This window comes from Carcharhinus amblyrhynchos, chromosome 2 (assembly GCF_965287045.1).
Source record: "Carcharhinus amblyrhynchos chromosome 2, sCarAmb.v2.hapA, whole genome shotgun sequence".
Taxonomy (NCBI): domain Eukaryota; kingdom Metazoa; phylum Chordata; class Chondrichthyes; order Carcharhiniformes; family Carcharhinidae; genus Carcharhinus; species Carcharhinus amblyrhynchos.
In genome coordinates, this window is record NC_137325.1 from 52,663,046 (window position 1) to 52,807,224 (window position 144,179).

General features: G+C 41.0%; 1 protein-coding gene across 2 annotated transcripts; it reads left to right on the forward strand.

Moving 5' to 3' along the window:
- Nucleotides 1-12,644: 12,644 nt before the first annotated feature.
- On the forward strand, nt 12,645-54,181 carry snx10b (sorting nexin 10b). Of its 2 annotated transcripts, none has more exons than XM_080205615.1 (8): nt 12,645-12,717; nt 22,595-22,665; nt 24,073-24,118; nt 32,652-32,738; nt 34,812-34,912; nt 36,798-36,896; nt 53,221-53,430; nt 53,812-54,181. In XM_080205615.1, the coding sequence occupies exons 1-7, from the start codon at nt 12,685-12,687 to the stop codon at nt 53,393-53,395; spliced, it is 612 nt and encodes a 203-aa protein (XP_080061741.1). In that variant the 5' UTR covers nt 12,645-12,684; the 3' UTR covers nt 53,396-53,430; nt 53,812-54,181. The 2 variants fall into 2 exon arrangements, with proteins under 2 accessions (XP_080061741.1, XP_080061752.1); XM_080205626.1 differs by having other exon boundaries at nt 53,221-53,398.
- The last annotated feature ends 89,998 nt before the right edge of the window (nt 54,182-144,179 follow it).

Consider the following 144,179-nt stretch of genomic DNA (forward strand, 5'->3'; position numbering starts at 1 on the left):
CATGTTCTGTTACAAGTGTATTTTGGTTTTACAGTAGAATTTTTATTTCCAATGCAATTTGTAACAAGGTTACAACTTCTTAGATTTTGGAGAAGAGTCAGTGATGTGTATTAACAAATTCTGAAGAATGTTTTGATTGCGCATTGAGCACTTTTTAGAAATAGTCGATGCTGAAATTACCTAGGCCAGTTAGCAGCTATAAAAAAAGAGCCCAGTATTAGCAGGCATTGTGATTTACCCCTGTCTAGGATTTAAATCCAGGCTAGACTGAGGGATGAAAGTTGGCCCTTCTAGCTGATTGCAAACATCCTAAGCACAATGGGTTCAGGCTGCTCTGACGGTTTATGTACTCTAATTTGGTGCAAATTGGCAATAGCAGTTGAAGAGGCCACAAAATGTTTCCGTTGAATAATCAGTTGAACTCACTGATTCTGTAGAAAGTATTCTGGGATGAGGCTGTGGCATTGGGGCAGAGTAAAATGAGCTTTACTTTGTGTTTGTCTGTAGTGTTCCTGACCTGGGAGTGTGAGAAACTGATACGGAGTGCTGAAGTGGACAGAGGTGCATTTCCCAACAGTGACATTCTCCTCTTGCTGGGGACAAAATTTAAGAAGGAAAACTGGCTTCTTGAGTGAAATGAAAACAAGAAAATGCGAGAAATATTCACCAGGTCTGGCAACATCTGTGGAGATAGGTAGACGTGAAGCTAACGTTTCAGGCTGATGAACTTTCTTCAGAAAGGTGAAAGATCCGTTTCGATGAAAGGTTACCAACCTGAAAATTTAATTCTGTTTCTCTCTCCATGTTTGCTTCCTCACCTGCTGAGAGGTTCCAGCATTTTATGTTAATATTCTGGATTGATTTTGTAACCTTTTCAAGGGCAGCTGCTTTGGGACTGAAATCAACTAGGATTATACCTGTAGTTACAACAGCGATGAATAATAAATATAGTGCACCACATTTGGAGAAAGTACATGAATTGCTGTAAGATATCACCTTTATCTCAATCAGATTTGGACTTCGGTATCATTGTTCGACGTAACTTTATTTTAGGTATTACTCAGAGTAAGGAAGCAGACAATACATTTATTGGTGTACAGGAGCAAACATTGGGATAAAAAGAAAAAATGCTGGAAATACTCAGCAAGTTAGACAGCACCTGTGGAGAGACAGATAACCTTTCACCAGAACTCACAAATAAGATCACCTTGACCGTTGCCTGACCTAAAGAATGTGGTAACACCAGGTTTTAGTCCAACCTATTTATTTGATAATATACTCACAAGCTTTCAGGGTTAGCCCCTTCATCAGGTGAATGGAGAGTTCTGGCCTCAGACAGAGCATATAAAGCACAGACAGTTTAGAGATTACTGATTAGAATGCGAATCCTTACACCTAACCTGCTGTTCAAGACCTGAAGTGGCTGATAATGTGAGTGGAAGGAGCACTGATCACAGGTTAAAGAGATGTGTATTGTCTCCAGACAGTACAGTAAGTGAGGTTTTGCAAACCCAGGCAAGTCACAGGGGTTACAGATAGCGCGACATGAACCCAAGATCCCTGTTGAGACCGTCCTCGTGTGCGGAACTTGGCTATCAGTCTCTGTTCAGCGACTCTGCGCTGTCGTGTGTCGTGAAGGCCGCCTTGGAGAATGCTTACCCGAAGGTCAGAGGCTGAATGCCCGTGACCACTGAAGTGTTCGCCAACAGGAAGGGAACAGTCTTGCCTGGTGACTGTCGAGCGATGTTCGTTCGTCCGTTGTCGTAGCGTCTGCATGGTCTCCCCAATGTACCATGCTTCGGGACATCCTTTCTTGCAACGTATCAGGTAGACAATGTTGGCCGAGTTGCAAGAGTATTTACCATGTACCTGGTGGATGGTATTCTCACGTGTGATGATGGTATCCATGTCGATGATCCGGCATGTCTTGCAGAGGTTGCTGTGGCAGGGTTGTGTGGTATTGTGGTCACTGTTCTCCTGAAGGCTGGGTAGTTTGCTGCGAACAATGGTCTGTTTGAGGTTGTGTGGTTGTCTGAAAGCAAGAAGTGGGGGTGTGGGGATAGCCCTGGCGAGATGTTCGTCTTCATCAATGATATGTTGAAGACTCCGGAGAAGATGTCGTAGCTTCTCCGCTCCGGGGAAGTACTGGACGACGAAGGGTACTCTGTCCACTGTGTCCCGTGTTTGCCTTCTGAGGAGATCGGTGCGGTTTTTCGCTGTGGCGCATCGGAACTGCCGATCTATGAGTCGAGCACCATATCCTGTTCTTATGAGGGCATCTTTCAGGGTCTGGAGGTGTCTGTCACGATCCTCCTCATCTGAGCAAATCCTGTGTATACGGAGGGCTTGTCCATAGGGAATGGCTTCTTTAACATGTTTAGGGTGGAAACTGGAGAAGTGGAGCATTGTGAGATTGTCTGTGGGCTTGCGGTACAGTGAGGTGCTGAGGTGACCGTCCTTAATGGAGATGCGTGTGTCCAAGAATGCAACTGATTCTGGGGAATAGTCCATGGTGAGTCTGATGGTGGGGTGGAATTTGTTGATATCATCATATAGTTGTTTCAGTGATTGTTCACCATGAGGCCAAAGGAAGAAAATGTCATCGATGTATCTAGTGTACAGCATCGGTTGAAGATTCTGTGCAGTGAAGTAGTCTTGTTCGAACCTGTGCATGAAGATGTTGGCATATTGAGGTGCAAATTTGGTCCCCATGGCTGTTCCATGTGTCTGGATGAAAAACTGGTTGTTGATGGTGAAGACTTTGTGGTCTGGGATAAAGCGGATGAGTTGTAAAATTGCATCTGGAAACTGGCAGTTGTCAGCATTGAGTACTGAGGCAGTCGCAGCAATGCCATCGTTGTGGGGGATGTTGGTGTAGAGCGCTGAGACATCCATTGTGACGAGGAGTGTCCCTGGTTCAACTGCTCCATGTGTGCTGAGTTTCTGTAGGAAGTCCGTAGTGTTGCGACAAAAGCTGGGGGTTCTTTGTACAATGGGTTTCAGGATGCCCTCGACGTAGCCGGAGAGGTTCTCACACAGAGTTCCATTGCCCGATACGATGGGACGGCCAGGTGTGTTTGCCTTGTGCATCTCTTTAACCTGTGATCAGTGCTCCTTCCACTCACATTATCAGCCACTTCAGGTCTTGAACAGCAGGTTAGGTGTAAGGATTCGCATTCTAATCAGTAATCTCTAAACTGTCTGTGCTTTATATGCTCTGTCTGAGGCCAGAACTCTCCATTCACCTGATGAAGGGGCTAACCCCGAAAGCTTGTGAGTATATTATCAAATAAATAGGTTGGACTAAAACCTGGTGTTGTCAGACTTTTTACTGTGTTTACGCCAGTCCAACGCCGGCATACCCACATCATGACTAAAGAATGTGCTCAGCAATTTTTGTTTTTATTTCAGGTTTCCAGCATCTGCGGTATTTTGGTTTTGAGCTTGTTGGGATAACTCGTACCAATAATCCTGGTATTTCTACCTGCTCCTAATTAAGGCAAATCAGAAAAAACCTTGCATTTGGTTTTATAATTACAGAATGCCCCAAAGTATTTTATGGACAATAAAATATTTTTGAAATATTGCCACTATTATAATGTGGTAGCCAATTTCCACACAGTAAGCTTCCACAAAAAACAATCTGATAATGAAAATCTGTTTTTACAATTTTGATTGATGGATGAATATTGGTCAGAGAATGGAATAACTCCCATGCTGTTTGAAATAGTGCTGTGGGATCCCCTGAGCAGGCCATGAGGGCCTTGGTTGAACTCTCTCCTGAAAGACGTCACCTTGCTTGGTGCAGCAGTCCCTCAATATTGCACTGAATTGCTCAGAGTGGAACCTGAACCCACAACATTTTGACTCTGTTAGAGTGCTGTGTACCCAGCTGTGGTACAACACAAACATTCGTTCCCCCCCTCCCCCCACCACCATCATCATTGTCCCACAGGCTCCTGAGACCTGTGATTATTTTCCTAGCAAAGTCAGATAGTAAGACCAGATAGGATAAATGTAAAGATCGTCAAGACAGTTAACACAGAAAGATAGTGTTTAAATTTGATTATCTGGTTTGTGGTTAATCATGTCACAAGTTGATACCATAGGCCCAATGAGACAGGCTTGCAAAGGCAGCGATAAGGAAAGGTGTCATCCCTGTTGCTCAAGGGACTTTTATTCATTGCAGCAACTAGCAAGACTGTACGTTTTGAAATCATGCCCTATATACCACTTGAATGTAAGATTGTGCTGCTGGAACAATGGATTTTCCAACCCTGATTTTGAACTTGTCATGTCCAGTAGGCTTTAATCAGTCGCATATTTGACTTTATACCTCATTGAGTTGGGTTAACATTGAGTTGCAAGAACTAAATTGGGATTCCCAAGCTAATCCTCGGGAGTTTTACCAAAAGTGGAGAAATCAAACAATCTATTTAGCTGAGGTTTGCAACACAACCCCAAATTGTGGAATATCTGTAAGTTAATTCTTAGAGTCCAGTTATCATTCTGAAAAGTCTACACAGCACTCCAACCCAAAAAGCCAATATATCCTGACTAAAGTGTATGAGGTACTAAGTGAGGATTCTGCATCTGTCTTTGTGAAAGACAAAATGGAACAGGAAAGGAGGCAGTGATATTCTGGTCTCGGAGATGTCATCCATGATCTTACTGAATGGCGGAGCAGAGAGGGGTTAAATGTCCCTATTCCTTATGCTCTTATGAGAAAGAGTATTGGTTTGAAAACTGGCTCCTGAGGAGCAATCCTGCGTATCTTCCTCAAATCTCATCTATTTCTTAATTTATCATATTTGTCCCTCAGTCAATATTTTATCCATGCTGTCATCACCTCTTTTATTTCCACCAGCTTCAAGTAGGTCTATTATGTGGTACTTTGTCAAATATCTTTTAAATTCCACAATCGCCATATCACTTTCATCATCCTTCTCCATTACTTTATCAGAGAACTTGATCAAATTAGTGAAACATAGCATGCAATCTTGTTTGGGCGTCTTTGGTGTGGAAGGGGGTCCTCACCTGTGCTGGAGAGCCGACATTAGACCTCTGGTATTCCCCAGTGTCATTGGTGGTTGCTGCTGTAAGGACGGGATCCAGAGTCCCATGATCACAGTAGCCCAGACCACAGTAATGTGGGGGCGGGCCTTGGTTTGTGAAGTGGGGAGGATACTCGGATGACCAGCAACAAAGACAGAGTTGACTCTTAGAAGCCCTCCACAACCCACCTCCCTGCATGCGTGCGCACACACACTCATTCTCACTCTCCTCTCCATATACTGAAGTCTGAGTGCCTTTGATTGAGGGACCCCGCCCTGGGGGGTGGCAGATTAACTGCAGAGTTCTATTTAGTAAAGACAGATGAAAGTCCCCATTCAGTACCTCATCTATGACTTTCACTCCATGAATTGATGTCCATTACAACCCTTAATTGACCCACCCTTCCTTGATTATCTTTTTCCTATTTATGTATTTATACAAAACTTTTTGGATTTCCTTTTTGTTAGCCACTAATTACTCTCATTCTATTTGCACCTCTTCTTCCCCTTTGTAGGATTTCCTCTGCTGCTTGCTGTTTTGAATTTGTCTTGAAGTTCCTCATTATTACTACTTCTATTTTCCTGTAACCTGTCTGCAATCTTTTGCCTCAACTCTTTTTCACCATTTGCTGGCCTACAAGATACATCCAGTCGCTGAAGAGCTCTTCCACTGTTTTTTAATTCTAATCAAATATAGTGTCCTCAATCCCTCATCTACATCATTCCTCTTCAGTATTCTCATAGTTTATTTGGTCAGTTTGGCTATCTCATTCTTTTCTTCTCTTTCTCTGTTTTCCTGAAAACCTTTTGCCATAATTTCAAGTTTCTAATCCTCTTTGAGTAAGGCCTCTGTTATTGCCACTGAATCATTATCCCGTGTGGTGACTTATTCTTGCAGCTCACTAATCTTATTAAACGTGGTGTGCATTTATGCATGTACTGAAAACCAATTTTAGGCTGCCTTGCATTTGCCTCCTATTTGACCCTTTTTCTATATATGAACTATTCTGAAGTCCCAGAAATATTTGTCTGTCCCAGTATTCTGAGTGCCTTGTTTCTTCTCCTGTTTTATCCAGTTTAGCTTGTAAACCCTCACCCTCTCCACATAGCACTGGTTCCATCTCCCTTTACGTCAATGATGCCAATTCTGTTGTTCATCTTGAACAAATCCCTCATACCCTAGAACTGGTTCCAAATCCTCAGGAATCAAGAACTCTCTTTTGCACCATATCCTCATATACAGTGCTCAGTTTTCAAGGTATTGTTTAGCTTTGTTCACTAATCTTTCCCACAACCCTGCACAGTAAAGGCTTTTCCAGAGGCAGGCATCTCGACCATTATCGAGGGAAAACCAACGTCATCAAGAGAGATGAGTCATCAGAGCAGATTTACCAGAAAAATTGGGATGGAGGGGTGAAACCTATAGAGGAAGTGACAGGAGGAGAAACATAATCCAGGTAATATAATCTTTGAATAGTTGTTTGTAGTTATCCCATTACCAGAGTCACAATGGGAGAAGTTCAAAAAATGAAGGATCAGAGGTGGATTATGTAAAGATGAGGGATGGGCTGAAGTTGGAGATTATTGCCATTCTCCATAAGAGCAAGGAGGATGTGAAGAGGAACGGAACAGCCTGTTAGACATAGTGGAGACTGATGCAAATCTTCTTTGTGATAATATCTCTTATGAGAAAGTGAGTGGAGGATAGGAATAAGCTCAGTCAAATGAGGGCTGAATGTTTAATGTTAATAGTTTAATGCGGATAAGTGTGAGGTTTTTCATTTTTGGCAGATAAAATAGAAAGGCAAATTATTATCTAAATGGAAATCAGATTCAAAATGCATTTGGGCAGAGGGTTCTGGGTGTCTTTGTTCATGAATCACAGAAAGCTAGTGTACAGGTATAGCATGTAATAAAAAAGGCAAATGGAATGTTGCCATTTATTGCAAAAGGACTGGGGTATAAAAGTAGAGAAGTATTGTTACAATTGTATAGGGTGTTATCAGACCACATCTGTGTTTAGTTTTGGTCTTATTTTGAGGAAGGATGTGGTGGCATTGGAGGCAGTTCAGAGGATGTTCACCAGATTGATTCCTGGGATGAAAGAGTTGATGTATGAGGAGAGATTAAACAGTTTGGGCTTGTGCTCGTTGGAGTTTAGAAGTATGAGAGGGGATCGGATAGAGATAATTTAATTCTAAAAGGGATTGATAAAGTAAATGTGAACCAAATGTTTCCTCTTATGGATTGATCTCGAACAAGAGGTCACAGGTATAGGTTGAGAGGTGGTTGATTTAAAACTGAGATGAGGAGGAACTACTTCTTGTAGACAACGGTGACTTAGTGGAACTCGCTGCCCCATAGTGCGTTGGAGTCTGAATCACTGGTTTCAAGAAGGAGGTAGATATGTTTCCAATAAAAAAGAAAGAGGATAAGGGATATGGAAAGCAGGTAAGGAAGTGGATTTGAGACCAGGGAGAGATCAGCCATGATCTGATTGAATGGCGGAGAAGGTATAAAGGGCTGAATTTGCCTACCTCTGCTCCTAATTCCAATGTTCTTATGAGGGTGATGTTAAGTGTTTGCTGTGTGTCAGTTCAAATAAGAAACGGTGGTTCTGGAGACAATCCTGGAGAATCATAGTAGTGTAAAGTGATTGCTCGAATTACCCACTTCGCCAGTGGGTATACAAATATCTGAAATAAATGTGCGTTTCAGCTATAATTAATATCTAGAACATCAAACTTTGTTCTAGCCTGAATAATGACTTAATACTGCCACGACACAGTGATTTTGCTGATAATTAAAATAGAAAATGCTGGGTAAACTCAGCAGGTCTGGCTGCATCTGTGGAGCAATATTTAGACATGCAAGAATATTAAGGATCTAGAAATGTTTAACTTTGTTTAACTTGCAGGAGTAGGACTTGAAAACACAAGCCCAAACTAGCCACGAGGAATTTTAAGAGAGTAGGAAAATAAATTTCATATAATTACTCAACATATGCAAATTTGGCACATAACTCCATTCGTGTTCCGGCTCTGTCCTCTTCCCACAGCACCTTGCCATAAGAACATAAGAAATAGGAGCAGGAGTAGGCCAACTAGCCCTTCGAGCCTGCCCCGCCATTCAATAAGATCATGGCTGATCTGTCGTGGCTCAGTTCCACATTCCCACCCTCTCCCCATAACCCTTAATCCCCTCTCTCATCAAAAACCCATCAACCCGCGTCTTAAAAATATTTAGCGAGGCAGCCTCCACCACTTCAACGGGCAGAGAATTCCAGAGATTCACCATCCTTTGAGTGAAGAAGTTCCTCCTCAACTCCGTTCTAAACCGCCCCCCCTTTATCTTGAGGCTGTGCCCCCTAGTCCTACTGTCCTTTCTGAGCAGGAAGAGTCTCTCCACCTCTATCCTATCCATCCCATTCATCATCTTGTACGTCTCAATGAGATCTCCCCTCATTCTTCTAAACTCTAACTGGTACAAGCCTAGTTTATTCAGCCTCTCCTCATAGCTCAACCCCCTCAACTCCGGCAACAGCCTAGTAAACCTCCTCTGCACTCCCTCCAAGGCCAAAATATCCTTGCGTAAGTACGGCGCCCAAAACTGCACACAGTACTCCAGTAATCCAATCCCAATTTCTGCCCATCCCTAATCTTTACATGGTCCATCTCTGAAAGAACAAGAGACAGATGGCCCTGCGGGCGAGGTGGGGGATGTGAGCAAAAAAACAAAAATAAAAGTCAAGATGGAGGAGGAAGGTCACGGTCTAAAGTTGTTGAACTCAGTGTTGAGACCAGAGGCTGTAAAGTACCTAATTATAAGCTGAGGCCTTGGGCTTCTCTGAGTATTCAGCAGGACAAGGACAGATATGTGGGACTGACAGCAAGATGGTGAGTTGAAATGGCAAGCAACAGGAAGGCTGAGGTCATGCTTGGGCGCTGAGCAAGTATGCTATACAAGTGGTCAACCAGTGTGCATTTAGTCCCCCCAGGCTAGAGGAGACTGTGTTGGGAGCAGTGAATACAGTAGACCAAATTTGAAGGAGGTGAAAGTAAAACGTGACTTCACCTGGGAGAAGTGTTTAGGGCCTTAGATAGTGAGGAGGTAAAGGGGCAGATGTTATATCTTCTGTAATTGCATGGGAAAGGGATGGAACTGTAACATGGATGGTTATGTGTCAAATTTACTTATGCTGAGTAATTATATGAAATTTATTTTCCTAATGTCTTAAAAATTCCTCTGGCTAGTTTGGGTTTGTGTTTTCAAGTCCTACTCCCGCAGTTTAAACACGCTGAGTTAAATATTTCTAGATCCTTAATATTCTTTCTTAAGTCGCACCCCATTCTAATCTCACTTTCTCCAGTCTTTCCGAATCAATCAGCTTTACTCATGGTTTGGAAAATCACATCTGACTACATCTCAGTTGGGAGGTAGCATCCTGGCTGGGAGAATATATTGGTAATCAGAGAATGCAACAGTTTCTTTTTGCCAGTGTCAGTCTAGTCTCAAGTATTCCAGGTAATGTTCAGCGTGGATTATATACATGATCCAAAGACATGCCTTTTGTGGATCCTAATCTCTGATCATTTTCTACTTGGTAAGAAGTCTTACAACACCAGGTTAAAGCCCAACAGATTTATTTGGTAGCAAACGCCACTAACTTTTGGAGCTCGTGAGGACGGCCTCAGCCGGGATCTTGGGTTCACGTCACACTATCTGTAACCCCCATGACTTGCCCAGACTTGCAAAATCTCACTAACTGTCCTGGAGACAATACACATCTCTTTAATCTGTGCTTAATGCTCTCTCCACATACATTGTCTGTATCTTTAAGACTTCATTAGCTGTAAAGACTCGCATTTCAATCATTATTCTGTAAATTGAGTTTGTCTTTATATGTCCTGTTTGTGAAAAGATCTTCCACTTGCCTGACGAGGGAGCAGCAAGCGCTCCGAAAGCTAGTGGCGTTTGCTACCAAGTAAACTTGTTAGACTTTAATCTGGTGTTGTGAGACTTCTTAATGTGTTTACCTCAGTCCAACACTGGCATCTCCACATCATTTCCTGCTTGACCAGTGTAAAATATGTCAATGTCTATATCATTCAACACTGTGGGCTGAGTGATTTTGATTTATTTTTGTCACATGAATTAATGTACAGTGAAAAGTGCTATACAGACAAAGATACTGTTCATAGAGAAGGAATGTAATGTTACAGTCATAAGAAAGATTAACTTAATGCAAGGTAAGTCCATTCAAAAGTCTGACAGCAGTGGGGAAGAAGCTGTTCTTGAGTCAGTTGTTACGTGACCTCAGAATTTTGTATCTTTTTTCCCCAAGGAACTGAGGCAACTGGCCTGGTGCTTGCTGTACTGTGTAGCATTTTATCTATAAGGAACAATGCTGAGATTCAGCAGAGCTAGCCAAAAGTGGAAATTGTTATTCAATTAATCTGGATTGATTTTGATTCCAAGTATCTGCCTCGAAAGGGTAATATACTCATGCATTCTCACCCAATTTCTCCAGATGTTGTGTGACTAAAGGATGTTCAAAACATTTTAGTTTCTATATTTATAGCAGGGTCAAGCATAATGGAATGGATATTGCACGTGCACCTTGTGTGGAGGTGAAGTTGACAGAATTGTTGAATCATAAAATGATTTTCCAACAAAGTCGGCCATTTGGCCTACCCTATCGTGCTACGTTCTCTGCCAAGTACAACTCACTGAGTACCACTCAGCTGCCTTTTCCCCACAGTATGTTTTCTCAAAGAAATTATTCAGTTTCCTTTTGAAAACCATGATTACATCTGCTTACACCACAATGTCAGGAGATGCATTCCAGATCCTAACCTTTAGCTGCACTTTTTTAAAAATCCTCAAGTCACATCAGCTTAAATTGATGTCTTTGGTGCTCAATTCTAATGGCAACAGGAATGTTTCTTGCTTCCAGACCCTCCAACAAATTGAACTCTATCAAATCGCTTCTTAATATTTAATCTATTAATGTAATTGAAGTTTCTCTCAAGGTGCAATATCTGTGAATACATGTGCCTATGAGCTAACCGGATGACTCAAGTAGGTTTTCCGGCTTTGACGATGAGGGACTTTCTCATCTGTAGTAATCACTTGGAATTTTTAAAGTGGAAAAGGTAGTAACTAAATGTTGGTTAACTCAGTTGGCTGGACAGCTGATTCATGATTCAGAGTGATGGCAAAAGCATGAGTTCAATTCCTGTACCAGCCAAGGCTATTCTCAACCTTGCCCCTTGCCTGAGGTATGGTGATCCTTGGGTTAGATCACCACCAGCCAGCCTATGGTCATCTGGAACCATGGTGACTTTAAAAATCAGAAAAGTGATGCCAAAATCAGAAAAGAATAAACTTGTTAGTTGCATTTTTGATCAATCATGGGATATGAAATTGGTCAACAGCAGTAATGCAAAGCAGAACAATAGGAAATTTGCTGGCCTGTTTTTCATTACACCCACTTTTCTGTTCCTTTGACTTGACTTAATGGACGTTGAGTGAAGTGGATTTTACAGCAATCTGACGCTTCATAATTTTTTCATACTAATACCAGCTTTTTATTTCCAATTTAATTTCACTGAATTAAAACTTTCAAATTGCTGTTTTTGGATTATTAGTGCAGGTCTCTAGATGAGAAACCTAGTAGCAGCTATTACACCATATTACCGAGAATATGTAATGATGGAAATTTGCATTATTTGGGAACACACATACCCTTCTCTACTCTATTTTAGTGATGTTTAAAGTAACTTTTTAAAAACTGATTTTCACCAATTACCTAGCTTTTTTGGCTATAACTCTTCTCTGGCATCTGTAGAATATGTTTGCTGTAAAAAGTAAACAAAAAGGTTTTTTAACTCAGCAATAATAACACTTTTTTTAAATAAACACGATTTTTCACCATGACCCTTGCATTTTTTTTGGAAGTGAGTTTAAATTCCACCTGGTGTTTTGTCTGCCTGATTGTACAGTAATAATTGGATATAATAAACTGGAATGCTTTATCTTCAGTGCAGTATTGTGAAAGTTGCTAATGTAACCCTGTGACTAATTATGGAGCCAACTAAGATGACCTTTCAAAGAATGAATGATCTGTATGACCATTATTGTGTACATATAAATCTCACATGGGGCTTCACAATTGTGAAAATTGACAAATAGCAACCATCCGTGAATTTAGGACAACTAAACACATCTTAAGTTAGAATTATTTCAATTGAACATTTGCTAATTGAATACTTAGTAAATCATTAATTGTTTCTAAATTGGAACTATTTGATCCATTAGTGTGCTAATTTCCACAGCTAAATAACAGCAACTTCCTTTTTTTTGTAGTGTTTCAATCAACAGGATTTTTTCAACAACTTTGTTTTTATTGAAATTGTTGGTTAGTGTGATGCTCCATTGAATATTTGCTAAAATAAGGGTATAAATTTCTGGCAAATGTTGAATAAATAAAATAATACTCAAAGAATTAGACAGATTATTTAGTATGCTTCTAATGATTGCATGCAACTCACTTAGACTGAATAGTTGGCAATCATTGCTTTTTGCCTCAGTCATAGATGGAACTGGTGGACGTGGAGCATGACTTACAATGATAGCAGATCTCCTGATAGCTACAAAGCAGGTCAGTACAGGAAAGTAGATGTTTATTTAGAAAGGACACATTTGTGCATAGTTCTGTACCAACATGTCCCAACTTACTGAGGGGAAAGATCAAAGATGGAAATTCCTGTTTTGGTACATCTAATAACTTAGATTTTACTTTTGTTTCTTGACTGGTTTGGAGAATGGAAATTTCCAAAGGACATTAAAAAAAAGCCAATCTGAATGATTGAGAGGTTGGAAGGATTGCATTGAGGAATTATTATGTAAATGAGGTATCTTCTCTGAAAAGGGGGATATATTTTATTTTAGGACAATTGTTGACAATGACATAATTCGTCTTGTACAAAACAGTGGTAGCAAAGGACGTGACTGCCAGCTGCTTTCTCACTCTGATATTGTTTGATTCTCAAACTATTATCATTCCCATTGCTACTTCTATTCCTGATCTAGAGATTATAGTTTTAAAAGCCACTGTGCCACTGAACAGAGATGGCAATGGGATGTTTGTGACTATCAGTCTCTCATCAGTCACATTGACTATGAGCATTTAATTTGATAAATTGGTAAGAACGATTGCAGGGTTTTAAAAGAAAAATGATAATTCTAGATGTATTTGAGTGCATTGCTTGAATGGTATGTTGGATTGTGCTGAAATAAGAGCAGCAGTTGAGTATTTCTGAAGGTCACAGTTATTGAAAAGACAGCTGCATCTTTGGAAGGGCTATTCTAATACCAAATTATTTAAAGCCTGTTTGTCTAACTTCACTTATTTTTAAAGATTCATATCTTTGCTAAAACCTTTTTTTAATGTCTTTTCCATCTTGCTCCAAATTCTTGGTAGTCAGTAACAGAGAAGTGGACACTTTGTTAGGGGTGATGGGACTGGGTGGTTTTGAGGGAGTTCCCCTTGACCGCGGACAGGGAGGGAGGTTGAATGTGCAGAATTTTAATTTCCCCGTAGGATGATTTGACTTGCGGAACAGCATGCTGGAGTTCCAGTCACTTTAGTAATGTTGCTGAAAAACAGACTGTGGCAGAAAAGGGTAGTAACAGGTTTGGGCCTGTTCACTTTTGACAGGTCACTTTTGAATGATTGGTGATTTCCTGGATTGGTGACAGATCCTTGTTTGTTTTGATTTCTCCCAGAAGGGTATGTAGGGATGGGATTAATGCATGTGTGTACATGAGTATGATGCTTTTTGCTTACCCTTAATACATAGCATAACAATTGAGGCAAACAGCCTTTTTTCCCTTCTGGTTCCCATACCAGTTAACTTTCTGGGCTCTTGGGATCTGTGCTACCTATGTGCAAAATCAAAGGCAGCTTTATTTTGTTGTCAGACCGCAAGGAATTTGGTTGAGGCCAAATGCTCATTCATGCTTTACTGTCTATTAGATTTTCATCTGACAAATTGGATGAATGCAACCCAGATATCAAAGGATAATATTCTAAGCTATTCCTCCACATACTTTATCAGTTGGTTTTAATGCACATTAAGGTTTTTTAAATGATGACAATATTTATGTTAGAATGCACTTCTGATAACAATTTTGTTTTACAGTTTCTTGTCTATTATAAACACTTAAAATGTGGTTAGTACTATTGCCTCTCAGCACCATGATTCTGGGTTTGATCCCCAGCTTGGGTCACTGCAGAGTCTACACATTCTCCCAGTGTCTGCGTGGATTTCCTCTGGGTGCTCCGGTTTCCTTCCACAGTCCAAAAGATATGCAAAGGTGCATTGGCTATGCTAAATTCTCCTTCAATGTACCTGAACAGGCACTGGAGTGTGGCGACTAGGGGATTTTCACAATAACTTCATCACAATGTTAATGCAAGCCCACTTGTGACACAAATAAATAAGTACATGTGCAATATTATCTGGCTATGAGGAGGAAGATGCTTTGTATAATTTTATTGAACATACAAAATTAGGTCAATGTGTGCTGGTATCTGGAAGGAATATGCAGGACTGAATATTGTCATTTTTGCAAACAAATTGTGATATTTGGTATTTGTGTAATATTGCAAAGCTTTTTTTGTATACCTATCTATATCGCTCACATCTGCACTTGTGTGAAATTCAGAACATCACTGTTTGTAGATTTTCAGTCATTGAGGATAACCTTCTGACTTTTACGCAAAAAATAGTGCTGGGTTTTTTAAACGACACACTTAAATAGATTTAAATTGTTTCTGAATGAATGCAGGGGTCAACTTCAGACCCAATTTATGTTCATTCTGGACACTTGCAAACCTTTTTATTCTGATCATACAAACTGACATGTCACATGCATGTTATTAAAAGTCAACATAGTGGATGGATTTTATGGTCAGCAGTTGCCCACAAACGTTCTATGAGATTTTGGACTGTGGACTGGAACTTAGTGATTAGAAAACCATTTTGGCACAGCTAAGCCTAAAGAGTAAGCAGCCGTGCATCTCCTTAAGCAATCAAGTCGAAGTGCTCTTCCTGAGGTGGTACTGCACTGTAGATTCTAATAAGCGATCGAACCAGGAAATGTTGGTTAACATGGCTGATTCAATGTCAAACCATAACGAAAGAAGGGATTGAGAGAGAGAAACAAAAAACTCAAATTTTAATGGTAAATTGTTTTTGTTTTTGAAATTTCCAACAAGCTAACATCACAAAGAATGAGACCTCACATTTGTGAAATTTTGCAATGCTTTTATTTGTTGGTAATTAAGACTTGTCATATACTGTTGAAGAACTTGCTTATAATAGAATGGACACACCTTAACATTTTTAGCATGGTTAGTTGGGATCTATCAGATGGAAATAGCAACTTCCTGGCATTCCAATGTTGAGCCTCTTGGCAAGAGAGCAACATGGCACAGCTGGAGTACTGTGTGCAGTTTTGGTCACCGCACTTGCGCAAGGATATTTTGGCCTTGGAGGGAGTGCAGAGGAGGTTCACTAGGCTGATACCGGAGTTGAGGGGGTTGAGCTATGAGGAGAGGCTGAATAGACTGGGCTTGTACTTGTTAGAGTTTAGAAGGATGAGGGGGGATCTCATTGAGACATATAAGATGATGAAAGGGATGGATAGGGTATAGATGGAGAGGTTCTTCCCGCTCAGAAAGGACAGCAGGACTAGAGGGCACAGCCTCAAGATAAGTGGGGGGGGGCAGTTTAGAACAGAGTTGAGGAGGAACTTCTTCACTCAAAGGGTGGTGAATCTCTGGAATTCTCTGCCTGTTGAAGTGGTGGAGGCTACCTCGCTAAATATATTTAAGACGTGGGTAGATAGGTTTTTGGTAGGCAAGGGGATTAAGGGTTATGGGGAGAAAGTGGGAAAGTGGAACTGAGCCACTTCAGATCAGCCATGATCTTATTGAATGGCGGGGCAGGCTCGAAGAGCTAGATGGCCTACTCCTGCTCCTGTTTCTTATGTTCTTCTGGAGGAGCAGAACACATTGCAGCAACTTCCTGATTTGCTTGTTGACTGTGTATATGTGGTTGCTGTTCATTTAACCCTTCAATAACACTGACAGCTGGTAAACCTTGATTATTTTCACCACAAAATTGGAATATTTTGATTTTCTCAAAGCTGGCAGTGCAAGCATTCAAAAGCAAAATAGTGTAGATGCTGGAAATCTGAAATAAAATCAGAGTGTGATAGAAATACTCTGCAGGTCAGGCAGCAGCTGTGAATGGGGCAGAGTTAATGCTTCATATCAGAGATGACCCATCTTCAAATTTTGGCGAATGTTATGTTTTCTGCTTTCTGTCACATCTAAGATACTTAAGGAAAGTTCACTAAACAGGGGATATGGACTAGAGCAGGACCTGGGATATTTGGGGTCTTCTGTCCAGATAAAACAAGTGGATGTAGTTTGGTTACTTGACTTCGGGAAATTAATAGATGATTTCCATGTTGCTGATGAAGAACAAGAAATGAAGTGGCAGAGTCAAATAATTTGTATGTCCTGAAGTTTTAGTTTTTAAATCTATTTTCCTAGTGACCCATTTACTATTTTGTTACTTCTGTGTCTCATACTAAAAGATTCTAGGAGACTCGACACATCCCACTGCAATGTCCTAGGATTTGCAGGCACATAATGGCAGCAGAAGTTTAGTGAAATTACAACATGTCTCCTGTATGTCAAGAATAGATAGCCAAACGATCCCACAATCATCTGATTAAAGCAAAGCCCTGTAGCTCTACAATATCCAGTTGAGAATTGTGGTGGACCTTGGGAAACAAACTTGCAGAGGAGATGCACATGAATGCATGTGACAAGGTTGAAATGTTTTACAAGTCTCTGCCAAAAGTGCCAAGTGGATAATCCACTTTAGCTTTCTCGGGAGGTCCTTCCTCTTATTGATGACAATGGCCAGCCAATTTTGGTTCAGTTTACATGACCATTGGAAGCACCATTGGCTATCATTCTGAAGGTTGTCTGTGCCAGAACTCATCAGACCTACTCCCAAACAACTTCTATTAAAGTTATCACATATCTCCAATGTGGAAAGTTGCCAGGTAGCTCCAAGGGGAAAGCTTGAGTAACTTGCTGTCACCCTCCCAACCTCTAATCGGTACAATAATTGTAGAGACCACATTGCAAGTCATCTTGGTGACTATTTTCTGAAGTGTATTTGTGTGTGTTTTACTGCAGCATTTGAAATGACATCTGGTTTTGAGTGTCTAATGGTTGTCTGAATAGGAATTTCCAATGTTGGTTCTGCTTTTCATTTTGCCTTGTCTTATTTGCAGTGGTGGACTGATTACTGACAACACAGTGGTTATCGTTTTTGTCTTTGGTTTTCGATAGTTTTGATGCTGGTTAACCTTTTTTTTCTTGCTTCCTACTCTCTACTTCTGCTATTTAAATAACATGCTCCAGAGTCTTAGTTGGTTTTGTGAAGAATTGCATATTGTCACCAGATTTATAACCATTTTCTTTGTCACACAATTTCTGTGCGGATTTTTTTAACCTTTAAATCTGATGGTTGCAACTTTTCTGTCTCATTGAGCATGCCTGTATTAAATTGGCACGATTGGGGAGCTGGTAGTATGATTTGTTCCTTCCGGAATAATAGTGCACCCCCCCCCCCTGCCAAACACCCCAAATCCCTTGGACTGTGGCCTCTTTTAGAATGTTCCTGGCTTGACAACATCTTGAGTCTGTTGTTCTACTGGCGTCTGGTAACGATTTTAGAAAAAAAAGAAAGGCATCTAAAAAATTCACCGTTTTTATTAGCACAACTCCTTCCCTCCATCAGCTCAGTGAATACTGGGGCCTATGTGTTAAAATGTTTCTGGAATTGGAGGTGATTCCACAGACCTCTCCCATGTGAACATCTGACAAAAGGACTATTAATCTGACAACTTTAAGCCTCCTTTGTTTTTGCAAAAATGTATTTGTAAAATATCTGAAAGGACATTACAGACATTTCAAAATGATCATCACACATGGCGCAATAATATTCAGGTTTTCTCAGGTTGCACTCTGAGGTACTTCAGTACAGGCAAAGACATTTCAAAATGGTCATTTCAAACGGTATAAAAATATTTAATTTTTCAAATTGATTAAATTGCACTCTGAGGCGCTCCAATATGATTGAAATACATAGAATATTCATTTTATATATTCAGTGTGAGTCATACAGCCTATGGGGGTTCTATACACCTCTCAGTTCAATGTGGCTGAAAGGTTTTGGATTGCGACCCTAACTATTGCATGTCTGTGGCAGCTGCCCCAAGCTTTAGTACATCCCTCAGCACGTTGTCCTGGGCTTTGGAACGTGCCAGTCTGTAACACTCGACCAATCAGCTGGAGGATCAACAAATTTCAGGCAGACCGAAAAGTCTCTCACTGAGTTGATGATCTTCTAGCAACAGCTGATGTTTGTCTCAGTGTGTGTCCCTGGGAACAGCGTATAGTAAGAAGTCTCACAACACCAGGTTAAAGTCCAATAGGTTTATTTGTAGGTTTGCAACAAATAAACCTGTTGGACTTCAACCTGGTGTTGTGAGACTTGTTACTGTGTTTACCCCAATCCAGTGCTGGCATCTCCACACCATAACAGCCCAGAGTCCTGCGTCACAAGAGCTGCTCAGGATGCTTCTTGATTAAAAATCGCATCATCGCTCCAGATTTTCTTTACAAAGGCGCATTGCTCAAGGAGGTAGACAAAAGGTCTCTTCCCCAACACAGTCAAGGGATCAACCAGTCCAGTTTCCAAAGGACATGGTCTTGTTCTTGCTGTCATTTACTTTGGCACCCAAGGCTGTTTTGAACTGGTCGCAGATGTTGATCAGTCTGCGCACTGACAGTGGATCTGATGGTGACATTGCCCTTGTACAGAGAGACTTTGGCCTGTGCCTCTGCTGCCTGGGATCGTCACTCCTCTTAATGCTTGCATCATTTCTGATGGACTCAGATGTACACAAACGAGAGGGAGAGAGAGGGCCCTGCTTGACTCCAAATGTAATTGGAAAGCTTTCTGATTCCTACCTATTGATTGCAACAACAACCTCCATCGACTGCAGCCGGCACAGATTCTGCACGTTTTTCTGGAGTTGGGACATCTTCCCCGTCTTTCTTGCCTTCTGAACACCTTTTTTGAGGATGAAAAATCTTGTGATGTTCTCCCTTTGTTGCTTCCCGTCAGTGTATCAGGGACTCGAAGGAGGATTTCACAGTACTCCAACTTTGCAATGCCTGCAGAGTTCCTTCGCATTCTCTGGGGCTTCCATGCAATTGCATATGCTGCAAAAAGTTATTGATAAAATCTTTAACATGCTTGCTGCAAAGGCAGACACTGCCTCTTTTATGGTCTGCTTTAGTTAATATTCTCCTCTTATCACATTCATTAAACATTTAAAGTCCATTGGACATAATTCTCACTCCGTGTTCGTTCGACATAAGTTACCATACTGTTGAGTGACTGATTCTGGTTTTGGACCTTTTTAGTTGCATTCTCCATTTTATCTAGCTTGCCACAACTTTTATTATGAAGTGAGATGGCATGTTTGATGTATGGTTGATTAGGTGTCTTTATTCATCTGTCACTTTCTTAACATTTATTGTACGTGACTGCATTAGTTCTTTTAATAAGTCTGAACAGATGACGTACAAAATTCTAGAAACTGGCTTAACTTGTTCCAGGACTTTCAATTCCAGACTTTTTAGTCATACATCAAATTTATTTGCTAATTAGCCAGAGTTAAATTTGTTAAGATTTACCCTTGGCTTCCTGTAAATGATTACTTCATGGCTAGCTTAAGGATTGTTTGTTTTGTTCTGCAGTGATTCTGCAGTATATGCCTTTTAGGTTTTGCTACTTTCTGTAGTCATGTGCTCCATTTTACTTACTAATTTGGTTCTGACAATGATCTCAACTAAAATTCTACCTTTAACAAAGCTGCTGTTCACTGCACCTATCTTTTCACATCAGACCTTTAAAATATTGATCAGTACTTTCTCCCTGAGGTTGAACTCTGGTTTGAACACATGCCATCTGCATGCAATCTTCTTTGATGTGATGCAATCCTGAAATTTGCCTACATAATTACTATTGAATATTGGACGCTACAATGGTTAGCACTGCTGCTTTATAGCGCCAGGGACTGGGTTCAATTCTTGCCTCGGGTCACTGACTGTATCGAGTTTGCATATTCTCCCCGTGTCTGCTTAGACTTTCTCCGGGTGCTCCGGTTTTCTTCTATAGCCTAAAGATGTGTGGGTTAGATAGATTGGCCGTGCTGGATTAGCAGGGTAAATATGAGGGGTTCCGGGAATCGGGCCTGGGTGGAATTGGTCGGTGCAGACTCGATGGGTCCAATGGCCGCTTCCTGCTCCGTAGGGATTCTATGATTCTATGAATTCACTTCAAAACATTGTTTCCAGTTTTTATGCTTTTTCTTCTGGTCTTCTATGATGCAGGTGTTTTAAAACTTCCAATGCTATCCAGACCTGATGTCTTTGTAAGTTTGTGTTTATGTGATGTATTATGCGTGGAGGGATTTGCTGATAGTTTGTGAATAGCATTTCACTGAAGGTCATTCAGCATATCTATTTGAACTGTGCACATTTTTTTTTCCTTCTTGTCCCTTTTCTTTAGAAAAGTCCCTGTTCAAATGCTCTTAAAGGATAGTTCCTTTTTAGAAAAGTGAACTCTATAAAACTCTCCCACTTGGTTCTGAGCAGAAGTTGGGAGCTGCTGTAAAACACACAGGAGCTGCTCCCTGTGTTTATATTAATCAGGCACCCTAACCTGATGTCAGATTCCTAAGCCTATTGCAACATACAGATGTTTATACTGTGGAGAACTGTGTACTTGGGGTCATTGACACTCCTTTTAGTGTAAAAGCGTCTTTTGATGATTTTAGTTTGTTTTCATTTCTTGAACTGGGTAAGTTCAGAATTCTGTTTTCTTTCTCATCGGAGTGAGTGAGCTAGCTTTACCTTTCTGCTATTGGCTCCTCAATGTTTTATCACTCTGCGCTTCCATAGCCTGTAACTTTGGGCTTGTAATTTGCTGTGGCATCCACTTTTAGACATGCCCTTGCATTTTTAGCTCTTTAAAACTCTTGCATGGCAGGATCCTGACAGTGTGGGCGATAGTATCATAGCAAGGGAATCCGACCATCTTGGACCCAAGCGAATGGGGCAAACAATCGTGTATTCCTGTAACTAGAATGATTGAAAGATTCATAGAATCCCTACAGTGAAGAAGGAGGTCATTCAGGCCATCAAGCCTACACCAACTCAGCATCTTAACCAAGCCTCCCGCCTGATCTCCACAACCCCTAATCCCCCTAACCTACACAAGGGGCAATTTAGCATGGCCAATTCACCTAACCTGCACATCTTGGACTGTGGGAAGAAACTGGAGCAACTGGATGAAACCCACACAGACACAGGGAGAATGTGCAAACTGCACATAGTCACCCAAAGCCAGAATTGTAAGGCACTAGTGCTAACCACTCTGCTTCAGTGGTGCCTAGAAGCCACATTATCACATGACCCTGTCGATCAACCTAATCAAAAACCTCAGGGAAAATCTTCATCTATAAACACAAATCCATAAGCTCTCTCCTAAATAAATACTAGGTGGCTAATATGAGAAATTATCCTGCTCTTCCAGCATCTGAGCTACATTCCCTCCAAACACACTGCCTGTTATTAAAAAAAATCCCTCTTAAAATATCATTACATTATGCTCCACTTGAACCTCCTTCTACCTTTGCTCATCTAAATCTATCATCATGTCCCTTTCATCTTTTCTTCCTCAATTGTCTAGTTTTCCCTTAAATCCATCTATACCATTCACTTCCATGTCTCCCTGTGGTAGTGAGCTCCACATTCTTAATACCCTTTGGCTAACAAAGTTTCTTCTGAGCTTCCTACTCTTGATTGTTAAATGATCAGTGCTAGGATTTGAAAAAGTGTAAGTTAGAGTGGATAACATCCACTGTACTGTACAGAAAAGCCAAAGAAAATAAATACTGGATTAAGAGAGAGAGCCAAAGACAAAGGAAAAGTTAAAAAAAATATATATTTTCCAATGATTCATAACCTGAGGTTGATTGACAGTAATTAAAATTTATCATGTTGTCAAAAGGATTGAAATGGACAGGATTTATTTTTCTGTTATCAGAGAGTTTGTATCTTCATATTGTCCATGATTAGTGAGTGTATTTATGTGTGAAGTTGGTGTGTTTTCTTACCATCAGTGATTTGTCCCAATTTAAATACTTTAAAGCTTTTGTAAATTTCAAAATAAAGGTTTATTATTAATATTATTACACTTGTCCTGGAGGTTTTAATGTGATGTCTGACACACATTTCCTTCCTTTGTATCTTTGTGTGTATGATTTAAAAATACAATTACTAGTGGTAATTATTTCAGTCTCTTTTATAGCAGGCCTGCAGTTTCTTTGATGACTTAAAGCTTTGCCTGAAGTGGAGGACTTGTGAAGCAGAGAACTCTCAGTAAGTTGGAGGCTTCTTGTAGTTGAATTGCCAGCAGCTCTTCTCGCAGTGAACTTGATGATGGAAGGGGTTGGCATTGGGGAGAAGCTTTCTCAACCTTTCAAGGTAGAGCTGTATATTTGGCTGTGTAGTTGTCTTGTAGCTGGTTTGATGGTTAAGGTGATGTTTTGATGGTGTCTGACGTGGTGTTCCTGATCTGAGTAGCATCTGCTGTTATTAGTTCGTAAAGGACGGGTAACAGAGATGGCCGACTTAACCACAAAGTCTGAGGAGTCCAGTGTCCACCATCCTTGTCTTGTAGTCTTTTGCACTTTGAGAGTTTTGAGACAGCCAGGACTTTTGTAACTGAATGATCCGTTCCATTTACATTACTCTTTTGAATATCTGTTTAGAAAAAGACATTGAGTTTTGATGCTTGTGTGTCCTGGGGTGAAGTAGAAAGAGTCGGCTGATGTGTGATGGTCTCCTGTTCATCCTCAACAAAGGAATTCATGAATGTCACTGGAATGTGATTGTCCATGTGTTAAGACACTTCCTTGAATTTCAGGTCTGCTGGAACTGATATGCTGTCATGTGATATGCTGCCAAGTCATCTTAAAAGCTGTTGGCTGGAATTTTAGCACCCCGCTCGCCATGGGAATCGGAGCGGGCGAGGGGCAGGAATTGGGAAGGTCCGTTGACCTCAGGTGGGATTTTAGGTTTCAGGATGAGTGAAGCTGCAAAATCCCACCTGTTATGTCCATTTTAAAATTTGGAATATCTTCATGCCTGTACTGGGCATGACACAGCAATGGGTTTAGTTTGTATTTACCATCCAGACTCAGCAATAACACATCATTCAACATGATCAGATGTGAACCAGACGTGGAATGACATTTTTGCATAGTTAATAGTGGACCAACAGCAACTTCTGAATTTCAGTATTTAACAGTGCGTCCCACCAGTGCCCCAAGTTCCCCTCCAAGCCACTCACTATCCTGACTTAGAAATATATTGCCATGTACTGCTGCTGGGTCAAAAACCCTGGAACTCCCTCCCTCACAGCACTGTGGATGTATTTAGACAGCAGTGGTAGGAATACATGAGAATAGGATACAGAATCCAAGCCGAGTGTTCCCTGTGTACATTTTATGTTCATCAGTTCTTGGAATTCCAATAAAAGATTCCACTGTTAGTCAAATCACTAATGCATTGCTGTTGCAGTGAGCTAAGCACAATTTTGACTAATCGGTATTTTTATGTTGAGCTGATGTAAAGTGATGGTGCTTTAGTAAAACAATAACAGTAGCGATAAAGGAGCTTTGCTTTAATCCAGCTAAGTGTTGGCGTGTTATATGTATTTACTCTTTTTTATTCTATGTAACATACCCAGAAATTAAAATAATTGTATATGTATCTCTCATCTAGACTTCTACAAGGAACAATGAATGAAACAATAAAGGATAAAAAAAAAGTAAGTAGTGTAATTGTTACCAAATATCTTTATTTCAGTGAGTTTCAAATCTTGGCAAGTTTGTGAATTTCTTCTAAAACTGTAAATTGTACTCACTGTTTTGTGTACAGTCTTAAGAATGAATGGGAGCTTTGTAGAACATTTAATGACACCCAGTAAGATGAGAATTGGCAGGGAAGGTTCATTTGAACTTTTCTGGGTACAAGTTCCCAGAAATAAGTTGCATTTAAGACACATCAGGACATCCTCTGTCTTCCTTTCTGATGCTTTTGGGGTAATGAGTTTGAAATATTTAGTGCTAGCACATTGCCCATATTCATATTCAAAGTCTGTCAGCCATGTCACAAGTTGTTACCCTTTATTGTCTCTGCAAGCAAAAAAGAGTTTGTTCAATGGTAGAATTTCTGTCTAATGGCCAATTGACCAAATTCCAACAGACACTTTGCACCAGTGGGTTTTGTAGTCATTTTGAAAATTTGTGTTGATGATCATGCGACATGAGTTCTCATTCTCCACTTCCTTTAGCTGGGGCAGAGCAAGACCAGTTGATTATTCAGAATCACAGAATTGTTATGGTGCAGAAGAAGGCCATTTGGCCCATTGTGTCTCCACCAACTCCCCAAATGAGCATTATGACTGATTGCCATTCTCCTCCCTTTTCCCTGTACCCTGCATATTGTTTCTATATCACTAATTATCTAATGCCCTCTTGAATGCCTCGATTGAATCTGCCTCCACCTCACTTCCAGGCAGTGCATTCCAGATCTGAACCACTCAGTGTGAAAAAGGCTTTTTTCACATAGCATTTATTTCTTTTGTAAAACACTTTAAATCTGTAGCCTTTCATTCTTGATTCTTTTACGTGTGGGAACAGTTTCTCTCTATATACTCTGTCCAGCTCCTTCATGATTGTGAACATCTCGATCAAATTTCCTCTCAGCCTTCTCCTCTCCAAGGGGAACAGTCTACAATCTATCCTCATAACTGAAGTTTCTCCTTCCTAGAACCGTTCTTATAAACCTCTTCCGCATTCTTCACATCCTTCCGATAGTGTGGCACTCATAACTGTACACAGTATTCCAACTGAGATCTAAGTGGGGCTTGTTTAGGGTCCACATGACCTCCTTGCTCTTGTACTTTCTGCCATTTATTAATAAAGCCCAGAATACAATCTGCTTTATTAACTGCTCTCTCCATCTGTTTTGCCACCTACTGCATATAAACACCTAGGTCTCTTTGCTCCTACAGACCTTTAAGAATTTTACCCCTTATATTGTCTCTCTGTTCTTTCTACCAAAATGTATCACCTCACCTGTATCTGTATTGAACTTCATTTGCCATCAATCCCACTCCACCAACTTGTCTATGTCATTTTGAAGCTCTGTATTGTCCTCTTCACAGTTTACAATACTTCCAAGTTTTGTTTCTATTGCACATTTTGAAATTGTCTCACCAAGACCTAGATCATTAATATACAATAGGAGAAGGAACTCCACTACAAACCTTCCCCCAGCCTGAAAAATCTCCATTGATCATTACTCTCTGCTTCCCGTTATTCGGTCAATTTTATATCCACGTAGCTAATGTCCCTTTAACTTTCCTCAACTCTGTATCGAATGCCTTCTAGTGTGGTAGTGGGTAGGATAGCAGAGCAGGGGCTGAGAGGAGATGGAAACTGGATTTAGAAACAAAAAGTGAAAACAAAAGAGGAAGACAAGGAAATAAACTGAAAAACAAACAGTGGCTCTATTGTCTTTAGAGGTGGGCTTAGTGTAAGGGAAAAGTGGTAGAAAAACAAAGTTAATCGTTCTTTATCTTAGTGCATGTAACATAAAAAAACAAAAGAAATGAAATGACGGCAAAAATAGAGCTAACTGGGTCTGATCTGATGGCCATTACTGAGACATGGTTACAAGGGGATCAAAGTTGGGAAATCAATATTCAGAACAAAGACCAAAGAACAGTACAGCACAGGAACAGGCCCTTCAGCCCACCAAGTCTATGCTGACACACACATGCCTCTCTAATATTTACTTCTACATAGTTTAATATCCCTTTATTGCCTGCCTATTCATGTATCTATCCAGATGCCTCTGGAAAGTCGTTATAGAATCTGTTTCTACCACCACCTCCGGCAGTGCGTTCCAGGCATTCACCACCACCTGTCTGGAAAAAAACTTGCCCCTTGCATCGCTCTCAAATTTTCCCCCTTCTCACTTTCAATTTGTGCTCCAAGTAATTCATCCTTCGATCCTGGGAAAAAGACACTGACAATCCACTCAATCCAAGCCTGTCATAATCTTATAGACCTCTATCAGGTCCCCCCTCATCCTCCGACGCTGCAGTGAAAATTATCCAAGTTTATTCAACCGTACTTCATAGTCCATATCCTCCAAATCAGGCAACATTCTAGTAAATCTCTTCTGCATCCTTCCCAACGCATCAACATCCTTCCAGTAGTTTGGCGACCAAAATAGTACACAAAACTCCAAATGCAGCCTAATCAAAGTCTTATACAGTTGCAACATGATTTTCCAATTCCTATATTCGACGCTCCGACTGATGAAGGCCAGCATGCCATATGCCTTCTTGACCACCTTGTCCACTTGTGTCACCACCTTCAAGGAGCTATGGATCTGCACACCTATATCCCCCGTATGCTAATATTTCTAAAGGCTCTTCATCACTTCATGTTTGTCCAGATTAAATTCTATCTGCCATCTTTTGGCCCAAGTCTCCTGCCAATTTATATCCTGTTGTATCCTCCTCACCATCTGCTAGTCTCCAAATTTTTCCAAATCTGCAAATGTACTAATCAGACCACCTACATTTTCCTTCCAGTCATTTTACATATATTACGAACAGAGGCCCCAGCACTGACCGTTGTGGATCACCGCTTGTCACAGACCTCCAGTTAGGGGTACCCTCCCACTGCTACTCTGCTTTCCATGCTCAATCCAGTTTTGTATCCATTTTACCAGTTCACCTCGGATCCCAAATGACTTCACCTTCTGTATCAGCCTGCCATAAGGAACCTTATCAAAGGCTTTACTAAAGTCCACGTACATAACATTTCCCTGTCCTGGTCAAGGTTTCTTGTCACTTCCTCAAAGAATGTGAGACACGACCTCCCCTTCACAAAACCATGCTGCTTTTCGCTAATAAGCCTATTCTCTTCCAGATGGGAGTACATCCTGTCCCTAAGAATCTTCTCAAATAAATTCCCCAGCACTGATGTAAGGCTCACAGGCCTATAATTTCCCGGATTGTCTCTGTTTAAGAAGGGCAGAAGAGACAATCCCTTCTTAAACAGGGGAACAATGTTAGCTACTCTCCAATCCTCTGGTGCCTCACCTGTAGCTCAGGAGAATACAAAGACTTTGGCCAAGACGTTAGTAATTTCTTCCCTTGTCTCTCTCAGTATTTTGGGATAGACCCTATTTGGCCCTGAGGATTTGTCCATCTTATTGTTTTTCAAAACCTCTGATACCACCTCTGTTTTTATCTCAACATATCCTAGAATGTCAACGTCCTCCTTTTTACACTCACAATCCACCACGTCCTTCTCCTTTGTGAATACTGATGCAAAGTACTCATTGAGGACATCACCCACCTCATCTGGTTCCATACACAAATTTCCTCCCACTGTCCAAGAGTTCCTTAGCAATTCTCTTCCTCCTTATATGCATATAAAATGCTTTGGGATTCTCCTTAATCCTGCCTGACAAGGACATTTCATGGCCCCTTTTTGCCCTTTTTAAATCCCTGTTTAAGCTATTTCCTGCTATCTTTGTATTCCTCAAGAGCTTTATCTGTTTTCAATTTCCTGAAGTTCATGTATGCCTCCTTCTTTTTCACTAAGCTCACAATCCCTCCTGTCATCCAGGGTTCCCAAATCTTGCCATCTCTATCCTTCCTTTTTTCAGGGATACACTTGTCCTGAATTGTTAGCAACTGACTTTTAAAAGACTCCCACATATCGGATGTGGATTTACCCTCAAACAGCCCCCCCCCCCAGCCTACAATCCCTAGCTTCTGCCTAATGCTGTCATATTAGGTATCCAATTTTAATACTTTCACTCTGGGACTACTTCGGTCCTTTTCTACAAGGATCTTGAAACTTTAATAAATGATCTCAAGGTTAAGGATTCCCCAGGAAGTAGTGATCACAGTGTGAGACAGTTTAGCATTCAGCTTGGGTGTGAGAAAGTTGGAACTGAAATATCAGTCTTGTATTTTAAAAAAAGGGAATTACGAAGGTAATTGAGGATGGAATTGGCCCAAGTGGACTGGTCAAATAGATTAGTAGGTAAGACAGTAGGAGAGCTGTGGCATAGGTTTAAATGCATAATTCATGATTCCCAGAAAAATACATCCCAATGAGGAAAAACTTAGGGATAACCAAGGAAGTTAGGGAGGGTATGAAGTTGAAAGCAGAAACATAAGATGGCAAAGGTTAGTGGTAGACCAGAGGATTGGGATAGATTCAGAAAGCATCAAAGATGTACTCAAAAGTAATCAGGAAGGAGAAAATAAACTGAGAGAAAAATATAAAAATAGACAAGAGGGAGAAGTAAAAGAAAGCATTGATCCCTTTAGAGAATGAAACTGCAAAGTAATTATGGAGAACAAAGAAATGTCAGAGGAGTTAAATAGATATTTTGCTTCAATCATTACTGTAGAGGATACTACAGGCATCCCAGAAATAGTAAAAATGTGGGGGAGGGATTAAATACAATCACCATCACCAGAGAATTAGTTTTAGGCGACCTAATGGGGTTAGCATACTGTTGATACCCAGCTGATTGCAACCATGAGTATCATTACTGGAACACTGCATTCAACACCATTTGCTTGGCTTCCTGTCCTGGCAAACATCACTCCACTACATATCCACCAACTTGGAACAACCCACAAAATGATAGAAAAAGTTTGCGATGTCCTTCATCTGCCACCCCATGCTGGTATATTTAGCTCATCCAAGGTACAACTCCCATCTGGAAAAGCCCTCCCATGCAAATCCCACCTGGACAAATGAATAGAAATCATTAGGCGGGGCAAACAAGTGCCTGGTCTCAAACTCAACCCAACAGTAGACTGGTTTCTACCTTCCAAGGAAAGAGTGGTCCATCTTTAACAGGTTCAGGATTGGCCATGGCCCCTACTTGTCTAACCTGCATAGATGGGGCATTAGTGCCAGTCTCCACTGTGCCTGAGGGTGAGCAAACTGTGTAGCATCATCATAGAAGAGAGTCCAACCCACAGACTCCGAGGAGGCCTATCCACACTCGACGCAGCAGAACTGGTTGGCTTAGGGATTTTGCATTTGCTGAATAAGTAAGTGGGGTTGAAGGCTGACAAGTCCCCTTGATCTGATGGTTTCACCATAGAATCTTAAAAGGAGGTAGCTATAAAGGTCGTGGATATGTTTGGTCATGTTACAAAAACCCTTGGACTCTGGAACTGTGCCAAATGATTGGAAAACTGTCAATGTGGTGCCCTTGTTCAAAAAGGTTAGGAGGCAAAATGCAAGAAATTACAGGTCAGTTAGTCTAACTTCAGTTATTTCAAATATATATTCAGTTATTAAGGTGTGGAGAGTCTGCAGAAGGATCTAGATAGGCTGGGCGAATGGGCCAGGAAATGGCAAATGGAATTTAATGTTGGCAAGTGTGAGGTGGTCCACTTTGGTAGGAAGGACTATTACATGGCGAAAAACTGCAGCAGGCGACGGTGCAGAGGGACCTCGGGGTCCTTGTGCATGAGTCGCAAAAACCCAGCTTGCAGGTGCAGCAGGTGGTCAGGAAGGCGAATGGGATGCTGGCCTTCATAGCGAGGGGGATTGAATATAAAAGTAGGGAGGTCTTGCTGCAGCTGTATAGGGCATTGGTGAGGCTGCAGCTGGAGTACTGTGTGCAGTTTTGGGCGCCGCACCTGCGCAAGGATATTTTGGCCTTGGAGGGAGTGCAGAGGAGGTTTACTAGGCTGATACCGGAGTTGAGGGGGTTGAGCTATGAGGAGAGGCTGAATAAACTAGGCTTGTACTTGTTAGAGTTTAGAAGAATGAGGGGAGATCTCATTGAGACGTATAAGATGATGAATGGGATGGATAGGATAGAGGTGGAGAGACTCTTCCCGCTCAAAAAAGACAGTAGGACTAGGGGGCACAGCCTCAAGATAAAGGGGAGGCGGTTTAGAACGGAGTTGAGGAGGAACTTCTTCACTCAAAGGGTGGTGAATCTCTGGAATTCTCTGCCCGTTGAGGTGGTGGAGGCTGCCTCGCTAAATATTTTTAAGAAGCTGGTTGATGGGTTCTTGATAAGAGAGGGGATTAAGGGTTATGGGGAGAGGGCGGGAAAGTGGAACTGAGCCACGACAGATCAGCCATGATCTTATTGAATGGCGGGGCAGGCTCGAAGGGCTAGATGGCCTACTCCTGCTCCTATTTCTTATGTTCTTATGTTCTTATGTAGAAAGGCATTTTATTTGGAAAGTCATAATCTGATCAAGCAGAGTCAGCATGGATTCAGGAAGGGGAACTCATGTCTGACAAGTTATTTGAGGAGATATCAGCCAAAGTAGATAGAGGAGAACCAGTCAATGTTGCATATTTGGACTTTCAAAAGACATTTGATAAGATGCCACACAAGATCATTCTGAAAGATGGAAGGTCATGATGTTGAAGGTAATATCCTGATATGTCTAGGGGATTGGCTGTCTGACAGGAAGCAGCGAGTAGTGATAATGGGATCTTTTTAGTGCCACAGGGATCAGTGCTGGGACTGCAGTGTTGCACAATATATTAATGACTTGGAGGAAGGAACAGAGAATAATGTAGCCAAATTTGCAGATAATACAAAGGTAGGAGGGAAAGCAGGTTGTATGGAAGGTATAAATGGGTTACAGAGAGATATTGACAGGTTAAGTGAGTGGGCAGAGAAGTGGCAATAGTAATTCAATGTGAGATTGTTCATTTTGGGAAAAAGAATGAGAAGGCAGATTATTATTTAAATTGAGAGAGACTGCACCAAGAAAAGATCCAACTGGGAGTGGGGCATGACTGTCAGATTTTGGGCAGTCTGATGAGGGCAGCCCCTTTGCAGGGAGGGCGAAGAGGAGAGGAGGGAGACAGGGAGGACACGGGGAATTGGGAGGGAGAAGGGACGAGGGTGGGGAATTGGGAGGGAGACGAGGAGGACGTGGCAAGTATTAGACAACTAACATTGAGGCTTCACTCTATAAACTTCTAACCTGTTGTGATTAAAATTGCATGCGTAAATATAAATAAAGTTTATACTTGTCCTCTCAGTTCTCCCCTGCCAGGTGTATGTATGGGCGGGGAGCGGGCGGGCAGTGAACAGACCTGAGATATTAATTTCAATTTACATTATGAAAATGTGTCATTTTTCAGGACTATTTTCTTTTGCTTAACCTGACTTCACTTGACTTTGATTTTGATTTATTATTGTCACCTGTATTAACATACAGTGAAAAGTATTGTTTCTTGTGTGCTATACAAAGCAGACCATTCATAAGAGGAGAGGAGAGAGTGCAGAATGTGCTGTTACAGTCATAGCTAGGGTGTAGAGAAAGATCAACTTAATGCGAGTTAATCCATTCAAAAGTCTGATGGCAGCAGGGAAGAAGCTGTTCTTGAGTCGGTTGGTACGTGACCTCAGACTTTTGTATTGAAGTGGAAGCAGTAGTTTCCTAAGCTTGTTAAATAGGTTGTTAGCTTTTCAGTATAGCCCATTGTTTTAAGCACAACATTGAGATGAGATGTGATGGATTGCACAAATGAATAAACTGACTGATTGATTTAAAAGATCAGGCTACCTGGACAAGGTACCCAAAAGGTTGTTGCTGGTGAAACTGTATTCCAGCATTAAGGTGCTAAGGGTGAGATGGCCAGTCCTCTGGTGTGTCCAGACCCTACCCTGAAGGGTCTGGACTTTGCGTGCAACCTTTTCTTTTCTTCATCTATCAGCTATTGTTTTAAAATTTTCACTTGAATTGTGAACTGGGATCTCAGCAATGTTTGCTTTAAAATTTTCACCGCTGTTTTTTGGGCAACTCTGACAAGGTAATGTTTATTGCTCCTAACTCTTAAGGGCATTGAGTCACCCACATAAGGATAGCAGATCTTTCTCACTGAGCTAGTTCAACCTTTTTTGATCAGTTTATAATATAAATGATCAGATTTGTAGAAATTCGTTCCGCAATTTGGAATTTAAACTCATCCCAGAATCATATCAATTAGTTCACTGTACCCTTCTTTACCCAATGAACAATGTGTAAGTTACTGGAAATTTATGTTGCCTGGAAGCTCAGACTAAAAATAGTCCTGAAGTTGCGTTATTGAATCTGCTGACTGTTATGTTGAAAGGAATTTCCATTGTGACTCAAGGATCTAAGTTCTGTGATGCTGTCACGTGTTCCAGATACTTGTATAAAAGCACTGCTTTTACTACTAGCTTTCATATTCAGTGGTGCGAAGTGACCATTTCTATTCTTTTCTACTATGCCAAATCAGGAATTCATCAGTGTGTGGGTGAGAGATCCAAGAATCCATAAAGAAGATTCATGGCATTCCTACATAGATTATGAAATTTGTGTTCATGTGAGTATTTTTTAAAAAATTGTATCCATTTTCTGGGAATAACACAATTTCAGGAATATATTGGCTAAAAGTTTATATTAAACATCATTCAAACATTTATAATTGTGACTCCTCTAGATTAGTTATAGCACAATTAACCATTTTAGAATAACTTTGCAGTTTTACAGCTACTTATTTAATGATAGCCTGGGGCACTTTCAAATCACCAGTCTGATCTCCCAATATGTTAGCAGATGTGAGATCACCACATGAAGTTTAGACTGATGCAAAGATTCTCTTTATAAAATTAAACCTCAAATTATTTACTGGTCCGCTTGGGGATTTTAGAAATCTCTTTTCAAATGTTTTTAGTTCCTGAGAGACCCAGTGGTCCTGGCCCTTTTTAGAAAATGAGTTATTTGGGGGAGAAGCTGTCTATGAATATTTAATCTCTCTCAGAGATCTTTTTTGACGCTGTGCGCTTATAGGATGCAATATTGCACTCCAAGCAACTGATCGTTCTGTGAATACTTTCTGCCGCAACATGCTTCATTTTTGCATTTGTTTTTTGATTTAAGCAATTTCTTTCTTATTGATTGTATGAACCTATCTCCAAAATGGTCTGCCTCAAATGGTCATTAATCTTCCTCTTGTTCCCACTTCCGTAGTAATGTTGGGGGGTATGTTACCAAAAAAATGACAGGGTGTTGTTTTTCCTCACCAGAAACAAGTGTGTTTCTCTCATGTCGGTTTTTGCGCTGGATCTTATGACACTTTGCCTAAATAAATCAAGGGAGTATGTTTATGCCGTCATATCGGGGAGGGAGGTGGCAGGGATGGAGGAGGGGGAATTATTCAACACACTGACAAAATCCAGCTGCACTGAAATCGGAGTGCCATGTTTAAAGGACACAAAACTCTAAAACTCACCCACCCCAAATCCACCATGGAGGTCTCAGGGCCTCTCCTCCCAACCCCAATCAGAGTTGGCACTTCTTTTCTTCCCCCTACTTACCTCTCCCGTTCCAACAGCCATCACCGACATCCCTGGCTCCCCTATCTGCTCCCAGCCCACAACCAAATCTGAATCAATCTGCCCCTCTTCCCCCCCCCATGAGGCACCCATTGGGGCTTGCCCCTCGGCACTGCCAGGTTGGCACAGGCATGGTGCCAGGGGGCAATCCCAGAGGGCATTGCCAGACCACGTACTCCTTCCCCCAAGAGTTATACTCATTGTCATATCCTCAGAGAGACCCCCACGACAAATTCACATCTAGGTGAACTTGTGCTGATCCCTGACATCAAGCCGACATGGTGCCAGTATTAAGTGGGTGATCAATATACGGTGAGGGGATGGGTTAATAAATCCATTCAAATTAACGTAAAGCAGGTTCACACCTGTTATGGGCATGGACCTGATGACGTTGCCAGCAAGTAGTGGGGAATAGCCGAGATCACAATTTCGCCAGCGAGATCTGTGACTTCTGGATCTTGCGTCCCACTGACATTCACAGACAGTGAACACAGGCACAAGATTGTCTCGGTAAACCTTCAAATCAGAACCTTGATTATCTTAGATATGGCAGAAAATAATCCACTATTTTTGCTAATGGGGAACCTTTAGCTCACTTTAATGTGGTTTGCATTCAGTTTTAATATTGCTCCAATTTTTCTTTCCAGAAGTGAAAATTTGAGCTGATACCCTGGCCAGAAAGGGAAGTGCGTACATCTGAGTGCTTCAGATAAACAATACTTCAAAACTTTACCATCAAATTGAAATCTTAACCCACAAACAGTCTTTCATCTTTCAGATAAAGCAGACATTTCTCTTGGTGTCAAGAACACGTTGTGGTTGTCTTTCTGGACCCACACATTTGAAACTTGAATTATCAGAAAAACACATTTATTTTTAGGCATGTGTAAACCTAGTGGTATAAAAATAATTTTTTTCAATGATTTAATTCCATTGATATTTCAACACTCAGTGTTCAATCTTCAATCGCAATGTCCAGGTTTTTGCTCTTGGCCGTTAGTGAATGAAAAATACTTTTACTTCACTTCTCGATGTAATTTTGAAAAACAATTATCTTACAGACTAATAGCATGTGTTTCACAAAGAAGACTTCCTGTGTTCGAAGACGTTACAGAGAATTTGCTTGGCTCAGGCAGCGACTTCAAGACAATGCTGTATTAATGTATGCTTTTATTTTTGCTTCTATTTTTAAAACCAGTCTATCTTGTGCAGTATTCAACCCCCTGGACAGAAAGAAGACTTGTCAAAATAATAGTGCAGCTTTTAATTGGATGTCCTAACGTGTAGCACAAAAACATACCTCTCTCTCTGGCTTGTTGTGGTTAAGTGCCCAGCCATTGCTTGGCATTGGTCAGTCTCTGGCAGTTGTGGGAAACAGTAGAAAAGTTTTTGTCTCTGCAAGTTAGTAGAAATATGCTGAGTCTGGTGTTTTAAAGTTAAACGTTCTAGACTTATTGCACAGAGTGTAGAGCACAGAAATAAGCCATTCAGCCCAATTGGTCCATGTGATGTTTATGTTCCATGTGAAACACCCCCAATCCTTTTTAATCCTTTTTCCCTGTGTTTATCCAATTTCCCCTTTTAAATGATCTCACATTTGTATCAGATATTCCTTTGTAGTGAGTTCCATGTACTGACCATCTGGATAAAAATTCCCTATTGAGTTTATTAGTAACTACTTTTTATTGTACTTTGCGCACTTATTAAAAGTAAAATTTATGCAGTCTGTCTCTGAGCTTGACTTTTAGTTGAGTTCTCTGTTTTTCAGTTACCCAGTTTTGAACTTGGACTGTTTAGTAGTGTTAGTTTGGCTTCGCAATACAGGAATAGAAATGTTTTGGTTGAACCCAGGGTAGGAGAAACAGAGGATCATTGCTTTTAAAACTATGGTGTTCTCTGTTTGCTATACTTAATGAAGAAAGTAAACGACTTTTAAAATCTTACTGAAGCATCAATGGGCCCTCAAATTAGCAAATGTCATTCATTGTTTGTAAGGATCATTCAGGTATAGACAGGCCCCTGACCTGCTCAGTGTTTCCAGCTTGTTCTATTCTGGTTTCAGATTTTCAGCATCTGCAATTTTTCCTTCAGTAACAGATAAACATTAGTTAGAGTGGTACAGAGTGGAGCACACCCAGAGATTTCCTTGGCTTGTGTCCCTTGTATTGGCTGTTTGAAATGTATCTTACACAGCCTCCATTATCATAGAAGCTAATCATAGAATCCTTACAGTGTAGAAGGAGGCCATTTGGCCTGTTATGAGAAGTAAATCTGTCAATGCACGGGAGTGATGCAAAATTACTCAAACATTTTATAGTATTATGATTTAAAAATGATTTGTTTGCTATTTTGAAAAGAGCCTGTCCCAACATGTGTAGGTTATTCCTAGATTAAGGGAATTAATGGGATAAATGTGTGGGGTTATGGGAATAGGACAGGGGTAGAGGGTGGACTTGGATATGATGCTCGGTCAGAGACTCTGTGCAGATTCGATGGATTCAACGGCCCCCTTCTGCACTTTAGGGATTCTATGATTCATAATATGGCCTGCCACCCTTATGCATACATACGCAATGTATATGCTTAGATGGGTGTTTTGATCTACTTTTTTCTCCATCCCTGCCCTTCACATAGTTTGCAAGACTGTCTCTCAATGTTGTACTACCTGAAATTGACCAATTTGAGACAGTGACTTTTCTGATGAGTCTTGCTCGGTATAGCACTGCCAATTAATGGCAGCTTTGCACTTGACGTTTATCCACTGAGCCAATGGATATAATTGGAGCTTATGGGCGATTAAAAATAGTAAAAGTCTGAGACCAAATAGTGCAGGATATTCTGGTCTTCAGTTCTGAAAGCCTTGGCGGGGTTCCCATATGTAATTTACACACAACACAATATGTACGTAATTTACACACAGCACTTCCTGTTACAGTCTGTGGTTTTGGAGTAATGTTGTTTATATTTCCCAGTGATTGCAGAAGATTTAAAATTTTGTGGTATGTTGATGCCCATTGATAGCTCATTTATCATTATTTCCTTTGCAGAAGTTTACCAGAGTTTCCTCCTAAAAACCCTTTTTTTAGTGCCAATAATCCCCAACTTGTTGAGCAGCGTCGTCAAGGCCTCCAAGAATTTCTAGAGAAGTAAGTATGTACTGCACAACTTCCATTTTTATTTGCAGAATTTGTCACAGCAAGTGAACCTAATCATGTTTTGTACAGGGCAATATATGAATTAAACTTCTTTGTAGAGGCTAGCTTTAAATTAAATTGACGTAGATGCATAATCTTTACTTTTCTTAGCACGTCAGATAACATTTCAGCACCTTTAGACAGTTATTCATGGAATATGAGCTTCGCTGTAAAAGCCAGCATTTGTTACTCATTCTGAATTGCCCTTGAGAAGGTGGTGGTCCCAGTGGTGTAGGAACATCCACAGTGGGAGGGAGTTCCAGGATTTTAATCCAACAACAGTGAAGAAAAAGTTAAAGTTTATTTAAAGTCTGTTTATTAGTTATAAGTAAGGCTTATATTAACACTGCAATGAAGTTGCTGTGAAATTCCCCTAAATGGTGATACAGTTCCAAATCAGGATAGTATATGGCTTGGAGGGAACTTTCAAGTGGTGGTGTACCCATGCATATGCTGCCTTTTGTCCTTTTCAGTGGTAGAGGTCATAGATTTGGAAGGTCTTTTTGAATAAGCTTTGGCAAATTGCTGCAGTGCATCTTCTAGATAGTGCACAATGCTGCCATTGTATGCTGGTGATGGGTGAATAAGTTGGATGGGTTTGCACAATGCTGCCATTTATGCTGATGGCGTAAAGAGTGAATGTTTAAGTTGGATGGGATAGCAATCAAGTGGACTGATTTTTTTTTTCCCCTGGATGTTGTTTAGCTTCATGAGTGTTGTTGGAACTGCACTCATCCAATCGACTGGAGACTGTTCCATCGTACTCCTGACTTGTGCCTTGTAGATGGTGGATAAGCTTTTGGGAGTTAGATGAGTTACTCTTTGCAGAATTCCCAGCCTCTGACCTGTTTGTGTGACCACAGTATTTATATACCTGGTCCAGTTCAGTTACTTGTCATTGGTTATCTCCATGACAGTGATGCCAGTGAGTGCCAAGGGGCCATGTTGTGGTCATCACTAAGGAGAAGGTGCTAGGGAAGCTGAAAAGGCTGAAGGTGGATAAATCACCTGGACCGGATGGACTACAATCCAGGGTTCTGAAGGAGATAGCTGAGGAGATTGTGGAGGCATTGGTGGTGATGTTTTGGCAATCACGGATAGCACAGTGGTTAGCACTGTGCTTCACAGCTCCAGGGTTTTGGGTTTGATTCCCGGCTCTGGTCACTGTCTGTGTGGAGTTTGCACGTTCTTCTCGTGTCTGCATGGGTTTCCTCCCACAGTCCAAAGATGTGCGGGTTAGGTTGATTGGCCATGCTAAGAAATTGCCCCTTAGTGTCCAGGGATGTGTAGGTTGGAGGGATTAGTGGGTATAATATGTAGGTAATGGGGGTAGGGCCTGAGTGGGATTGTGTTCGGTGCAGACTCGATGGGCCAAAGGGCCTCTTTCTGCACTGTAGGGTTCTATGATTCTATAGATCATTGGAATCCGAAAAGGTCCCAGAGGACTGGAAAAGGCTAATGTAACACCCCTATTGCAGAAGGTGGGAAATTATAGGCCAGTTAGCCTGACATCAGTCGTGGATAGGATCTTTGAGTCCATTATAAGAGATGAAAATGCACGGTAAAATAGGGCTGAGTCAGCATGGTTTCGTCAAAGGGAGGTCATGTCTGACAGATCTGTTAGAATTCTTTGAGGAGGTAATGAAGAAGTTAAACAAAGGAGAGCCAGTGGATGTGATTCATTTGGATTTCCAGAAAGCCTTTGACAAGGTGCCCTGCAGGAGGCTGCTAGATAAGCTAAGAGCCAATGGTGTTAGACAATCTTCTATCCATGACAGTACCTTGCCTCTGACAGAAAACAGAGAGTGGGGTAGGGGGTCATTTTTCAGGATGGCAACTGGTGACTAGCGGTGTTCCATGGAGGTCAATATTGGGACTGCAACTTTTCACTATACACACTAATGATCTGGAAGATGAAACTGAGGGCATGGTTACTGAATTTGTGGATGATACAAAGATATGTAGAGGGATAGGTAGTGTTGAGGAAGTGGGGAGGCTGCAGAATGACTTGTGACAGGCTAGGAGTGTGGGCAAAGAAGTGGCAGATGGAATACGATGTGGGAAAATATGAGGTTACGCACTTTGGTAGGAAGAATAGAGGCATAGGCTATTTTCTAAATGAGGAAAGGCTTCACAAATCTGAACCACAAAGGGGCTTGGGAGTTTTGGTTCAGGATTCTCAAGGTTAACATGCAGGTTGAGTTGGCAGTTAGGAAGACAAATTCAATGTTAGCATTCATTTCTAGAGAGTTCGAATAGAAGAGCGCAGATGTACTGCTGAGATTGTATAAGGCTCTAGTCAGATCCGATTTGGAATATTGTGAGCAGTTTTGGGCCCCATACCTAAGGAAGGATGTGCTGGCCTTGGAGGGGGTCCAGAGGAAGTTCACAAGAATGATCCCACGAATTAAGTGTTTGTCATATGAGGAGCAGTTGAGAGTCTATACTCCATGGAGTTCAGAAGAACTGGGGGGGGGGATCTAACTGAACATAACAGAACACTGAGAGGCCTAGATAGAATGGACGTGGAGAGGATGTTTCCACTAGTGGGTGCAACCTCAGAGTGTTTAAAGAGGGACACTCGTTTAAAACAGAGATGAGGAGGAATTTCTTCAGCCAGAGGCTGGTTAAATCTGTGGAATTCTTTGCCATAGAAGGCTGTGGAGGCCAGCTCATTGAGTGTCTTTAAGACTGAGATAGATAGGTTCTTTATCAATAAAGGGATTAAGATTAAGGCAGGAGAATGGAGATGAGAATCATATCAGCTATGATTGAATGGCAGAGCAGACTCGATGGTCCGAATGGCCTAATTTTGCTCCTATATCTTATGATAATTGCTGGATTCTCTCTCTTGTTGGAGATGCCCATTGCCTGACACTTTGAGGCATGGATGTTACTTTCCATGTAGCAGTACAAGCCTGAATGTTGCTGCATATGGACATGGAGTGCTTTAGTATCTGAGTTCAAATGTAATTCAGTTGTCTTATAGAGACAGTTGAAAGAGATAGTGGTGCTAGAACTGGATCTCATTGTGTATATGTTCAAACTGATGATGTCGCTGAAGGGCAATATGTAGATGGAAAATAGGAGGAGGTCACAGAGGTTCTTTGGGGCACCATAGGTGATGGTGTGGGAGAAGAAAGTATTGCAAGTGATTTCTGGCTAAGCTTTGGATAAGAAATAGAACCAGGAGAGAGCACTCCCACCTGGTGGAAAGGCATTGGAGGAAGATGGTGTGATCAGTCATGTCAAAGACTGAACACAGATTGAGATTGAGGAGGAGGGATAGTTTACCTTTGTCACAGTCACATAGGATGTCATTTGTGACTTTGATAAGAGCTGTTTTGGTATTATGGCTGGGGCAGTGACCTGATTGGAGGAATTCAAACATGGAGAAGTTGGGCATGAATTTGGGAAGCGACAGCACATTCACAGACTTCGGGAGGCGGGGGGGCACGGCTGATGTTTTGTGAGGACAGTGGGTTCATTGCTTATTTTTGGAGAGAGGGCTGATGATGATAATGAGGATCTCAACTAGCTGGGGGCCCGAGGAAAACAAAGGCCAGCAGATCTTCTTAGCCCATTGTATGTCTCGGCAGCAAATGTACCTGAGACAGCCTCGCCAGGGTGGAACCCTGAGTCACACCAGACAATGCTGAGTTGACCACCACAGTGCAAACCATTATCTCGCAAGATGGAAGACTGCCACCAAGTAAAGGAGAGAGAGGGACAGTGCTTGGAGAGATTTGTTAACGATGTCAGCTAACATGGAGAAGTTGAATAGTCAGTAGTTTATTTCGGGTTAGGACTGGATCATACAGATCATGTCCAAGTACTTGTAATGATGTGCAGTTGATCTGGAGTTTCATGTTGCTGGGACTGAGCTTCCTCCAAATACAAGCTGTGATTGAAGTACTTGATCCTGAAGATTGTAAGAGTTAGTTCATAAATTGTGGGCTGATGTTATCCTAGACATCAACTTACTCCCCACCCAACTCGCAACTGAATAAATGATTTGAAATTAACGTGCAAATGGATACAATTGAAAATGATTACTGGAACAGCTGTGTATCTGTTTGAAAACGCAAAGTGACGACCCCACCAGAAAAAGATAGGGAGGCCAGTGTGTATTATCACAATTACATTTTGTATTGGACATTATAGTTGTAACCACCGTCATTATAACTCTACAAAGCATTTGGATAAATACATGGATGGGAAAGGATTAGAGGGGTATGGGTCAAATGCGGTCAATTGGGACTACCTGGGAGGGCACCATGAACTGGTTGGGCCAAAGGGCCTGATTCCATGCTGTATTGTTCTATGACGCTATAACTATGAAACCAGCAGCAACGCTTGATGTGTACACATATACAAGATCAATATATGAGCTCCACAGGAGCTATGGATACATCCAAACCTTTTACTTCATTCTCTGTAAAATTATTAAAAAGTGAAAGATAATTGGCGTTTTTTACTTGCTGGTTTGCTGTCTGAAAATTCTCCAATGCCATTGTCTGTTTAGATGCATCACTGTTGCTGGGTGCTCCCTTTAGGTATCACTGGAATGAGATTAACCTTGGGAAAGGTGAAATGAGGATCACAGGAGTTGCTGGACCTTTGTGAGCACCTTTCTTTGAAATTAGTGGCGAGTGCTTTCATTTGACTAGTGACTGGAGAATCCAGGCCAACGGAATAAAAAAAGGCATAATTAAAGTCAGTATTTTAAAGGATTTAACTTAAAAATGTAAGCTGCCTAAAAGTTGTTTTTAATCAGTAATTCAGTTTTGTTTTATATCTGGCTTTCGTTTGGTCCTGACTTGCCATAGTGAATTATATTTAAAATACAATCTGTAAACATCTTCGAAGACCAGTTTATATCTCCTGGACACTGTCTCAAAACCTTTTAATTGCCGCTGCCATCTTGTGGTTGCAAGTTTGTACTGCAGTAAGCTTGTAGATGAAGCTGCGGTTTGTTGCTGAGAATTATTTCATTTAAGCTGGTACTTCTCTTGTGAAGAGGAAGCAAATTGTCCCCATTCTGCTATTGTAGACGGCACTAAAATGTTCAAACGTTAAATTCACACTTGAATGCTTTGATAACAACTTAACTATGCATGTACAATACTTCTTATTCTTATACTGTTAATACAAAGTCACATTCATGTCTTTTTGAACCTCCCAGTAGCTTCTTGCTACTGTTGCAAGACGTGTGCAATAAGCAACACTGAAACACAAGGCTGGTTTTTGCCCAGTCTATTCGAGACTAGATCCAAAGTGGCAGGTGCTGCTGGTGGAAGCTGTATAATTTTGCTGGCACTTTTAGTCAGAGCCACAAACAGAAATTGTTCATTCCCACAACTTGTAGCAAGAATGTGGGGCCATTTTACTCTAGAGTAGATAGTGATGCTGTTTTATTAACGCATTTGTACCTATTTTTGTTTAACAGCCGATCCAAACAATTACAAATGCACAGGTTCAAAAATACCTGTATGAAGAGGGTGATGCAATGTCTGATCATGATGGGCAGTGCAGTAATAGATGCGCTTACAGTGACGTGAAATTCCCCTTCTCTGCTATTTAAACGAGGATATTTATTTCAAATTGGTTTATTGAAAGATAGAAAATTCAAATAATCAAATTAAGGCATTTTCTAGCCTGCACATTAGGTCCATAGAATGTAATCTATGATGCTGACATTTTTGGCAAATTATCATTGCTACGACTGGATAAAAGCAAATTACTGTGGTTGTTGGAATCTGAAACCAGCTTTGACAACCGGTCATCTGGACTCTCAACCTCAGCTCTTTTCTCACCTTACAGATGCTGCCATACCTGCTGAGACATTCCAGCATTTTCTCATTTGGTGTCATTGCATTTGTTTGACACTGTTAATCTTTGATCTTAATTCTTAAATTTATACAGATTTAAGTCATCTATGATTCTCTGAGTTTAAGCACTTGGCTCTGTAGGCTAATTATATCCTTTTATAGTGTATGAGCAATTCTGCATCCAGCACAAAATCACACCAGAGTGCAGGACTGTGAATTGGTTCTGAGCCAGAGTCAGGATTTGGAATCCACTCAGCCAGCCTGCCGTTTTGGCATCTGTGTTTTATTCACTCAGTAAACATTTTTTTCCACTTTTAATTCAGACAACAATCTGGGATAATTAAACTGATCGAGAGTACCGGTAAATTACTGTGCAGCAATCATTGCCCCAGGCTTGAGAGTGGCTAAGCTGGCTTTAAATTTAATACATGCACTAGATAATATTCAGAATCTGATAGGTAAACTCTAAATATCATGGGTGTTAGAGATATCTTTGCAGTTGTGAACACTGTCAAGCCTTGTCCGAAAGTGTTTTTGTTTTGGATAAATACCTGTGCCCTATTTTAGTAAGTCATTCTTGCTAGTGCCATGCTTATCAGGCAATGTAAAGTGTATGTTACGCCTCATAAAACACAGTTAGTGCCTGGCTTGACTTGACTGGAAATACTGCAGCACCAGTAAGATATGGATCTCTCGATCTCCAGATGGCACACTGAATGGATTATAGCTAGAAAGTCACCTGGCTGGTATTTCAAAACAAATCACAGCCTCTTAGTTTGAACAATGATTTGAATAATGATAATATTTGATCTCAATCCTGAAAGTCGCAAGAGCAACCTTTACTCGGTGGTGCAATCCATTTTCTGGTATGCAACTCATCTACTAGAACTGTGTCCTTTAGGTCTCCGGTATTTATTTCAGTGGCGTATTATTTACTGTAAATTTCTAAATGGGTAAGGGGAAAGGAGGAATAGCATATGTTGAGAGGCAAATCAAATGAGTGTGTGCTAAACATCCAGCTGATAAATGTGGGACAGCTACTGATCAGCTGCTATGCTGGTTTCAAGTCACAGCATCTAGTGCAATTGGGCACAATGGTCTAGAATGTTTTCCTGTCAGTAATGACATTAAGGGAGGTCCTGTGGACAGTGTTCTTGCCTCTGAGCCAAAAACTCTGGTTTTGAAGGTGCATAACTCCTTTCAATGGCCCCATGGTTGAGGGTAAAAGAGGCAGAGTTTTCTGGTCAGCCAGAACTTGCAAAAGCTTACAGTAAAACACTGCAGTACCTTGTTGAGCGTAGCCAGGAACAAACACAGGGAAATAATGGTCACCGACATCTTTTTAGGGCATGATATCTAAAGAATGATACCAAAGTGCACAAGTAGTGAGGAGTTTTTCCATTTGTGTTTCCAAGATGTGAGAAATCATACCTGTTTCTAAAAAGTTGGCCAAAGTGAAAGGGTACTTTGAATAAAAATTACTTCTCCCTCCTGTTGCCAGTTTATCTCTAATATCCTTCTCCCCCCTTTTAAGTAATATATCAGACATAATCTTCATGCCTTTATAAACTCCTCTTTGACCTCCCCTTCTGGATGGGCCAGGTCTTTGATGTGTGTAACATCAGTAATAACATAAGAAATAGGAGCAGGAGTAGGCCATCTAGCCCTTCGAGCCTGCCCCGCCATTCAATAAGGTCATGGCTGATATGAAATGGATCAGTTCCACTTTCCCGCTTTCTCCCCATAACTCTTAATTCCCTTGTCTATCAGAAACCTGTCTACTCGTGACTTAAATATATTCAGCGAGGTAGCCTCCACCACTTCAATGGGCAGACAATTCCAGAGACTCACCACCCTTTGAGTGAAGAAGTTCCTCCTCAACTCTGATCTAAACTGCACCACCACCCCCCCCTTTGAGGCTGTGCCCTCTAGTTCTGCTATCCTTTCTCAGCGGGAAGAATCTCTCTACCTCTACTCTATCTAGCCCTTTCATTATCTTATATGCCTCTATATGATCCCCCCTCTAAACTCCAACGAGTACAGACCCAGTCTATTCAATCTCTCCTCATAGGCTAGCCCCCTCATCTCCGGTATCAACCTAGTGAACCTTCTCTGCACTCCTTCCTAGGCCAATATATCCTTTCGCAATTGCAGCGATCAAAACTGCACAGAGTACTCCAGTTGTGGCCTCACCAGTGCCCTGTAGAGTTGCAGCAAGACCTCCCTGCTTTTATATTCTATCCCCCTCACTATAAAGGCCAACATTCCATTTGCCTTCTTGATCACCTGCTGCACCTGCAGACTAGGTTTTTGCGATTTGTGCACAAGGACCCCCAGGTCCGTCTGCACTGTAGCACGCTGCAGCTTTTTGCCCTTTAAATAATAATCCCTCTTACTATTATTTCTACCAAAGTGGATAACTTCACATTTGCTAACATTATACTCCATCTGCCAGGTCCTTGGCCACTCACTCAGCCAGTGTTTTACACATGCTTATTGAGTTTTGAGTGTTTTTAGTTCATGTTTCAGATGCAGTGGCATGCACAAACATTTCCTCGTGCCAATTTAAACGTCACAGCACCAAAAATTATTTTTGTAATAAGTCAGTTCTTTTTCCCCTAACAATCTGGTTTTGATAGTGCTGGTTGTCTTATTTAGCATACTGATGTTGACAGGTTAGAAGAAAATTGTACATTTCAGAATTTTAGAAATACATTTTTTTGCTCATACTAACGCTAGTATCCATGTGAAATTATCAGTACTTCACCCATAGCTTTTACCTCAATACCACAACAGACAAATCCAGAAGGATTAAATTATAATCTACGTACAGCATGAAATGTTCACCTACTTTCTGTTATATTTTACTGTAATTCCACCTATACCTCAGCTGAGTTCAAATGCCATCATGTGTCAGTAAAATCCATGTGACATTACTAGTTTTTTCAATAGCATGAGATTCTACTTCAAATATTTATCTATTTTCAAAAATCTTGTACTGGCAAAACGTAAGTTCACAGAGAAATTAATTCCAAAATGGTAGCTATATGACATTTGCAGTCAGAAATTGCAACAGAATGAGGAGGGTAGGTTTCATTCATTACTAATTTGAGTATTGTGGGAGACAAACATATAAAACCATAGACGTCCTATAGTGCAGAAATGGCCATTCGGCCCAACAAGTCTGCACCAACTCCCTAAAAGACCATCCACCCAGTCCCCTCCCCTCTGCCTTATCCCCCCGCAGATTTACCATGGTCAATCCACCTAACCTGCACATTTTGGACAATGGGAGGAAACTCATGCAGACATGGAGAACATGCAAACTCCCCTCGGATAGTCACCCTGGGCTGGAATCGAATCTTGGTGGTGTGTGACAACAGTGCTAACCATTGTGCCACGTACCACTCACGTTGTCAAAGCTTTTTGTATTGCACTGATCTGGACAATTCACAAGAGTACTAAATTGTAAAGGGAATAACAATTTATACTGCATGTGAAGAGCATGCTAATTAGTTGGGGGAACTCTGGTAGAGGAGTTGCCATGGAAAATGTACTCAGTTAACTAATAACTGACAGTTAACCACCAACCTTTGTTTAAATTCAAACCAGGCAGATTGGCTCTGGTTAAAGAATTGCCACAGGGAATGAATCTGAGAATGAATGTTTTTCTATTTTGTTTAGTTGAAAAAGATGCAATACGTGTCCATGTTCTTTCTGTATACAGAGAACAGGGTCCAACTGAATCTTAAATTGGTGGTCAGCATAATTCTTAACACACTCAGGATTGTTTAGTAAATGTTGTCTAATTGTGGAATCGCATCTAATGTTAGAATCAGTGTTTTTAGTTTTGGATGCACAGGCTGGTTGGCTACAGTAATTTTTGCCTGTTGCGAACAGCTAAAGGGACATACTGTTTGTTACAATGCGCCAATCTTTGGGATGTATGGCCTATATGCTTAGCATCAAACTAGCTCTAAAATTCAAATATCACATTACTCATTTGTGTGACAGGCAGAATGTCTGTATAGTAACAGCGTACAACAGCTACCTTCACTTGTCGCTTACTTTTTGAGATGCCTTGCCCTTCCAGGGTAATTTACAGGTAGAAACAAATCATTCTTTTTACAAGGGTTTTCTTTTGTAGTTTTATTAAATGCTGATGCAACATTTGCTGCAATCCACTAGGGATCATTATTTAAATCTTTGCTTTTGAGTTATTTATTTCAATATAAATATATTTTGGGGTAAGAACTGTGGCTAAGATTTGTAAACCTTCCCCTCTTGTTTGATGATGGTGAATTCCAGATGCCTTTTGGATATTTAACTATGGATTTCATTCAATTTCTCCGTATTAGAGTTTTAATGAGAGTGATTTATTGATGTGCATAACTGGCATACGTTTGAACAGGAACAGCACTGTGACCACACTTAACAGGGACTTCAAAGATATTATTTAAGACAAATTTTCGATCAATTTGTCGTGAATGTTGTATCCAAAACCGTATACAAAGAAAAAGATCTTTCGGCATGTAATGAGTGATGAACTTCATAACCTGGGGAAAATATCTGTATTCCCTAATTAAAAGAAAACATTTTCTTGAAGTATTCTAAAAAATTAAAAGGAGGATGTATTAAAGGAACAATCCTAATTGCTTGAAATCATTTTTAGGTCTTTAATTATTTAGGTGAATGCTCAAAGGTGACATGAAAACATGTTTGAAAATAACATTCAGTTTGGATTATGGCTAGTCTTAAAGCCTGACTTTATCATGAGCATTTTCAGAAAGGCAGCTGTTGTTCCAGCAACTCCTTTTTGCAATGAATCTTGAAGATGGTTGTCCTAAGCAGTGACTGTCACCATTTGGCCTCTAAGTGGCGCCATTTAACAGCAGAGAAATAGTTATCTATGAGCGGTTCCCAGTCTTTTATAGGTCACAGCACACTTCTAAACTGTAGAAATATTTTGAGGCACGTACTGTTTTCTCTGACGTGCCCTTTAGCAAAAGACTTTATTGGGGTGATATTCGGTCTGCTTTTGCCGTCAGAGAATGGTGACACTGGCAGAAGATCCAGAGGGAATTGGGAAACACTGGTTTCACTGTTTTACTTTGCATGTGTGGATGTCAAAAATCTGATTTTCACCATAATAGTGCTGGGCACTGACAGCTTCAATTTAGCTGTTACAAAACCTGGGCCATTGATTAGAAAAATGTAAATACTGTGTAAATGTAAACTGTATGAAAGGAACTTTGATTTCCTTAAAAACACAATTTGCAAATAATTTGTCCAGTTCATACAAAATTTAATATGAAATGGTTATCAATATGAATGTTAACTGTTTCTCTCCACAGAAGCTGTCTGATTATCTGAGTTTTTCAAGCATTATTTTTTCTTATGTCAGATTTCCAGCAGCTGCAGTTTTTTGTATTAATATTTTGAGTACTACTACCTTGGGTAGAAAAGTGAAGTATGAGGGGGAAAAAAGCAATAACATAATTAAGAAAGAGAGAAAGCTGAAGGAGCATAATGCCAATCTCATATTTAGGAATTAGCTAAACATCGACACAAATTATCAACCTGGTTTCAATCGCTGTAATTCTCTGATCTCGCCCACAGCTGGGATTCTCTGACCCGCTGCTGTGAATGGAGATTTGGCTGAGCACCAAATTCTCTGTTCTTGCTGGTAGTGGTGGCAGGGCGAACGACATCAGAGAACTCGGGCCAATATTGCGATTTTCAGAACAGCATATGCCATTTTTACCTTGCCCCTCTGTCTCTCTTGCTTCCTTCAGGGTTTTTACACCCTTTTTTGAGCTTTTGCTTTTAGTATGGGTACATGGGGCCTTTGTTTTTGACTCCAAGTCCCATTGGTCATGGGCCTGACCAACGTAAAAAAAAATCTAAACTGCACATGTGCGGCTGTTTCCTGGCTGGCACATGTGTGGGAGGCCTGAGGTTTGTCAGGTCTTAGAGATGCCAACCACAGAGCTGAAGACTGTTATTTTTGATTTAATTAAATGAATCTGTAATCATTCTGAATCTTTCTTTGTGGCACACTTGGGGAGGGGAGGTGGGGGGTGCGGTACTGGTAGGTGGGTGGCTCATTGGTTAGGAATTACAGATCTTCATTTTTCTCAATTCCACCAATACCGAAAACTGTGTACCTTAAATGGTGACTAAACATTACTTTAGTTTGTGTTTACAACAAAAGAGTACCAGTAAGCCATTCAGCTCCCGCTCCCGCCACCCCCTGCCATCCTGATCTACCACACGTGAGCATGATCGATCAATATCCTAGCTTGCTCCACATCATAATACCTTGGTTCAGAAAAAATATCAACCTCAGATTTAAAATTACTTGAGCTGGCATCTGCTGCTTTTTATGTGAGAGCTCCACACTTCTCTGACCCTTTGCATGTAGAAATGTCTCCTGAGTGACCCTCAGGTTCTAAACTTAAGATTGTGCCCCCTTGTCCCAGACACTTTTGCAAGTGGGAAAGGATTCTCTCTCTATTGCCCCATCAATTCCTTTCAAAAAACTAAAAACCTGTTCTAAATCTCCCCCATTACTGACGTAAGTACTAGAGACTACAGCCTAATTTATACAATGTCTTGTGATAATCTAACCATTGGAACTCTAACATTCCATATTCCTCCTGAGGCCATTATGTTCTTTCTAAGGTGCAGGCCCAGAACTGTGCACTGCATTCCAGATATGGTGTAAGTACAGTTTTGTACAGCTGCAGCACCTTTATACCTTAGCCCATTATTATACAGCCTTTTTTTTGTACTTAACCAATAATTTTAGTGACCTGTGCACGTGAGCTCCTAAAATCTCTTTTGACATTCAGTGTTCTTAGTTGTTATGTACAAATTGGAAAGCCAGTTTTTAAATAACCGGAGCACATTTGTAGAAGTTTCACGGTTACTTGAGGTAGAATACTTGTTACATGCATACAAGTACAATGCATGGGCAATTTTAACCCTAAGGATTCTGGTTTCTTAATAGCTTGTTAAAATCCTATCATCAATCTCAAAAATGACAATATAACATCCATTGGTACCTCTCTCCCAGATAATGAAGGGAATGGAAAATGTTTTTGCTACATTTAAACATTTTGCACTATAGAGATGCTCCTCAAAAGCTGGGATGAAAATAGTGTATGCTTAGTAAGTGAGTGTTCATCCTGAAGCTGTATGTTCGTCATAATATAGTGTCATCTTCCTAGCAACTATGTCACTGGCAAACAGAAAGTTATTTACGTATTGAACATAACCAAGTATGAATAAATGGCTCAAACCATTTAAAAATTGGTAACATTTAAGGAATAGATATTTTCATGAATTTTTTCCAATCTAACTTCGAGTCTGTTACATTGATAGAAAATGTTGGAGTTCAGTCCATAGTGTGTGCTACAAATTCACACAACGCATTTGCCTGTGAAACTTATATTTATTAGGATTGTTTTTTTTTGTGAGCACACTTTTGAAACCTGTTGTCATTCTTTGCTCCTCCCTTCGTTATATATTCATTAGTTGTTTATAAAATTGACATTGATTTTCAAGTTGTTTTCAAATCCATCCATTATCTCCCTATTTCTGTAATTTCTTCCAGCACCACGATCCCCTAAGGTATCAATGCTTCTCTGACTCTGGCCTTTTTGAGTAGCCCTGATTTTAATTGCTGCACCACTGGTGGTTGTGCCTTCAGCTTCCTAGGCTTAAACTCTGGAATTCTTCCCAGAACCAAACCTCTCTACCTCTGTTCCCTCCTTTCAGGTGCTCAGTAAAACTGACAACTTTGATCAAGCTTACGGCCACAGAAGCGTAGAATTCCTACAGTGCAGAAAGATGCTATTTGGCCCATCAAGTCTGCACCAATTCTCCAAAAAAGCATCATACACAGGCCCTTTCCTCCACCCTATCCCCCTAACCTCGCACAATTACCATGGTCAATCCATTTAATCTGTACATCGTTGGACTGACCGTCGTCACTATCTACGATAACTCGGTGGCTAATGTTGCTGCTGTGAAGCACCTTGGGATGTTCAGATAAAATAAAATCTCTACATTCAGCCCATCGAGTCTGCACTGACTCTCTGACAGAGCATCCTACCCATTCTCCATCCCCATAACAGTTGTGTATTTACCCCACTAATCCACCTAATCTACACACCTTGGGTCACTAAGGGACAATTTATCACAGCCAATCCATCTAACCTTCACATCTTTGGACTGTGGGAGAAAACCGGAGCACCCAGAGGAAACCCACGCAGACATGGGGAGAATGTGTGTGGAATTTGCACAATCACCCAAGGCTGGAATTGAACCTGGGTCCCTGGTTCTGTGAATGAGAACTGCTAATTGCTGTGCCACCATGCCACCCTGTTTTATTACGTTAACTACTATGTAAGTTGTGATATACTACCTCAAAGCTATACTATCCTCCCAAAATCTAGTACTGGTAATTCACTCCAAATCTGCCCAGTCCTGGGTGCTGTTTCTGAATTAATGCTGATGAGAGTGTCCTCATTAAATCAGTCAACTGGTATTTTAACAACATCTGAAAAAAAATTCCTCCTGCAAGAACTGACTTTACCAGAGAATTTTAGATTATTTTTAAATATAAGAACTCTCGGGCAAAATCATCTGTTAAAAGGTTCTGCAATGCCAGGCATTGCTGGAAGCTCCTCACTGCAATAAATGTCAACAGGTACCTCCAGGTGAAGTAAGCACGAAACATGTTGACTAATCACTCCTTTTTAAAACTATATTGTGCTTTGTGAAAATAACTTAATATTAAAGTGAACTAAAGTTTTGACTGATGTATGATTCCAATGCTTGTTTGCCACTGTGCCAGAATTATTATTACGCAATGATTAATAAACTTCCTCAGTTGTGATGTGTTTTGGACTTGTGAGCAAAGGAACCATGCATCTTTCTGGAGGATGAAAGTTATGTAGTCTTTATTATAATGTCCATGTGACTTGGGATGGATTACATTGAACCACTGGTTTCCAACATTATGTGCTTTTGCAGTTGGAGATGCAGTGCTTATTTATTTTGGGGAGAAAGAACAGAAATGGAGGAAATGTTCACTCTACTTGTATTTATATTTGAATTGAATACATTTACTTCCACCCCACTGGCACTGGTATTCCTGATGTTGAGTACAAAAATTCATTTATAATAATAAAAAAACTATAGTCAAAGCTTGCTTCCTAAAGATATGACCTTGGTTTAAATTGCCAAAGAAGTCTATTCAGAAAATTGCATTATTTTGAAGGCAAAGCAAATAGTAATTTATATATGCATCTCCTTTAATTTTAAAAATGAAGTTTGTTTTGTAATTTACCTTTTGTGCTGCGTCATGCCTGACTGCTGGTTTCTGTTGCTGTAGAATGAATTAATTACTGTGATCTTGTTTTTCTTGTTTTGAAACTTGAGAGCAAAAGGCCCATTCCCCCTGCTCCCCCCACCCTCGTCCCACTTTTCAGTGACATATAAATTCTAAATGTTAAATTAACCAATGAATGTAAAGTTTTATTGGTTTTTGACTTTCTCTGATGTCCTTCTCAATTATTGAATCCTGGATGATGAGCTGAGTGTTGGTGGGATATGCATCAGTAGAGAACATCATACAAAAGGGAATTTCACAGCCAAACCAAGTTGTTGTTGACTTTTACATGTGTACTTTTAAAAACATAATCAATGCATATGGGCAACACAGTAGGATAGTGGTTAGCACTGCTGCTTCACAGCTCCAGGGATCTGGATTTGAATCCCGGCTTGGATCACTGTGCAGAGTTTTCTCTGGGTCCTCCAGTTTCCTCCCACAGAATGAAAGATGTGTGGGTTAGGTTGATAGGCCATTCTAAATTGCCCCTTTAGTGTCTCGGAATGCATATGTTAAAGGGATTAGTGGGTAAATATGTAGGGATAGAGGGGTAGGGCCTGGGTGGTAGGACCTGGTTGGTGCAGACTTGATGGGCTGAATGGCCTCTTTCTGCACTGTAGGATTCTATGATTCATAGATGCATTCCGAGCTCCAGTCTTCAGGAATTGAAAACCTGGCTTTTTCAAATCCCCCTCTCCCCCAAACACTGCTCTCATCATCACACACCCACAAGCCAACACAAGGGTCCTGAGACAATTATATTGTTGCCATGCTGAAATCAGCTAAGCCAGCATAAACTTGTTTTCTGACTCAGCTACTCACTGCTTTAACTGATGAACTGTTGGCTAAGCACTGATATTTTTGATGCACTACTGTAAAGCTTCTTGCAAAGAAGAGTATGAAACTAGATATCTTCCTAAACTTTTAGTTCAATTCCTATAGATAGTAAATGCTTTTGCTGAGATTTTGTTTTATCATTTCACGTGCTATCATTGTTATATTTTATAGAAGGCACTTAAGGTGATTTTTTTTGTGTGTGTTGCAGAGTATTGCAGATCAACATCCTCCTTTCAGATAGCAGATTGCACCTCTTCTTGCAGACACAGCTAAATCCTGCAGAGATCGAGGCCTGTGTCTCGGGTCAGACTGACTACACGGTTGCTGATGCAGTTCATAGGCATGCCACTTCTAACCGAAGGTTCCCTGTAGAGGAAGCATAGAAAGTAAAGATTTGTTTAGATTTAAACCGCAAAAGGTATTTCATATGATGCCTTACTTTGTGTTTTTAATCCAACATGGACATCATTTTTTTTAAAAGCATTGTTAATTGAACAAATTTTTATAGAGCTGTGACAGCTCATCATAGAAAGCTGCTCACACCTACACACTGAATTAATGAACGCAGTGGAAATTCAATTATCTGCATTCTGATTATCTGAATTTCATTTTGTTAGACTTGGGTTATTTCCTTTTAAATTATCTAGCAAAAAATATCAGACTCTACTCCAAACACCTAATTAAAAGACCAAATTTCCTGTCTCTCTGTGACTGGAGATAATTAAGGTTCTCCTCTGTTACTCAGGCTTTAACTGTGTTGTAGAAACCAATTTCCTCTTTATTATTTTATTTTCATCAGCACTTCATCCTCGGGGCTTGGAAATGGCAGCAATGACAACAACGCAAAGCCGTAAAAGATGAACATTGCGAGAATCTGTTTTGTGGCTCATTTTCTGCTTTGGGCATATGTTCAGAATCCAGACTGCTGATTATCCAAATGTATACCTCCAAATGGACCTCATTCACAAAAGAAATTTGTGAAAGCCTAGTCTGATGCACTGTTTTTCTTCATGACAGGAAAATAATGCCAATTTGTGGCTATGGTGAAAATTGTTCAGTTAACTTTCTGACTGTGAGATGCTGTATTTTTAATTGCACCTTCTGGGGTAAAGAGGTGTAGGACATATACAATTGTTGTAAGCACCAGAATAAATGATTCAAAAACTTAACTCCTAACAAGTCTCATACTTGGATCTTCTGACTGCAGTGTATATTTGTGGGGTGGAAGGGAGCAATATGCATTCTATCTACTGTTACTGAGGTCTTTCATACAAGAACTGCTGTTTCTTGGAAAAAAAATATGATGCACATAGGAAATGTCAACCAATCACTCATAAATCACTCATGGGATGATTTTATACTAATGAATCCTCAGTGTCTTGATTTAATAACATGCTTGCCATTGAAACTTTTGATTTCAGCCTGCACATTTAGATACTTGATCAGGATGGGTAAATTCACTGGTTAAAACCCTGAGCAATAACTTTCATCATTGGTTATAGCTTAACCTTATGTTTAATGGAGCACAGTGCACTGTGTTCCATTAAAACAGTTAGTGTTTGTTTGGGGGATACAAACTTAAAATATTGTATTCAATAATGTAAAGAATTGTTCATTTGATTTAGTGACCTGAAGTGTTATTTTTAACTGTTTAGAAAAAAATCCTGGTTGTGTTGGTTGTCAGTGTGACTCTGTTTAGAAAATGTATTCTTGCTCCATCCAACAATTATTCTTGGTCTTCAATTTGCTTAAGTGGCCCAGTACAGATAACAGGAAGTTAGCTAGATCAATTCCTGGTTTTGGCTGAGATGGAGATGAGGTGGGGGTGCTGCAATTAGTCAGAGAACCCCTGGGGTTGCCTGGTTCCCTGTTCCTGATTGTTAGCTTGCAGTTGCTATGAGGAGTACACGTGTTGGTATTGAAAAAGGAGAGAATCAGGCTCTGTTCTGATACTCTTCTGAACAACCAGTCAACCAATAACTGGTTTCAAGCTTTCTCATGAAAATGGCCACTAGGTTGAGGGAACAGAAAGAGATCTCTGCTTGTGGAATCTTGACCCAGTCGGGAGCTAATACCATTATGGAAGGGACTAAATTGATTAGGAATGTGTTGGAAATCAGCACGCTAAACAAAAAAAAAATCCACCAGCATTCATAATTTACTATTAATTTGAAGATGGTGAATTAATGTCCAATTTTAACATTCTACCCTAAATATAAGATTTTAATAAACATTTGATTATGGATTTAAAAATGACTTATTTATATTTTGTGGTTTATGGATCTTCATATTTGAACCATTATACACTCCAGTAGCTTAATTATTTAACTACTTGTCCTGAGAACAATCTGTTTTGTACTCTTCCATCCTGATCTTATCAAGAAAATTGACATTCAAGGTAAACAGTCACTACCAAGATTATTTTGGTTACATAAATGCGTCTGTATACTGTTGAATTAAATCACTGAGTAGTCTAATTAGACTGTGGAAATCGGGTTTAGTGCTGAATTGGATTTTCTCTTGTTACTAAAGGATATGGTTTAATAATGCTTAAGTAATTATTTTCCATTCTACTAAATAATGCAAAAAGAACTTTTGGGAGCTGTAAGGGTCTGATCTAAGTATTACAAAAAGCAGTAGTTATTTGTCTCCTTGATACTGTGAATCTGGATTTGTCTTTATGATTTTTTAAAATAGCTACAATTTGTTATTTGTTTGGCTTGTTGACCATGATATGCAATCTGAGAGAGTTGGCAAATAAACTCTGCAATCTGGATTAGTTTTTTAAGAAAATATTTAGACAGTAAAAAAAGATGCTGGAACTTCACCAGATGGCTCCTAGTATGCTCTACTTGATTTGTCTAAGGCTTTCTCCACTATGGGACTTTTCTTTCAAAAGACAATGTTTACGGAATGGTGCACTACTGTACTTTTTATTACTTTAATAAATTTATCAAAATGTATGTGATTTGTGAACTATTCTGATTGTCAAAACCTTAGAGGGTAGGTCATTGATAATCTAATGCATGAAATGAACCTATGGTCTGGTAACCTGCAGGAATTCTTACTATTCTGGAGGCTGAAGTGATGGAATGCTTTGAGGGGCAAAATGAGTGCAAAAGTTTAAACATTTAATGAATGTACATGTTTAATGGGAGGAAAACCAAATCTGAAACTTTGTGAGCTATGTATACAGACTCTTTCTTTATCTCTCAGCACTGCTGTAGGCCATTAGCACCCAGTTTGTTAAGAGGTCTGTTTTCCCTGACCATATGGCATTAGGTGGTTATGAAAGACATTCTGGCTTGTCTAGACCAATTAACGGACTCTGGTACTACTGCACCATACATTGCTTGACAGCTTAGTGGGCTTTAGATTGCAATCTAAATGCTGTTGCGCACTTAAGGTGCTCCTCGACTATAAATTGCCACCACATTTTTTTATTCAGTACTGATTTTCTGTTAAAATAACATGGAAGCAGAATTAACAGTGCTGACCCTTTTTTAATCTTAGTGATTCTAGGTTCACCCAAAGCTGTCAGTACATCTGTAGGATATTGTATAATACAATAACTAAAAGTGAAATTCAGATTGGGTGCAGAAAATATTTTCTGGATTTCAATGTTTTTTTCAGAAACATCAGGATGCAATCTGATATTTCATGTTTGTATGAAGTGTATATTTTTTCTTTGCATACTTGCAGATACCTGCATTGAGATATTTGGGGTTTTATTTTAATAAGAGCACCCAAATTATAACATTTAATCTTTCTGCATCCAATCTTTCCAATCTCATCCCTCTATGAAACTAATTCTAATGGCATGGCATCTAATTGCATTTTCAATAATTTGAATGAGATTTTGGTCTTGATGTTCTTGTTTGGAGATCATTTTGTATATTTATTTTGGGGATGTTTATTATGGTAACAGTTCAGAACTTGCTGTTTGCTTTGCTTTTTATTTCCTCTGATTTTATAGTTTTGATACTTTTATGACAGTCCTAATTTACTTTATACTATTTTTAATATTGATACTTTAAGGTCATACAAAATACTTTCTAAACTGTAGGTAGAATCTCGGCTAAACCAATGCAAAAAATTGAGGAACTTCAAGTGAAGATTATGTCCAACACAAATTTTTGTCACTGGTTTCAGAACAGCACTGGTAGATGTATCCTCAGATCAAATTAATCACTGGTGAGTTTCTTCTAATTGTTGCAGCACTGTAAGGAAGTTCCTAATTTTATTTAGGCACAGTAACAAATAAAAGATACCTTTTTAAAAGGTTTAAGTATACCTTAAATTTATGAATTAATGTGTACATTAATGAAACTATTAATGGTTCTGTAAAGATTTTGTAAGTCACCTTTTTAGTTTTTTAAAGTCGGGTCCTAGGTAGTGGACTAGGTCCATTCATTAAAAATGCTTATTTTTTGTTATAAAACCATGTTTAATTGTATTAATAAAACAGCACTAGCACTCAAATACATCAAGCAATGTTTATTAATGCAAGGGAAAAAATAAAACAGTTGCTCTCTAAAATACTACCTTATTGTTCTGGTTCATGAAGGATTTTATGGTTGTGAATATGGAAATAAGTTGGAATAGGATCTTCAACCACAACTCCTGTAAACTATCACAATTTCTGCTGGATTGTCATTTGTGCTCCAAGTGGCAATTCTAGCCCCCAATCTTCATTCATTCCCATTATACTTAGGATTAAAGTTTATTTATTAATAACGAGTAAGGCTTACATTAACACTGCAATTAAATTGCTGTGAAATTCCCATAGTCGCCACAGTCCAGCGCCTGTTCGGGTCAATGCACCTAACCAGCACATCTTTCAGAATGTGGGAGGAAACCAGAGCATCTGGAGGAAATCTTACTCTCATTTCTAGTGCAATGGCAATTTTAGTGCAAAAGCAAACTGAAGCATTGTTTCAACTAAGGTTCAGCTTCGACATTTTCATTGCCTTAGCATAAATGTTACAACTACTATTCCAGTATTTTAATTACATAACCTAGATTTTTTTTTATTGCTTCACTCCATTGAACAATGAAAGTTCCTTTTCTCTCACTGTACAACCAATTCAGCACAAGTCAAATTGTTTATCGCTTGCATTTTTTAAAAATCTGTTATACTTCAATAATAGCCATTTGTTCAGTTGCATAATTAATTTGAATCCCAATGCAGATAATTTGCTAGATTCTCTGATGCTATTACCCTGCCTAATTTCTACCGTAGAAAATTTGATAATTTGTAATTGGTACTTTCAGTATCCAGATCATTTATGTAAGTTGTTTTAATGGGTATTCAAGAAACTATGCATTCTTAAACTGGTCAGGAATAAGCTATTTAAAAAAACTATAGAAAGGCTTGAACCAACTGATGGATATGTTGTAGTGGAAGATTCAAAGATGACTAGCAAAACTACTATAATCTGTACTGTTCCTCATTATTAATAATTTGAGTTACCCAATTATGGAAATTAATTGTAATAATTAGGAACGTGTAACTGATTTGGATACTATCTACAGAATATAAAGTTATGTTTTAATTTGATTAGAAAAAGGTTGCTCTTTTAATCGCTGATTGATTGAGAACAAATAAACTTGTTTTTCCTGCATTCATTAATCTTTATGGATTAGATTATATTAGTGTCATCAAATACCTTGAGGCTTAATCCCAGGATTATAGAAGGTCACAATTTGCAGGTACATTTTTATTCAATTGCCAAGCAACATCCTTTTTTGTGTGTAATCTTTTAACATAGTATGGCAAGGAAACACAAAATTGCTACAGCATATGTGGACATTATTTCTTAACATAATCTGATGGCCTATTTATCTGTAATTTGCACCTCCAGCTAAATTTCCATTGCTTTAGTGTCTGGAACTAATGTGTTAATATTTGTTATTTTAAAATCTAGTCATTCCATAAATAGATATGGGACAGATGTCTCTGTCTTTCTCTCCCTTTCTACACTCCCTCCCCCCGCAAAGTTTTCTATGGTTAGCTAAATATAAGCAAAGCAAATTTGTGTACTAAACGTTACATGACAAATATCAGGCACATTTTTGTACCATTTTCCAATGATGAATGTTTGCTTTTGCAATTAGAATGTCTGTCATGGTTAAAGGTGGAACAAACATATCCACAGGTGAGGATGATGGTGGTAGCCGGTGGAAAAACTAAAAATTTGGTTTTGGGTTTTCCGAAAATTGAGCAATTTATAGGAACTTTCTCCCTTTTTCTACCATGCCCTCCAGAAATGAAAGGCTTGTACACTATGTCTTTGGTTGTAATTCACCTAAGCAGCAAATAACAAGGATTGATTGATAGTAGATTGGGCAAATTTGATTACCACATTTGCCAAATTTCTTGCCATTTGAACCAAATGTGTATATATCTTCAGTTTTTTTTAACAAAATTATATAGATTTCTGGGTGGGGTTTGCTTGCTGTATGATTTTTGGAGTCTGTATCCGTTTGAAGATGACATTTTTTTGCACACAGTGCTGTGGCGAGGAAGCCCTGATTGGAGGAGTAACAAAAAAGGCAGACGCTGGTAGAGAGCAGAGTACTGTAAAATCTTGTTTTCATAACCACCTGATCTTGACAACTCAGCTGGCTTTTTTAGAATTTTTAAGGAAACTATGATTCTTAGAGCTTGCTGCAGGGTAATCTCTTTGACCTAGCTACAGTGTGGTTTTATAAATGGTTGTAGTTTTCAGGGTAGATTTCTCAATAACTGAACCGGTTTAAAACTACACACAATACAGAATCTCTCACCCCGCCCCCACTTCCGATTGTAGCCCAACTGTGACCTAGTTGCTCTTTAGTTATCTGATTAACCTCACCTGGGTTCAAATACCAATGCATCCAGAATCCATATTCTGCTTATAAAATATGAGAAATGAAATATCATAGCATTTGTATTTAATGTGAAATATTGTAACAGTTAATGGAACGGCAAGGAGATGAACCTAACGTGAACAAGCCACCAGTGTTGAATTTCTGTGTGGCCAAGATTTTGAAGTTCTCCAGTTTTACAACAAGACTCTGTGCCAATTAGTAAGACTCTAAATTTACCCCCAGAACTGATTTGTCATGTTTTAAAAGAAACTTTATAGCTCCAGGATATTGCATCAAGTTGAGGTAGCCCAAAGTTTGACCCGGAATTTCTTGTTTAGTCAGATCTAATTCTAAAGCTAAGATTCAATTTTTTTGCAAACCAGATGGAATGAATCCCTTCAGTTGGATAACTTTTTTTTCACGAGCCGATCAGATTTTTTTAACATCCGTGTATTTCATCCGGTTCATGGCACAATTATTTCATGCTGTCTAGCTAGTTATTTGTTGATATAAGAATTTGTTGGCTTTTTTTGCGGCTCTCCATGAAATTCACATACTCCACAGGTCCCTAACTCTAAAGGTAGATGAACTGTTGTCGTGAATGAGTTAAGTCGCAATAAATTTGGGATTCGACTATATATATAATTTACAACTGGAGTTACTAATGGACTGTTACTCGCTAAGAAAACAAATGTATAATGGGGTATCACGCTAAAAATGATTAATTTTACAAGCATTCACGTTGGAAGTGGAGTACTTCTGTCTTGCAGTAAACTTTGGAAGAGAACCGACTTAATTTGTGGCAGGAATGCGGCCAAGGTTGGCTAAAACAATGGCAATATTTTAAGACAAGTGCCTATTCATTGTCAAAGGCTGAGACTATGATAATTATATTAAAAAAACTTGCTAGATTTTGTACCTGACGGCTTGAAACTCGAGTCCTTTTATTTCTTTTGGATTAGGTACAGTATAAATACGACCTACAATTGCAGAACATGTGAAACATAAACAGAAAAATACACAAAAATAAAACTAGTTCACGATGGTGTACAATCAAAGCTAATAATTAGATTCAGCACACACTAACATCAGACATGAGATGAAGTTTCAAATTATTTCAACCACTGCACTTGCTAAAAATTTAACTGCGTATCACTCAGATAAACTTATTGTACGACGAAAGACTGAAACAATTATACTTCCGTTCATTGTGGTCTTTTAAGCGATTTTCCATAGCCTCCAGTAGGCGTCTAAAAACAATTTGGACTGAGTACTTTGGTAAAAAGCCAGAAATTACCAACACCAAATCGACTTAAAACTGGAACAAGGCTTTAATGAGAGGTTTTGCAACACACATCCCATTTTGGAAACATTTAAATTAGCTTTAAGTGTACGTTTCTCCTTTAAAAGAAGCCCATGCGGTGGTCCGTAACAAGTATCAGAAGCAAGGCTTATTGTGGTCAAGGCATTGACTGTAAATGACTCCTCGGGTAGGTATGGTATTTGAGTTGTTAAGACTCAAAAAAACCCCCAACATTTTAACAACAGCTCCAGAAAAGTATGTTTTTTTTCCCTCCACGACAGTTAAATGAAAAATGACATTTTATAAATTATGATCACAGCAACGCCATACAAACAAACAAACACCAGAATTGGAGCAATGTACCTGTCTATAAAATTCCAGATAGTTCTCACCTCAGCCAAGGCCTGGACACTTGAGCTAATGAATAAAAGTTCCGGCTTTTCTCGGAAATGCGGATTTTTTTATATACAATGTGTTTTTGTTGTTGTTGTTGCAGCAATGCTTTCTCTGGCAGTTTATTCCTAAGTGCTGTTTTGTCGATGCTGGTGGTATTTCTGTGCCACTTTTTTTTAGTGGCAGGTAGCGGTAACCCGGCGCCGGTAACCCATAGCAACCGCGCACGAGCCAGCCAGAGGCAGCAGTCAGCGTTGCTGCAGCCAGCCAGACACAACAACAAGCAGCACTCAGCAGTGGGGGCAGGGAGGGGGGCACAAGACATAACAACCCCTCCTCTGCAATAACTTCCAACCACTTTTTTTAAAAATAAACCAGGGATCAGTGCAAACTATTTGTTTTAATTCTGGCACCACATACCCCAATCAATCGTGGAGGCGACTGGAAAATCGAAACCTAGTTATATTAATAAATTCATCCCACACAAAAAGATAAAGATACCCATTTTCAAATTTAGCCGCAAGCAATTTATACTAATGTAGATAAAATACCAGCTCCGTCGATTCTTTAAAAAATCAGATATATTTTCAATTTTTAAAAAAATGTTTTGGGAAAATCAAGAGTTGCACTGAACAAAAACGCTCCTAAATTACTGCAGGATACTTTTTTTTAAAAAAATCGTTATTTGATTGTAGCTGTTTCTTTCAATAATCAGAAACACTGAACAGATGGGAAAGTAACTGGGGATATATGAAAGGGGCGAGTTCTCTGCATTAATATAATCAACCTATTCTTTACTGAGGCAGGATAAACCATTTTCTATTAGTCTTTATTGTATCTATTATATTTTGTGAATAGTATCCATTGATTACAGAATGAAGCTGTAGGCCACCCTCGTTTTCTATATTATCTGCTATAACGGCTATTCTATTATATTCTATTATCGTCTCCTGTTATAATTAGGCAGATCCAGAGATTCAAAGGAGGAAATGCACGCACGCACTCTATGCGATTGTCTTTGAAACCACAAATCAGCCGCCTTTGTTAAAACGTTCCTGTAACCAGGCACAACCAATAATTAAGGCAGAGTTAAAGAGCAAACCTTCAAAATAAATAAGCTGACATTTTGTTTTCAAAATAAATCAACGTAATGTAAAATCGCTGATCTATTTCGACATCATTCATTTTAAACTTTTGTTAGTGATTCCTGTTTTTGAAAAATTGATTTGCATATTCTTTCTAACTCACCTGCAAAATAAGGAAACGCGTTTATGCTATGTGTGTATACTGTTATTTTCTTGAGTTTTTTTTAAGACAATGTGGTCTTCAGAATTAGTGATTACACACAGCCGCCGCTTATGTGGAGACAGGTTTTTGATCCACTCAAAATAGCACTCAGCATCGGGCTATGGGAGTAAACGTGTTACCACTGACGGTGCAGTAGGTGCCAAGTACTTACTGTACGTGGAAAGGTCAGTATTAAGCGTACCCATCTCACACACGTTTACACTATGTCCCAGCGACGAGCACTGTGTGCCTGTGTCAGCTTCAAAAGATCATGTATTTTTTTCGCTGATACCGATGTCTCGGATTCCCCTGACACAATCTGCTTTGCAAAATCTCTGGAAGGCAATCTCTGGTTCCATGTCATAGTCACGGATAATATCTGACCTGCACCTCTTCCCCACATGAATGCAATTGTTTACTCAATCAATCTCCTTTTGTACGTATTAACAAATAAACATATAGGCCTTAATTTGTTCTAGTATAATATCGTCTTACAAGAAAAATAAGTTGTGTCAACCGAATTAAGCTTTGGTGTACTTCCAACAAATGATTACAGATACGATTCATCTCTTGCCTTCATTTTTATACATTGTGGATTACTAAGGCTTTACTTAACAGCAGAAAAAGCAGAATTTTAGTTCGCACATCTGTCAGGAAAACAACAGATGCTATGGTGTGTGTGAAGATGCGATACAAGATAGTACTAAGCGTGCAGAATATTAAAAGTTTATAAAATCAGTTACATTCAATCCATTGAGTTTTTCAAACATACTCATTGCGTATTACCGTTTCAAGATAAACATTCATCTCTCCAGATTTGGGTATTTAATCCGATGTATACGTGTGTATATGAAGAGGAACGTGGAATATACCTTCACAGATATAACGTTCAGACTATCATGTAATGTTCTCTGGTAATCTAATCGTTCCACTTGGGTGCTACAGTACATCTGATCACTATTTATCATTAACAGATTAGCCATTTGTCATTCTTGGATTAACTGGTTATTTTATGGAGATATGTGCTTGTATACTTGCATACTTCCCCATTCGCTGAACACACCATCCTTAGAGCTGTCACGTTAGGTGGAAGAATGTAACTAAAAAAACGCGTGTTCAGCGGATTTAGAATCATGATTTGGTAAAAAAAGGGATTCATTTATAGTCTATTCATTTTAAAGAACCATATAGCAATAGGTTAAACCCTGGTCTCGATGTAAAAAAAACAATTAAATGTTGATTTCTAAAGAATTTGACAGGAAAGTTACTTTATAATAATGAATGTAGCAGGATAGACTGCAGCGATAGTGGGGTAATTAAGGGTGAGTTGAGATTGTGTGTAATGCGCTTAATGTTGCTAATTGCTTCTCTGTGTTGGATATTACTGTAGGTTTAACTACTTGTTCCATGAAGTAAATTCTACGAGCCTCAGAATTTGCTGAGGGGGTGGGGGGCAGTCGGCGAGTTAAAGGCGCAACAAACATCTATTGCATGTAGCAAACTTTCCCCTGTTGGAGGCGCTGGTTCAGTGAAATACGCCAGTGCTGCTGTGTTACATCTGTGTTTCTGTAAAATAACATCATTGATCACACAGTACCCTTTGTGTTGGAAAAAGTACGGTTTACACCAATGTTGAGGTATCCCTTTCCCAAGAAAAATACAATATTTCCAATATTACCTCTTAATTTTTAGAAATTTCCTTATTTCAGACAATATATTTATTAATCGCAGGCTTTTTCTGTGCTCGCAAAGTTATAACCATAGCAGTTATTGATTTTCTTAAATTATTGTTATTGCATTAGCACTTAATACATGTTTTTAATAATTGATTTTACATTTTTATAGCTCCTATCATATGAATCACAGTCTGTATTAGAGCTCCATATATTTGATGAAGATTTCTCTGAGGGGATCACGTTGTGCATGCGAGCTTTTTGGCTCTTGTAAATCAAGAGAGGAAAATCGGTTTTCTGATGAAGGATTTGAGCTGATTTAATTTAATTTCTTGCATGTAGAATAACATTACGCGAGGTCTTATTTCTTATCTCTTCTGAACATTGTTGCTTCATAAATTCGAGTCCATTAGGCTAAAATGCACACAGGAAAACACAATTATCAAAAGCTGAGCCAGAGAAAATAGGGAAACGCCTAAAACTGTAGTGTCTTTTCTGAGACGTATCGAAAATGTACAACTGCCTATGTGGATTTGTGCCCTTAACTTTACATTTACAGCATTTTGAGTGTTTAAACTAATTTAAATTGGTCAATTAAATCAGTTGAAAATGAGCCTATTGAAATTGATGTAGGCATGTAAACTGGCTTTGAGGCACTACCTCCCTAATGAAACACTAATGAAAACAACCAGCTGTTCATAGTGCACTTTTCTCTTTATTGATCCTTTGAGGACTGTGGCAACATTTTGCCATATTTAAAAAAAGTTTTAAAATTTAAACACACTTTACCCATCTTATGGTTAGTTTAAATTTATTTTAATTTATATCAAATTTACTAAGTACCATGTCTTCAGATGATGCTTATTTAAACAAGATCTGTGGTTCAGAGAGATACAAAGAAAATTATCCAGTTTCACCTGGTATGTCAAGCAGATCCAGACCCATTAAGCAGTGTGCATTACTGGCTTGAGAGTTGGGTGCAGATTATTGCAGCAGTGATGGCACACCTGGTCTAAGCTTGCTTCTTAATTGGTATATTACCTTGTCATTCAGTCACTTTAGTTTGACCAATGACTGGGGGTACAGAGTAGATTCTGAAACTACCTGTAGGGTAACTTCACACAACTTGGGTCTTCTTTCCCAAGGTGCAATTGTCAGCGATATATAAAAAACACAAGAATAATATATCAATTCACTCAAACACTGCACCACACATACCAGCCGCTGAAGACAATAGTCACTACAGACCTAAACGACTGGCTACATAATGAACCAAGGCAGAAGCATGATTAGACGGCATTGCTCACGATTTGCACTCTAACCTCTAGGTCAGTAAGTTAGGCTTGCTAATGAATCTATTTGATGCGTCAGGTAAAACTGGCCCATTTAAAATTTAAGGGATTAGTCTCACTTTTAGTTGACATTATCCCTTTTTGCTGGTTTGTACAGGTCAGTTCGCAGTTCATCCAAAAAAAGTGTTGTGCAAGCTTCCTCACTATGCAACTTAACACCCCTCCTCAGCTATTGAAGAGATTTTGCAAGTAACAGCATAGAGCGACACATCTGGCTACCTTTGCTTTTATTTTGGCATAATTAAAGTATGTAGTAATGGGAAGAATAAAAATAAATTCTGAGTAAGAATATATCCTTGTGAAAGAAAATGTGTAGATTCAAGTTTGCAACTGTTTCAAAATTGAAATTTGGCAGATTTAAAATACAGTATGAAGCAGCTTATTTGTGACAATAAATGGTCTGGTCATTAAATCAATAACTGTTGAGAAATGAATCTCAAGCATTTTCTAACCTAAAGAATTATCACTATTTCATTTGTTCGAGTGCTGTAAAGGTTAATATCTGAGGTATGTTATGATAGAAAAAGGCAACATTCTTTACTGACATTTACCATTTGCTGCAGCAGATGGTCTTTCCTTAAGTGGTGCTTTTTGTGCAATAACAAAAGCCAAAAGGCCTCATTGAAACACTGTGTCATGAAGTAATGGAATATGTAGGGTCTAGGCTGGAAATACACAATGAATCGAGAAGGTTTTATGTAATTAATTGACCAGTCTTAAATAGTTACTGTGATGTAAGGAATTTGGAACTCATTAATTTGGATCCTGACAGTTTTCATATTAGGACTGGCAAAAATGGATTGGAACGCTCATTCTTTGTAACAGCTAGAATTTTACATGACAGTGAGGTTTAGCAGAAAAAGACCCTGTGTCAGAGTATAGCTGCCTAGCCTGTAATCATCAGCACTGCTGGGTAATAAAAGGTAATGAAAAAGACAGAAAATAATAACAGAATTTCTTGATGTTAGAAGTAAGGGGAAAGCAGACCAGCAGAGGGCAGCTGCCACTTTTTACCTGATTGTGTTTTTTTGGATTGTGGTGCTGTATACACGAACATTAAAATGAATAGAATTTGTAAGTAATGAAGTGTTGATCTGTACCCTATTCCTGACAGGCTAATCACAACATTACTCAAAGCAATCAGCAAGGTCATATCAACTCTTGCGCCAGGCTTTTCTAATTAGAAAAGAATAGACACAACATACCAATGCTGAAGCTGAAGTTAATTTTCTGTTTTCTTTCTCCCTCTTTCTATTCAGCAACCTTTCCGCACATTACATTATTCTAAGATAATGAAGTGTATGAGTTTTGAAAATATAGCAATTATCAAGTACAAATGTTGCATCCAATTTTTTTGGTGTGCACAATGTATACGCCAAAGCTGGACATGTGTAGTTCTGTAATAGTCATAATTCTTTTGGATCCTTGTACCAGTGAGGGAACATTGCTATTTGAAATAAATCCTAATAGACATTTTAAGTTTTTTTTGTTTAACATTTATTTATTAGTGTCACAAGCAGGCTTACATTAACATGGCAATGAAGTTACTGTGAAAATCTGCCAATCACCACACCCTGGCGCTTGTTCAGGTACACCGAGGGAGAATTTAGCATGGCCAATCCACCTAAGCAGTGCATCTTTTGGACTGTGGAGGAAACTGGAGCACCTAGAGAAAATCCACACAGATACGGGGAGAACGTGCAGACTCTGCACAGACAGTGACCCAAGCTGGAAATCAAACTTGGGTCTCTGGCACTGTGAGGCAGCAGTGCTGACCACTATGCCACAGTATCACCCCTAATTTATTCTAATATTACTCGGCTATATCAATAAAGTCCCACCGAAGGAAACCAAAATTTAGCACTGAATACATTAAGTGGCACACCAGAAGCCTAGTGAAGTTACAAGAGCAAGGGTTAAATCCTCCAGAAGGAAAGCTAAATATGAGCATGCTTTATCTGCTTTTGTCTTGATATTATTTGTATATTGTACATCATTCACTAACTGCATGCTGCATCCCAACTTTATACAAATTGTTACATGATGGGCCTATATCAGCAGGTACTGATTATAAAATGTTGCTGTATAAAACAGAATTACCCTTGAACATTGTCCTATCACTAGATTAGATTTATACTGTTTTGTCATTTTCATGTCAACCTTTGGCTTTGTGTTCTGGGGGAAATTAAGCTCAGATTGGAATAGATTTCCCTGCACTTCCTCAGGGTCAAATTAGTTATGATCAGTGTATTAAACAGGAAACAGTTTTGTCCACAGACTCTGTTGAGGCTTTATACTAAAATTTAACAGGGCACGATATTGTTTGAAAAAAAAACAATCTTTATACATTTTTTAAATTTGAAATTTCAGGGATGTAAAATATTACACATAAAACAAAGACCACAGAAATTATGGCCAAATCATAATTAGAACATTTTGTAAAATAACGTATTGTCTTGAAAAATCTAAGCTCATATAAACACTGTGTAGCCAAATGATAGTGTTGCACTTGCTGGATGGTTAATTAGTTAAATATGACAGTTTAGCATGGAGATGAGTGCAGGGTGTGTGTGATTAATTTAATAAACTGATTATAGAAATATGCATTGATTCCTTTGAATGGGGACTCTAAACTAAGGTCCTATTTTTGCATTTGGTGGGGGAGGGGGGAGGGAGAGGGGGTGGTGATGGCACAGTGGTTAGCATTGCTGCCTCCCAGTGCCAGGGATCTAGGTTCAATTTTCAGTTTGGGTCATTTCTGTGCAGAGTCTGCACGTTCTCCTTGCATCTGTGTGGGATTCCTCCAGGTGTTTCGGTTTCTTCCCACAGTCTGAAAGACATGATGGTTAGGTGCATTGCCCATGCTAATTCACCCTTAATGTACCCAGGCACCGGAGTGTAGTGACTAGGAGATTTTCACAGCAACTTCATCACAGTGTTAATGTAAGCCTACTTGTGACACTAATAAATAAACTTAAGATAACCCCATGGTATTATTCAGAGATGAACAGGGCAATTCTACTGGTGACTTGACCAACCTTGAATTAACCTCATTAAAACCCTTTATTTTGACTTCGGTGTTTGTGGGACCTTATTCTGCCCAGATTGCCTGTTGTGTATCTTTATGCAATAGCAGTGGCTGCCCTTCTAAAGAAGTACATTGGTTCTGAAGCTTTGAGATATCCTAAAGTCATTAAAGTCTCTAATATAAATGCAAGTTTTTTTCCTGTCTTAACGTTTTTGAACAGTTGTGTTAGATTGTCTTTGAAACAAAATAAATCCAAAGTGGTTATGTTTTGAATTACAATGTTTGAGAAAAGGAACCATGGCATTAAAATATGCTGTTGTATAAATGTACATGGATGCTTCATATATTTGTCTGAACTTCCCCTGTCCTCTTTTAGCACAAGTGTTAATTGGTTCATTTAGAATGGGATAATGCTTCTGGTACAGTAGTAAAAAGCAATGTGGGAGAATGAGGCAAGTGTACATTTTCAGCTCACTCAAAGTTGGAGGCCTGTGTATTTTTCAACTAAAATGTATTTAATTGGTGGATTTTGCAATTCGGAAATCTCCCAGTTTGGATCATTGCTGGTCAGTTGCTGAGTTCAGCTGGGATGGTGGTGGGAGCGCCAAAATTGGTCTCGATTTCCCCAGTGTAGGAAGAAGAAAAATCAGCCAAGGCTCCTGCTTGTGATTGTTATCCAGTGACCCCATGCTAGAAAGTGTGCCTGTGGAACCGGAATTAGGGTTGAATTAGACTTAGCTATGGTACTATCCAGCCATTGCATGGTTGACTACCCTACCGAGAGTCACTGCAAATGTTTTCTGGATGAATAACAGCCACTAGGGACAGAACCGCTCGAGTGCCTATGCATCTACATATCCTGTGATTCATCCTTACGTGGGGGTGGGCGGGGCAGCGGGGAAGAAAGAAAGGAAGAATTATCTTTTAGCCACAAGTCATTTAAGAAAACAAATCGTTGATTGCATGGAATTATTGCAGGCATGTACTGTACTTCCAGTATTAATGCCATGCCTGATTAACTTCGTGTTGTTAGTCTGAAAATCTGGTGGACAGGGAGACTGGATTCCTGAGTCAGCTTAACAGGGAAAAAGGGGGAAAATACGGAGCACATTGCTATCAGCGATGGCACATCATCAACATGAGCTAATGACTATTATAAATTAAACTTTATTTGGACAGCTTTTGGAAGAAACAAATATTTGCTTCTATTTAACATGTGAATGATTGCGTATTGTTGAATGAGAAAAGTGACTGTGAGCTCGGCTTTGTTGCCTGTGGTTTCCAGTTCTAAGAGTTTTTTTGCTGCAGATCGGATGCAGTTGGAGGAAGAGATTCTTAATCCGTTCGTAAATTAAATAAATGGATAGATTGTGCTGCACTAATTAATATTTCAAAGCTATTAACCATCCATGCACATTGTCAATTCCTAATACTGAATATTGAAATATTTTAAGGTTTGCATAAGGAGTAGGTGGAGGGTATTGTGTAGGGTTGCCGAACTTCCAAGATGACCTGGGAGTTTCCAGAGGTTAGAACTGAACGTCCCAGGCACCACCACTGTGAACAGGTCAGGAGAAAATTCACCGGTGTATTGAACAAATAAAATGTTCTAAGAACATTTATCCACTATCACCCCCATGCCAACCTATGCTACCACAACTACCCCTCCATGGTCACTTGAACTCTCCATGTCAAGCCTATGGCATTTACTTGCCCATTCACCTATTATACAATCGATATAAAACTAATGAACCCTAATGTGACAATAGGATGTATTAAAAAAGCTTTAAAAACATTCATTCATAACTTTCCCCTTTCTTAAGAAAAAAATCCTCCACTGCAGCTTATGTTCTAAGAACATTTTATTGGAGATGGGGAAACACAACTTTTATCCAGGTGGGGACTGAAGATCAGGTGATCGAAGCTCCACGAATACTACCGACCAGAGCTTGTAAGCCTAAGTGATGGGAAAGGAGAGATGGGTGGCTTGGTCCAAAAGAGGAAAGGAGCAGCGACATTGAGAAAATAAGTGGTTAATATTGGAATTAGGAACTAAACGGATGAAAAGGATGGAAGGGGGAATAATAGCATTAGGGAAGTGCATTCACTCAGTGATTTGCATCAGGTTTTCAGCTGGTTTGGACAGAAAAAATACAGCGGCAGGGTGTCCCCTGTTCTCAGTATTGTTACAATTGATTGGTTGAATTATGGATGCATGGGCTCAGGTGCCTGCACAATTGAAGCAAATAGTAAGTAATATTGTTTCTACGAGTATCTGTGTGCTTTTGTGGACATCAACTTTGAACTAAATAGTAAGAGTGCCAGGAAGCAGTGTGGAGGTTTGTAGGGTTGGGGAAGGTGTGTGCGCCCACACACATAGTGCTTGTATTATACGGAAAAGGGAAAAATAGAGCTTAGAAACGCCAGATACTCAGAGCAAAGGGTGAACTGTATTGATGGATTCCAGCAGATAACCATGCTTTGGGGCACAAATGAAGCATTAATAGAACACAAAATTCGATCTTACTGAGAGTTATATGTGGTATTCAGAAAAATGTAATATGCAGTAGGTATATCACGTATAAAAGTTAAAGTTGAGTATATAGAAATTTCTGAAGAAAACGCAAAGATGGTTTAACCTTTATAGATTTTTGGAACCAGTTGCTGAATTTGCTCAGGTTGCTTCTCAGCTTTCCCCTTTCTATATAATAACTTAATGAGTGGAGCAGAGGAAATTTGATTACATTGCAGCAAATCTTAATTTAATCCAGTGAAGTTAAAGAAAATGGGAATATATCATACATGACTTTGATTAAATGTGACTGAGAAGTGTTACAGAGAAATATTACAGGAAGTATGTGACATAACCAGACTTTTAATGTATGATGGATAGATATCGACAAGACAGGATGGTTCAGCAGTGAACTATGAAGTCAATTCGTAGGTCAAGAGACAGGATGTAAAACTTCATTCTGCTCCTAAAATTGAGCAGAAGAATGTACCTGGTATGAACCTTGCCGTACATTACATCATTTAGGATGCTCCACTCAAGGCTGTCATACACAGGCACATGCACTGCTTTTACTATTAGTTCCACTAACTGGCTGCTCAGACTCTAACATTTATGCTTTGACTACACTTTTAAAAATAAAGCTGTTGAAAACTTGTAAAATATAATTCTTTCATATGTTGTATATTTTTGTGGATATGTAAGGTATCACAAGCTATAAAGTTAAGATATCTGTGAGCTAGGGTGAACCCCCTAGTTAATGTCACATTGTAGCATGTTGGTAGGTATATAAAACTCTGAGATTACCTTCAATTACATTTTTATGAAGGTAAACTCTTCAGGGAAAATAAAATATTATCAGTATTTTCAGAGTGCTAAAACGGATCCCAGCATGTGTGGTCTGCCAATCACAACATGAGAGTTACATTTTGCAGTTATCACATCATCAGTCAACAAAGCAAGACCATTTCCTCAGGAAGCAGCCTCTCCAGTAACTGAACATGTCTGCAGCAATCCTTCTGCTTGTTTTTAGCTTCTTCATGGCCCTGAGACCCACTAAATGAATTAAAGTATTACATGGTGGGTGTTGTGGACATGAGGCACCAATTTCTTTCTGTTCACTGACACAACATGAATTGCAAATACAATTCATATCAGTTTCATGATTCAGAAGTTGAACCAGTTATTCTGTGTGAGGACACTTCAATAGATGTAATATGCCCTGGTTAAGGGGAATTTTGAATATTGCAACTGTCTCTGGAGAGAGGTGGGAGGCAGCTTGCAACACATTAAGCATTAGAGTGACCTCTGTGCTTGAAATGGGCTTCATTAAAACTAAATAAAACTTAAATGAATACTAAAATATTTAATTATAAGATTGCTTGAATGTTATAAATAGAATATGCGATGGCCAACAGTGAAATATTATTTTAATTCCCACTTGAGAAGAAGCATAACTTACTTATTGAAATACAATTCACTTTATTGCCCCACTGCATATCCTCTATTTATTATAAATTAATGGATATTTGATAATTAAGTATTCTTACTAACTGTATCAAACAATTATTTGCATGAATTACTTTTATTTCATTAAGTGAAAACTTTCATCTATAAATCTTGCTGAATAAATGCTCTGGCTGGATTATACATGGAACCTTGTTTACCGTCAGAGGCCCCTGGTTTTGATGCAGTTAGTATAAATACTAGATTATCAAATATCATTTAACGTGTAGTAAATAGAGGTTGCCTTCAAACTGACCATGTAATCATCGAACAGTTGTCAAAGATGCAACTGACATTTCTAGAATACATTTCTGGTGACATTTCTATATTTCAACTACTTTATTTATCTTCTCCCTCTTTGTTTAAACATCTTTTACCCAGTATTTTTTAGGTACTAAAATATGGATAAGCAGGGTAATGGCTTTGCAAACATTGGATACTATCAATCTTGAACCAGCTGCTGGGCTGATAGTAAGATCAGGGCTGCCTGAGGTAAGTTGTAGAGTTGATTTACCCCTTCTCAACATGAGGAAGCCTTCACTTTTATTTCTTCTAATCACAGGACCAAGATCTGGAACTTCCACCATCAGCAAATGTATGCTTATCAGGACACTGGCATACTTAGTCACTGTGCAACAACCATTTTATCAAAATTGTTAGAGTGTAAGAGTAAGAGAGAATTTAGATATGCAACTTCACATTTCAAATATTTATGAAATAATCAGAAGCTAGAAATTGTGTTGTACTCTAGCACAACCCCTCATGCCATTTTAATTTTAGCTTAGAGTCCTCCATTTTGGTTTATTTTTCTCTTTTTTCGATGCATATTTTTGACACAAGCACACTGGACTCTATCATTCCCTGATGTTTTGCAATAGGAATCCCACCTCCTATTGTCCTTCTATTGCATGTCCACTTTTGTATGGATGCAGAGAGATAGTGGCAAAGAAAAGTTACCATCCTGTAAACAAGATATAGAACAAATAGACTGTAAGACAACCCAATCCACTACTTTATAAAACTCATATAAATAGTGTGTAAATGATGGACAATTCAATGAACTCAACCTGACAACATATGATCAATGGACTTTACTACAAAATGCAGAGTGCAGTAGACCTTTCATTTCAATTCTGTACATTAAGGAGACCTGCATTTTTCACAATGTAAATATGTAAATGTTCATAACTGTCAATTCTTTCATTTATTTATACTTTTTTAATAGCTATGAGCTGTTTTAATAAGAATTTATTATGATTACTTGTTTTATTTGTATCGTCATCACAACCACCCACCAAATAAACCAATTATCTTACTATCTCCCATCGTTATGGGTGGGGGTTTTGTTGTATGACTTCACAATTGCAGAAGAGAGTTTTGGTAGATAATCTGTTTTGGAAACTGTAGAAGGTTACATGAGGTTGTACCAATCAGATCTGAGCTGAGACTATTGGGCTGGATTTTTATGGAAACTCCATAAAAATGGCAGTCGGGACCTGATTCCCAGCCCCATTCCAGAGGTGCAGGTTCAGGGTGCAGTCTGCTGTGGGTTGCGAGTCTGCACCCTGCAATCCAGACCTGGCTGACTCCATTGCTTCTGGAGTTAATTGGCTCAGCTTTTAAAGGACTTGTGATTCATGGCACCTCATGAGGTGATGTGAACTACTGTCTGGATTTGGGAACCTTTTGAAAGGTAAGTTCAAAAGGTCTTATCCACTATCACCCCCATGCCAACCTATGCTACCACAACTACCCCTCCATGGTCACTTGAACTCTCCATGTCAAGCCTATGGCATTTACTTGCCCATTCACCTATTATACAATCGATATAAAACTAATGAACCCTAAAGTGACAATAGGATGTATTAAAAAAGCTTTAAAAACATTCATTCATAACTTTCCCCTTTCTTAAAAAAAATCCTCCACTGCAGCTTATGATGGCAATTATCTAGACCTTTTAACGTATCAATAGCTGAAACTGAAAATATTTCAAACTTCATCCTGTAAAGATAAATATTGTGCAAATGACAGAGTAGATCAAAAATCCAGATCAATCAGGTAATGTTTTCCTTGGGCACAGTTGTTTCAACATGTTAATGGATGTCTGGGGGCCTATGAAGAATGCCTAATGATCAGGGACAAGGAGAGGCTCAGTAGGGGGATATGATGTGGTGTGGATGTGACATGGGGAGTGAGGGGCAAGAGTCTTACAGTTCTGTTTATAAATGCGCTGAAGGTCCCAAGGCACTGAGGTGGGCCTTTTAAGTTGCTTGTCTCGGCACTGAGCATTCCCTATGACTGCCTTCTAACTCTTCCGTAGGGCAACAGAAACAACTCTTGTTAGCATCCCCTCACGCCAGAATGAAAGCCCCATCTTTTCTGGTGCTTTCTCCCAATCCACAAAATTGCCTAACTCCCACTACTGACCTGAAGATGAAAATCCAGCCCAGATTGCTGGAAATATTCAGGTGATTTTGTTGTTAGTTCAACAATGGATATTATCTATGCTAAGTATGAGAAAGGGCAGCATGGCACCCGAGTTCAGTTCTGGCCGTGGGTGACTGTTTGTGTGGAGATTGCACGTTCTCCCTGTGTCTGCATGGGTTTCCTTTGGATGCTCCAGTTTCCTCCCACAGTCCAAGGATGTGCAGGTTAGGTGGATTGGCTATGCTAAATAGCCCCTTACTTGTCCCAAATCGCATAGGTTTGGGGATTAATGGGAGAAATGTGTGGGTTATAGGTATAAGGTGTGCCTAGGTAAAGAAGCTGTGTTGCTGAGTGGGTGCAGACTCAATGGGCTGAATGACCACCTTCTCCACATTGGAGATTCTATGATTCCATAAAACCCATGTGGCAAGTTCTGCTGTCTATCAGCAGTTAGATTTTCTATTTTCTCAGACTGCCCTGGTGATTTCTCATTATAGATCTGTATTTAATTGGATCACATGTTCCCTTTTATCAAAAATAAATGTCTGTTTTCATTCTTTATCATCAGGTGGCAAAAATGGCAAAGAGAAGCTGTTTTAAGTCATATGATTTTGTTAAATTATGAATGTTGATGGGAACAAAGTGCAGCAAATCATGATCTACCTGTTGTGATGATTGTTTAATGTTTCTCAAGCAATTACCGTTCTCTCTAACCATCATAAACTGTAAAGATCTCAGGAATTCAGTGACTTGTCTGAGCAGCAAATTTGAAAAGCGGGTTTTAGCCATAATATGCGACATGTCCTTGCAACAGCATTAGACAGAACAATCTTTTTGCTGTCACGGGCAAGGTGTATTGTGGGGTTAATTTTTGTCCCCATGCTGCTGCTGCTGCTGCTGCTGAGCTTCATCTGGCAGGATCGCACATTGAGAATTCAGGCCAGCTGCCTTCCATGATTTTCCATCCATCAATTTTAATGGAACAAAAACCTTGGGGGAAGAGAGAGAGAGAGAGGGGACTATGCGTGCACTGCAAGAACTGAAAATGAAAACCTATCCTTTTGTGTTGACAAATCTGGCTCTTTCTGTGATCAAAGTTGAAGACATTTTATGCATTTATAAAAAAAAATGCATACAAAGGCAAAACCGTTAGATTACTGCACTGTGAAACTATAGTGCAGAACAGGGGAGGACATGGCCTAGTGGTATTATCGCTAGGCGATTAATCTAGAAATTTAGCTAATGTTCGGGGGACCTCGGTTCGAATCCTGCCACGGCAGATGGTGGAATTTGAATTCAATTTAAAAAATCTGGAATTAAGAATCTATTGATGACCATTGTTCATTGTCAGAAAATCTCATCTGGTTCATTAATGTCCTTTAGGGAAGGAAATCTGCTGTCCTTACTTGGTCTGGCCTATGTGTGACTCCAGAGTCACAGCAATGTGATTGACTCTCAGTTGCCCTCTGAAATGGGCAAAGCAAGCAAGCTGTATCAATCAAGGGCAACTAGGGATGGGCAATAAATGCTGGCCAGTCAGCAACGCCCATGTTTACGAGTAAATAAAAAAAGAAAAGAAAGATAGATTCTAAAGATACATTGGCTCGATTCCACTTGTTGAGTTATCCATATCCAGGGGCATATATCTAGGTGAGCAGGAGGAGGCTAAGAGGGGATTCATGTTGTTTTCAACCAGAGGGTGTTTGGGATCTGGAAATCACTGTCTAATAGGGTAATGGAAGCAGAAGCCCTCAAGATTTAAGAAGTACTTGGATATGCACTTTGAATTCCATAACCAACTAAGGCCATGGACAAAGAGACAGAACGTGGGATTGGGTGGATGTCTTCTTGTCAGCTATACATCGTGATGGGCCAAATGGCCCCTACGCTTTCAGTTTCTATGGTATGATATCTAAAGAAAGACTAGATAGAAAAGTTTCAGAAGTATTTTATAAGTAAAGCACAAATGAAATCAGTAAGCTAATGCAAAATAGTTTACATGTCCTTTTAGGACATCATAGGTAGAAAGTTTCCTGGGCCAGGTCATACTATTTTCATCAAAGGGATCTGCTGTTTTAAAGTCAAAGCTTGAAGCAAATTGCACAGTGAAATAAGTGATGGATCCTATTCTGAGTTATTGGAGCAGGTTGTAGTCAGACACATCAACAACAAACACAATATTATGGAATGCAAGGAAAATCCAACTGCCAAATTACTAAACATATACATCATTTGCATTGAAACATAAAATGAAAAGTATTTACTTCTGGTTTGCAATTGTTACAATCCCTGTAGACACTGATAACTTTAAAAGGGAATTCAAACTCCCAGTTAATAGCTGAAAGAATGACATGTCACAATTTCACATTTAAAGACACTTACTGTAACAAATGACTAAAGACACTATTATCTAAACATCATCTTTGAAGGCAACTTGTACTTTAAGTCACAGAACAGAATACTCCTTATTCTTAGCCCAACCAAAAAAAAACAGACTTCATGAGTATACTTTACACTGTCCTTCACATGGACATTCAATTTGCCTTGGAAAACAGTAGCAGAATTGCACAGATTCAGCCTGGATTTATGAAAGAGAAAACAAGCTTGACAAATCTGCTGGAATTCATCAAGGATATAACTAGTAAAGTTGCTGATGGGGAGCCAGTGGTGTGCTTTATTTGGACTTTCAGAAGGCTTACGGCAAACTCCCACAAAAGAGATTAGCGTATAAAAGTAAAGCACATGGGATTGGGGAAGTGTATTGAGATGGTTAGAAAACTGATTGGTAGACAGGAAACAAAGAGCAGGAATAAATTGGTCTTTTTTCAAAGTAGGCAGACAGTAACTAGTGAGGCACCACAGGGATCAGAGCTAGAACCCGAGCTATTCACAATATATATTAATGATTTAAATTTATCTCCAGATTTGCAGATGACACAAAGCTGGTTAGGAGGGTGAGCTGTGAGGAGGATGCAGAGATGCTTCTGTGAGATCTGGACAAGGTAAGTGAGTGGGCAAATGTATGGCAGATGCAGTATAATGTGAAAAAATGTGAGTTTATTTACTTTGGTAGCAAAAACAAGAAGGCACGTTATTATTTGAATAGCTATAAATTGATAGAGAGGAATGTGCTTTGAGACTTGGGTGTCCTCATACACCAGTTGCTGAAGGTAAGCATGGAGATGCAGCAGGTGGTGAAGAAGGCAAATGGTATGTTGGCTTTCATAGTGAGAGGATTCGAGTGCAGGAGCAGGGTTGTCTTGCTGCAATTACACAGAACCTTGGTGAGGCTATACCTGGAATATTCTTGGCAGTTTTGGCTCCTTATCTGAGGAGGGATGCTCTTGCTGTAGAGGGAAGGCAGCAAAGGTTTATCAGATTAGTCCTGCCATCCCAGAAATCAATGTATGAAGAGTGATTAGGGAGGGTTAAGGTTATATGTACTGGAATTCAGAAAAATGAGAGGGGATCTCTTAGATACCTGTAAAATTCTAACAGGGCTAGATAGATTAGATGCAGGAAGGATGTTCCCACTGGTGGGGGAGTCCAGAATCAGGGGTCACAGTTTAAGGATATGGGATAAACCTTTCAGGACTGAGATAAGGAGAAAGTTCTTCAACCAGAGAGTGGTGGGCCGATGGACTTCGCTACCACAGGAAGCAGTTGACGCGAAAACATATGTTTTAAGAAGGAGTTAGATATGGATATTGGGAAAACAGGATGAAAGGATGAGGGGAAGGTGGGATCAGGTTATTGATTTATATAATCAGTCATGATGATGAATTGCTGAATAGGCTCAAAGGATTGACTGGCCTATTCCTGCTCCTATCTTCTATGTTGGCCAGAATTAACCCAAAGTTATTCTTTCCTCCCAAGGATTTATCCTGTCTTCCTCTCTTCTCAGGCTAACAATGTGCAATCTTAAACTGAACTTTGCCAGAGGCTCCCATTCCCTAACACAAGCTAGGTGACTATTGCAGCATTGTTTTAACTCCCCATAAGTTTGTTCTTTTCAATATGAGCATGAGCTTCTACTTGCAGTCTTACGTAGCAAACCATAGAAACTTTTTTACCCTCTCACTGCATCCTCTCTTTTGGATCCAGGGAGACGCAAAAACTGTCTGTGTTATTCCAAGAAAGCCTGTAACCTGGGGTTGGACTTACCACATAACCTGTTATGTGTTTCGTGGCAGCAGAGGCAGCCCACTGTTGGCTGGCAGTGGCATCTTCTGGTCCCACCATGATCAATGGGGTTTCTCACTGAATGCACCCCTCACTGCTGGGAAGATCCTACTGGCATGAATAGCTGGAAAATTTCTGCCCCTGTCTTTACAATGGATTCAGCTGCATCATTCCCTGTGGCAATGTATATCTTATGGGCATTATATCCCCAGGTAGAAATGCTAATTAACTTTCCTTGAAAGGCCAACTCTCTTTCATCTTGGAGCCAAGTGTACAGGTTAAAGCACAATTGTTTACAACCCAATATTCAGAACACTTTTTTGGGATTTTGGGATTCTAGGGCCAGAATGCTCTGGTTTTTCATACCAGTGGGATTTTCCCACTGGGCACCAAATTCTCCAACTTTGCTGCAGTGGGTGGCTGGCATCAACAGCTGGTAAGGTCACACCCTTAGTCTCCACTGTTAGCTGACTGCTGTTAATGTGTCCAAACAGTCATTCCTTACACCTTCCTCCCAGTAAAACATTCTTTGATTTAATATGTACAAGTGTGGAGTCTCATTCCTTGAAATTTTAATTGTTGTTTGAGCCAAGTTTTAGAAACCATAGAAAATTATAGCTCAGAAATAGGCCTTTTGGCCCTTCTTGTCTGTGCCGAACCATTTTTTGCCTAGTCCCACTGACCTGCACTTGGACCATATCCCTCCACACCCCTCTCATCCATGAACCAGTCCAAGTTTTTCTTAAATGTTAAAAGTGACCACACATTTACCACTTTATCCAGCAGCTCATTCCACACACCCACCACTCTCTGCGTGAAGAAGCCCCCCCAATACTCCCTTTAACCTTTTTTCCTTTCACCCTTAACTATTGCCTGCTGGTTTCTTTCTCCCCTAGCCTCAGTGGAAAAAGCCAGCTTGCACTCACTCTATCTATATCCATCAAAATCTTGTACACCTCTATCAAATCTCCCCTCATTCTTCTATGCTCCAGGGAATAAAGTCCTAACCTATTCAATATCTCTCTGTAACTCAGCTTCTCAAGTCCCGGCAACATCCTTGTGAATCTTCTCTGCACTCTTTCAACCTTATTTACATCCTTCCTGTAACTAGGTGACCAAAACTGTACACAATACTCTAAACTCGGCCTCACCAATGCCTTATACAACCTTACCATAACACTCCAACTTTTATACTCGATACTCTAATTTATAAAGGCCAATGTACCAAAAGCACTCTCTACAATCCAACCCACCTGTGACATCACTTTTAGGGAATTCTGTAGCTGTATTCCCAGATCCCTCTCTTCAACTGCACTCTTCAGAGTCCTACCATTTACTCTCTACGTTCTACTTTGGTTTGTCCTTCCAAAGTGCAATACCTCACACTTGCCTGTGTTAAATTCCATTTGTCATTTTTCAGCTCATTTTTCTATTTGGTCCAAATCCCTCTGCAAGCTTTGAAAACCTTCCTCTCTGTCCACTACACCTCCAGTCTTTGTATCATCAGTTTTTTAAAAAATGAATCATTTAATTTTTTTTTTCTGTTTTATCCCTCTCTCTTTCTCTTATTTTATCTTTCGTTCCTTGGCTGAATTTTGCTTTCTGTATCTGATTTGACATTGAATTTAATATTCTAAATGGAACTCCTGGCTCAGACTCTTACCTCATTAACAATTCTTCAATCTGAATGGTTAAGGAGGTACAAAGTTCTTTCTTTCACAGATTCTGGATTCCCTGTGGAGGAATGGCACTGAAATGGATTACTAATTGCAGCATGCTGCACTGGAAAAGCCCAGAGAAAGTCTGCAGACAAATGTAAATGTGCTGAAAGGCTAGCAGCGGCCGTTTGCTGCTGACTGTAAAGTCGGGGCCACTGGCTGTGAAACCCTTTGGGACATCTCAAGATTATGAAAGGCCTTATAGAAATGTAAAATATTTGTGTGCTCCATGGACTGGTGAGGCAAAGATTGCACTACCATTGTATAAAAGCAATCAAGTCCAATTGCAGAGTTCACCAGAAGGACTGGGCAGGAAGTTGCTTGTACTTTTTACCAGTGTTTAATCGGCTGCCTGATAATCTTGAAATATATGTATCTGGATGCATGCTATTTTGGGATTTTGGGCAATTCCTTTCTGGCTTGTGAAAAACAAAATAGCTGACCCTTCAGATGTATCTCTGGGTACCAGAAGAATCCTGTAGCTTTAAAGGTGAGAGAAGTGATCTCCACTGCCTCCAGTATCATTGGCTGGAGTTTATACCCTTCTCCGTGGTGAGTTTGGTGGGACGGGCATTTAATCAGGTGAGTGGGTGGCAGATAGGGACCTGGCTGCCTTCCTATATTAAGCCAGGGTGGGACAACCGATGGATGGCTTCCTACCCTGCCACCAATTGAAGCCATTACATAAGCAATTATTGTCAGTCATGGGATCAGTGGCTGGTGGGGGACTTGCATTGCAGGGAGCATGATATCAAACCTTGGCCTTGGATAAGCGTAGCACTGACAGCAGCCACCACCTCCTTCATGATGCTGCCGTTCAATAGGGCTGTCAGCCTTTGATTGGCTGGCAAAGCTCTGTCAGTGGGGCTTACGCCCTGGGGTCCTTGATTATAGGGAAGGCCTGCTGCTGCCTAATTAAAGAGCCTGTGTACCTTTGAAAGAAGTTTTATTCATTCAAAGAATGTGGGCTTTGCTGGCTAGGCCAGCATTCATTGCATTTCATTTGGTAGGCCTTCCTTGAAAGCAGCAATGTAGAGTTCTCACTGTCTCTACTGTCAACAGGTGAGAACCCCATTGCCCCTATTAAATCCAGCCCATTGCATAGTTGGTATGTTCACCTTCAAGTCCTCTTTGATGAGAGAGTGCATCCCTGTTATTGATTCCAGATCATTTATGTACTGCTCCTCCACCATGCTTGAGTAGCTGACCCTGTTGTAACAAATCTGGGGTAATGCTTGCAATGAGAATACCTTTGTGCCCTGTGCTTCTAGTGTGCTATTTTCTCCCCTTATTACTAACAAGATGCCTAACTCCGGGTTAGAAAGACTCTCTGTGCTATTCACTTCTATCATGATCATTCACTTTTCTCTTAACATGTATTTCTGCAAAATCTTAACCGGTATAAATCTGCCTTTTTGTACACTTTTCATTTTGCTTCATGTGCCAAAAAGAGACAACTATTACAACAATAGCAGTCCTTTTTTCTATCGGGACAGACAAAGCCACTGATATATTATCGATACATTTGATAAAATTATCAAACATGGGAGAATAGGCTTTCATTTTCCCTTTTACCATTGTCTTCTACCTATATATTTGATTAATTCTGCCCCCATGCTTCTGCCATTATCTACTTCTCTCACTGCCTTTTTCTCTCTATCTTTTCCTCTTGCTCTTTGCGTCCTGCTCTTTGTCTCTCCTAAGCTGCTTACCATGCAGTTTTGACAGCTGTTGACAGAAACATTGCCACCTTACTGTTCTAACTACTTCTGCCAATTCTTCTCAGCATTACAAAGAAAACACTGTTGGTAATGTCGTCTGCCTGACACCCTATAGTTTACAATGGCAAAAGACCATTTTAATAAGACCTCTGAGGGGCCAACTGCCACTTCCTTCGAAGAGCTTTCCTGTAAGGAAGTGCAGTAAAAGTCCCGAGAGGAAACTGTAGAATACACTCCCACTGAGAGAAGCCTGTGTCTTCTGATTTCATTGTCTAGGTGTCAATAAAATACAATATTACTTCTGACAGGGTGAACTTTACTGTTTTGTGAGGTGCTGGTTTAAAGTCATCTTCTATACAGAATATCTTCATCTAATGGTTGTCATTAACCCATCCGTGTTAAGAATATGTAGTCAACATATTAAAATTTGTTGGAAATTCTCTGTAAAACATGGTTATTATTTGTAATAAATGTTTTCTTCTGCTGGATTTCTGTTTCTACACTGTGGATACATAAAAATAAATATTACATGCAACCTTGGGGACTCCATTTCAAAAATGCAAGAGTCGATTCTCATCAATTTATTTGAAAATTTAAAGAAAATCTCTTGAATCACTATCTTCATTTAACATTGCAATTTTCAACAAAAAAAAATGATGGTATAAATTTCTGGTGCTCAACATGCGAAAGAAATGTAGTGTTCAAATAAAAGTGCTGGAGAGAAAATGTAGCCAAGTAATCCCAGTGCTAATTAGCATTGGAAATGAGATTCTCAGATTTTTTTCCTTTTTAAATAGATGTAGAAGGGAGTGGAAGAGAAATGCAAGACCTGGCCTATTGTGCAGCACATGTTGTTTAGAAAATGGCTTATCCAATGTCTGTCTACTATCATGGGATCCCAACTAATCCACACATAAATTATTAATGTAACACATGTAGGTCACAAAACCAGTTATCATGTTAATCATCTCTGAGCATTTTACTGAGGAAGAGAGGGTAGCCTCTTTCTACTGCTCCGAACATTTCCTCATTGTGACAGAGGGTGTTTTTGAATCAGCCACGAGGGTAATTTTGTGAAGCTAATCCTTTCATTGCTTACAAAACCTCTCAATGATTTAGTTGCACAGCCTTGCGTTCTTCCGGCAGTAATAAAAGTAGAAGTAATGAGTTAGAAAATATACTCTTGACTTTCGTTATAGGTTGCGATGAATGGATTTGTATTGATAGAACAAATTCATCTATCTGTTTAATTTAATATACAGCTCTGACTTCATTTACAGATACTTGGACATTTTAGAATAAAACTTCATAGTTGACACAATGAGATATGCAATCTTCTTAGCAGGAAATATGAATAATATAAATTAAACAAGTAGAAGAATAACCATGCATAAATGTGTAGATAAATGTTATCATTTTGCTGAGCATACACTGTGACACATTTGTGCTATCCTCTTGTATATAGGGAACAGATGCGAATATAGTTCCACATGTGCCGTCAACCATCCATTCATTCATCGCATGAGGCTAAATAATCAAAGATTTGAACATTGGCTATTTGACTACGTGAGGCATCATAGCCAATTCTGATTCTATTTTCATCTAATACCCACAAACACAGTAATAATCAGGAACCATGGTTAATTCTATCCTCTATTCCTAGCTGACAAGCGATCATTTAGACATCTCAATGTACATAACAGGTCAATATAATTTTTGGTTTTTTTTGTTTAATATTTTTAGATACGTTTTTGTACTCGGTAAGATGATTGAAATCAAGGCTAAAAAATGGGACACTGGGAGAAATTCCCCGAATAAAAAAAATTCCTAAGCTTTGTCCCCAGCAGGAAAACCAGTAAGGTTCCTGCTGGCGAGTTTGGAGCAATTTAATTTGCAAGTCAACTGCACTTAGAAATATTTAGGAGCCTGGGGAGATTCTTACTGAATTCTCCCTCACTTATAATTTATTTTGGAGTGGGGACCTAAAGATGCAGGCTAAACCAACTCCTCAGAGTCCTTTTAAAAATGGGAAAGATAAATTGAAGGTTCCCCCCATCCTCAGCCTCCTCCCACCTCCAGACATTGCGACCTCCTCCTGAAGGCATGGGGAACACCCCCAACCTGTTACCCTGCAGGAGCAAACACCCTACCATCACTAAATATCCAAGTCAACTCCCACACCCCCCTCCCAACACTGCACAGGCATGGGGTGGCCCAGTGGCACAGTGGTTAGCACTGCTATCTTACAGTGCCATAGATCTGGGTTTGATTCCTGTCTTGGGTCACTGTCTGTGTGGAGTCTGCACGTTTTCCCTGTGTCTGCATGGGTTTCTTCTGGGTGCTCCAGTTTCCTCCCACAGTCTGAAAGATGTGCTCGTTAGGTGCATTGGTCATGCTAAATTTTCCCTCAGCGTACCTGAACACGTGCTGGAGTGTGGCGACTAGGCAACTTTCACAGTAACTTCATTAAGTGTTAATATCAGGTTACTTGTGACACTAATCAATAAATGTAACCTTCCTTGCCTGTATCAGGACATTGACCTCTCCAAGTGAGTGATACCCTGGTATGGGTTTTCTAAATCCCCGCCTTTTTCAGGCATTCTCCTCAGACCCTGCCCCTTGCCAGTGCCACCCTGGCACTGCCTTGTTGGCACTGCCCAGCCATGCCTCTGACCACCTGAGGGCTTCATTGTCTTCCGGGCCTCCTAGTGTGACCATCGTGATTGATGTCCGTTTGGGGAAACCAGTCATGATTCGCATCAGTTTCCTCTGCACCTGGGAGTCAGTGAATTGCAGGAGCCAGGAGAATCCAACTCCAAATTGACCCTACATAACATATCTACACATGTTAATCTGGTTCACACCATTAATGGTCGTGAATCAGATTATGTTGGGGCACAGAGGCTGGGAAAATCCCAAAATGGGGTTCTCCCCAGCACTAAACACACTAAGGCTCATCACCAACGATTCTCCAGCCCCGCGTGGGCCCAGCACGATCTGCGCATGAATGTGCAAGGCTGAAGAATTATGACAATTGTTTTAATCCTCCAAACACAAAATTAAGAACTGGGGTTAAAGGAGCACAGTCAAATATAGATTTTTCAAGGATTATTTATTACCCACAAGCAGGCTTATTTCAACACTGCAACAAAGTTACTGTGAAAATCCCCTAGTCGCCACACTCCAGTGCCTATTCGGGTACACTGAGGGAGAATTTAGCATGGCCAATGCACCTAACTAGCACATCTTTCAGACTGTGGGAGGAAACCACAGTGCCTGGAGGAAACTCACGCAGACACAGGGAGAATGTGTAGACTCCGCACAGACATTGACCCTATCTATAACTACCCTGCCACAATTTGTACCTTAACCCATAGCTGAGGAAGATCCTCAAAAGTATATGTGAATTCTTCCAATTCCTACAAAACAGTATTTATGGTCTAGATGAGTAAGGTGATGATTTTGTATTAAACTGTGCCTTTGAAGGTGCTATTTAAATGTAAATTTCTGTTCAGCTTTGCTGACTAAACTCAGCTAATGAGCATTGCGATTGGAATTGAATCCATTATTTATTATTAGGAGAAAGTTAACTAAAACTATTGTTTGACCATAACATTCATTTGCAGTCTTTGGGAAAAATAGGTTTTCAAATAATGATCGTACCTCTGTACGGCAAATAGAATATCTTTCAATAAAATTAAACAAGTGTCCTTTCATCCTTAGATGAAAAAAGTGTAATAACACAATTGTTCAAAAATGCCCCAAATAAACTGCCAAAAATTAAAATATTCTGGGAGATGTGCTACTGTGTGCTTCTTAAAAATAACTCATGTGCCTTCAACGCCTTGCTGCTCATATTTTCACATACCTATATAATTTTATTCCATACTAATAAAAAAGAAAGAATTTTCACAACCAGAAGCCCACTTTCAACGTAATTAGTTATTTCTACAAAACTAGATTTCCTCCATTGTGTTGCTCTTTTTTTAATGTATCCATGGTGACCAATGGATCACATCAGTGAAGTTTAAAGCCTAATCCCTGCCCCAAAATCATTATGTATCATTTTCCTCAGGTTTTCTTGGGGTGGCCATTATTGGCCACCATGCTGTCAATTAAATAATGATGGTTGGGTGGAGTTTACTGTACTATTTCTGTCCCCTCTCACCAAAGGAAAAGAAAGCCTCTTCTGAAGAATTAAATGTATCAAAAGTCCATGTAAAAATTAAACGGGAAGTGAGTATCAGTGGTAAATTTTCCTGTTTGTCATTTAAGACATAGGTGCAGAATTAGGCCACTCGGTCCATCGAGTCTACTCCGCCATTCGGTCTTGGCTGATCTTTTTCTCATCCCCCTTCTCCTGCCTTTTCCCCATAACCCCTGATCCCCCTATCAATCAAGAACCTATCTATCTCTGTCTTAAAGACACTCAATGACCTGGCCTCCACAGCCTTCTGTGTCGAAGAGTTCCACAGATTCACCACTCTCTGACTGAAGAAATTCCTCCTCATCTCTGTTTTATAGGATCGTCCCTTCAGTCTGAGGTTGTGCCCTCTGGTTCTAGTTTTTCCCACTAGTGGAAACACCCTGTCCACGTCCTCTCTATCAAGGCCTCGCAGTATCCTGTAAGTTTCAATAAGATCCTCCTCATCCTTCTAAACTCCAATGAGGACAGAGTGAGAGTCCTCAACCATTCGTCATACGACAAGCTCTTCATTCCAGAGACAACCTATGATGTTTGAGGATAAGGGGTAAACCTTTTAAAATTGAGGTGAGGAGAAGTTTCTTCACCCAGAGAGTGGTGAACCTCTGGAATTCACTACCACAGAAAGTAGTTGATTTCAAAAAGAAGTTAGATACAGCTTTTGGTATAAAGGAGCCAAGGGATATGTGGGGGGGAAGGGGGGATCAGGATATTGAATTTGATGCTCAGCCATGATCATAATAAATGGCTCGAAAGGTCTACTCCTGTTCCTAATTTCTATGTTTCTATTATTTAAATCTGCTGACCCCACATTAATGCAGGTGATAACTTCAACCATATATATATAACAACACCAGTATTACCTGCACTGAAAGCAATTTTCAAGTTAATTACATTCTTAATAGTTGAATTATTTTAAAATATTACAAATACAATGAGACACAGGCAGGGAGGAGTAATTAGTTTCATGGCCCTGTAAGCCCAAATAGAGAAATAGCATTGTAATAGCAGAGAGAAAATACTGAAATGCTTGCATGCTCTTATTTGTGCCACTGGCCTCTAATGTATTAACAAGCTTTGACACAAAAATTGTTTCGTAGAACAAGTCCATTTAATAATGTCCATTCAATTCAATTATGCTCATCCAAATCCAATAGTCCGCACAAAGATTTTCTACAATTCCCTCTGAGATAGTTTCTGCTATTTCTTGGGATTTAGTACTTTAGACATGAAACTAAATTTGATTATTTAAATTAAAATTGGATGACTGTTAGGAATATAAAACAAATATGAAACATTTAGAACTTGATAAAATGGCAATTTATTTGATAAATGGGCTTCACAGTTTTCTGTGTCAGTACATTGCAGACGACAACCGCAGTTGGTGAATGTGCAGGCCCCTAGCTGTGAGATTGTTCAGAAACACTGGCCGAAGCTTCTATTAACATAATGAATGTTAATTTGGAGTCCAGAAAAATAGATTCAAAAAGATGGAAAATCTACTATTTCCACTTATTTGATGCGAGTAATTCTTCCATTTAATGTTTTCTATTACCTGAAGGCCCATGTTAGCATACTACCCACAGAAAGTAAGAGCACTTCATTCAAAATTCTAAACTTTGTGGATGAGCTGAGACATTTGAGGAATGATCGTCAGCTCAGTTTAAGGGTGGATGGAAATAGAAGTTTGCTGACTCCCCACCAGTTGCCACGACTCCTGGGATTCTTCGGTGGCTGTGACAGCAGTCATTGAAAATGTCCACCGAAATATCAAAACAACTTGGTGAGAGAGGTAATTCAAACTGTGCTATTGGTTCTGTTTTATATGACCCATAATTATTTTCTTAAATCTGAATGGTGGGCTATTTAAAATCCAGGCAGTCCTGGTGGCCTTTTCCTTATTTTTATAAAAATGAGCTGTCGTCATGTTATGAGTTTGTTTGAAAATCCCAAATGGATCCGATCAGTTTGAAACTCCTAAAAGATGCCAGCGGAGGCCTGGATCCAGATGTCCTGCCCCTGAACACAGCTTCTGCCATTTTCGTGGCTGAGGGATGACTAGGATCTAATGTCAATATCTGTGGTTCATGGAGGCAACTACATGTTAAGCTGCAGCTATCTCAGCCAAATCTGATTTTGGCTAGTGAAATATCCAAAACACAACTCGTACACTGGTAGGGGAAGATTTAGAACCTGCCAGAATTTTTTGGGGTTGGGTATACTTTTGAAGGTGAGCCCGGAACATCCTTCGGAGAGATCACAAGTACATTACCGCCCTTTGGGAGCGGTAATGTACTCGGGATTGATAAAAATAGCCATTGTAAAAATATATAAACTCATTGGAACTGTCGTGAGAACTGTCAAGCTGTCAAAAAATTTAAATCTCCTGCCCTTTAAATATTATAGAAAACACTTTGAGGTGTTAAAAAAAAACAGTGATTGCTCTTTTACTCAGTTTGTTGACATAAACCTGACAGCTTACGTTTGAGGACTAGTGCTACTTGACTGATTTTACAACTTACCATTATCACAGTTGTGCATGTCAGTTTATGGTTTAATATACAGCTCCAAGTGGTTATTAACTTCTTGAAGTGGGACTGGGAATACAAATGCTCTTTGTTTTAAATGATGAAGTATTTGAATGAAGTTAAATATAAAGTGAATTTTTTTTTAATTAGAGTTATTTTTGGAAATAATGAATTCATTAATAGATATTGAAGGACTTTAGTTAATCTCAGAATGTGTCCTGAGGACTGCCCATGTTGGATACTTAGTGAGTTGGCATGTAGTTTGGAAGTGCAAAGGGTGGTTGGTGGTGGTCATGGGTGCCATAGATTAGCTTGAGTTGGCACTAAGTTGGCATGGAGCTATGAAGGGCCATGTGAGTGGGTGGAGGAGCATAGTTAGCTTTGAGAGTATGAGGGGCAATTGTGGGCAGGTGGAGGGGTATATAGTGGCATGGAGGGTAGAAAGGACCAGAGGGTGACTGGAGGGGCAATGGTTGGTATAGAGGGTGGAAGGGGGACATGTCAGGAAGGAGTGTGCATGGGTGGAGCATGGGGCATGTGGATAGGGGGTGAGGTGTGAGAACTGGAGATCTGTTATTAGTTTTATTTCTTTTATTTATTCGAAGTGTGCTAGAGCTGGTGTGTCATTCAGCCCGCCTCAGCACCTAGCAACCTCTGAGCAGTTCCTGGGGGCAATGGCCATGACTTGCATCTTTGCCCATTAACCCCACTCCCTGGACTGAAAATTTGAACTTCCAGGGCATCAGGCTTTTGGAGTAAGGAATTGTCCTGACTCTGTGCTCCCAACGTGGGAGTGAAAATTTAGGTCTATTATTCTAAACGTTATTCCAAAAGGCTAGTTTTATTTCATTTGAAATCAATGGAAATAAAATTCTGGTGAGAGAATGGAGCTGCTGACTCACTAACACCCAGTTTACACTATTACACAAAGTTAAAATCTACCCCGAATCTATTGCCTACCGATGAGCTAGTTGTTCCTGAATGATTGTTCTTTGGTAATTCAACTTCTTGAGATCTGTATCCCTCAGGTCCTGTGCCAGGCTATTTCTTCCCTTGCTATAGGAATAGCATTCTTCCTTGTCAATGCCCTTGTTCTCACTAGTTCCTAGTTCCTAGTGAGAACACTTGGTGATGAACAGTAATGGTGCCACTTCCAACTTTCGTTAACCTTTTCCTCTCTACCCCTTCCTTCCTGAAGGGATGGGGTGGAGTGAGTAAGTGTCCCAAACTATAACAGGGTGTGTGTCATACCAGGGAGAGGGGGTTTGTCCCATGAATGAATAAAAAAGAACACTGTCCCACCCTCTCTCACTTTTTCTCATCCCTGCCCCCCCATACTCTTTACCCTTTTCTCACACTATCGTCGCCACAAACTCTGTCCCCTCACGCTGTCTGTCCCCCTTACCCACTCTCTGTCTCCCTCACACTCTCTCTGTCTCCCTCACACACACTCTGTCTCCCCTCTCTCTCTCTCTATCTCCTTGCACTCTCTCTCTCTCTCTCATACTCTCATTCATAGTCCCCAGTGACACGCTCACTCAAACGCCAGGGGCACTGCTCCTGCTACCTTGAGCTCTACTTTTGCTGAGCCGAGTCCTTTCTCCAGGCATCTGGACCCGGTATTTGACTCCTCTGCTCCCTAAGCTCTGCTACCTATGTTTCCTGGGCTATTCTCACTAGCCTTGGCTCCCCAGGCCCTAATCCTCAGCTCTGGGACCCTTAGCTCTCTAGGATCCAAACTCATCATTGCTGATTACTAGTGAGCCTATCAGCAGCCAGCATGGGAAAGAAGTGGCCAGTGTTTGGAATAACATGCAGATTCTTCAATTTCAAACTTGCCTCTTTGACTGTCATTTTGAAAATTGCCTCCAGGAGGCACATAAAGGGGCTTCAAGGCTGCATTCGGCCCTTGGACCACACACTGGTCAAGTTGCTTTAATTAATGTAAAGATTAAAGTCACCTTGCAGAATCTTCTTGCAAGCCCCATTATTGATGTGTACTCTTTATAAACTACTCCTGCCAGTGACTTCTTTTTCTACTTATTTCCACCCAAACTTATTCTACATCTTGACCTTCTGAACCAAAAGTTCTCACTACTTTACTGATCCCAACAATTTCTGGAGCAGGACTTGAATCCAGGGACTTCCAGTTCAGAGGCAGGAGTGTTACCTCCTCAGCCATTTGGGCACCATTTAGCGGAGCATGGGGATGTTGGCGTGGTGAACCGAAGATGTACTGTGAGGATGCGTTTACTTACTTTCACTACTCATGTAAGGTCATTGTTTCTTTGCCTATATTGCTGCCCCAGGTATGGCACCAAACCCTGGGCATTCATCTCTCTATCAAGCTTCAGTCTGTGTTTTGAGTGCTTCTTCCCCACCGAGGGAACATAGTCTTCTACCTCTGTGATCAGCGCAGCATCACAAAACTGGGAGCGTCCTCTTCTTAAACTTTATGACATCCTTCTATTCTTGCACAATGATTTTCCATCACTCATGACTTCGGGTGTGCGCCCTCTCTTTAATAGGTAGTGCATTTTTAACAAGGGGAACAGGCTGCCTGCAGCACGTGATTTCCAGGCAACATCCACAAACTTCCAATCTCACAAAATATAAGAATTATTTAGATGATCCCTTGAAATGCCACAGCATACAAGGCTATGGGCCAAGTGCTGGAAAAGGGGATTTGAATAGATAGGTGCCTGATGGTTGGCATGGACACAATGGGGCAAAAGGCTTCTTGCTGTGCCATAAAATTCTATGAATGCTGGACCCGCTGCAGTGCACAAAAGCTGGAGGCAGCATAGTCAAGAAGTCAAATGAGGTTTGTGGATGAGAATTGCCTACAGCCCACCTTAATGGGATTGGGTGAGGGCAGATTGCAAATTGTGACCCCCAGAAAACCGGGGCAATCATTAAATGGATTGACCAACGGTTGTCATATTTTTCCCTCTCCCCCTTTTCAAAACAGGGGAATAACATCTTCAATCCTTCAATCCTCTGGAACTCCTTCAATATCTGATTCGGCAATGGTTTGAGCCATTTGATTGTGATATAGGCCTCCATTATTTCCAGCTTTACTTGCCTCAACAATCTAAGATACTTCACATCTAGACTGAGTGACCTTTCCACTTGGGTCATCACTGATATTTTAAGTGCCTCCCTTTTTATGTATTGTTATCTTACCCCATCACTCTATCACTCCCTCCTTTACTGTAATGATGGTTGAAAGCACGTCATCATATTGAATGGTGGTGCAAGCTCGAAGGGCCGAATGGTCAGCTGCTGCACCTATTTTCTATGTTTCTATGTGATGTTGACAACATCCCTTCTTCTGTGAAGGCAGATGAGAAATATTCATTCTACACCTCAGCAATACCCTCAGATTCCTTTCAGGTCCCTAATCTCACTTCCTTTAAATATGCTTTTACTATGTATATGTTTATAAAATGTGTCTTCTTTTGTTATCCACTTATTCTTTGAACCGACTGCGGCATCCTCAATACTCTTGTGGCCATATATAGGAAAAAAATCAGTTTTTCATCACTTGTCAGCCAGTGAAATATGATAGTTAACATATAGAGGGCATTTTGAGCAATGATATAGGTTTGATAATGATAAATCATTACTGCTGGTGAAATATAAACATCAACTGACCTCATTAATTGGGAAGCAGCAGAGTTGGATCCAATTATTTGAAGTAATGCTACATATTCAGAGCTTTTAGAACTGATAGTATCAATGTAACAACACCATTATTTTACATGGTGCTGTTAATGTAGAAAAATATCCCCAGGTGATTCACAGAAATGGGGCTGGCTTTAAAACTGTGGGCAGGAACTGTGCAGTCAGTTCACTTCCAGGTCACAACCTTGAGCTACGTTTGTGTAATTTTTAAATACAAAGGTCCAGTGGGTGGCATGGTAGCACTGTGGTTAGCACTGCTACCAGGGACCAGGGTTCAATTCCAGCCTTGGTTGACTCAATGACTCTCAAATGAATTCATTAGATTTCAATTTTTGGAATTGTTATTTTAATACAAACCAGAATCAAAGCAAATAAAACATGACTTAGTAGGCAAAACACAGTTGGTACAAACTATAAATTACACATGGAAAAGCAGATACAAAGATTATGTCTTAGCATTAGTAGGCAGTTCCCCCCTCCTACATGGCTCCAGGGTAGCACAATGGTTAGCTTTGCTGCCTCGCTGTGCCTGGGACCTGGGTTCGATTCGGTTTAGGTCACTGTCTATGCAGAGTTTGCACGTTCTTCCCATATCTGCATGGGTTTTCTCTGGGTGCTCTGGTTTCCTCCCAGAGTCCAAAAGACTTGCTGATTAGTTGCATTGACCATGCTAAATTTTCCCCGTGTACTCGAACGGGTGCCAGAGTGTGGCGAGTAGGGAATTTTCACAGTAACTTCATTGCAGTGCTAATGTAAGCCTACTTGTGATACTGATAAATAAACTTTAAACTAATTTCAGCCACACAGTCCTTCCAAGCAGAATTCAAGTCCCTTTCCTTCAAGGATTTAGTTGATTTTCTGCAAGGAGCATTCAGCTTTCCTGTCTCTGTTCTTGTTCATGCTGTTTGCCTCTGTTTTATCCTATTTCCTGTTGATACTGCTTTCAGATCTTAAAATGATCTAAAATTACAGGTGATCCCTTTAAAAGTAATACAAACTATTAAAAGTCCTTTTCAAATGTTTTCAAAACATTTTCAGATTCCCCAGATATAAAAATTAGGTATTGCCCTTGCTGTCACAACTTATGGGGCAAAGGTAGGGTCTGAGGATCCATTTTTTGCCAAGATTTTAAAACAACAACCGCAATGGATAATGACTCCTGGCTGTGCTCTTGCATTCCCACTCTTACCTTGAAAAGTTGTTTCTGTCCCTCTCCAGTCTGTTAACAAGTTTGTCAAAAAGCTTAGCAGTATGTTAATGGGTAGCTGTGTGTCGTAGTATTAACCCTCCCCACCCCCTCTTTAGAAAGTCCATGCATCATGGAGAATTGGAAGACTAACATGCCATTTGAGAGAGCTCGCTTCAAAATAGGCCAGCACCCAGCGTCATGCTTCAAGAGTTGCCTAGTGCTTCACGTCGTTAGCGTATGCTTGAACTGGACCAACTGACAGGCAACACGACAGCTCAGTGACTATTACTCTTTGCTGTGCAGATACGTAGACCTGGGTCGGATCTCCGACTTGGGTTGGTGTCTGTGGGAGTTTGCACATTCTCCCTGTGCTTGCCTGGGTTTTCTCCAGGTACTCCAGTTTCCTCCCACACCCCAAAAACGTGCTTTTAGGCTGATTGGTGTTAACAAATTGTCCCTAAATTAGACCTCCCTTAATCTGGCGCACATATAATTCTCTAAGTTTGCACCCCTTTATTGTGGAGTCCAAGAGGTGTAGACAAAAGTCGTAGGTAGAAGTAAGATTGGAATGAGGCACTCACTGAATGTGAAAATGGGCGGCATGGGCTTGTAGGGCCAAAGGGCCTGTTTCCTGTGCTGTGTTGTTGTTCTTTGTTCTTTGCCCACAGACCTTTGAAAATCCAGTCCATAGCATCAGAAGAGAATGGACACCAAACCAAAGAAGACAATATAGGAGGGATGAACAAGAGTTATATTGTTAGGTATATGTCAATGAGATATTTGAAAAAGTACCAGAATTATTACTGCCTCGGCCTACTGAGTTCAGATTTTAGGCAGATAGTTTCTGTTTTGTTGGGGATCTCAAAGAAAAAGAGGGAGCTAGATAGGCAAAGGGGTTTAGGATGATCTGTGGATGAATGACTACCAGAGTCCATTATCTAACTGAGGCCTAACCATCAGAAACTATTTACAAGAATAATGAGAAGAGGCATTCTGGTCACATGACAGTGACAAGGGGTGGGATTTTCTGGCTGCGCTCGGTCCAAAACTGCAACATCTTGCCCAAGGTCAACTGACCTTTGCATGGTCTGCACCCCACCTACTATGATTCCCATGGTGGGCAGGATGGGAAAATTTACCCAAGGGATCTGATAATGGTTTTAATGAGGTATATTCTGGTCAGATATGCAGAAACATCTACAACCATGGCAATACCCGATCTTAAGCTACATATAGGCAGAGACTTGAGTTGGCCTGGAACTGTCTACCTGAGGAACCTCGGTAGGGGTCTGCTATTGCACATTGATTGGGGTGGGATAAGGGAAATGTGCTGCTGTGAATATCAAACCACAGCAAATATGTTCTCCCAAATCACCAGATCATTTCTCCAGCCACAAGAAAGGACTACTGGCATGCAACATTTCATGTCTTCACTGCAAAAAAAAAATAAGAACATAAGAACATAAGAACTAGGAGCAGGAGTAGGCCATGTGGCCTCTCGAGCCTGCTCCGCCATTCAATAAAATCATGGCTGATCTTTTTGTGGACTCCGCTTCACTTACCCACCCACTCACCATAACCTTTAATTCCTTTACTGTTCAAAAATTTATCTATCCTTGCCTTAAAAACATTCAATGAGGTAACCCCAACTGCTTCACTGGGCAGGGAATTCCACAGATTCACAACACTTTGTGTGAAGAATTTCCTCCTCAACTCAGTCCTAAATCTGCTTCCCCTTATTTTGAGGCTATGCCCCCTAGTTCTAGTTTCACCCACCAGTGGAAACAACTTCCCTGCTTCCATCTTATCTATTCCCTTCATAATCTTATATGTTTCTAAAGATCTCCCCTCATTCTTCTGAATTCCAATGAGTATAGCCCCAGTGTACTCAGTCTCTCCTCATAAGCCAACCCTCTCAACTCTGGAATCAACCTCGTGAATCTCCTTTGCACCCCCTCCAGTACCAATATATCCTTTCTCAAGTAAGGAAACCAAAACTGTACACTGTACTCCAGGTGTGGCCTCCTCCAGCACCTGATACAGCTGCAACATAACTTCACTGTTTTTAAACTCCATCCCTTTAGCAATGAAGAACAAAATTCCATTTGCTGCCTTAATTACCTGCTGCATCTGCAAACCAACTACTTGAGATTCCTTCACAAGGACACCCAGGTCTCTCTGCACAGCAGCATGCTGCAATTTTTTAACATTTATATAATACTCCATTGTTATTCCTATCAAAATGGATGACCTCACATTTACCAGCATTGTATTCCATCTGCCAGATCCTCACCCACTCACCTAGATTATCTAAATCTCTTTGCAGGCTTTCAGCATCCTCTGCACACTTTGCTCTTCCACCCATCTTATTGTCATCTGCGAACTTTGACACACTACACTTGGTCCCCAACTCCAAATCATCTATGTAAATCGTAAACAATTGTGTTTCCAACACTGATCCCTGAGGCACACCACTAGTCACTGATCGCCAACTAGAAAAACACTCATTTACCCCCATTCTTGCTTTAGTTAACCAATCCTCTATCCATGCAAATACATTACCCATAACAACGTGCACATTTATCTTATGCAGCAGTCTTTGGTGTGGCACCTTGTCAAATGCCTTTTGGAAATCCAGATACAGCACATCCGCAGGTTCCCCATTGTCCACTGCACATATAATGTTCTCAAAGAATTCCACCAAATTAGTTGAACATGACCTGCCCTTCATGAACCCATGCTGTGTCGTACCAATGGGACAAACTCTTGAAATTATAAAATATAAATGCATGCTACTTTTTAATATTCGCAATCTTTTCCTGAGTTTGTGAGCATGAATGTGTGTGTAACCAGGTGTATGTGCATCTATCCACTGACTTCAGTGATAGAGGAAGAGGAGCAATGCCTATCGCATCTCTTCTGTCTATAATACCTGGTGCCAAGGCCACCTGTATCCTGGAAGTGACTGATGCCTTTACTGGACAGGGATAGCTTTATCTCTTCAGAGGATTGTATACACTGCAAAACTTTGATTCACAATTAGTTTTCTCAGTAACCTAGATCCACTGATTGTATCAATATGGAGATTTCCATCAGGCAATCTGATAGTGTATCGATCGTAAGAGTTTCTCGCTGTGTAAGACGATTTGTGATATCAAAATAGATACATCATCATAATGTAGGATAACCAAAGTGTCACCAGTGCGCTAGGTTTTGGGAAGAGGAGGAGGTGAAAGGTAGGATTTTCAATGAATAAAACCCAACTGGTTGAATAGACAGTGCCAATGCTATCATGAAGAGATGGATGCACAATTGGAATGGAAGAGCTTATACAGTTTGAAGGCACCAAGCATATAAAGGAATTGAGGCTAAGAATTGGGTAGCCTGATTTTTGGGACTGCTGGGTGTGTTGTGGTTTGTGATCTGTGAGTGCAGGGTGGGCGGATTATAAAATTAATGAACCTATCTCCTCCCATGATTGTAGCATGGTTCCGACTGGCTCCCATGCAATGTAGCACTGCCAGTCACCCCCTGAGCACCACACAGAGTGGAGTCCAGGCAACCTTCCCTTTTTAAAAACACAGTCCCTATAAAAGGGAAGGTGAATTAATGCACTGTAATGGCTACTTGCTAACCATTTTAGAGCACTAAAGGACAAGGATAATGCCAGACCATACCAGAAAGAGAAACCCCCACTTCAGTGACACTGCTCTGGATACATAGGAACATAGGAATTAGAAGCAAGAGTTGGCAATTCAGCCCTTTGAGCCCACTCTGCCATTCTATACGATCATGGCTGATCTCCATCTCATCCTAACTCCACTTCCTTGCCTTTTCCCCATAGCCCTTTATCCCACTTTTGATCAAATATTTATTCTTGAATCCATTGATTGGCTCAGCATCCATTACACTCTGGGGCACTGAGTTCCATAGATTCACAACCCTCTGTGAGAAGTAGCTTCTCCTCATCTGTTTTGAAGCTCCCCTGCTCTTACTCTTACAACTATGACCTCTTATCCTAGACTGTTCTAGATGATACACTGGTCTGGTAGGTGGAAGTGAGGAAAGAGGCCATGTTTCCACGAGTGGGCAGGAGAACCTTCCAGACTATGCCCCCAAAAGAAACTGGAGCAGGTGGAAAGGTTGGCTAATGCTAGAATATTGACATGGTAACAGTGCAGATCTCAATGGGCTGATCCAAGTCAGTGAGAGAATCTGTACATCACACCTCAGATTCAGCACACCACCCAACCCACATGCTCCATGCACCTGAGGCCCATCACTAACAGTGGTAATATTGTGACACCCCTAACATCTTTACACCTCACCCACATATACCCTCCAGTTATGCCAACCACACAATACTTTTACATACGAACAGAAACCAATAATTATTCAGCAATAGCAAACACATCACTCAAACCCACTGACACACATTTTGCCCTGTCTCGCAGGAAAAGATGTGACGTATCATGTGGGAAACTCAATAGACAGGCAGTGGAATAATGAATGATTGGCACCAATGTCATAAAGCAAATGACACTTGCTGCTGCTAAGATCATTGACAATGATGGTAAGTTGGTGTTGTGTGTAACTTCTCCAATCAATCCTCACTGTCATCCCGAAAGGGGCTATTTAGTGAAAACTGCAGATGGAGTGACTAAAAATCCTACTACCTTCCTCACTCAAATCCTCTTCACCTCTCTGCCCCTATGCTTTTCTTCTTTCAGATAATCTGTAATTGGCTCAAAGTCAGCCATTGCAACCTCAAGAGGAAGGATAAGAAGAATACTAGACTTTGGAAGAAGAGATTTTCTGGCACATTTTATTTATATCAATGAAGAAGAAACGCCAGGGTCAGGGTTTTTAGGATGGTGGATTCCTATCCCACCAGCTGAGGATTTGGTAGTGAACGCAATGCAGCTATCTAACGCTTAATGCGTCTTAGTTGGCTGGAGGTGGGACTTCTGGCCCTTACTAGGTGGAAGCTGATTGGTTGTCAGCTCTCTAGGCTCTGCAGCGCCAGAAGATGCAGTGGACAGCATTGGCACTGCATCAGACCCCAGACCCTAACTCTCAGGGTGAGGTAGGTTATGGGGATGTCAGGATGGGGATGACAGTTGAGACCTGGGGATTTGGACAGAGGGAGTTGGGTTTGTTGGCAGGGAGGCTGGGTAGAGGGAGGATCTGCAGGGACCCGACCTTATGTTGGGGAGGGGTGGGGTATCCAGGGGCGGGGAGCACACAATTTTAAAAGGGGGCAGTTCCACCCCTCCCCAACCCCTTTGCCCAAGGCCCAATTCCGGTTTATTTTTGGGGCTTCCTCCCTGCCCTGGATCTCCTCCCACCGGTTGCAATTAGGGACTGGATGGGAAACAGCATTTTGAATGGCTGATAATTGGCCACTTAAGAGCTTGAATTGGTACAAGCGTGAACAGGTTGGCCTAGGTCTTGCCCATCCAAGCGTAAAATTTTGGAAGGGTTGGGATGGGTAGGAACTTGGCAGGAGGGCTGTCCAAGAAACTTTCCATTCACTCTCCACTATAAACACGCCAATGGGAGTATACAAAATACTGTCCCATCATTTGACATTACAGTCACAGCCGTCAGCTGAGATACCCGCACTATGAGTATGTTGGAGGGTAGTACAAAGTTGGGATCCGCACATGGTGGGTCACTGGGCATGAGTGGGCTGCAGCCAGGCTAGGGTCTGAGGACAGCTAGGTCACCCCAAGGGTGATGTTAAAAATGATTGCTGTTTTGGAGACTCAGGTGAGGACTTCATTGGGGCAAATAACAGGAAATGCTGGTGATGATGAACACCCAAATGCTTGGGCCTTTTAGCAGGCTGCTATGCTCAGACAAATTCCAATGGGGGTACCATAAGCATAGACACGGGTCAAGGGAGGTGTAGGAAAAATACATTGTTAAGATGGCGGCGTGGGCTCGTTGGGCCGAAGCGCCTGTTTCCCGTGCTGTGTTGTTCTTTGTTCTTTGTAAAAGTTCCCAGTTAGGGATAGGTAGATGCAGGCCGATACCACCTGGGCTCAGACTGCTGCCACTGTGGGTGCAGATTCCAGTGTTGAACAGTGCATACAACTCTTCATAGCAGTCTATTCTCCAGCAGATTTTTAGGATTACCGAGATGCTGGGGGTGGCATAGTGACACGATGGTTAGCACTGCTGCCTCACAGCATCAGGGACCCGGGTTCGATTCCCAGCTTGGGTTACTGTCTGTGTGGAGTTTGCATGTTCTCCGTGTGTCTGCGTGGGTTTCCCCCCATACTCTGAAAGATGTGCTGATTAGGTGCATTGACCCAAACAGGCACTATAGTGTGCTGACTAGGGGATTTTAACAGTAACTTCATTGCAGTGTTAATGTAAGCCTTACTTGTGACTAATAAATAAACTTTAGCTTTATTTTTACCTTATGGGATTTGCAGTGGCTTTCAGGATAACAATATGCATGTCTTGGCACTGCCCCTCCACCAGTGGCCTGCAGTTGTTTCTCTGGCCCAGCCTAAGCTAACGCAGCCCAGCTGAGGGGAGATTGTCCACAATGGCTCAAGACCCAGAGCTATTCTGCCAAAGACAGGACTCCACCTTCTGGGGTGATCACGCACTTTTGGTTCCCCTTAGTCCCTCAAGGCAGGTGACCCTCTATTGCTGCGCTGTCTTAAAGAGACAGACCTCATAATCACTACAGGGAATGTGCAAGGGTGAATAGTTCTGTTTTGTATTATTTACGTGTTCCTGGAGAAAGTTATTGTGGAATGGTATTTGCTGATGATGTTTATTGAGTGATGTGGGCCAAGGAACATTGTGATGGAATCTGAAATGGATATTTTGTAAGAAAATTATGAGTACCCATTGGAGTTTGGAAATCCATTTTCACGGAAGTGAAGCTGTACAACGTGGATTCTCTCGCTGTGCCTATTTGCACAAGGTGGCCTCCTTCTTTCCTTCTCCTATCAAGGCAGACACCAGGTCCCAGGAGGTAGTGGCTGGATTCTCAGAATTGAGAGGCAGCGGAACACTTAGCTCACCATCAAACACCTGGGGTTGAATTTAACAGGGGGCCAGTGCTGATGGAGCATACTGGATTGCCACTCTGTATACCCCTAAACAGGGTTTGGGAGAGATGGGGGGTGGCGGTCTGTGCGGATGATTCCAAACACCAGGGCTCAGATCTAGGCGGCCTGGGATCAGTGTTTTAAAAGGAGTTCTTGTCCTGTACGATGAGCAGCCAGAGCTTAGGGCCTAAAAGACTGGCTGAAAAACATCAGAACTGAAGCCAGTCAATCAGGTCACTTTCTCTTATAGTTACACCACCAACGGAGAGGTTGACAGGGTGGAAGCAGGAGTTGGGGACAATGGAATGGGGGAAGGGTATGGATGGAAGGAGATGTTGTGCGGCAGGGGTGTTTGGTTGGAGGACATTTGCAGGAGGGGAGGAGATTGGAATGGAGGGAGCATAGGAATCATAATTTGGTTCCATAAATGTTGACTTTCCAATGAAGCAAATCACAGAGACACTAAATGTTTTCTGTAAGTTTCTCAAAAAGTATTGACAGAATGATTTTGAAAGCTGGAAGAGTGGACAGTAAAGTGGAAGACTTTAGAATCAGCTCGTCATTATAAACACATTTTAAACCATAGATAAACAAATCCCGGTAGTTTATTCTTTTTTGATTACTGGGTCATTTATTTACTGGTGAGTCAAGAGGCCTGATTTTACCATTGCATTGTACCTGTTTTTTGGTGCATTGATAAAGCTGGGTGCGAGGCGAGTAACGTGATCTGTACCTGCCTCTGCGTCAGTTCCCCTTTACCAATGCATTTGCATATATTTAAATTGACTTAATTGGCTGCATGCCCGACTTTACCAGCACTTTCTGATTACTGCTGATATTCGCTGATACTTTTGCAGGCAGTGAGTATGAGGGCATTTCAGAATGGGTTTAAAAGTTGGATCTGAAACAGTCAAGTCTGACCAGCACTTAGAATCAAAATGGTAAAATAGGGCCCACTGTGTCATTCTTTTAAATTTGCTCTGGTTATTCAACCAAGAGATAGGAAACTGCAGAAATTGCCAGCACTGTTTGCTTTTCACAAGTTCAAGTTACAATTGGACAGTGCCAGAAAAGAAGCTAAAGGCCCCAAACTGAATAAACCTGATGAATAAAAATCATAATGAAGGATGCAAAAGAGGTAGTTCTGAAGTTAGTGTCATTATTAATATAAATCAAATGAGTATCAGTGTTGAAAATAATTCCTGCACCCACTGCCATGTCTCTCTCATGGTATGTGTCAGGTTTTGAGAATTCCCTTTACACTTGTCCTGATATCTTGGCACACACTTGTGTGCAGCAGTAATACGTTAATGGAGCAATATCCAAATGGGACTAAAGCTACAACAATTAGAATGTATGCAAGCATCAAGAGTACAAATTTCAGTGATCGAGGACCTGAATGCAAGTTATATCTTTAAAACAATTAGGGAAGCATAATTACTCAAAAAAAAAGACTGCAATTCCAAATACAAAATAATTTGTATGTGTCTGGAAGGTGGCAGATGAAGGCTGCAGCTACTTCACCCAATGTTTAAACTGTGTTCTTTTTTCTGCATGCTCTTTCGCTTGCCAATTTTACACTTTGCTCTGAAAGCTACATACATGCTGAGATTGGCCAAAATGTTTCTCTTTAATCAGGAGCATTTTGATTTTTTAAAAATTAATTTGAATTGTTTAATGATGGAAAGAGTAATCATAGTATAAAGGAACATTTTCACTTTCCCTCCTAACACCACCATCAAAACGATGGGTGATTAATAGGAAAACCTTATTCAGATACGGCTTTCAACATGAACAAAGATTTACCTTTTTTTAATGGGTTCTGAGTCTTGTTTTAAGGCAGGTAAACTGCACTCACTGTGTATGGGGATCAGCTTTCTTTATTATGGCTCTCTTTGAATTTAAAGTATCCTCCCACCTTTCATGATCATACAATCAGGGTAACATTCAACTTCTTTCTCGGTCAATCTTCCAATGGTGTTGCAGGTTTCCAACCATTCTCCTGCTGTTTTGAGGTAATGCAATAAAAGAACCTGCTTCCAAGGTTGACAAATTTGGATGGCCCTATTCCTCTTTCCAAGAGGAACCAATCATCATTGCAATGCCAGATTCTAGAACAGGGGGTGACATGGTGGCAATCGTTAATACTGCTGCCTTATAGCACCAAGGACCCGGGTTCGATTCCAGTGGTTAGAATGTACTGCTGCCTTACAGCACCAAGGACCCGAGTTCGATTCCTGGCTTGGGCCACTGTCTGTGCGGAGTCTGTATGTTCTCCCTGTCTCTTCATGGATTTCCTCTGGGTGTTCCAGCTTCCTCTCAGTCTGAAAGTCTAAATTCTCCCTTAGTGTACCCAAACAGGCACCAGGGTGTGGTGACTAGGGGATTTTCACAGTAAATTCATTGGACTAAATAAACTTTAAACACTGTTTGTGATGCAGACCTTAGTTACATTTCAATTCCTTGATTTGATGGCATGTTCCTTGTGCCATTGTATTGGGTAGTCATTCTCTTAATTGTGTTAGTCAACGGCAGGTAACGGCATTTCCAAGGCACCATTGTTTCATGATAGCAATCAGCCAATGTCCAAACCAACTTGATGAGCTGCTGTCTTTCACTAAATCTCCAAATTAACCCCTTGCTGCATAGCCCCATTCTGTTGGCCATAGCTGGATTTCTATATTGTGTGGTACAAAACATGCCTGTAGGTCTGGGTTTTATATTTTCCACAATTTGATTTATTATTGTGTCATGTATTAGTATACAGAGAAAAGTATTGTTTTTTGCTCGCTATACAAACAAAACATACCATTCATAGACTAAGGGGGGAGAAGGAAAGAAGAGGATGCAGAATATAGTGAAAAACATAGAACGAGAGTAAAAGATAGAATTAGAGGTTATACTGGAGACAGCTTGCAATAAGTTGCTTTGCTCTGGCACCATCTTGAAGGGAATTCTGATCCTATCTCATTGAGGCTGAATCAGTGTTTTATGAAAGTTCATAACTTACTTGCTTTTATATTCTGTGGCCAAATTCTGCTCCAATTCGATTTTCAAGTTTGCTGATGACATCACCATAATTGGTTGGATCTCAAACAATGGCGAGACAGAGTACAGGAAAGAGGATCTGGTGAAATGGCAATGACAATAATCTCTCCCTCAGTGTCAGTAAAATAAGGAGATAGTCATCGACTTCAAGTAGCATAGTGGAGGACATGCTCCTGTCGAAATCAAAGCTGATGAAGTGGAAATGGTTGAAAATTTCAAGTTTCTAGGTGTTCAGACCACCAACAACCTGTCCTGGTCTTTCCATGCCAACGTTATAGTTAAAAAGCCCACCAATGTCACTACTTTCTCAGGAGGCTAAGGAAATTTGGTATGTCCACTATGACCCTCACCAATTTTTACAGTTACATCATTGAAAGCATCTTTCCAGTTGCATCACAGCTCAGTATGGCTCCTGCTCTGACCAAGACCAACAAAAGAACTACAAAGGGTTGTAAACATAGCTCAATCCATCAGACAAAGCAGCCTCCCATCCATTGATTCTATATATACTTCCTGCTGCCTTGAAAACACAACCAGCATCATCAAGATCTCCACAGACCCTGGACATACTCTTCCATCTGGAAAAAGATAACAAAAGTCTGAGAACATGTACCAACCAACTAAAGAAAAGCTTTTTCCCTGCTGCCAGACTTTTGAATTGACCTACCATATCAAGCTGATCTTTCTCTACAACCTATCTGTAACTATAAAATCCCACCACCATAGAAGGGGGCCATTTGGCCTATCATGTCTGCACTGGCTTTCCAAATGAGCATCATGACTTAGTGCCATTCCCCTGCCTTTTCCACAATCCCTACATATTGTTTCTGTTGAAGTAATCATCCAATGTCCTCTTGAATGTCTCAGTTGAACCAGCCTCCACCACATTTCCAAGTAGTGCACTCCAGACCCAAACCATTCGTTGTGTGAAAAGGATTTTTCTCACATCACAATTGCTCCTTTTGCAAATCACTTTAAATCTGTGCTCTCTCATTCTAGATCCTTTTACAAGTGAGAACAATTTCTCCCCATCTAATTTGTGCAGCCCCCCCTCATGGTTTTGAACATCGCTGTCAAATTTCCTCCTAACCTTCTTCTCTGCAAGGAGAACAGTCCCAACCTCTCCAATTTATCCTCATAATTAAAAGTTTTCATCCCTGGTACTATTCTTGTAAATCTGCTCTGTACTTTCCCCAGTGCATTCAGATCCTTCTTATAGTGTGGCACCCAGAACTGTACACAATATTCCAGTTGAGGACTAACTAGTGGCCTGTAAAAGTTCAGCATAATCTCCTTGCTCTTGTACTTGATGCCCTTATTATTAAAGTCCAGAATAACGTATACTTTATTAACTGCTCGTCCGTCTGCCGCCTTCAATGATCTATATGCACATACATCCAGGTACCTCTGCCTCTTCACCTGCTTAAAATTTTACCCCTTACTCTTTATTGTCTCTTCATAGTCCTTCTACCTTACACTTATTGCATTGAACATCATCTGCCACTTATCAACCCACCAACTTGCCTATGTTCCTTTGAAGCGCTATATTGTCCACTTCACAGTTTACAATTTTTCCAAGTTCTGTAACTGCCCACAAACTTTGAAATTATCCTCAACACATCAAGATCCAGACAATTAATGTATATTAGAAAAAACAAGGGTCCCGATACTGACTCCAGGGAAAACAACTACAAACCTTCCTCCAACCCAAAAACTATCCATTTGTTGATCCTCCAGAAGGAACTCTTCAGGTGTAGACAACAAAATATAACAAAACTTCAACTTATAAATAAAAGATAAAGGTTTAATAAAGAAACTTCCATTACTCCAACACTTGAGGCCACACACTGCACCATTCCAAACAATTTAACAATTCCCAACAGATTCTTATTTATACTGAGTCAGCTGATCAACACATCATTTTGTCATTGGTTACATAGTTTGTTGGATCAGCTGACCCTTATGGATTGTTACCATTGGTCACACCACAACAGATTCAATGTTATCACCAGTTACATTCGAACACAATTGACCATCACTCTCTGCTTCCTATTATTCAGCTAATTTCGTAATTGAATTGCTACTGTCCCTGAAATTATTAACATATATGAAAACAATGTAATAGTAAAAGACTATGATTAACACATTTTTGTAGAGTTTCTGCACCTCAAAATCTGGCACTACACCACACAGCTTATATTGGCAGTGCCACTGGAAGTGTGGGGGCACTGTGGATACTGCAATGAGGTCTACAGTAATGTATACTGCACTGGAGCTGGGACCAGACTGGGACATGAGAAAAGCAACGTGGGTGGATAGCCAGGATAGCATGTATTCACTGAGTTGAATTTCCTAATGTGATTGCACACCGACTACACATTGACTGAGTGTTATCTCTTGTGGTTGACATATTGTTCATCATTGACGCCTCCCCAATGCTACTGTGCAGAACGAACTGCGACATATTGATCCAACCTGGAAACTTCTGGTAATGATGAACATAGGGATGACAGTAGCATTCATGGAGTGCCATGCAGAGATGGAAGATCTTGTGTGTGTTGGGGCTTCTATGGAGATCTCTCCATTTCCACCGTCTCCTGCTCATATTGGGAAACAAGTAGCACTGCAAATACTGCCCTCAGATCTATGTAAGATAACATATCAATTCTCTCCCTGTGGTCAACAAAATCATCCAAACTGGTCCAGCAACTCACCACAATACTTTACCTAACTTCACCTCAGCACAAGCAAGTCAAAAGCACCTCAGCTGCGTCTTGCTATATAACCCTGTAAATAATCCAGAACAATTTCCATTGCTTCCAAACTCTTCTTGTCTCAGGAATGAATAAGGAAGATGCTGTCTGCATGTGTATTGGCCAAATTTGGTATCCTGGTGTTGCATCAGCCCTTTCAGGTCAATTATGTCAGGATGGTGCACAGTCAGTATGTTTGGTTGTAGGCACCCACTCCATGTCATCAACCTAGTATAGAAGGTAGCTAGCAATGTGCATGGAAAACTCAAATAGGCAAATGCTTTTAATTTAAAGTTTGAGGTGATGGAGAAATTGGGAGCCAAAGTTAGGATGAGCGATGGATGAGCATGACGTGGGTTGAAACGACACAAGCAATTGAGACTTTGGAAAGCTGAAGGGATGGCACATATGGAAGCATTGCAGAATTAAGTCTGGAGATTTCAAAAAGCATTTTTGGGTTTTAATAGCAAGGAACTGAAACAGGAGATGTGACAGAAGTAGAATTAGGCAGTCTTGGCAATAGAAAGGACTTAGAACATAAAAGCTCAACAATGTGGAAAGAGGCCATCTGGCCCATCGAGTCTGCACCAACCACAATCCCACCCAGGCTGTACCCCAAATCCCTACATACTTAACAGCTAACCCCTCAAACCTGCACATCTCAGGACTCCAAGGGGCAATTTCAGCATGGCCAATCAACCTAACCTGCATATTTTTGGACTGTGGGTGGAATCCAGAGCACCTGGAGGAAACCCACACAGACACGAGGAGAATGTGCAAACTCCACACAGGCAATGACCCAAGCTAGGGATTTGAACCCAGGTTCCTGGAGCTGTGAAGCAGCAGTGCTAACCACTGTGCTATCATGCCGCCCTTAAGGATGTTAACTTAGAGGAACATCCATAGGTAGAAGCAATATCCAGGCCACCCTACTTTGACAAAAAAATTGTCTCCCTGATTAAAGTACAATATTGTGCTTTTGTTACAAACCAGATTTTACCAATCATATAGCCATCCATGTTTATTGTCCCTATCTAGACAACTGTGGCTGACTTTAAATTGTAAACTGTAGCTGAGATCAATTAGAAATCAATAAGTTGCCTTTAAGTTTTAGGCTCCCAGATTGCGCTGAACTTTTTTTCTTTTTCTTCCAAGATAGTTTTTCTGTTATTAATGGACAATGCGATTTGCTCTCTAATATTTGGTGAACGAACCTGCAACATATTTTCATATACTATGGACAACTGTAATGAAAGAAACAATACTAATAATGAATCAGAATGTTTGTAGAAAATGTCACTATGCATGGATCTTGTTGCCTTGTAAATTTTAGTTAACAAAATTTGATTCTTATCACCAATTGCTAATGCATTCCTGGGTGTAATCCTTGTGACTTTATTTTGATAGTTATATTTAAAGAAGATGTTTCCAAATTACGTCATTATTAGAATATGTCTTAGGTTTTGTCCAGAAGTGTTTCTGCAGGCACTTGTATTCATTTTCTTGAGATCAGGCAGATTAATGGAAACTCAAAGGTCTGTAAAACCCTCCATTTTACGTGAGTGCAATCTCTGGCCATGATCTATCAGCCCTGATTGAAGAGGTGTTTGTAGCACCGACCCCTACTTACCACTCTAAATATGTAGTGCTATGTGCTCTATATTAGGCAAGTACTCTGCTGTGGTGATATGGCACTTTTTGTAGAACTTGAGAAAGGCAGAGGAAAAACATCTCAGCTATTCCTCTTGCCTAACGGTCAAGAATTTAATATGTGACATCTGAGCTGTGGCTTGCCCTAGAACAGGATTGACAGATGCACCCCATCATATCACGAGCAGCACAGTGGCACAGTGGTTAGAATTGCTGCCTCACAGGGCCAGCAACCTGGGTTTAATTCTGGCTTTGAGTCATTGTCTGTGGGGAGTCTGCACTTTCTCCCTGTGGCAATTAACAGGGTAAATATGTGGAGTTAGGGGAATAGGGTGGGATGTTGTCATGTCAAATGGCCTCCTCCTGCACTATAGGGATTCTATGATTCTGTATGGGTTTCCACTGGCTACTCCGGTCTCCTCCCACAGTCTAAAAATGTGCAGATTAGGTGGACTGGCCATGTTAAATCCCAAGATGTATAGTTTAGCTTAGGGGGATTAGCAGGGTAAATGTATGGAGTTATGGAGATAAGGAGAGTATGACCCTGAGTAAGATGCTCTGTCGGAGAGTAGGTGAAGACTCAATGGGCCGAATAGCCTCCTTCTGCAGTGTAGAGATTCTATGAAATGCATTTTGAAGAACTTTCCAATGTTTTTCTCATTATCTATAGTCTGGTATTTCTTTAACGCATTCTATAATGTTGGTCAAGAATGACTTTGTTGAAGGAATCCATACTAGCTGACTTTAAATCTACTTCCATCTTAATGGCTCCAATATTTTATTAGCAACTGAAATAAGACTCTCTGGTCTATCACTTACTGTACTATGTAAAGAGGAGAGCTTCTCTTCAACAGTTGCTCTTCTGGGGGATTGATAGTGGCATTATTTACTGTACAATGGTCTGGAAATTCCTGGGCCTGATCCATAAACCTAAGTGACTTCACCTAAGGTTTGAAACTCTGTTCAAAATACTGAGGTCAATTGTATCAGAAACACCTGTACTTTTTCTATTAGATCAGTCTAATAGGGAGGAATAGCCATTGAAGCCACTTCAATTGGAAAGGATGTAGTAACGCATTCTGGCGATGGTTTGAGACGTGCAGGAAACCTCACAGGGATTCATGCCAAGTCTCAAATAGTGAGCGATCCACAGCTCATCCTTGAGCGTATAAGTGGGTGAGTTTCTTCATGAAGCCTAGAACTGCCCTGACTTGTTGCCTTGATATGGAGAGGAAGAGGGGTGGAAACAGGTTGAAGAACCATCCCAACTCATCTCTTTCCACCTCAAATGAGGTTGACGTGCAATCGTGGGACAGCCAGAAAACAGCCCTTTGTCCACACTTTCCTGGACATGCATCCAACCTACTCTCTCTCCAGCTCTGGGAAATTTGGGGTTCTTAACCTTACCAGAGAGCCTCCATACCTGGCTGCCTCTTTGTTTTGAATTGGCCTTTCAAATTGTTTTGGACACAGCTACCATTTTTTAACAACTCCACCAGTGACCATTGTGCAAATGGAAATAGGGTATAAGCATTTTACTTCTTGCTTATTTTTATCATTAACTGTGTTTCTGTGAGATGATTGGGTATCTTCATTTTCCTAATTTAACAATTTATGGATTAAGTTTTGCAGTATTAACCGTTCAGCAGTACAGTTGATCATGATGTGTAACTACTTAAATCAAGATCACAGAAGCTTCTGATCTAGGCAAGTTTAAAAATAGCGCACAATTGAATTAATTACTTACGATTTTGTCACACACAATGACGGATAAAGATCTGAATAGTAATATCCCCATTAACAGTGAATAAGGTGACAGAGATATAACAGATACCCTGCCCTGTGTGTAGATGGTCTACTTGAGATAAGAATTTTGATCAATTTTCTATTTCTGGAAAGAAAAACCCTCATTAAATGAGAAAAAATGCCAGTGCTACTACGATACTGTTATTTCTTTATGGGTTTTTTATTTATAAATCACCCTGAAGTTAATGGTAGAAGTTTCAGTCTATTTGACTCATCATGTTCATGCATGTGTTTCTGTTTGTTATAGAATCCCTCCAGTGCAAAAGGACACCATTCGGCCCATCAAATTTGCACTGACTCTCTCACGAAGCAACCCAAGGCCCCCTCTCCTCATCCTATCCCTGTAATCCCACACATTTACCATGACTCACGTATCTAACCTCAATATCTTGGGACACTAAGGGGCAACTTACCATGGACAATCAACCTAACCTGAGCATCATTTCTTGGTGTTTTGTTAATTTTTACATGTGGAGTGAAAAAGGTTACATGTCCCTAGAAAGGACACGGTCTCTTTAAAAGATAAAATAGGTATGCCGGATTCGAACCGATACATCATATAAAAGTGATGTACTAGGACTATTACCAGCTGGGGGCTCTATAGGGCTCTTTGAATGGAAGAAAGCTGACAGCAACATCCATTTGCAACATGAAAAGAGAATCATACATGCAAAATACATATTCAGCCTCAATCTGTATATAAATCAGAATGTACTGGAAGTCTGATACATTCTTTTCAGAGACGTGTTAAGTGATTGAGTGAAATGCAATTGTATGAAGTCTCTGCTCTGAAATAAGTAAAATATTGATACTTGAGTCTCATTTAATCAACAACAGTCACAAAGACAGTGTTTCTTCCCCTATCATCGATCCACAAGTGCAAAGGTGATAAATATTATCTTTATACTGATATTCACTTGACATTTCTGTAATAGTAATTGTATTCGCTTGTCAGGCAGTAGGAAATTTGTTTAACATTCATTATAAATTCGGAGTATAGAAACAATAACTCCACTTCTCACTGAGTGACAGCAAGTGCCACCTGGGGATGTCACCCCCCTCGAAAATTCTGAAAAGCTGGGGCACCGGACTTCATAATAAATTGAGAGTAGGAGGAATACTTTTAGAAGATTGCTTATTAAATTGGACAAAAGCTGTCTCGCTCCCGGTGATGTCTCAAGATGCCCTCTGCCTGCATGCAAACTGCGCGTATGACTGAGAGCCATTTGCATTACCCTGCAGTCATTTTTATATGTGAAGGTAATGAAGTTGTCAGTGCTGCCTCAGTATGGCAGAACTGATATTCAAATGGAGCGTCCCCAGCTGATCTGTAAGCCCCTGTATTACCAACTGAATGATCCAATTATGCGCAGCAACTGCAGCTTTGTTTCTAGGTAGGCGACAATATGTCCGCCCCGGGATCTGAATGCTACAGCACAATTAATCCATTGACTGCTAATGAGCGGAGCTGAGTCATCCTCACTCCACGCGAATATAAAAGATATCCCTCTTCAGCGCGGAGATGCGTTTTGTATTTACGTGCAGATGAAGATCCGTGACCACGTTTATTCCAAACTGCTTTTTTTTTTCTTCCCTGGCCCTGTACAAAGAATAACAAAACCGGTGAGGAAATAAAGATTTCAATCAGGGGGATCTGGGAAAAGATGAAAAGGCCAGCCAATGGGAACTGATGTTGCTGAAGTGCCATTCTCAATGGGTTTGGACAAAACTGAAAAATGTTGGTAATATCAGATCTATCGGCTGATTACTGAAGCGTTCGATTTTTGCAGTGTCAATTCATCAATGTCCACCTGGTTATATTTAACACTTTCTCCCGTTTCCAATGCATCTGCTGGGATCGCTAATCTCTGTCACATGATATCTGTCTCACAGAAAGGTCAATGGACCATTGTGGGGCCTCATGGTTGCTGCCCCCAGCTGGCTTGCTGCTCTGCCTGCCATGGCTGACAGCAGATGGAGCCTGGGTGTCTTGCAGGGCCAAGTGGGACTGACTGCAGCTTCAGCTCCTGAAATATTAATGGAACAAGTCAAGCTATCAATAGCCTGTGCCTGACTGCCCCCCTTCTCTGCTCCGGCACAACTGAATTGTCCTGTTTTTGTAACTAAAATATTTATCCATGTTTTGTCATCTGGTGCTAACAATGATGACTTTGTGATTTCCATCGGCAGACTTGAACCGAGGAATCAAATCTTACCTCTTTACCATGCCAATTCATCAGCAGAGTTAAGACTGCTGCTCACTGCCCTGCACCCTTGCCAGAGACAAATGGCTTAAAAAATTTAAAATCAATCATTAACGGATTAGCTGTTAGTTCAAAGTAAATAGCAATCACCCTATTAAGCATCAGCCTGAGTGTGATAAAGGTGAAGGGTAATTGGGAATGAGGATGTTTTTTGGTAATACGCGTATCAGACCAAATCCAACCAAAGGCTGTGTCTTTGTTTGTTTCAGTAATTACAGATGGAAAATGCCTTTGTGAGAATACCCAGAATACATAGCAAGCACAGATGCTAAGGCACAGCACAGACATGATGGTGGCAGCTAACTGACACCTCAGACCTCAATTAATTTTACTCTGTCACACACCCATTGAATGTCTACATTCTGCTGCCAAATTAACCCTTCTGAGTACTTGTTTGTTGAAACTGGGGTTGCCACCTTTCGGCAAGACCAGAATCACACGACGGCTGGCATGGATGGTCTGAATATTAACGTTAATTTTTATGCTGATAAAAAATCATGAAAGCCTTTAGCAACTCATGTCCCATCTCATTAAGACGTGGGAAAATGCAAATTTGTTTTTATTTTAAACAGTTTGAATGTTTGATTTCATTTTTGACATATCTAGTTGACAAAGCGTTTGAATGCAAAGTTGGAATGGGGGAGGGCACAAACAATGTACATTATGCTGTGTGCAGAAACAAACAGTTTTTTAAACCATATACATTAAATTATAAATAATTAAAGTTAGAACCAGATATTAAACCTATATTTCATCCTTTAATGTGTTATATGTAAGTTTAGATCATTTAATAGTCATCCTTACTGGCAAAAAGGAAGATATATTCTTATTTCTGTATGTTTTCATCAGGAATAGTTTGGTACATCGTTATCAAGAGGTGGCGTAAATAAACAATACATTTTTTTCCCTAAGCATATCTCTAATTTCATCAAGGCGAATTCTTGTGAGCTGTCCCCAGCATATCATCTAATTTCATCTTTTGCTCTGCACCTTTAAAACTGAACTCTAACTACACTAGATTCTGCACCCTTTCCTTTCTTTCTCCCCATGTACTTTATGAATGGTATGTTTTGCCTGTACAGTGCAAGAAACAATACTTTTCACTGTATCCCAATACACATGACAATAATAAATCAAATCAATTCAAATAAAGGAAATTTTCCCCATTCTGCTGGAAATATACTGTCAACTATCCAAAATATTAATGAATATTAATGAAACTATCCAAAATGTTAATGAAAGATAAATTTAAAACATTTCTATGAAACAAAATTATTCATAATTGTTCAAAACAACTTGTTAGATAAATATATTTTATATTAAGCATAAATTACCACTGCATCATACAATAGAGAAGGAAGCCATTCAGCCTACTGTACCTGTACTGACCCTTTTGTCTCACTCCCTTACTATTTTTCCATAAACCTGTATTTTCTTTGTTCTGGCAGAACACCTGACTTGGGGTATGCCTTTCAACAGCACTCTGGTGGGGATGGGGGTGGTGAAGTGGGATGGGGAAGAAAAATGTAGGGTCAGTTATCATCTTATTTTTAAAAGGGACCTTAATAATGATTAACAATGCACCCCTCGGGCAGCCAGTTAGGAGATCAAGTATTCCCAGGTCAGGTTTGATGTACAGTAAAGTTCCTTTCTGTGCTTTGCCCCACAGGTCATTAGGGTCAGAGTTGTGATTGACTAAACAGATTTCATATAGCATCTTTCTGGTCAAAGACAATGAAGACTTTCATCTATTCAGTCTTGGCTGGATTCAAACTAAGGTACGAAGGATGAAAGGACAATGTGCTAACTTGATACATTACTCAGTTCCAGCTTGTATGTGCACTAAAAGATTGAGCTCCAGGTCATTGTCAACTCCTTCTCCAAAGCATATCAGAAAACTGGACTTTCACCAAACACCCTGAAAACTAAGGTCCACTTCTAACTAGTTCCCACTGCAAAATACAAACAAACATAGGACTTAGGAGCAGGAGAAGGCTATTCATCATTTCGAGCCTGCTCCCCCATTCAATAAGATCAGAACTAATCTGGTTGTGGCCTCAGCTCCACTTTACCATCTACCTTCATAACCTTTGATTTTCAACATCTTTCTAACTTTGTCATGAATAAGTCTCCACTGCTTTCTGGGGAAGAGAATTCTACAGACTAACGGCCCTCTGAAAGAAAAACAAATTCTCTTAATCTCCATCTTAAATGGTAGACCTTTTGTTCTTAAACTCTGTCCCCGCATTCTAGTCTCTCTCACAAGTGGAAACATCCTCTTGGCATCTACCTTGTCAAATCCACCCCTCACCCCTCCACTATCAATTCAGATCAATGGTGAAATCCAAGAAAATATGAATCATTTTTTGTATCATGGGAGCATCCTCTTGAAAAAGGCAGAAATAGACAACAAAATTGATCCAATGTGCCAGATCACCCATTGGTCAACTGAGGAGAAGAATACTTGAGGACCAGGATCTCAAAGCTAAGACTAAGCTAACGGTATACAGGGCAGCAGTGACTCCCTTCCACCTATATGCTTTGGAGAATTGGACAACCTGTGGCAGGCACCTCAAAGTACTAGAGAAGTACCACCAGCAGTGTCTTCACAAGACCTTCTAAATCCAGTATCAAGAAAGGTGATCCAACAAGAGTAACATCTCTAAAGCCAACTTGCCCACGTTGAGGTGCTAATCACGCAAAACCAGGTTTGCTGGTGGACATGTCATTTGTATGCCTTACACCAGATTCCTGAAGCAACTGCTCTATTCAGCTTGGTTGCAGCAGAAGACTCCCAGGAAGATGAGGGAATGCTTTAGAGATTTCCTCAAAGCATTCCTAAACAGGTCAAACATACCTGGTGACGCATGGGAGACCCAGGTTTGTGACTGACCAAAATGGGGAAGGCTCATCTGGGAAAGCGCTGAACACATTGAGAGAATTTATCGGGAATATGCAGAGGAGAAGTTGAGGTATCAGTGAGAGTGTACAACTTTCCAAAAACCTACCTCCCCAAACCTTTCAAGCATCACCTGCCCCACTTGGGAAAGAGTGTATAGATTGCAAATTGAACTCATCAGCCATTCCAGAACCCATTGAAAAGGGATGGAAACAAGCCTTCTTCAATCTTGAGTGACTCCCTAAGAAGAAGAAGGAAGCTTAGTCCTGGTACCTAATCTTTTAAATTGAAAAAAACTTACAGGTTTGTAAAGTTTACTTGAAATTTTAAAGGCTGTCAGAGTTTTAGTCCTTCTTAAAGCGCAGTCAGATTACAATTGCTGCAAAAAAAAAACTAAGATTGGAAATGCTCAAGTTGAAATAAATTAAAATAACCAGAACTGACAATGTTAGGGAAACTGCTGAGACACAAAGCCAAAGGCTACAAACCCAGTATCTTGAAATTAGATCCAATTGGAGGTGTTTACAGTTTTATTAGCCACAAGTAGGCTTACATTAATACTGCAATGGAGTTACTGTGAAAATCCCTTAGTCACCACACTCTGGTGCCTGTTTGGGTACATTGAGAGAAAATTTTGCATGGCCAATGCACCTAATCAGCAAGTCTTTTGACTGTGGGATGAAACCGGAGTGCCTGGGGGAAACCCAAGCAGACAAGGGGAGAATGTGCAGACTCCGCACAGACAGTGACCTAAGCCAGGAATCGAACCTGGGACCCTGGTGCTGTTTGATGATTCCTGATCTGAAATATCACAAAATGACAGACCCTTACAATCTTAAAACAATATTGTTTATGTTCAGCACAATATATTTTAAAATGTACAAATTTCCAATTCTAGTACAAAATCTAAATTTCCTGTCCAAATGGTTGCACATCTGTATTTTGCTTTATGACATAGATAGAGGGGAAGAAGAAATGTAAGAGTGCAAGAATTTAGTGAACATCATTCAGTCCTAAAGGCTGGCATTCTGACAAGCTGGGGCGTTGTTTTCCAGTTGTGGGTTTCTCAACTTCATTGTCTGCTGAATGCGAATCATCAGGCCTCCAAAAAAAACTGCTGTGGAACACAGGCTGTTGGGGATATGCACGCACGTGACTGTGTATTTGTGTGAAGCTCTTGGCTGCTGTGTTAGATGAAGCTTGGGACCAATGAGAGCTTCTCCATCTTGGGTGGGTATTTCCCTTTGCTAAAGTGGCACCATCTACTGGTCCGATTCTAAAACTTTATTGAAGGGGGTCACGGGAGACAGTGCTGTCCCTTAATTACCTCCCCAACGTTTAGAAAAATCAGTCCACAAAAAAAGACACATGAAGGAAAGGAGAAGGAAGCAAAGTAAAGGATAAAAAATTGACTTTTGGTATATACACATTTCTAAATCTTCAAAACTAAGGAAAGCTCAGCATTGTTCATTTTATATTACAATTAATCAGCTGATATAGAGGAAATAAACAACAGGGGATGATGGCTAGTAAAGGGTGATTTTCTGGTTCTTTCTGGAACCTTCAGTAAAAGAAAAAGGTGATTACAATCACTGGGGTGTAATCGTCCATACAACTAGAGAAATGTGCTGAAAGCCAGTGTGATTAAGGGAGGCTGCTTGTGAATACTAATAGAACAGACAGTAAACAGGAACATATGTAGATTATTAGTCCCTTGCAAATTTCCTGCATACAATGGTGCAGTGGCATCAGTAATAAAACAAGTGGCATCTCTTTGAATTGACATGTGTACAGTATTTCAAATGTAATTTCATTCTAGCCATGACAGGAAGAGAAATACAATCAGTAATGTTAAGTGTGAAATGTCCATACTGAGGCGTATCTGTTCTGTTTGAAAATAGATCATGGAGGAAAAGCTGCAATATGCTGCATCTATTCATCCAGTTTCATCAACGTGAAAGAACATGGTTCACATTCTCTGCTACATAAGAAAGGTCAGAGGGATGAAACTATGAAGGTTTTTTTCCATGATTAAAATTTGAGAGCGTTCTGTGTATCTGAGAAATGTCACCATAGCAACAACAATATCATGGACACAAAATGTACTATTTTAAAAAAAAATCATTTTCCTTCAACTACTATAATTGCCTATTTCTATGGTCCATTGGCTGTTAACCTTGAAGTGACTAGGGTAAAGCAAGCAAGACCCGCTCTGTCAGAATACTCTCCAGGCTGACCTCTTGCGGTGCTGGGGAGGATGCTACCATGACAACCACGACAGATGTCAGCTAACCAATGTATAGTTGAAAAAGGCTCCTGTATTGTGAGAATCGATCTTGTAATGGTAATATGGAGTGCATTCACTACACTGCCATGTGTTCTGCACTGAAACATTTATTTTATCTAGCAGTAAGAGGAAAGCTTAAAAGAAATGAAATGAGTTTGACCTTTATTCAAAATGCCAGTCTTGGTATAGCACATCGCAGTAGTATTTATTATGAATAAAAAAGTAAAATCATTACATTTTGAATAACATTTAAACATACTGGCTGTTGCTACATCAATTTTTTTGTGACCAAATTCTGGAAAGTCAGAGCAGTAACAGAAGGTTATTGTTCTGTTGCCTGTAGTTGCTCTGAGGTCATCTCAAAACACACATAATTTTCTATGTGATATGCTGCTGTCATTTGTACAGCAGGATATTTAATCATGTATCCCCCACAGGTAAAACTGACAGGAGCCATTCCTTCAACTTCAATCAATAAGAGCCCTTTTCCAGGTCCATAAAATACTTTGCTAAACCTTTGAAGTGACCACACTTGGCTGCACATTGAGCACAGTGTAACTGTATCCCGAGATATATTGTAGCATGGGAACACTGGCAAAATGGCATCAAAGGAAACAATCGCTGAGGCACCTCCTTAGAACAATGGGAGAATGTGTCTGCCCCTTTTGTCTCTGCAAGTTTGTGGCTAACGCCAGTTTGCGAGGAAGCTATAAACAAACAGACTAATTGGAAGTTTGGAACAGCTGCAGATGTGGCTGTTCTTGTCACACGGGATCACCAAGCTTTGACAAATATGAGAGGATCAGGAGCAGCTTCCAGTCAAAAGGTCCTCATGCCACATGTCCTTGTTCAACCCACATTAGTATATATGCTCATACAAATATGATGACGAGGGGTTGGGAGTTGAAAGTGAGAGTCGGTTGTGTTGCAACTGGACCTGAGCTTTACCAATGTCAATGGGGTGGGGGTTGACTGTAACCTAACTGGAAAAGAGCAATTGCGCTACATCATAGTTTAGAATAAAGCAGTTGCTCAGAACCATTTTTCTTTTTCTTCAGTATTTGCAGTGGTGTTTCACAAATATACATTTAAAACAGACAAAGTTTTCCAGTCCTACATGAAAAATGAAGACTGTGACTGATATTAATTTCAGGTCAAATCAAATCCACTTTATGCTAAAGTATTTGTCACGTCAAAAAAATCATTAAAATATGAGTTTTACTGTATTTAAAAATCAAAATAAATGTAATTGTGCTAGAATTTGAAATTATAGAAGAAATCTTATTATGCTAGGATTTCACTAGTCTGCAGTGAAAGTTGAAGTATCTGAAAAATCACCTTCAGAAATAAGTACTGCAAGAATGGTCTCAACGATGAATATTTTAAGAAATGTGTAAGAAAATTATATCTTATCCAAACTTATTAAGGTATTAAAAATTTTCACATCATGAAAGATTATTTAATTCATTTTTATTTGCTTTTAACTGACACACTTAAGATACAATGCTTGCTTCATATGGAATCTTACTTTTTTTTCCTTAATTATAACCACAAGATTAAGTATTTAATCAAATATTAGTGAAGAGTCGTTTTTAAGTGCAGCAAATACATATGATTATTAATGCATATTTCAAACCAGAATTGCACTATCTGGTGTATAATTGTAATTATAAATTAACAAGCAGCTTCCATTTTTAGGTGGTTTGAATCCAGATTTACTTAATTCAATCACTGGAGGAAATGAAGTGTAGCGTCAAGTAAGATAATCTGATTCCAAGTCAGACACCATCCACAACCAAATGAAGTTCATAAAAATAGCAATAATCAAATAATTTAACAAACAAGGAGGAAGGGATCCGGTAATTTTCAGTTAGAAAAAGAAACACAGGAGGGAGTTACAAGACTGTGACCTAATCAGTTCTGGAGAGTTTTTTAATGAACACTATCTGAATCATGGGATTAATTATAATCTTTAATTCCCTTTCAGATATACCACTTGTTATAAAATGCATTTCGTATATTTTACTTAAATCTTGTCAGTGCTAACTTATTAAAGTAGCTGCATCAATGAGTGAGGCAATTGCTAGCTGAAAGAGCATCACAACTGTTGATGGAAAAGCACTTAACAGTTATGCTATTACTTGTGGGGACAGTAAAGAGCATGGCCATTATTTTCTAATGTGCACAAGTGAATATTTAATATAATGCTTTTAATTATACTGTCCTTAAATTGGTTCTTGCTACAAGTCCTGTTTAAAATATTGAGATGTCCAACAGTTGAGTATTTTCAGTTTCATTAAATGACTATGGTGGAAAATTTCCCATCCTGCCCACCACTGGAATCGTAGCGGGCGAGATGGAAAATTTAGTGGACCATTTGAAGGCCTGTTGAGTTTGGGTGAAAATTTCCAGTCTTGGGGCATGCATGACCAGAAAATCCCTATACCATTATTTCTTCTTATTAGACAGACATATGAAGAGAAGAAATCATACTGACCAGTTTATTCTGTAATAGAAACAGGCAACCATTTTCCACCTTTGGCAAAAGCTAATTCCTAACACAGTATAGTATGCAAAGCATTATGCGATAGGAGCAAAACATCAGTATCACAGATACCTGCCCTGACTGCACTCTCACTGATCAGCACCTTCAGCTTTCAAACATAGCTCAAGCTCTTAAATAAAGCTGTATTTTTTTTCAAAAACCATGCATTTTAATACTGAACTAGTCTTGTATAACAATTTGATCCCGTGCTCTGTGATCTGAACCAAATCCTAAACTGCAAAATCTAGGCTTTCACTGTTAGGCTTTCACAAATCCTTCCTCCGTACATGGAGATTACTATCATGGAGTTGTTCAGGAGTGAATTCTGACAGCCGGCTGTGCATTGAATATATATTCAGTTGGATTTAGTATTCAGAGAACTTAGAGTGAGCCCATATCCCATCATTCTTCATCATTAAATGAATGTTATGAATATAACTATTTAGACCAGTGAATTCTGAATTAACTATGTTTAACTCCTTGCAAAGCTCGATCTATTTCTCTATTGTCGCTTTTTTGATCCATTTCCCGCTTGGCAGTTGGATACGTTGACAGCCTGGCCAACATCTGGGATGGAAAACTGGCAGTCTGAGGCCACGGGGGGATCCTTGGGGAAGCTCGCGGCAATTGGTTGGGGGGGGGGGGGGGGGGCGGGGGGTGGGGGGCTTGGTGGTGGGGGTGTTTGCCACAGTTGGGAGGGAGAAAAAAAATTAACGTCAGGAGAACTGGGAAAGGCTGAAGGCTTCTTTTGAAGGACCGGGGCAGCATGGTGGCACAGTGGTTAGCACTGCTGCCTCACAGCAACATTGACCTAGGTTCAATTGCAGCCACAGGTGACTGTCTGTGTCAAGTCTCCCTGCGTCTGCATGGGTTTCCTCCGGGTTTTCTGGTTTCCTCCCACAATCCAAAGATGTGCAGATTAGGTGGATTTGTCATGCTAAATTGCGCTTTGGTGTCCCAAGATGTGTAAGTTCGATGGGCATGAGTGGGTAAATACATAGGATTATAGGGATAGGGCCTGAGGAAGATGTTCTGTGGAGAGTTGGTGCAGATTTAATGGGCTAAATGGCCTTCTTTTGCACTGTTGGGATTCTATGAAGAAGAGCACTTCTACTTCCCAACCCTCCAAGGAATGCTAAAAAAGGCAGCAGGAGCCAATACTCCCATCTTACTTTTATTGCTGGGTTTCCCGATCCCTAGGAAACTGGTCCAGTAACTGTGAATTTTAATGAATGTTCTCAATTGCACCACAGGATCCTAATTCGATACGTTAATGAAGCATCTCGCTTCTCAGTGGTGGGACACTTGGATGATTTGCTGCCATTAAAAAGGAAGTGTATGCATATGCAACATGTTGGAGATGTGTGTTCATTATTTCAGTCATTAATCCATCCCTCCCTCCCCTCACCTATCTGTGATGAGAATATTAATATCCAGGCCATAGTCTGTCAGAGAAGCCAACGTTGTCCATTAAAGAAGTGTTTCTGGTTTCTACAAATTTGACACTTGATAGCATTTCAAATCCATGCTGCAAACATAAATTAAAAAATTGTGGGCCCAATGTGAGGACTTGGAAACTCTAACCTTTGATTCTTAAATAGAAATGGCCATTTTTTTCTGAAGCGATAGAGTCATAGAGATATGCAGCATAGAAACAAGCCCTTCAGTCCAACTCATTCATGTCGACCAGATTTCCTAAATTGAACTAGTCCTATCTGCCTGCATTTGGCCCATATCCCTTTAAACCTTTCCCATCCATATACCTGTCTAAATGTCTTTTAAATGTTGTACTTGCCTCTACCACCTCCTCTGGCAGCTCATTCTATATACACACCACCCTCTGTGTGAAAAAATTGCTTTCAAGTTCCTTTTAAATCTCTCCCCTCTCACCTTAAATCTGTGCCCTTTAGTTTTGCACTCCCCTATCCTGGGGAAAGACCTTGGTTATTCACCTTATCTATGCCCCTCATGATTTTATAAATCTCTATAAGGTCACCCCTCATCCTCCTATGCTCCGGGGATAATAAGTCCCAGCCTATCCAGCCTTTTCTTATAATTCAAACCTTCCAATCCAAGTAACATCCTTGTAAATCCTTTTTGCACCCTTGTCAGTTTAATAACATCCTTCTTACAGTAGGAAGACCAGAATTGTAAGCAGTACTTCAAATGGGGTCTTACTGATGTCTTGTACAGTTGTAACATAACGTCCCAACTCCTGTACTCAGTGCTCTGACCAATGAAGGCAAACACCTTCTTCACCACCTTGTCTACCTTTGATGCCACTTTCGAGGGGTGTTTCAGTTCAACAACACTCTCCAGAGCCTTACCATTAACTCTATAAGTCCTGCCCTGAATTGTCTTGCCAAAATGCAACACCTCACATTTACCTGAATTAGACTCCATCTGCTATTCCTTGGCCCACTGATCCAGTTGACCAAGATCCCATTGTAGTCTTAGATAATCTTCTTCATTGTTCATTAATTTTGGTGTCATCCGCAAACTCACTGTATTACTGTATTCTCATCCAAATCATTTATATAAATGACAAACAACATGGACCCAGCAATGATCCCTGCGGCACGCCACTGGTCAGAGGCCTTCAGTCTGTAAAACAACCCTCTACAACCACCCTCAGTCTCCTACCAGCAAATTAAAGTCCAACAGATTTATTTGGCAGCACAAGCTTTCAGGGTGCTGCTCCTTCATCGGGTGAGTGGGGACTTGTGTTCACAAACAGGACATATACAGACACAAACTCAATTTACAAGATAATCTTATAAATTGAGTTTGTGTCTGTATATGTCCTGTTTGTGAACAAAAGTCCTCGCTCACCTGATGAAGGAATAGCGCTCCCTAAGCTTGTGCTGCCAAATAAACCTGTTGGATTTTAACCTGATGTTGTGACACTTCTTACTGTGCTTACCCCAGTCCAACAATGGCATCTCCACATCATCCTATTGGCAAGCCCATTTTGTATCCAATTGGCTAGTTCTCTCCCCTGGATCGCATGTGATCTAACCTTACTGACCAGTCTACCATGCGATACCTTGTCGAAGGCCTTACTAAAGTCCATGTAGACAACATGTACTGCACTGGCTTCATCTATTTTCTTAGTAAATTTATCCTTCAAAAAACTATCAAATTTGTAAAAAATGATTTCCCATGCACAAAGTCGAGCTGACTGTCTTTAATCAGTCCTTGCCTTTCCAAATGCATGTAGGTCCTATCTCTCAGAATCCCCTTCAACAACATACCCACCACTGATCTGTAGTTCCCTGGCTTTTCCCAGCTGTTTTTTAAAAATAATGGAGCAACATTTGCCTCCCTCCAGTCTTCCGGCACCTCATGCATGGCTGTCAAATACCTCTGCTAGGGGTCCCGCAATTTCTTCCCTTGCTTCCCACAATGTCCAGACTTGTTCAGGTCCTGGGGATTTATCTACCTTTATGCATTTTAAGATCTCCAGCACCTCTTGTTCTGTAATGTTCCCTAGTTTCTATGTCTTTCTCCACGATAAATACTGACAAGAAATATTTGTTTAGGATCTCCTGTGGCTCCACAACTAGACAACCTCGTTGTTCTTTAAGGGCCCTATCCTCTACTTCTACCCTTAATATACTTGTAGAATATCTTTGGAATCTCCTTTACTTATCTGCCAAAGCTATCTCCATGTCCCCTTTTTGCTCTCCTGATTTCCCTTTTAAGTGTATTCCTACACCCCATATACTCCTCAAGGGATTCACTTGACCCCAGCTGCCTCTACTTGACATATGCTTTTTTCTTTTTATTGACCGAGTCTCAGAGGGGAATTTTCCCACCCTGCCTGCCACAAGAAATATAGCAGATGAGGGATGGACCATGGAAAGGTCCATTGACTTTGGGGGGATTTTCTGGTATTGGGGCGAGTGTGGCTGGAAAATCTCACCCTCAATACCTCTAGTCATCCAGTCTTTCCTACTCCTGCCAGTCTTGCCCTTCACAGTAATGGGAACATGCTAGTCCTGAACTCTCGAAAGTCTCACACTTTCCAGAAGTTCCTTTACCTGTGAACAGCTTCCCCCAACAACCTTTGAACATTCCTGTCTAGTACCATCAAAATTGGCCTTGCCCCAATTTAGAACGTAACTTGCAGACCAGACCTATCCTTTTCCATAATTATTTTAAAACTAATAGAATTACGGTCACTGGTCCCAAAGTGCTCCTCCACTAACACTTCAGTCACTTGCCCTGCCTTATTTCTCTGGAGGAGATCAACTTTTGCACATTCTCTAGTAGAGCCAGCTACATATTGATTGAGAATTTTTTCCTGAACACATTTAAATTCCTCCCCATCCAAGCCCTTAATACTATAGCAGTCCCAGCCTATGTTTGGAAATCCCCCATGATTACAGCCCTATTATCTCCCTACTCTTCAATTTCCCGCTGACTATACAATCCCATCAAAGTGATCACCCCCTTATTATTTCCCAGTTCCACCCACATAGACTCACTGGACGATCCCTCAGGTATATCTGCTCTAAGTACTGCTGTAATGTTTTCCCTAATTAAAAACACAACTCCCCCTCCTCTTTTGCCTCCCATTCTATCCTTATAACATCTGTATTCTAGGACATTGAACTGCCAGTCCTGTCCCTGCCTCATCCATGTTTCTGTAACAGCTATGGGCCAGATTCCTCCCAAAAAAAATTCTAAGTCCCCATTTTGTGAGAAAGTGGGAGTAACTCCCACTGGTTTCTTTAGCAAGATTTTCAGAGATTCTGAGCATCACAGAGTGCCCGAGCAGGATTCACTCTGACAATCAGTGGACGGGGCCTATTTCAGCCCGAGAGGCCGGCAGCATAGTGCACGTGCTGATCTGTCAGCGCTGAGACTGGCGTATGCGCAGTAGACTCACACTGCTGGCCTCCCAAAAGTGGCCAGTTCAGAGACCCCGCACCATTGTCCCTCCAAACCTCCCAGCCCCTGATCACTGGCCTCCTGGATCTCCCTGGGCAAGTCCCGATGTTCCCTTCCCTCTGCCTGCCCTGATTCCCCTAACCACTCCCATCTGACAATCCTGATCTCCCACCACTGACAGCCCTGAGGCCCCCCCAAAACTCGTGTTGCCAGCCCCGATCACCCACTTCTCTACATCTCCCAGCAATCCTCTGGCAAAGTGGCAGCAAGATGCAGCCACCCCCATCAATTACACCCCAATAGGCCCACCCCTAAGGCCTCGCCCCTTTGGCACTGCCTGATGCCCACTGGGCAATGCCAATTTGACTCGGGCAGTGCTGAGGGCCAGACTAGCACTGCGCGGGGGCCATTCCCTTACCCCCAACCTCCCTGGGGGATAGGGGGGCCTCCATGGCCTCTTCTTTCCAGTGGGGTCAGGCTGCCTGTTCCCCATTAATGGGGAGCCATTATAAATCCTGCTGGAGGGAACCACTCCTGGCGGGTGGCGAGGGGGAGGGGTAGGGGAAGATTTCCGGCGTGGAGCTGTGGTATCCGGAGGGGAGCCCACGAAATGGCTTCCGCTGATGTCTCCCAGCTTGACTGGGAGAATCGTCCCCATGATATACCAGTCCCATGTACCTATTTATGCCCTGAGTTCATCTGCCTTACTTGTCAGGCCTCTTGCATTGAAATAAATGCAGTTTGATTCATCAATCTTCCCTCGTTCCCTGCCATGATCATGGCTGCCTTGTCTATTTAACTTGTTCTCTTTGAATACTGCATTAATCTCAATGTCCTCTTTTGAAACGCTACTTGTTAGGGTCCCACTGCCCTCCTGCCAGACTATTTAGAACCCTCCTGAGTAGCTTTAACAAACCTCCCCACCAATAACTTGAACCTATGATGGCTCAGTAAATAAAAAGCACTCCATGGTCAGCCGTAGGAGCTAGCATGATTCCAGCATTGCACTGAATCACAGGTAAGGCAGTAGTAGTGAGATAAATTTGACCTTAGTGTTCATGGGCAAAAGACATAAAAAATCAGCTGTGGCTCTGCCACCTGATCAAAATTCAATGACCTTCCCCTTGAGGTGAACATTTGGAGAAGGCAGTGTTGAACTCAATTGTAAACCCCACAACAACACTGTATTCAACAAGCATAGTAAAACATCCCAAGTTGCTTCAGAGAACATTATCAATCAGGATTTGACACAAGCCACAGGAGATGTTTGGATAGTTGATCAAACATTTGCAGGAAATGTAAATTTGCAGGTAAGTTTTAAGGAGCATCTAAAAAGAGGGACGAGAGAGGGAGCTTAGGACCTTGGCAACCGAAAACATGGTTGCCAATGGTGGAATGATTAAAACCAAAGATACTGAAGGGGCCAGACCTGGAAGAGTGCAGAGATCTCACAGAGTTGTTGGATTGGAGGAGATTACAGAGATAGGGAAGGATGATTGAGAACATGAAGGATTTGAAAAAGGGTGGAGAGTTTTTTTACCAAAGCAAATAGACTGCTAACAGCATCTGTACGCAATTACGCAGGTTAATCACTTTGATAAGAAACACAGGGTCACTGCTGCCTATTTAGAAGTATTAATAACTCGGGATGTATGTGAAAGAGTAACTATAGTTGGAAAGAGAACAAGTTAAATAGATAAGGCAGGCATGATCATGGAAGCAAAAACAAGGTGGCAAATTACTACCTGAATGGCTGTAAATTGGGAGAGGGGAGTGTGCAGTGGGATCTGGACATCCTTGTGCACCAGTCACTGAAAATAAGCATGCAGATACAGCAGATGGTAAAGAAGGCAAATGGCATGTTGGCCTTCATTGTGATAAGTTTTGAGTACAGGAGCAGGGATGTGTTGTTGCAATTATACAGGGCCCTGGTGAGGCCATACCTGGAGTATTGTGTGCAGTTTTGGTCTCCTTTTCTGAGGAAGGATATTCTTGCTCTCAAGGGAGTGTAGCAAAGGTTTACCAGATATTTTCTGGGGATGGCGGGACTGATGTATGGGGAGACTGGGTTAGGATTGATTTTGCTGGAGTTCAGACAAATGTGAGGGGATCTCACAGAGACTTATAAAATTCTAACAGTTCTAGACAGGATAGATGCAAGGAGGGTCTTCCCAATGGTGGAGGAGTCCAGAACCAGGGATTACAGTCTGAGGATTCAGGGTAGACCATTTAGGGCAGAGAAGAGGAGACATTTCTTCACCCAAAGAGTGGTGAGCATTCATTACCACAATGTTGAATGCATTCAAGAGTCGGCTGGATATAGCACTTGGGGCAAATGGGATCAGAGGTTATGGGGAGAAAGTACAATGAGGCTATTGAATTGGATGATCAATCATGATTGTGATGAATGGTGGAGCAGGCTCAAGGGGCCAAATGGCCTCTTCCTGCTCCTAACTTCTATGTTTCAAGTTTCTGTGTTTAAATATGGATACAACTTATGACCTAAGTTGTTTTAATTATGATTATACTGAAGAGATAAGGGGGGGAAAATCAAGATGGGATGCAGTGGCACTGTTACTGAAGGATTCTATGATAGTATTAGAATGTAAAGATGTTCTATGCAATTGTATTAAGACTGATTCCATACATAGAGTTAAGGAATTGGTGTGCTATTGAGGCCATCAAACAATAAATACAAAATAGAGGTGAAGATGTGCAGAGTTTCTATAAGATCTACTAGACAATAATATTGGGTTATTATAACTACATAAAGATAGACTGGAATAAACATTTTCAGTTTGGCAGCAGTTCGAAGAATGAGGTGAAGCATGATTTGTGATTGACAGAAATTGTTGAATCATAGAATGGATACAGGCCAGAAGTCAGCAATTGATGCATTACGTCCATATAGTTCTGTGCAAGGGCAACTCAGCCAGTCACATTCTCCTGTATCTTTCACCATTGCACTGCCAATGTTTTCTGTTCATTTGTCTTTTGCAAGCCACATTTGAATCTGTCTCCACCACATTCTCAGGTGGTGCAATTCTGATGCTAACTATGCCTGAATAAAAAACCTGTTCCTCATGTTGTCTTTTGTTCTTTTGCCATTCACTTTAGGTTGGTGTCGTCTGTTTCTCGAGCCTTCTGCTAATGGAAATAATTTCACTCTATTTGCTCTGTCTGGACTCCTCATGATTTTGAACACCTTCAACAAATCTCTTCTCAAACCTTCTCTTCTCCAAGAAGAGCAATTCCATCTTTTCCAGTCTATTCATGTGACTAAGTCCCTAATCCCAGGAACTATTCTTCTGAATCATTTCTGCACCTTCTCCAGTGCCTTTACATTCTTTCTAAAGTGTGATGTTCAGAATTGGAGACAAAAGTCTAGTTGAGTTCAGATCAGTATTTTACAAACCAGTCTTAACCACTTTGCTAATGTACCCTTGTTTATAAAACCCCAGCATCCCAACTGTCCTTTTAATCACTTTGTCAATCTCTCATGCCACCTTAGTGATTTGTGCATATGTGGGCTGGGATTCTCCCAAAACAAAACTAAGTGCCCAAATGGTGGGAAAATGGGAGTATTTCCCATCCATTTTTGGGCATACTTACCTGAACAAATCTCTGACGCTCCTCACATTGCAGAGTGTGTCAACCTGATTCACTCTGAAAAGCAGGTGGCGAAGTCTTTGCACACCCGAGGGGCTGGCAGCATAGTGCAGGGGGGGTCACCCCCTCCCCTGCACCTCCCCTGCCAGATATTGCCAGCCTTCTGATTGCTGGCCTCCGGTTGCTGGCTCTCCCTGCAACCCCACTGATCGCTGGTCTTCCCGACTGTTCCATCCAGATTGCTGGCCCACCAGAACACCTCTGTGCCAGCCCCACTCACTGCTGCCCCCACCCCCCCAACACCGAGCCAGCCCTAATCTACCCCCACCCCCCAGCGCTGATCTCCCCTGATTGCCCACTCAAACCTTCTCCCATCCCGATGACTAACCCCAACCCTCCCACCCCAATGGCCATCTCCAACTGGCCTCCTACTTCCCTCCCCCACTGATCCCACTTGCAGAGTGGCAGTGGGTCTGATCACTTCCAACAGGCTTTGTACCCCAGTCAGCCCCACCGCCTCTGGCCCTATCCCTTGGCACTGCCCGGTGCCTGGTGAGCAGTTAGGAGTCATTTGTACATTTAAAGTTGTGCGTGCCTGCACACACAAGCCTAGGTCATTAGAATAGATCAATGAAAGCAGTTGTCCTCGTGCAAAACTCTGAAAAATCCCTATGTATCCTTTAGTCTAAAAAGCAACTGTTCACCACTGCTCTGTATTTCCCACCATTCAGCCAACTCCACATCTATGCTGCTACTAGCTCTTATATTCCACAAATTTCAACTTTGTTGGCAAGCCTATTATATGGCATTTTATCAACATCCTTGAAAAGTCTACATATATTATATCAGCTGCAATATTCTCATCAACCCTCTCTTGCAACAAAATATTCAATCGAGTTCGTTAACCATGATTTGCTCTTAAAAATTTTGCGCTGGTTTTCCTTAATTGTCCAGGCGACTGTTAATTTTGATAAGATGATCATTTCTAAAAGCTCTCTCACTACCAAGATTAAACTGACTGGCCTGCAGTTGCTGCATTTATTCTTCCACCCTTTTTTGAACAAGCGTGTTACACTTGCAAGCTTCCAGTCCTCTGATATATATCCTCCCTGTATCTAAGAAGGATTGGAAGATTATGGTCAGTGCCTATGTAATTTCCTCCCTTACTTCCTTCAGTTTCCTGTCTGGTCCTGGTGGGATATAAATGTGCAGCCAGCCTTCTAATATCTCCCATTTAACTATTTTTAGCTCATCTGGTTTCTCAAGTATCTTCTCTTTCAGTCTGACAGCATCTTCCTTGTCAAAGGCAGGTGCAAAGTAAATATTTATACTTCAGTCGCGCCCTCTCCCTCCATGCGTAGGTCTTCTTTTTGGTCTGTTATTGACCCTACCTTTCCTTTTACTACCCTTAGTATTTACATTGTAACAATCCCTATAGGGTCAATTAACATTTAAACAGAAGGTTAAAATCCCCAGCATTTACTGAAAAATATAAACCTCAAGATTCCACGGTTTAAAACAAATATCAGTGGCACAGTGGTTAGCACTGCTGCCTTACCACCCCAGGGACCTGGGTTTAATTCCCGGCTTGGCTCACTGTCTGTGTGGAGTCTGCATGTTCTCTCTGTGTCTGCGTGGGTTTCCTTCCGATGCTCCTGTTTCCTCCCACAGTCCAAAAGACATGCTGGTTAGATGCATTGGCCATGCGAAATTCTCCCTCAGTGTAACTGAACAGTAGCCAGGGTGTAGTGACTAAGGGATTTTTGCTGTAACTTAGTTGCAGTGTTACTGTAAGGTTACTCATGACTAATAAATAAACTTAAATTTAAAATGAATTTTACGACATAAAACTTAAGTATAGCACTGTGTTCGGTGATTACTAACACTTTACAACAACAAAATAAAACACAAGCACACATTCTTTAAACTAAAATCTTTAACTGAGCCTTTCCTTTTCCACTATCACTTTTCCTCAACTACTGTGTAAGGTCTGGAATTTTTCAGTGTAAGCTTGAACTACACTCACAATTCCTGCATAGTGACTTAAATAGAAATTTAGAAACACTCCTGGTTTCTAATAGCTCCTTTTTACTGCTCTGCAATTCATCCACAACTCTTGGCAAATTGTTTTACTTTGCTTTCTGAACTCAAGGTTTACACATCAACTTGTTGCTTCCAACTCTACCAACTTTTGGTAAATTGAATCAGAGCAGGACCTACTCGGTTACTGGTAGAGTGTTGGGGAGAGTTATAGAACAAAGAGATCTAGGAGTATGGGTTCATAGCTCCTTGAAAGTGGAGTGACAGATGGACAAGGTGATGAAGAAGGCATTCAGCATGCTTGGTTTCATTCTTCAGAACATTGAATACCGGAGTTGCGATGTCTTGTTGAAGTTGTACAAGATGTTAGTAATCCAAACTTGGAATACTATATACAGGTCTGATCACCCTATTTTGGAAAGGATATTATTAATCTAGAAAGAGTGCAGAAAAGATTTACTAGGATGCTACCAGGACTTGATGATTTGAGTTATAAGGAGGGGTTGGATAGACAGGGACTTTTTCCCTGAATCATAGGAGGTTTGGGGGTGATCTTATAGAGGTTTATAAAATAATGAGGGACATAGATGAGGTAGATAGTCAACATCTTTTCCCAAAGGTAGGGGAGTCTGAAACTAAAGGGTTTAAGGTGAGAGGGGAGAGATAGAAAAGGGACCAGACAGGCAATTTTTTGTAGGTGGTGACTGCCTGGAATGAGCTGTCAGAGGTAGTAGTGGAGGAGGATACAGTTTTGTCTTTTAAAAAGCATTCAAAAATCACATGGGTAAGATGGATATAGAGGGATATGGGTCAAATGTGGGTAATTGGGACTAGCTTAGTGGTAAAATCTGGGCAGTATGGATAAGTTGGGCCGAAGGGCCTGTTTCCATGCTGTAAACCTCTATAACTCCAACCAAAACCTCCAAGCTGAACTTACATCTCTGTGAGAAAAGCACACAGATAAACCCTACATAAAGAGCTTATCAACTTTAAGTACAGCTCAACTACAACTACCAACTCAAAGAACTTCTCTTTATTACATTTTAGCCCATCCTCTTTCTCAGCTATCGCCTCTTTTACCATGACTTCAGCAGCAACTTGTTGTGTGGTTAAAAACCTATCTCCATGGCAGTAAAGCATACCTGGATGTTCTAAACAGAAATCTAAACTTCTGGCCGCCTCACACCCGGTGCAGGGTGCATTGGAGCAAAGCAGGGCCGGAGAATCATGGGTGAGGGGTTTAACATGTTGTGTGCTGCCAGGAAACCTTATCAGTGTTGTCTCACCCACTGCACTCAGATGTAATCTGGTTCCCACCCAGTAGGGGTGGGACACTATTTAAATATGCTGAATTAGTTCAAGACTGGATCTTCCTGGCTCCTGACCCATTGGGCGCAGGGGGAGCTCAGCGAGAATCACAACTAGTCTTCACAAATGGAGACGGGGGTGATGGTTACGCTGGGGGGGGGGATGGTTTTCGGAGGCCATTGAGGCCCCTGGTAGTCAGGGACATGGCTATCTGCCCACTGCCCAGATGCTGGCGCTCTTTGTTGTACACGGGATGGGTAAACATCCCTTCTATGGGGGGAGGGGTCCTTGATGTCCGTGGAGGAAGGAAAGGGATCTTCAATTTCAACTTGAGATCAGGCACCCTTTAAAAACAGTGCTCAATCTCTGTGAAGCCTGGCTTGCTGGTGTGTTTAGGCCCCGCCCTCACCACTCTCACAAAAAATGACTGTGGGCAAATTGTGGTCTGATTTATGCTGGTACATGTGGTAAGAATCACGCCAGTTTTCTCACCCAAAATGACGCTTGGGCCGGAATTCTGCAGTTTTTCACGGCCCGCTGCCACTGCCAGAACAGAGAGCTTGGCGCTCTATTCACTGCAGCGGGACTGGAAAATCCCAGCTGTGGGTGAGGTTGGAGAATCCAGTGCTTAGTCATTTTTTGAGAAAATTCACCCATTTTTTTTTACCTTCAAAACAAATCATATGACTAATTCATAACACTAATTCAAGTAACAGTTGTTTCCCAGACTTGATGGTTCCACCAAGAAACACCATTAATTTCCAAGCTGCTTTTAGCTTTGTTGGTTTGGGAATCACATGAATTATTTAATTCCATTTGAATTAGCTGTAGACTTTCTGTCCCTACCAAGCTCAAAGATGGCCTATCCATTGTTTAAGTTTTCTCACTTCCAACCTTAATCGTATTAATTAATCCCAAATTTTCTTTTGAACTGCTATTACTTGAGGTAATCTGGCAATTTCTAAGAATCATTGAATCCCTATGGTGCAGAAGGAGACCATTCAGCCCACTGAGCCTGCACTGACAAGAATCCCACGCAGGTCCTGTCCTGTTAGCCCCACATATTTATCCTGCTAATCCCCCTGACATTAAGGGGCAATTTAGCATGGCCAATCAACCTAACTTTCACATCTTTGGAGTGTAAGAGGAAACTGGAGCACCCGGAGGAAACGCATGCAGACACGGGGAGAATGTACAGACTCTGCACAGACAGTGATCTGAGCCCAGAATTGAACCCAGGTCCCTGGCTCTGTCAGGCAGCAGAGCTGACCACTGTACCACCGTGCTGCTCTGGATGCAGAATTTTATTTAGCTTACTTTTACAAATTGAATTCCCCAAAACTAAGAGTTAAATCTGTAAAACATGTATCCTGAAATTAAACACTTCTGCAATAATATGCCTACAGAAAACTTTTGGGTTTCACCTTCTGTTTGCTGCCAGGCTCTGTCATACTCTCTCTTTGTACTCCCTCTTTGCCTCTTGTATTTCCTTTCTTATTTCCCCTCTGAACTTTCTATATTCAGGTTAGTTCTCACTTATGATTGATATTGTTATGCATTCTGGACTAGTAATCTAGAAAGCCAGATTAATGCTCCGGGCACTTGGGTTTGAATTCCACCACAGCAGATGGTGAAATTTGAATTCAATAAAAATCTGGAAATAAAAGTTTAATGATAACCGTGAAACCAGTATCGATTGTTGTAAAAACCTATCTGGTTCACTAATGTCCTTTCGGGATGGAAATCTGCCATCCTTACCTGGTCTGGCCTACATGTGACTCCAGAGGCACAGTAATGTGGCTGACTGTTAAATGTCCTCTAAAATGGCTGTACAAGCCATTCAGTTCAAGAGCAGCTAGGGATGGGCAATAAGTGCTGGCCCAGCCAGCGATGTTCATATCCTGTGAATGAATAAAAAAGTGAGTGATAGGTGGTGTGGTGTATTGAGTAACATGTGAGACTACTGATGCTGTTGGTGGGATATGACACTTGAAGTTACATTCACTGACCTCGTGTGAGGCCATTGACTATCTAATGGCATTGCAACCTTCAGTGATAGACTCTTGGCGTAAACTGCCATGAGTTCCTGGTCCCACTGCCTTTGTCTGGAGGGTCTCCCAGACCCCGGTGGATAGCAGATATCTCTCATTCTTTTCAACCGAGATGTCCAGTGTAATGTCAGGGAACCTTTAAGAATACCATCTCCCCGTCACAGTGTAACTTCCTTTCCTTCCTGCTCAGACTCTGGGCTGGTCTTTAACATTTCAATCTGTTTGCTGGCCATGGGTTACAAATCCAGAGGTTTGAACAATGGTTTTCTCAGTGGCTTTTTCCCTGGGCCATGCCATTAGCATCTGCTGCCTCCTGTCTTGATGACCAAGGCTGCATCTGCACAAGGCTAGAGAGTCTCTGGTGGAGCTCCCATGATCTCGAGAACTCTGAGGTTTTTAACCAGTTATGTCAGAGCTGTCAGTGCAGGGAATGAGCCCTGCCTGTTGATCTGCAGGGCTTGCACCAGTTTATAGTGTTACGTAAAGGAAGGGGAAGCATTCGTAGTTGTACAAAGACAATCGCTTTGATGTTTAGCACGGTGTTAAATTAAACCATGTATGTTCAATGATGACAAATCATAGGCCTGAGGCACACGTGACTGGTGGGTCTGGAGGCAGATATGTTACTGACCCGCAGCCACAACCCAGACATGATTTCACCCAATAGAAACAGAAAATGCTGAAAAATCTCAGCAGGTCTGACAGCATCTCTGGAGTGAGAACAGAGCTACCAGTTCGAGCCTGGGTGACTCTTTGGCAGAGTCCCTGCTCCCTCCCCTCTCCATCCTCAACACAACAGTATAACTCTCATCCTATTTTCAATGCCTTCAACTCTGACTCATCCAGACGTTGCCTCTATTCTCTCTCCACAGATGCGGTCCGATTTTCCAGCATTTTCTATTTTTGTTACAGTTTCCAGCAGCCACAGTATTTTGCCTTTATGACTTCACCCTGATTGGTCAATTCAGGACCGGCCTGTGTGAAACAGGCCTGGACATTGGCCTGGTGTTACCAATGATTCAGGGAGTGTGGCATGTGCCGTGTCCAGTGATGACCCAGAGGGGATATTAAAAGGACATGGCCAGCTGTGTGGAGGCTGCCAGGGGTTGAGGAGGAGCCTCAGGGAGCTGTCCATACGAAAGTAAAAGATGTTCTACTTGGCAGGAATTATGGCCTCAGCACCTACTGGGCACAGCAGGTGGGTGAGTGAGTACCTGGAATGTGGGATACTGTGGGATGGCAAGAGGAGGCCACCTCACCAGATGAAGAAGGCTTGGATGGAGGTGGCTACCCAAGTGAGCGGGCATGAAGCTGTGCCACTGCATATGGATCCAGTGCCGCAACAGGTTTAGTGATCTTCTGGGCATCTAAGTGGTGATACTGACTTGGCATCGAACTGAGCATAGATATCCTAGAGGGTGGCATACACGGCATCCATTATTAGAGAGGTACATTCGTGCACAGCAGATTGTGAGATACTAGGGGTGGGATTTTCTGACTGTTCTTGCTGGTGGGATCTTCCATTCCCACCAATGATGACCCCTCGCTGCAGATGTCCTGGACGCAGAGACGGCAAACAACAGGGAACCCCATTGACAGCAGCCTTCACACTGCCACCTCAAAACATACCATGGTGTGGAGGACGGAAAATCTCACCCTAGAGTTGCACCTACTTTATCCTCGAAATAAAATGGAAGGGGAAAATACTGGTGACCTTGACTGCCAGCAGCAGTGTGTGTCCACCTGGTCCACTCGAGAGGAGATCTCGTTCAGGAGGCTACAGATGTCAGCAACAAGCTGATGTGAAAGTTTGAGTCTCCTGGTGCTCAGTCATGCCCAGGAAGTGAATTCTCTGGCAGAATACATTTATTGGTGCTACTTCCTGAGACAGAAGCTCATCCACTCTGGCGTGGGGAGTGCCAGATGCAGCTTCTGCTGCTATTACTCCTGGTGTTACTGATGCTGATCCCCTTGTTCCTCATCAAAGCTGCAAGGTCGAGCTGAATAAGCTGTTCCCATGTTACTCAGAAGGCTGACAGCTGGAAAGTGCAAATCGAAGGTAAAAATCTCCAAGGTAGCAGAAATGACCTTAGAAAACACCTCTAAAGCTCACAGTTCAGCTCACCCACAGAACAGATCCTGTGAGCAAAAGCTTTTCCGGTCTATCAGTTGCTCAGCCATGTCTATTCCTGCTGTGCTAGCTCTTGCCTTGTTCCAGTTAGTTAACCCAGGTAATCTGTCTTTGAAAGTTAAAGGCAGAATTTAGGAAACTTGTATGCTCAAAGTTAAAGGTAGAATCCAGGGTTAAAAATACATGCAATTTTCTTTTGTCAGTTGTTGATAGATCCACTGGTTTACAAAGCACGTCACTGTTAAACGTGGATGTCAGGAGTTCCAGCCAACTTTCCCACATGTCAGTGTTTTTTGCTCTTCCAATCTCTGCTTGCACTGTCAGCCATCCACCCTGTCAGGTTAAAGGTCCCATTACTCCCTCACAAACAGTTCCCACACCTGCTCCAGACAGAATATACCCTCCTTTAACTGGGCAGGCTAGCTTTAAGTTGTACAGCCTAGCTTTAAGTGGTACAAACCTTGTACAGTATGAACTTGGATTCCCTCCTGAGACATGCAGCCACTCAGCAGCATGTTTAGCATTGATTGTACAGTCATCCTGCAAGTTAGCAGGCAGCAAGAGGTTGACGTGTTATCTGCACCATAAATAATAACGCAGGTTAAAATTAAACCATGATATCCGTACCCAATTTCAAGGGCTGTCTAAATTAGCCCCTTTGTGCATATTAAATATTACAACATCACAATGTTCAATGTACAGTCAGAGAGAGAAATAATGGGCCCAGATGGTTCTCCCGTTTCCGGGTTCTTTTTGTCCCACCCCGACCACCCCCAAGATTCTCGAGTTTCTGGTACACCTGCACAGCATGTCATCAGCATTGTGTCTACTTTTCGACATAATGGGGTTGATTTTGAGCCCTCATTCTCTGTCAGCGGGAATGGCAATGCATGGTCAAAAAATCCGGAGAGACATGGAAAACGCAATTCACATCAGCAGGTTTCCGAGTTCCCAACTTCCAGCCCCCTTGCCGGGGGTGGGGGTGGTAGGATAGTGTGAGACATACCACAGAATCCCAGGAAGCACATTTTTATACATTAGCATGTCATTAGCGAGCTCTGTCTCTCTGTGACGTCCCACCCCCTCACCGGATATTCAGCCTGACATCACACCGGCACAATTTACAACAGGTCTACATAAACGTGAACCTGGCACCTTCACCTCTAAGGGGTGTTTTGAGGTGAACACTCAGGCAGCCAGCACCCTCTGCGGTGTGCACTGCTCAGGGGGTGCTGGTGAGGGCTTGGGGACGTGGGCAAGTGACACTCTGGGCCAGGGTAGGGAAGTCCCAGAATCACCATTTCGGGTGGGGGGTGGGATTGGTGGGAGTCACTTGTAGACCTTCCCATATCTTCATGTGAAGATGCACCTTGCTCTAAAGGGGTTGTGAATGTTGGTATGCAGCAACACTTCCCGTGTCCTCCATCCTTGATTCCTGTCCATGTTGCAACTGAGGGAGTGCCCTTCCTTAGAGGGGGCTGGAAACAGGGTGGGAGGACTTGAAAACAAAAGGCTCAGCACTGGGAGTGACTGAGATACCCAGAGGGATCCAATGAAAGGCTGGGCTGGAAGGGCAGAGTGGAGGATTCAGGAATGAGCTGCCTCTCCTCTCATGCGGCCTGAAGGGCCTCACACTCAGGGGAAGGATGACTGCAATGTGATTGGAACCTGCACTCAGGCAGCAGTGTGAAGACAAAGGGGAGGAGCTGCCTGCAAGTCCAAACAGAATTGTCAGGGGTGCTTGTGCATAACGGTAGCTCTCAATGGGTTATGGAAGGCTGCTCAGCTCTGCATCTCTTGTGACCCAGGAGAAACAGTGTGCCCTCTGGGAATGTGCTGGATAAGCTAAATGCTGGCCAATGATATCTCCTCCATGATTATCCTCAACACGGATGCACCGCAAGGCTGTGTCCTCAACCCCTTAATACACTCCTTATACACTTATGACTGTGGCCAAATTCTATTCTACCTCCATTTTCAAGTTTGATGATGTCACCACTATAAATGGATCTCAAACAATGACAAGATGGAGTACAGGAAAGAGACAGAGAATTTGGTGACAATATTAATTGCTACCTCTAATGTCAGTAAAACGAAGAAGCCAGCCATCAACTTCAGGAAGCCTAGTGGAGGACGTGCCCTGATCTATCTCAGTGGTACTGAAGTGGAGATGGATGAAATCTTCAAGTTTTTATGTCTTGAGATCGCCAACAATCTGTCCTGGACCCCACACTTCGATGCCATGGTTAAGAAAGCCCACCAACACCTCTACTTTCTCAGAAGGCTTAAGAAATTTGGCATGACTGCTCTGACTCTCACCAACTTTTACAGATGCACCATGGATAGCATCCTTTCCAGATGTATCACAGCTTGGTATAGGTCCTGCTCTGACCAAGACCACAAGAAACTACAAAGGGTGGTGAACAAAGCCCAGTCCATCACTCAAACCAGCCTCCCATCTATTGACTCCCTATGCTTCTGGCTGCCTCGGCAAAGCAGCCTGCATAATTAAGAACCCCGTGTACTCCTAACATACTCTCTTCCACCTTCTTCTGTTGGGAAAAAGATACAAAGCTCTGAAGTCACGTACCAGTCCGACTCAAGAACAGCTTCTTCCCTGCTGCCATCAGACTTTTGAATGGACCTATCTTATATTAAACTGATCTTTCTTGCCTCCCTAATTGTAACTCCAACACTACATTCTGCATTCTATGCTTTTCCTTTTCCTCTATGTACTTTATGAATGGTATGCTTTGCCTATATAGTGTACAAGAAACAATACTGTTCACTGAATCCCAATACAATTGACATTAATAAATCAAATCAAATCAAATCACAATTCAGCTGTATCCTGTCTGTCACAAGAGGCAGACACTTAAACAAGCACCCAGCTTCCCCTCACTCGTGGTTTTGTCAATAAACGCTGTGCAGCTAAACAGCTAAACAGCACAGCCATTTAGTAGAGGCCAACCTTTGACCCTTTGCAAGCCAATGTCCCAGACATTGAGCTGACATTCCTAAAAAGGCTGCAACATCACACAGATAACATCGATATGAACCCCTACGCAAGGCATGATGGTAATGTCTATCATCACGCACACCAATCGAAGTGATGGCGGGGTGCATTGGCGAGGTCCCCTGGCAGGATGTTAACGCTAGCCACATGCAGCCCCTCGACTGCCCGCAAACATGATACCAGATTTCTTTAGGGGTGCTGGGGGAATGAGGGCGTTTGGCACCATTAAGACTCTGGTGGGTCCACATGCTGCATCCTGCTGGACCAATGTGGAGATGTGGCTATAGTGCCTGAATGGAGGACGTGAGGGATGGCAGTGATGCACCTACTGAGTGTGTTGCCATTGGGTGGTAGTCCCAGAGGAACTGAGGGATGCGTACCATGCCTCTCTCACCAACCCTTATAGCTCACTGTGGTTTTCTGTTCTTTACAGTGCATGGTCTGGAGGATCATGGAGCCTGTTGATTTGGCCACCCTACTTATTGTCATAGAGCAGTGGCAGGGACACCAATGTGCCACAGCACCTGGCCTGGACTAGTGCTGTGCAGAGGAGGGAGAGGCTGGGCCTATCGCTGTTCTGGGAGCAGCACCACAGATACATGGGTATCGGCTGAGGGTTTTCCAACGTCAGTCCTGATACTTACAAATAATGGCGATTCCGTGCTGTAGAAGGCTGCATCTGTCTCGGGGACGGAGGCTAACCTCTACCACATGCTGCAAGAGCTGGCATCACATGGAATGGGAGAACATCCATGACCCTTAAACTCAAAGCCGCTTTAAATTCCTATGAAAGTGGCTCATTCCAGGGTAGCATGTGTGGCCTATGTGGCATCTGCCAGTTGGCCACACATAAATGTATCCAAGAGGTCACAGATGCCTTTTATGCAAAGGCTCAAATATATATAAACTTGAACCGGGACCAGACGAGCATGATATGCCCCAGGTGCAATGATTTGACTGACCGCACACACGTGGCCCTGCACGCTCCAGGGTGCCGTGCAGTGCCATTTATGAACCGCAAGGGACACACCTCCGTCAATGTGCAGCTCACCTGTAACCACACGATGCGCTTCATGCAGGTGTGTGCCCCTTTCCCGGAGTGCCCATGACAGTTACATCTTCGAGCGCTCTCAGATCCCAGCTGTCTTTGTGGGAGGGTGACGGCTGGAGGGGTGGCTTCTTGGGGACAAGTGGTACCCACTCAGGAGGTGGCTGGCAATGCCAGTGTGGAGGCCACAAGCACCAACGTTACAGGGAGGTTCATGTTGCAACATGCATGCTGGTTGAGTAGGCGATTGGCCTGCTGAAGATGCGGTTCTGGTGCCCGGACCCATCAGGGGTACCCGACAATTTATCCCCCAGAGAGTCTCCCGAATTATTGTAGTCTAACGTTCTCTCCACAACTTGGTGCTGCAGAGGGGAGACCATCTGGACCTGAAGGAGATGGAGGAGCACCATATCTCCTCAATGAGGAGGATGTCAAAGAGGGCGATGAGGAGGAGGAGGTGGAAGAAATCCAGGCAGGGTCTGTCTGGGCTGACGTGCTACAGCTGGTTTCATTGTGTATCGCTTCAGGGACAAGAAGGACTAGGGAGCAAAACGATCTCCCATCATGAGCACTAACATCTCAGCAGTAACTGGTACCAGCAGTATGCTCCCATGCTGTTGCCAGATGTCATGGGCAGGGCACTGAAACTATTGGCTGGACTTTGAGAGAATGATGATGACTTACGTCGAAGACAGAGTGATGCTCCTCTCATCCTCAGCGATATGACTGACTCCTGCCAGAGAGAGAGCTTAACCCCCCCCCCGCCGGTTAGGGCTTATCATAGGGGTCAGAAACGCGAGAGAATCCAGACGCTGATTGTTCATCTTCTTCTGACGTTGCTGCCCCACCCTCTTGTGGAGTGAGCTTGCAGTGACCAGGCCTGCCACTGTATCCTAGGCAGGTTGTTGACCTAGATGGGAGGCCTTCTTCAGGCGAGAGGTAAAGTGCATCCTGCCTCCGCTCCACTCTACCCACAGTCTGGTCAGGGCCTCTCTGAAAAGCGAGATGTGAGCTTCCTGGCTGCCATCCCCTGCAGTAATGGAACAAGTGCTGGGGAGCTGTTTATGTAGAGCTCCCAGTGAGTGGTGTGATGAAATTGTGGTGGGGTGGGTGAATCAGAGGGGATCACATTTATGCCCCAATATGATACTCGTGGGCATAAAAATTATATGAATAAGGCATAAGATTCAGTCTAAAATCATGCTGCTGCCATCAGGTGGAATCAGCCTGTTTTGCGTGCTGGAACCAACATGCCACCATTTTTTGGTAAGATTTTGCCCAATGAAAATTTGGATTGCTATTAAAATGCTGGTTTCAATTCAAAAGAGTATTTTGATAAGTGTACAGTATTTAGTTTTGTGGTGCAGAACCTTAAAAATAAAACATCAACATCCCCTATCACATCGCCCCAATACCTCCACATCATCCTAGTTCCAACCCCACACCTCTACCAGCCCCCCCATCCTGACCACATACACCCACCACCTCCCTACCACTGACCCACCACTCTCAGCCCCCTCACCCACCCATCACCTCCCCAAATACCTTCACCACAACACCCCACATACAACACCCAATTAAAGATGTTGACTATCTACCTTAACTATGCTTCTCATTATTTTATAGACCTCTATAAGATCACCCCAAAGCCTTCAACACTCCAGGGAAAAAAGTCCCATTCTATCCAGCCTCTCCTTATAACTCAAGCCTTCGTGTCCCGGTATCATCCTAGTAATCTTTTCTGCACTCTTTCTAGTTTAATAATATCCTTTCCACAATAGGGTGAACAGAACTGTACACAGTATTCCAAGCGTAGCCTTACCAACATCTTCTACAATTTAAACAACACGTCGCAACTCCTGTATTCAGTGTCCTGACCAATGAAACCAAGCATGCTGACCGTCTTCGTCACTACCCTGTTCTCTTGTGACTTCACTTTCAAGGAGCTATGAATCTGTAGCCCAAGGTCTCTTTGTTCTATAACTCTCCCCAGTGCCCTACCACTAACTGAATAAGACTGTCCTGGTTTGATTTATGAAAATGCATCACCTCGCACTTATCTGAATTAAATTCCATCTGCCATTCATCAGCTCACTGGCTCAATTAATCAAGATCCCATTGCAATCCTAGATAACCTTCTTCACTGTCCACTATGCCACCAATCTTGGTGTCACCTGCAAACTTGTTAACCATGCCTCATGATTCTCATCCAAATCATTAATATAAATGATAAACAACAGTGGACCCAGTGCCAGTCCCTGAGTCACACAGCTGGTCACAGGCCTCCAGTTTGAAAAACGACCCTCTACAGCAATCCTGTGTTTTCTGCCATCAAGCCAATTTTGTATCCAATTGGCTACCTCACCCTGGATCCCATGAGATTTAACCTTATGCAACAATCTACCATGCGGTATATTGTCAAAGGTCTTGCTAAAGTCTATGTAGACAATATTGACAGCATTGCCCTCATTTACCTTCTTGCTTATCCCTTCAAAAAACTCAATCAAATTCATGAGACATAATCTTCCACTCATCAAGCCATGACTGTCCCTAATCAGCCCTTGTCTCTCTAAATGCCTGTAGATCCTGTCTCTTAGAATACATTTTAACAACTTACCCACTACAAATGTTAGGCTGTAGTTCCCAGGCTTTTCCCTGCCGTACTTCTTAAACAAAGGCACAACATTTGCCACCCTCCAATCTTCAAGCATTTCACCAGTGGTTGTTGGTGATTCAAATACATCTGCTGGGGGACCCACAATTTCCTCCCTAGCCTCCCACAACGTCAGGGGACACACTTCATCCCAGGATTTATCTATCCTGGTGAGCTTTAAGACTTCCAGCACCTCCTTCTCTGTAACATGTACACTCCTCAAGACATCACTGTTTATCTCCCCAAGTTCCCTAACATTTCTAAACAGTAAATACTGATGAGAAATATTAATTTAGGATCTCACCCATCTCTTGTGGATTCTTAAGAAGCCCTTCTCTCTCCCTAGTTACGCTTTTGTCCTTTATGTATTTGTAGAAGCTCTTTGGATTCTCCTTTGCCTTATCTGCTAAAGCAACCTTGTGTCCCCTTTTTCCCTCCTGATTTCTCTCTTAACTCTATTCCAACACCCGCTATACTCTTCAAGAGATCTACTTGCCTATGCATGTCATATGCCTCCTTCTTCTTTTTGAC

Bases quoted from the DNA above. Each gene is read 5' to 3' on its own strand.
- snx10b (XM_080205615.1), top strand. From the start codon at position 12,685: ATGATAGCAGATCTCCTGATAGCTACAAAGCAG. The intron at 32,739-34,811 runs GTGAGTATTTTT...ATTATCTTACAG, and splicing joins ATTATGAAATTTGTGTTCAT to ACTAATAGCATGTGTTTCAC. The intron at 36,897-53,220 runs GTAAGTATGTAC...TGTGTGTTGCAG, and splicing joins CTCCAAGAATTTCTAGAGAA to AGTATTGCAGATCAACATCC.